General features: G+C 41.1%; 1 protein-coding gene, 1 long non-coding RNA gene and 1 pseudogene across 5 annotated transcripts; 1 reads left to right on the forward strand and 2 right to left on the reverse strand.

The window, feature by feature from the left end:
- Positions 1 to 26,118: 26,118 nt before the first annotated feature.
- arhgap1 (Rho GTPase activating protein 1) lies at positions 26,119 to 110,517 on the reverse strand. Of its 4 annotated transcripts, none has more exons than XM_035998556.1 (13): positions 110,422 to 110,517; positions 85,260 to 85,467; positions 83,232 to 83,330; positions 82,909 to 82,996; positions 73,336 to 73,467; positions 72,779 to 72,865; positions 70,919 to 71,017; positions 70,498 to 70,605; positions 51,546 to 51,622; positions 51,359 to 51,436; positions 45,984 to 46,112; positions 26,493 to 26,596; positions 26,119 to 26,364 (listed from the first exon to the last, which is right to left on the reverse strand). In XM_035998556.1, exons 2-13 carry the CDS (start codon positions 85,381 to 85,383, stop codon positions 26,197 to 26,199), a joined length of 1,293 nt encoding a protein of 430 aa, XP_035854449.1. In that variant the 5' UTR covers positions 85,384 to 85,467; positions 110,422 to 110,517; the 3' UTR covers positions 26,119 to 26,196. The 4 variants fall into 4 exon arrangements, with proteins under 4 accessions (XP_035854449.1, XP_035854452.1, XP_035854451.1 ...); XM_035998559.1 differs by lacking the exon at positions 110,422 to 110,517 and adding an exon at positions 104,488 to 104,608 and having other exon boundaries at positions 83,232 to 83,324; XM_035998558.1 differs by lacking the exon at positions 110,422 to 110,517 and adding an exon at positions 104,488 to 104,608 and having other exon boundaries at positions 26,493 to 26,593.
- Positions 65,918 to 66,479, forward strand: LOC118494457. Its single transcript, XR_004896592.1, has 2 exons — positions 65,918 to 66,007; positions 66,366 to 66,479. It is a non-coding gene; the product is annotated as an uncharacterized LOC118494457 (long non-coding RNA).
- A 5,679-nt stretch (positions 110,518 to 116,196) lies between the features above and the next one.
- On the reverse strand, positions 116,197 to 116,910 carry LOC118494517 (annotated as a pseudogene).
- Between the last annotated feature and the right edge of the window lie 7,535 nt (positions 116,911 to 124,445).

Raw genomic sequence — 124,445 nt, forward strand, 5'->3', positions numbered from 1 at the left:
ACAGCTTTACAGTAGTTTCTTAGCAGAAGATCCTACCAACATGTCTCTCTGCAGGAAAGATGCGTTTTGGCCTCCACACAGTTTCTTATGACATTTTAGGCCTGTTTCTGTCACTTAAACAGCCTTACAGTAGTTTCTTAGCAGATGTTCCTATAGATATATACAGGAAAGATGCATTGTGGCCTCCACTCAGCTTCTTTTGATGTGTTAACGTTGTTTCTCGTCACAAACAGATTTATAGCAGAAATAGCAGTTTCTTAGCAGAAGTTCCTATACACATATCTCTATGCAGGAAAGATGCATTTGGGCTTTTTATGATGTGTGAATCCTGTTTATGTCACTTTAACAGCTTTACAGTAGTTTCTCTATAGAAGCTCCTATAGGAGCAACAGGGTTAACACATCGTAAGAAGCTGGTTGGAGGCCAAAACATGCAGGAAAGATGCATTTTGGCCTCCCCAGAGCTTCTACGACGTGTTAACACTGTTTCTGTCACTTAAACAGCCTTACAGTAGTTTCTTAGCAGATGTTCCTATACATATATGCAGAAAAGATTCATTTTGGCCTCCACTCAGCTTCTTATGATGTGTTAACGTTATTTATGTCACTTTAACAGCTTTACAGTAGTTTCTCTACAGAAGTTCCTACAAACATCTCTCTATGCAGGAAAGACGCATTTTGGCCTCCAACCAGCTTGTTACGATGTGTTTTCCCTGTTTCTGTCACTTAAATAGCTTTATAGTAGTTTCTTAGCAGAAGTTCCTATACACATATATGCATTTTGGCCTCCACACAGTTTCTTATGCCATGTTGGGCCTGTTTCTGTCACTTAAACAGTGACACAGTTTCTTATAACATTTTAGGCTTGTTTCTGTCACTTAAACAGCCTTACAGTAGTTTCTTAGCAGAAGTTCCTATACACATAACTCTATCCAGGAAAGATTCATTTTGGCCTCCACACAGTTTCTTATGACATTTTAGGCCTGTTTCTGTCACTTAAACAGCCTTACAGTAGTTTCTTAGCAGATGTTCCTATAGATATATGCAGGAAAGATGCATTTTGGCCTCCACTCAGCTTCTTATGATGTGTTAACGTTGTTTATGTCACTTAAACAGCTTTACAGTAGTTTCTCTACAGAAGCTCCTACAAACATCTCTCTATGCAGGAAAGACGCAGTTTGGCCTCCAACCAGCTTCTTACGATGTGTTTTCCCTGTTTCTGTCACTTAAATAGCTTTATAGTAGTTTCTTAGCAGAAGTTCCTATACACATATATGCATTTTTGGCCTCCACACAGTTTCTTATGACATATTGGGCCTGTTTCTGTCACTTAAACAGCCTTACAGTAGTTTCTTAGCAGAAGTTCCTATACACATATCGCTATGCAGGAAAGGTGCATTTTGGCCTCCACTCAGCTTCTTATGATGTGTTAACGTTGTTTATGTCACTTAAACAGCTTTACAGTAGTTTCTTAGCAGAAGTTCCTATACACATAACTCTATCCAGGAAAGGTGCATTTTTGCCTCCACAGAGCTACTTACGATGTGTTAACCCTGTTTCTCGTCACTTAAACAGCTTTACAGTAGTTTCTTATCAGAAGATCCTACCAACATGTCTCTCTGCAGGAAAAATGCGTTTTGGCCTCCACACAGTTTCTTATGACATTTTAGGCCTGTTTCTGTCACTTAAACAGCCTTACAGTAGTTTCTTAGCAGAAGTTCCTATACACATAACTCTATCCAGGAAAGGTGTATTTTTGCCTCCACAGAGCTACTTACGATGTGTTAACCCTGTTTCTCGTCACTTAAACAGCTTTACAATAGTTTCTTAGCAGAAGTTCCTATACACATATCGCTATGCAGGAAAGGTGCATTTTGGCTTCCAACCAGCTTCTTATGATGTGTTTTCCCTGTTTCTGTCACTTAAATAGCTTTATAGTAGTTTCTTAGCAGAAGTTCCTATACACATATATGCATTTTGGCCTCCACACAGTTTCTTATGCCATGTTGGGCCTGTTTCTGTCACTTAAACAGTGACACAGTTTCTTATAACATGTTGGGCCTGTTTCTGTCACTTAAACAGCCTTACAGTAGTTTCTTAGCAGAAGTTCCTATACACATAACTCTATCCAGGAAAGGTGTATTTTTGCCTCCACAGAGCTACTTACGATGTGTTAACCCTGTTTCTCGTCACTTAAACAGCTTTACAGTAGTTTCTTAGCAGAAGATCCTACCAACATGTCTCTCTGCAGGAAAGATGCGTTTTGGCCTCCACACAGTTTCTTATGACATTTTAGGCCTGTTTCTGTCACTTAAACAGCCTTACAGTAGTTTCTTAGCAGATGTTCCTATAGATATATACAGGAAAGATGCATTGTGGCCTCCACTCAGCTTCTTTTGATGTGTTAACGTTGTTTCTCGTCACAAACAGATTTATAGCAGAAATAGCAGTTTCTTAGCAGAAGTTCCTATACACATATCTCTATGCAGGAAAGATGCATTTGGGCTTTTTATGATGTGTGAATCCTGTTTATGTCACTTTAACAGCTTTACAGTAGTTTCTCTATAGAAGCTCCTATAGGAGCAACAGGGTTAACACATCGTAAGAAGCTGGTTGGAGGCCAAAACATGCAGGAAAGATGCATTTTGGCCTCCCCAGAGCTTCTACGACGTGTTAACACTGTTTCTGTCACTTAAACAGCCTTACAGTAGTTTCTTAGCAGATGTTCCTATACATATATGCAGAAAAGATTCATTTTGGCCTCCACTCAGCTTCTTATGATGTGTTAACGTTATTTATGTCACTTTAACAGCTTTACAGTAGTTTCTCTACAGAAGTTCCTACAAACATCTCTCTATGCAGGAAAGACGCATTTTGGCCTCCAACCAGCTTGTTACGATGTGTTTTCCCTGTTTCTGTCACTTAAATAGCTTTATAGTAGTTTCTTAGCAGAAGTTCCTATACACATATATGCATTTTGGCCTCCACACAGTTTCTTATGCCATGTTGGGCCTGTTTCTGTCACTTAAACAGTGACACAGTTTCTTATAACATTTTAGGCTTGTTTCTGTCACTTAAACAGCCTTACAGTAGTTTCTTAGCAGAAGTTCCTATACACATAACTCTATCCAGGAAAGATTCATTTTGGCCTCCACACAGTTTCTTATGACATTTTAGGCCTGTTTCTGTCACTTAAACAGCCTTACAGTAGTTTCTTAGCAGATGTTCCTATAGATATATGCAGGAAAGATGCATTTTGGCCTCCACTCAGCTTCTTATGATGTGTTAACGTTGTTTATGTCACTTAAACAGCTTTACAGTAGTTTCTCTACAGAAGCTCCTACAAACATCTCTCTATGCAGGAAAGACGCAGTTTGGCCTCCAACCAGCTTCTTATGATGTGTTTTCCCTGTTTCTGTCACTTAAATAGCTTTATAGTAGTTTCTTAGCAGAAGTTCCTATACACATATATGCATTTTGGCCTCCACACAGTTTCTTATGCCATGTTGGGCCTGTTTCTGTCACTTAAACAGTGACACAGTTTCTTATAACATGTTGGGCCTGTTTCTGTCACTTAAACAGCCTTACAGTAGTTTCTTAGCAGAAGTTCCTATACACATAACTCTATCCAGGAAAGGTGTATTTTTGCCTCCACAGAGCTACTTACGATGTGTTAACCCTGTTTCTCGTCACTTAAACAGCTTTACAGTAGTTTCTTAGCAGAAGATCCTACCAACATGTCTCTCTGCAGGAAAGATGCGTTTTGGCCTCCACACAGTTTCTTATGACATTTTAGGCCTGTTTCTGTCACTTAAACAGCCTTACAGTAGTTTCTTAGCAGATGTTCCTATAGATATATACAGGAAAGATGCATTGTGGCCTCCACTCAGCTTCTTTTGATGTGTTAACGTTGTTTCTCGTCACAAACAGATTTATAGCAGAAATAGCAGTTTCTTAGCAGAAGTTCCTATACACATATCTCTATGCAGGAAAGATGCATTTGGGCTTTTTATGATGTGTGAATCCTGTTTATGTCACTTTAACAGCTTTACAGTAGTTTCTCTATAGAAGCTCCTATAGGAGCAACAGGGTTAACACATCGTAAGAAGCTGGTTGGAGGCCAAAACATGCAAGAAAGATGCATTTTGGCCTCCCCAGAGCTTCTACGACGTGTTAACACTGTTTCTGTCACTTAAACAGCCTTACAGTAGTTTCTTAGCAGATGTTCCTATACATATATGCAGAAAAGATTCATTTTGGCCTCCACTCAGCTTCTTATGATGTGTTAACGTTATTTATGTCACTTTAACAGCTTTACAGTAGTTTCTCTACAGAAGTTCCTACAAACATCTCTCTATGCAGGAAAGACGCATTTTGGCCTCCAACCAGCTTGTTACGATGTGTTTTCCCTGTTTCTGTCACTTAAATAGCTTTATAGTAGTTTCTTAGCAGAAGTTCCTATACACATATATGCATTTTGGCCTCCACACAGTTTCTTATGCCATGTTGGGCCTGTTTCTGTCACTTAAACAGTGACACAGTTTCTTATAACATTTTAGGCTTGTTTCTGTCACTTAAACAGCCTTACAGTAGTTTCTTAGCAGAAGTTCCTATACACATAACTCTATCCAGGAAAGATTCATTTTGGCCTCCACACAGTTTCTTATGACATTTTAGGCCTGTTTCTGTCACTTAAACAGCCTTACAGTAGTTTCTTAGCAGATGTTCCTATAGATATATGCAGGAAAGATGCATTTTGGCCTCCACTCAGCTTCTTATGATGTGTTAACGTTGTTTATGTCACTTAAACAGCTTTACAGTAGTTTCTCTACAGAAGCTCCTACAAACATCTCTCTATGCAGGAAAGACGCAGTTTGGCCTCCAACCAGCTTCTTACGATGTGTTTTCCCTGTTTCTGTCACTTAAATAGCTTTATAGTAGTTTCTTAGCAGATGTTCCTATACACATATATGCATTTTTGGCCTCCACACAGTTTCTTATGACATATTGGGCCTGTTTCTGTCACTTAAACAGCCTTACAGTAGTTTCTTAGCAGAAGTTCCTATACACATATCGCTATGCAGGAAAGGTGCATTTTGGCCTCCACTCAGCTTCTTATGATGTGTTAACGTTGTTTATGTCACTTAAACAGCTTTACAGTAGTTTCTTAGCAGAAGTTCCTATACACATAACTCTATCCAGGAAAGGTGCATTTTTGCCTCCACAGATTTACTTACGATGTGTTAACCCTGTTTCTCGTCACTTAAACAGCTTTACAGTAGTTTCTTATCAGAAGATCCTACCAACATGTCTCTCTGCAGGAAAAATGCGTTTTGGCCTCCACACAGTTTCTTATGACATTTTAGGCCTGTTTCTGTCACTTAAACAGCCTTACAGTAGTTTCTTAGCAGAAGTTCCTATACACATAACTCTATCCAGGAAAGGTGTATTTTTGCCTCCACAGAGCTACTTACGATGTGTTAACCCTGTTTCTCGTCACTTAAACAGCTTTACAATAGTTTCTTAGCAGAAGTTCCTATACACATATCGCTATGCAGGAAAGGTGCATTTTGGCTTCCAACCAGCTTCTTATGATGTGTTTTCCCTGTTTCTGTCACTTAAATAGCTTTATAGTAGTTTCTTAGCAGAAGTTCCTATACACATATATGCATTTTGGCCTCCACACAGTTTCTTATGCCATGTTGGGCCTGTTTCTGTCACTTAAACAGTGACACAGTTTCTTATAACATGTTGGGCCTGTTTCTGTCACTTAAACAGCCTTACAGTAGTTTCTTAGCAGAAGTTCCTATACACATAACTCTATCCAGGAAAGGTGTATTTTTGCCTCCACAGAGCTACTTACGATGTGTTAACCCTGTTTCTCGTCACTTAAACAGCTTTACAGTAGTTTCTTAGCAGAAGATCCTACCAACATGTCTCTCTGCAGGAAAGATGCGTTTTGGCCTCCACACAGTTTCTTATGACATTTTAGGCCTGTTTCTGTCACTTAAACAGCCTTACAGTAGTTTCTTAGCAGATGTTCCTATAGATATATACAGGAAAGATGCATTGTGGCCTCCACTCAGCTTCTTTTGATGTGTTAACGTTGTTTCTCGTCACAAACAGATTTATAGCAGAAATAGCAGTTTCTTAGCAGAAGTTCCTATACACATATCTCTATGCAGGAAAGATGCATTTGGGCTTTTTATGATGTGTGAATCCTGTTTATGTCACTTTAACAGCTTTACAGTAGTTTCTCTATAGAAGCTCCTATAGGAGCAACAGGGTTAACACATCGTAAGAAGCTGGTTGGAGGCCAAAACATGCAGGAAAGATGCATTTTGGCCTCCCCAGAGCTTCTACGACGTGTTAACACTGTTTCTGTCACTTAAACAGCCTTACAGTAGTTTCTTAGCAGATGTTCCTATACATATATGCAGAAAAGATTCATTTTGGCCTCCACTCAGCTTCTTATGATGTGTTAACGTTATTTATGTCACTTTAACAGCTTTACAGTAGTTTCTCTACAGAAGTTCCTACAAACATCTCTCTATGCAGGAAAGACGCATTTTGGCCTCCAACCAGCTTGTTACGATGTGTTTTCCCTGTTTCTGTCACTTAAATAGCTTTATAGTAGTTTCTTAGCAGAAGTTCCTATACACATATATGCATTTTGGCCTCCACACAGTTTCTTATGCCATGTTGGGCCTGTTTCTGTCACTTAAACAGTGACACAGTTTCTTATAACATTTTAGGCTTGTTTCTGTCACTTAAACAGCCTTACAGTAGTTTCTTAGCAGAAGTTCCTATACACATAACTCTATCCAGGAAAGATTCATTTTGGCCTCCACACAGTTTCTTATGACATTTTAGGCCTGTTTCTGTCACTTAAACAGCCTTACAGTAGTTTCTTAGCAGATGTTCCTATAGATATATGCAGGAAAGATGCATTTTGGCCTCCACTCAGCTTCTTATGATGTGTTAACGTTGTTTATGTCACTTAAACAGCTTTACAGTAGTTTCTCTACAGAAGCTCCTACAAACATCTCTCTATGCAGGAAAGACGCAGTTTGGCCTCCAACCAGCTTCTTACGATGTGTTTTCCCTGTTTCTGTCACTTAAATAGCTTTATAGTAGTTTCTTAGCAGATGTTCCTATACACATATATGCATTTTTGGCCTCCACACAGTTTCTTATGACATATTGGGCCTGTTTCTGTCACTTAAACAGCCTTACAGTAGTTCTTAGCAGAAGTTCCTATACACATATCGCTATGCAGGAAAGGTGCATTTTGGCCTCCACTCAGCTTCTTATGATGTGTTAACGTTGTTTATGTCACTTAAACAGCTTTACAGTAGTTTCTTAGCAGAAGTTCCTATACACATAACTCTATCCAGGAAAGGTGCATTTTGGCCTCCACAGAGCTACTTACGATGTGTTAACCCTGTTTCTCGTCACTTAAACAGCTTTACAGTAGTTTCTTAGCAGAAGATCCTACCAACATCTCTCTCTGCAGGAAAGATGCGTTTTGGCCTCCACACAGTTTCTTATGACATTTTAGGCCTGTTTCTGTCACTTAAACAGCCTTACAGTAGTTTCTTAGCAGATGTTCCTATAGATATATGCAGGAAAGATGCATTTTGGCCTCCACTCAGCTTCTTATGATGTGTTAACGTTGTTTCTCGTCACAAACAGATTCATAGCAGTTTTCTCAGAAGAAGCTCCTATACATGTATGCAGGAAAGATTCATTTTGGCCTCCACTCAGCTTCTTATGATGTGTTAACGTTGTTTCTCGTCACAAACAGATTCATAGCAGTTTTCTCAGAAGAAGCTCCTATACATATATGCAGGAAAGATTCATTTTGGCCTCCACTCAGCTTCTTATGATGTGTTAACGTTATTTATGTCACTTTAACAGCTTTACAGTAGTTTCTCTACAGAAGTTCCTACAAACATCTCTCTATGCAGGAAAGACGCATTTTGGCCTCCAACCATCTTCTTACGATGTGTTTTCCCTGTTTCTGTCACTTAAATAGCTTTATAGTAGTTTCTTAGCAGAAGTTCCTATACACATATATGCATTTTGGCCTCCACACAGTTTCTTATGCCATGTTGGGCCTGTTTCTGTCACTTAAACAGTGACACAGTTTCTTATAACATGTTGGGCCTGTTTCTGTCACTTAAACAGCCTTACAGTAGTTTCTTAGCAGAAGTTCCTATACACATATCGCTATGCAGGAAAGGTGCATTTTGGCCTCCACTCAGCTTCTTATGATGTGTTAACGTTGTTTATGTCACTTAAACAGCTTTACAGTAGTTTCTTAGCAGAAGTTCCTATACACATAACTCTATCCAGGAAAGGTGCATTTTTGCCTCCACAGAGCTACTTACGATGTGTTAACCCTGTTTCTCGTCACTTAAACAGCTTTACAGTAGTTTCTTATCAGAAGATCCTACCAACATGTCTCTCTGCAGGAAAAATGCGTTTTGGCCTCCACACAGTTTCTTATGACATTTTAGGCCTGTTTCTGTCACTTAAACAGCCTTACAGTAGTTTCTTAGCAGATGTTCCTATACACATAACTCTATCCAGGAAAGGTGCATTTTTGCCTTCACAGAGCTACTTACGATGTGTTAACCCTGTTTCTCGTCACTTAAACAGCTTTACAATAGTTTCTTAGCAGAAGTTCCTATACACATATCGCTATGCAGGAAAGGTGCATTTTGGCCTCCACTCAGCTTCTTATGATGTGTTAACGTTGTTTATGTCACTTAAACAGCTTTACAGTAGTTTCTTAGCAGAAGTTCCTATACACATAACTCTATCCAGGAAAGATGCGTTTTGGCCTCCACACAGTTTCTTATGACATTTTAGGCCTGTTTCTGTCACTTAAACAGCCTTACAGTAGTTTCTTAGCAGATGTTCCTATAGATATATGCAGGAAAGATGCATTTTGGCCTCCACTCAGCTTCTTATGATGTGTTAACGTTGTTTCTCGTCACAAACAGATTCATAGCAGTTTTCTCAGAAGAAGCTCCTATACATATATGCAGGAAAGATTCATTTTGGCCTCCACTCAGCTTCTTATGATGTATTAACGTTATTTATGTCACTTTAACAGCTTTACAGTAGTTTCTCTACAGAAGTTCCTACAAACATCTCTCTATGCAGGAAAGATGCATTTGGGCTTTTTATGATGTGTGAATCCTGTTTATGTCACTTTAACAGCTTTACAGTAGTTTCTCTATAGAAGCTCCTATAGGAGCAACAGGGTTAACACATCGTAAGAAGCTGGTTGGAGGCCAAAACATGCAGGAAAGATGCATTTTGGCCTCCCCAGAGCTTCTACGACGTGTTAACACTGTTTCTGTCACTTAAACAGCCTTACAGTAGTTTCTTAGCAGATGTTCCTATAGATATATGCAGGAAAGATGCATTTTGGCCTCCACTCAGCTTCTTATCATGTGTTAACGTTGTTTATGTCACTTAAACAGCTTTACAGTAGTTTCTCTACAGAAGCTCCTACAAACATCTCTCTATGCAGGAAAGACGCAGTTTGGCCTCCAACCAGCTTCTTACGATGTGTTTTCCCTGTTTCTGTCACTTAAATAGCTTTATAGTAGTTTCTTAGCAGAAGATCCTACCAACATGTCTCTCTGCAGGAAAAATGCGTTTTGGCCTCCACACAGTTTCTTATGACATTTTAGGCCTGTTTCTGTCACTTAAACAGCCTTACAGTAGTTTCTTAGCAGAAGTTCCTATACACATAACTCTATCCAGGAAAGGTGCATTTTTGCCTCCACAGAGCTACTTACGATGTGTTAACCCTGTTTCTCGTCACTTAAACAGCTTTACAGTAGTTTCTTAGCAGAAGATCCTACCAACATGTCTCTCTGCAGGAAAGATGCGTTTTGGCCTCCACACAGTTTCTTATGACATTTTAGGCCTGTTTCTGTCACTTAAACAGCCTTACAGTAGTTTCTTAGCAGATGTTCCTATAGATATATGCAGGAAAGATGCATTTTGGCCTCCACTCAGCTTCTTATGATGTGTTAACGTTATTTATGTCACTTTAACAGCTTTACAGTAGTTTCTCTACAGAAGTTCCTACAAACATCTCTCTATGCAGGAAAGACGCATTTTGGCCTCCAACCAGCTTCTTACGATGTGTTTTCCCTGTTTCTGTCCTTAAATAGCTTTATAGTAGTTTCTTAGCAGAAGTTCCTATACACATAACTCTATCCAGGAAAGGTGTATTTTTGCCTCCACAGAACCCTGTTTCTCGTCACTTAAACAGCTTTACAATAGTTTCTTAGCAGAAGTTCCTATACACATATCGCTATGCAGGAAAGGTGCATTTTGGCTTCCAACCAGCTTCTTACGATGTGTTAACCTTGTTTCTGTCACTTAAATACTTTATAGTAGTTTCTTAACAGAAGTTCCCATACATATATGCAGGAAAGATGCATTTTGGCCTCCACTCAGCTTCTTATGATGTTTTAACGTTATTTATGTCACTTTAACAGCTTTACAGTAGTTTCTCTACAGAAGCCCCTACAAACCTCTCTATGCAGGAAAGACGCAGTTTGGCCTCCAACCAGCTTCTTACGATGTGTTTTCCCTGTTTCTGTCACTTAAATAGCTTTATAGTAGTTTCTTAGCAGAAGATCCTACCAACATGTCTCTCTGCAGGAAAATGCGTTTTGGCCTCCACACAGTTTCTTATGACATTTTAGGCCTGTTTCTGTCACTTAAACAGCCTTACAGTAGTTTCTTAGCAGAAGTTCCTATACACATAACTCTATCCAGGAAAGGTGCATTTTTGCCTCCACAGAGCTACTTACGATGTGTTAACCCTGTTTCTCGTCACTTAAACAGCTTTACAGTAGTTTCTTAGCAGAAGATCCTACCAACATGTCTCTCTACAGGAAAGATGCGTTTTGGCCTCCACACAGTTTCTTATGACATTTTAGGCCTGTTTCTGTCACTTAAACAGCCTTACAGTAGTTTCTTAGCAGATGTTCCTATAGATATATGCAGGAAAGATGCATTTTGGCCTCCACTCAGCTTCTTATGATGTGTTAACGTTATTTATGTCACTTTAACAGCTTTACAGTAGTTTCTCTACAGAAGTTCCTACAAACATCTCTCTATGCAGGAAAGACGCATTTTGGCCTCCAACCAGCTTCTTACGATGTGTTTTCCCTGTTTCTGTCCTTAAATAGCTTTATAGTAGTTTCTTAGCAGAAGTTCCTATACACATAACTCTATCCAGGAAAGGTGTATTTTTGCCTCCACAGAACCCTGTTTCTCGTCACTTAAACAGCTTTACAATAGTTTCTTAGCAGAAGTTCCTATACACATATCGCTATGCAGGAAAGGTGCATTTTGGCTTCCAACCAGCTTCTTACGATGTGTTAACCTTGTTTCTGTCACTTAAATACTTTATAGTAGTTTCTTAACAGAAGTTCCCATACATATATGCAGGAAAGATGCATTTTGGCCTCCACTCAGCTTCTTATCATGTGTTAACGTTGTTTATGTCACTTAAACAGCTTTACAGTAGTTTCTCTACAGAAGCTCCTACAAACATCTCTCTATGCAGGAAAGACGCAGTTTGGCCTCCAACCAGCTTCTTACGATGTGTTTTCCCTGTTTCTGTCACTTAAATAGCTTTATAGTAGTTTCTTAGCAGAAGATCCTACCAACATGTCTCTCTGCAGGAAAAATGCGTTTTGGCCTCCACACAGTTTCTTATGACATTTTAGGCCTGTTTCTGTCACTTAAACAGCCTTACAGTAGTTTCTTAGCAGAAGTTCCTATACACATAACTCTATCCAGGAAAGGTGCATTTTTGCCTCCACAGAGCTACTTACGATGTGTTAACCCTGTTTCTCGTCACTTAAACAGCTTTACAGTAGTTTCTTAGCAGAAGATCCTACCAACATGTCTCTCTACAGGAAAGATGCGTTTTGGCCTCCACACAGTTTCTTATGACATTTTAGGCCTGTTTCTGTCACTTAAACAGCCTTACAGTAGTTTCTTAGCAGATGTTCCTATAGATATATGCAGGAAAGATGCATTTTGGCCTCCACTCAGCTTCTTATGATGTGTTAACGTTATTTATGTCACTTTAACAGCTTTACAGTAGTTTCTCTACAGAAGTTCCTACAAACATCTCTCTATGCAGGAAAGACGCATTTTGGCCTCCAACCAGCTTCTTACGATGTGTTTTCCCTGTTTCTGTCCTTAAATAGCTTTATAGTAGTTTCTTAGCAGAAGTTCCTATACACATAACTCTATCCAGGAAAGGTGTATTTTTGCCTCCACAGAACCCTGTTTCTCGTCACTTAAACAGCTTTACAATAGTTTCTTAGCAGAAGTTCCTATACACATATCGCTATGCAGGAAAGGTGCATTTTGGCTTCCAACCAGCTTCTTACGATGTGTTAACCTTGTTTCTGTCACTTAAATACTTTATAGTAGTTTCTTAACAGAAGTTCCCATACATATATGCAGGAAAGATGCATTTTGGCCTCCACTCAGCTTCTTATCATGTGTTAACGTTGTTTATGTCACTTAAACAGCTTTACAGTAGTTTCTCTACAGAAGCTCCTACAAACATCTCTCTATGCAGGAAAGACGCAGTTTGGCCTCCAACCAGCTTCTTACGATGTGTTTTCCCTGTTTCTGTCACTTAAATAGCTTTATAGTAGTTTCTTAGCAGAAGATCCTACCAACATGTCTCTCTGCAGGAAAAATGCGTTTTGGCCTCCACACAGTTTCTTATGACATTTTAGGCCTGTTTCTGTCACTTAAACAGCCTTACAGTAGTTTCTTAGCAGAAGTTCCTATACACATAACTCTATCCAGGAAAGGTGCATTTTTGCCTCCACAGAGCTACTTACGATGTGTTAACCCTGTTTCTCGTCACTTAAACAGCTTTACAGTAGTTTCTTAGCAGAAGATCCTACCAACATGTCTCTCTACAGGAAAGATGCGTTTTGGCCTCCACACAGTTTCTTATGACATTTTAGGCCTGTTTCTGTCACTTAAACAGCCTTACAGTAGTTTCTTAGCAGATGTTCCTATAGATATATGCAGGAAAGATGCATTTTGGCCTCCACTCAGCTTCTTATGATGTGTTAACGTTATTTATGTCACTTTAACAGCTTTACAGTAGTTTCTCTACAGAAGTTCCTACAAACATCTCTCTATGCAGGAAAGACGCATTTTGGCCTCCAACCAGCTTCTTACGATGTGTTTTCCCTGTTTCTGTCCTTAAATAGCTTTATAGTAGTTTCTTAGCAGAAGTTCCTATACACATAACTCTATCCAGGAAAGGTGTATTTTTGCCTCCACAGAACCCTGTTTCTCGTCACTTAAACAGCTTTACAATAGTTTCTTAGCAGAAGTTCCTATACACATATCGCTATGCAGGAAAGGTGCATTTTGGCTTCCAACCAGCTTCTTACGATGTGTTAACCTTGTTTCTGTCACTTAAATACTTTATAGTAGTTTCTTAACAGAAGTTCCCATACATATATGCAGGAAAGATGCATTTTGGCCTCCACTCAGCTTCTTATCATGTGTTAACGTTATGTCACTTTAACAGCTTTACAGTAGTTTCTCTACAGAAGCTCCTACAAACATCTCTCTATGCAGGAAAGACGCAGTTTGGCCTCCAACCAGCTTCTTACGATGTGTTTTCCCTGTTTCTGTCAGTTAAATGGCTTTATTGTAGTTTCTTAGCAGAAGTTCCCATACACATATATGCATTTTGGCCTCCCACAGTTTCCTATGACATGTTGGGCCTGTTTCTGTCACTTAAACAGCCTTACAATAGTTTCTTAGCACAAGTTCCTATACACAATATCTCTATGCAAGAAAGATGCGTTTTGGCCTCCAACCAGCTTTTTACGATGTGTTTTCCCTGTTTCTGTTACTTAAATAGCTTTAAAGTAGTTTCTTAACAGAAGTTCCTATACAGATATATATGCAGGAAAGATGCATTTTGGCCTCCACTCAGCTTCTTATGATGTGTTAACGTTGTCTATGTCTAACAGCTTTACAGTAGTTTGTCAAAAGAAGCTCCTACTAACATATCTCTATGCAGAAAAGATACATTTTGGCCTCTCCAGAGCTTCTTACAATGTGTAATTTTATTTGTAATTGTTTTTAAGATTGAAAAATAATAAAAACAGCACAATTTTCTCTATCAAGGGGGAGGATCATTTTAAATATTCAACGTTTAGGCTAGCAGGCATTTTTGCCCCCATTTTTCAACTGCTAGCTGCTCATTCGTGCATTCACTGAGAAACTCAATTCAAACTTTAAAATGTTCCATACATACGTTCAGGGTCGGCTCCCAACTCTTCAAAGACATTCATCCATTCTCACTGCGCCACCCTTTTCCACAAAAATCAAACCAGCCATCCAGTCAGCGTTAAACGTATCGTACAGAAATTTCACTATCCAGTTCTACCTAATGTTTGTTCTGCCACCCAGAGGATGGAATCCTCAATATCAATTCAACACAAAAGACTCTATCCACAATTAATCCACAACCACACTGCGCCTGCAACCTCAACACGTCAATAAAAATCACCGCTGATCTGCGCGCTCTCAATTCAATAAACCAATCTTATTTACAATTATCCTATTTCGCACTACTGATCACAAAACACACAAATTCCACCACTATACTACATTTCCTAAGTGTATGTTCACACAATTCGATTACACCTATATTTAATTGATTGTCCTATTTCTCATACTATGGACAGGAGAAAAAACTGAGGAGTCTTCCTGTGACGCTTTACCTCCGCCGTCGCCGCAAGGTCAGCGTTACCAAGTCCTACTCTTCACAGCTGTTTATACTGGCTTAAAAAAAGTCTTATTTTTCCTTCCTGCCTACAAAGACTATTTCTTTGTTGCCGCCTCGCGGTCTTTTACTTAAAATTTTTCTAACGAGTCTAACTCGGCCGACCTAATCCGGACCTTATAATCTATATACTCGACCAACTCAAATGGACCTCTATTTGTACATATGACTCAAACGCTTTCAACCTAAGGTTGGTGTACGTTATATTTAACAATTTTCATGGATCTAACCAGGCCAACTCAAATGGACCTCTAATCAATGTACGCGACTCCAACGCTCTTCGTCGGGTCTCCCCGATCATGCAAACAATCACACACAATTTCTTTTGACGTATCGCCTAATGCAGTTTTCAATTGGGCATTACTTTTCTCAAATATCCTATTTTTACGGATTTAAATACACTCACGAGTTCATGACTGCCGTTTCCTATATAAACTCTGCAGTGTTTTGATAAAAACAGGTTTCAAGCTCTTCTCCAAAGGAGTGCATAAAAAAAAATACCAATGCTAATAAACAATGTAAAAAATAAAATAAAATAAAAGGATAACTACTTTCTAAAGGGTCCTCGATACTTTTGCATCCAAACATCTCTGCATGCTCAGAGCTACAGTTTTGGGCCCTGTGAAAATTCAGCGATTCACCATACCCCTTTTCATGTTTTTGTGTTGTCTCCTTTCTCCAAATGTTACACTGCAGCTGACAGTGGACTGATCTACGTTTCTCCCTGATGGAGTCACATAAAAACAGTCATGTGACTTGACAAAACAATACAAAAACCATTGCAAGCAGTGAACTGCCAAATGCCTCCCCTTCGGGAGACACATTCAAACAGTCCTTAAAGAAGAAGTTTCCAAATTTATCCTAAGGAGCTGAGGGTGGTTCCTTCAAATTAAATCCTTCCGTATTGGTCAGATGTCTTCAAAGGAAAAGGTGTTCCTAATCCATGTGTCTTGTGGCCACAGGATCTTACCAAGTCAATGTCAATTGTTTCCAAACTACCGGAATACTCATTCTTTGTCTGGCCCAACAAGGCATAGCTCTCAAAGTTGATTAAACAATAGGTCTCCTTGAGCTTCTATCTTTATGCTAAATAACAGACGTGACTTATTCAGTTCTTTAGAAGCTAGGGTTGGGGTGAGGCAGTCGTATGCTGATTAGCTTAATCAGCATTGAAACAATCATTTTCAGCTCAGTTTCAGTGTTCACTCTCACAGCAGATTACATTAAATAAGTTACATTTTTGACCTAAAGTATATTGCTCTAAAAAAATCACAAATGTTTTAACTTTTTATTAACTTCAACAATAACCCTGTTTCTCGTCACTTAGACGCTTTACAATTGTTTCTTAGCAGAAGATCCTACAAACATGGCTCTCTGCAGGAAAGATGCGTTTTGGCCTCTTCAGAGCTTCTTCACTTAAACAACTTTACAGTAGTTTCTTAGTAGAAGATTGAGATAGATCTCTATGCAGGAAAGATGCATTTGGGCCCCCATGGGCTTTTTATGATGTGTGAATCCTGTTTATGTCACAGTTTATGTCAGAGCTTCTGTGTGTGTTAACGTTTATGTCACTTAAACAGCTTTACAGTAGTTTCTTAGCAGAAGATCCTACAAACATGTCTCTCAGCAGGAAAGAGTCGTCGGCCTTCAGAGCTTCTTCTGTTAAAGAGCTTTACAGTAGTTTCTTAGCAGAAGCTCCTATGCACATATCTCTATGCAGGACAGATGAAGTTTGGCCTCCCCAGAGCTTCATACGATGTGTTAAACCCTGTTTCTCGTCACTTAAACAGCTTTACAGTAGTTTCTTAGCAGAAGAGCCTTCTCTGAAGGAAAGATGCGTTTTGTCCTTCACACAGCTTCTTATGACATGTTAGGCCTGTTTCTGCCACTTAAACAGCCTTACAGTAGTTTTTTAGCAGGTCCCTATACACACATCTCTATGCAGGAAAGATGCATTTGGGGCTTTTTATGATGTGTGACTCCTGTTTATGTCACTTTAACAGCTTTACAGTAGTTTTTCTACAGAAGCTCTATGAAGGTAAATATGGTGCAAAAAGGGAGAGCTTGAAGAATACAATGTGAGAACTTGCAGAACAAAAAATCTGAACTTGTATGTTAAAATTTGCACTTGTAAAAATTTAATTTGCACTTGTAAAAATAAAATTTGCACTTGTAAAAAATATTCACACACGTGATCTGAATTTGAAGTCATACAAAGAAAAAAAACATGAGAGCTTGTAAAAAAAATCTGTACTTGTAAGTTGAAATTTGCACTTGTAGAAAATGTTCACACACCTGTATTCTGAATGTGAAGTTACAGAAAAAATATTCACAAATGTGTAGATTGATATTTACATGAACACAATGACAGCTGCAAACTTATAATGCAACATTTACTCGTATACTTTTTTTTTAATTCTGGTTCATTTTCCATCACAACTACAACTCAGTGATTACAACCTCTCGAATCTGTCACTGCAACTTCACATATGTGCTCTCTCGCATCACAAAGTGGCGAATCTGCGCACCTTACATTTGGTGCAAAACTAATTTGTACCTGTGGACTTCGGCTGTGGAGCTCTGAGCTAACGGAACGGGAAAAGCCTTCTTATATACAGTCTATGGGAAAATCAGGGTTTCTATCGCCAGATGAGGGACAACTCTGTCTGGCTTATTTATGTATCATGGAAACTTGGTGGAATAGCATGCTAGCTTCTAAATAAATACCTTTTAATTATCTAAACACTTTTTAACAGTCAAACTAAAACACTGGCGGTGAGCTCCAGGGCCTGCAGCCGCAGACGGACCGTCATCAGTGGGGATCGACCAGCGTAGCAACATTGCTTTTGCCAGAAAGCTTCGCTGCCGACCTCGACCTGTAGTCGGAGCTCCAGCGGGACACGGAGAGCCCCACATCCGGTAGCAGCGGCCCATTCCCCGGCCATGACCAGAGCTTGCTTTGCTGATGTTGTGCATCCCTGCTAAGAATTGCACCCGCTTGGGCAGAAACAATAATTTCTGCAGAATTCAGTGTTGCCGGAAATTGCATCTAGGTAGCAAGGAAATGCTATTACAGAGTCTGATAAAACATTGATGTCTCTAAACCTCCTAAAATCCTAATCATTATTGATGAACATGACAAAGAGATTTACTATTGCCTAGTTTTTAAACAGTACTTTGCCTTATAAAATCATTATTTTCCCTAGTGGATGCAATTTTCGGCAGGGATGCGAAACTTGGCACCTGTTACCCACTGATGACAGTCCGTCTGCGGCTGCAGACTTTTCCCGTTCTGTTAGCTCAGAGCTCCACAGCCTGTCCACAGGTACAAATTAGTTTTGCAACAAATGTATCGTCAAAACTGTTGTGAAAGTCGAGGTGCGCAGATTCGCCACTTTGTGATGCGAGAGAGCACATATGTGAAGTTGCAGTGACAGATTCGAGAGGTTGTAATCACTGAGTTGTGATTGTGATGGAAAATGAACCAGAATAAAAAAAAATATTATTATATAATTATTATATATAATAAGTTTGCAGCTGTCATTGTGTTCATGTAAATATCAATCTACACATTTGTGAATATTTTTTCTGTAACTTCACATTCAGAATACGTGTGTGAATATTTTTTACAAGTGCAAATTTTAACATACAAGTTCAGATTTTTTGTTCTGCAAGTTCTCACATTGTATTCTACAAGCTCTCCCTTTTTGCACCATATTTACCTTCATAAAGCTCCTACAAACATATCTCTATGCAGGAAAGATGCGTTTTGGCCTTCACAGAGCTTCTTACGATGTTCTTAACCCTGTTTCTCGTCACTAAATGCTTTACAGTCGTTTCTTACCAGAAGATCCTACATACATGTCTCTGTGCAGGAAAGATACGTTTTGGCCTCCACAGAGCTTCTTACGATGTTCTTAACCCTGTTTCTCGTCACTAAATGCTTTACAAGTTTCTCAAAAGAAGCTCCTCAAACATCTCTTTAAGCAGAAAAGATGCATTTTGGCCTCTCAAAAGCTTCTTACAATGTTAAACCCTGTTCAATGTCACTTAAACAGCTTTACAGTAGTTTCTCAAAAGAAGCTCCTAAAACCATATCTCTATGCAGGAAAGATACGTTTTGGCTCCAACCAGCTTCTTACGATGTGTTTTCCCTGTTGCTGTCACCTAAACATCTTCACAGTAGTTTTTTTTAGCAGGTTTCTATAAACCTATCTCTATGCAAAAAGATGGGTTTTGCAACTGAAAAGCAAACACTGCCATTTCTTTTCTGCCATTATATGTTTATAATTATGTGGACTCACATCCAAAAGCACCCTACAATGTCGAAACCTTGTTTTGACCATTATAGTAACTTTACAGCAATTTTTACAAGTGCAAATTTTAACATACAAGTTCAGATTTTTTGTTCTGCAAGTTCTCACATTGTATTCTACAAGCTCTCCCTTTTTGCACCATATTTACCTTCATAAAGCTCCTACAAACATATCTCTGTGCAGGAAAGATGCGTTTTGGCCTTCACAGAGCTTCTTACGATGTTCTTAACCCTGTTTCTCGTCACTAAATGCTTTACAGTAGTTTCTCAAAAGAAGCTCCTCAAAACCATATCTTTAAGCAGAAACGATGCATTTTGGCCCCTCAAAAGCTTCTTACAATGTTAAACCCTGTTGCTGTCACTAAACATCTTCACAGTAGTTTTTTTTAACAGGTTTCTATACACCTATCTCTATGCAAAAAGATGGGTTTTGCAACTGAAAAGCAAAAACACTGCCATTTCTCTTCTGCCATTATATGTTTATAATTATGTGGACTCACATCCAAAAGCACCCTACAATGTCGAAACCTTGTTTTGACCATTATAGTAACTTTACAGCATACTTTACTTACATACTTAACAGAATTCCTCATAAACATGTTTCAATGTGAGATACAGACGTGCTCAAATTTGTTGGTACCCTTACAGCTCATTGAAATAATGCTTCATTCCTCCTGAAAAGTGATGAAATTGAAAGCTATTTTATCTTGCATGCCTTTGGTATAAAGCAACGAAGCTGTGAAAAGAGATGAATTATTTCTTATTCTACAAAGATATTCTAAAATGGCCTGGACACATTTGTTGGTACCCATTAGAACAGATAAACAACTGGATCATAGTGATATTTCAAACTAATTAGTTTCTTTAATTAGTATCATACATGTCGCCAATCTTGTCATTCAGCCTATTTAAATGGAGAAAAGTAGTCACTGTGCATCATTGTGTGCACCACACTGAAAATGGACCAGAGAAAGCAAAGGAGATAGTTGTCTGAGATCAGAAAGAAAATAATAGACAAGCATGGTAGCTGTTAAGCTACAAGACCATCTCCAAGCAGCTTGATGTTCGTGTGACAACAGTTGCAAATAAGAAGTTTGTCCATGGAACGGTAGCCAACCTCCCTGGGCGCTGCCACAAGAGGAACATCGACCCCAGATTGAACAGAAGGATAGTGCGAATAGTAGAAAAAGAACCAAGGATAGTTGATAGCAAGCTGAACTCCAAGGTGAAGATACGTCAGGTTCTGATCGCACCATCCGTCGCTTTTTGTGCGAAAGTGGGCTCCATGGAAGAAGACCCAGGAGGACTCCACTTTTGAAAGGAAAACATAAAAAAGCCAGACTGGAATTTGCTAAAATACAAGCCACAATCCTTCTGGGAGAATGTCTTGGACAGATAAGTCAAAACTGGAGCTTTTTGTCAAGTCACATCAGCTTTATGTTCAGAGACGAAAAAATGAAGCTTTCAAAGAAAAGTACACCATAAACATGAAACATGAAACATGGAGGCTCGGTTATGATTTGGGGCTGCTTTGCTGCGCCTGGCACAGGGTGCCTTGAATCTGTACAGGGCACACTGAAATCTCAAGACTATCAAGGCATTCTGGAGCGAAACGTACTGCCCAGTGTCAGAAAGCTCGGTCTCAGTCGCAGGTCAGAAAGCTAGGTCTCAGTCGCAGGTCATGGGATAATGACCCAAAACACAGCTACCAGCACCCAAGAGTGGCTAAGAACAAAACATTGGACTATTCTGAAGTGGCCTTCTATGAGTCCTGATCGGAATCCTATCGAACATCTATGGAAAGAGCTGAAACTTGCAGTCTGGAGAAGGCACCTATCAAACCTGAGACAGCTGGAGCAGTTTGCTCAGGAAGAGTAGGCCAAACTACCTGTTAACAGGTGCAGAAGTCTCATTTAGAGCTACAGAAAACGTTAAATTGCAGTGATTGCCTCTAAAGGTTCAACAAAATATTAGGTTAGCGCTCACATCATTTTTGTCCATGCCATTTTCATTTGTTTTCTTATTTACAATATTATGTTGAATAACAAATCAAAAGCAAAGTCTGATTTCTATCAAATATGTAATAAACAATGGTGGATGCCAATTACTTTTGTCAGTTTCAAGTTATTTCAGTTACCAACAAATTTGAGCACGTCTGTACATGTGCATTCCCCTCCAAAGAGCTCCATGTGATGTGAAAATCTTGCTCTGTACTAATGTAACTTTGGAGCCATTTCTTACCATAAACATGTTTATGAAATACATGACTTGTCTTCCAAACAGATTCCTGTAATGTGAAAACCTTGTTTTGAGCACTTAAAGCAACTTCACAGCCATTTCTTAGCAGAGGCTTCCATTTATGTTTCAAAGACAGAATCTTGTGTAGTTGTTTCTTAGAAAGCACCCATAAATATATTTCTATATTTATATTTATGTACATGTGAATTCCCCTCCAACAACTGTTCAACTTTGTCTATGGCGACATGCTGAATAATATCCAGAAAACTCTATAACCAAGTATATGAATTTTCTTCCAAACAGCTAACTGTGATGTCAAATTGACGTCTTTTGGGTGAACAACGTCCAGAAAAAAAGTCACACTAGTTCAACTATTACGTCTTCAAATTGAGTCGTCTTTAATTGACGTCCAGAAAAGAGTTACTGAAAGCTAATTATAGAGGAATCCTTAAATAAAACACGCATATACATCACTACATCATTTAAAAAGCAAGGGGCAGTAGAGGGGGAGGGAAAATAACTTATTTGTGTGGGTGGATGGATGATTTAAGGTATTTGATTCAAATACATCAGAGCCGAACCGCGCATTCTATATAATATTCCTACTTTCACACATGGTCAAAATAATGTAGTTCTGTTAATGGTCTGGCAAAGCCGTGCTAGGCACCTTTCTAAGCAAAACTGACTATTCGACTGCAGCCTGCAGCCTTTGACATGTGGCCACCAATCTTGTAGTTTAGGGCCAACCCGCTATCTCTGATCAGTTATTACTTCTAATACGTTTCTGCAATATTTTATCCCATTTCGTTACTTCTGATATATTTACATTTGTTTATATACCTGTATTGATTTATCCTCAGTTTGTTATATGTTGCACCTACTCGGGAAATACAACTCTCAACTGCATTTCCCTCAAAGATTCAAAGATTTGCTCCACATTTTATGTCATTATAAGATCTGAGAATCCAATTGTTTTTAAGAATTTGCCCTATTGAGGAGTTTTGGTCAAAAGCTGTGTGTGTACTGTTCCCAGTCAGTATACGAATGTGAGAATTTTGTATATTAACAACAGTAGAACCTGGGCTTTTCCTTTACCATTTGTTTATTGTTGCACACATTACTATTACCAATATATTAACATTATAATATACCATTTAAGACTACATCCACAACATATCAAAAGTACTGACTAAAAAAAGTGATCACTAAGTAACAATGAATCAGCCTGGAAACCAAATAAGTTCTCCACAGAGAAATATTTTTCACTGTCACTATGGCAACAATTACAGTAAAAGATCCATAGATTGGACAGTAAACTTACAGCCGTAAGTGATCGACAGAGTTAAGCAGAAAGTGTTATAAAATTAAACAGAAATGGTACTTGCAATGACAGTAAAAATAAAGTTACAGTAATTAAACAGAAATGGTACTTGCAATGACAGTAAAAATAAAGTTACAGTAAAAAATGGCTGACATCTTGACGATTCTAAAGTGGAAAAAGAATTTTATTGTGCAACATTTGTATAACCTGAAACAGCAGAGCCTAGTTGTACAATAATGGTAATAACATGAAAAAGTTTTTCAATTATATTTTTATTTAGTCGACTGGATATTGTAAAAATTCTGGGGGAAAAAAGTTACTCAGGAGATCAGTAAACGGTAGTGCTGAATTTGAAAAACATGAGAATCCTGAAATCAAAGACAAATATGATTTTAAAGATTTTTTTCAGTAGAGAAGTAAAAAAATCAGACTTTAATCTTTATTTAAATCTATAATTTTGTATTTCATTTCAGAATTATTTTTTTGTACATCACTCAAATTTTAATGAAGCTTTAATATCTTTATTAGTTATGTATTTCATATTTATGAGGTTAAATTTGTCACCCTGTTCCATTACAGTTAGAGCTGTGTCAACAAGCCTAGGAGTTTGCACATGATTCTGTTGTTCCATTTGTGTTTTCCGTTCAAGGCATCTTCAGCTTGTTAACATGGCGTTTTGAATTCTGTCTACATACAAACACTAAAGCTTCGGTGAACTCGCGTCGTTTGGCAGAATGAGCACACTGGCACTTTGATGGCTAATCACATAATCACTTGGGGGGAAACAAATAAGGCACAAGCATGCACAACCATACATATTGCTGTTGTCAAATTATAAAACAAGATAAATAAGGTTCTGTTCTGTTCTGTATAGTTTGTCTAAAATGCGCTGGGTCCAGCTGAGTTTAGCATTACACACAAAAACACACACCCATATATCAATAGCATGTCAATGACTATGTTATTGACATATTTGGGTAATAGGTAACAGGTAAACAATACGATTTTTTTCTTTTTTTTTAACTGATTCAATAGCATAGTTTAGCGTGGACTAAACTGCACAACTGACATGATCATAGTTACAACTAAGCCTGTTTTGTTCCTTTGACTTCCAGCCAAAGTATGTACAATATATGTATGTACAGTATAACATACTGTATGTACAGTTAAGCAGCTCAGTGTACTGTATGTACAGTACACTGAGCTGCTTAACTATAATTTAACTTTACATGCGCTTGATTTATCTAATTTAGCTTCCTTCCGTTGAACGAGAAAGGGTTGAACCCGCAATTACTTAATAGTCATCTAAAAGTCATGTCATGCCAAACTGATGGTAATGGCATGTAGAACTGGTTGTGTATCTGCTTATAATTCTTAGTAGCACTATTTTTGTACTACTATAATATATAACATTAAAAGACTGCTCTGATAAACTACAATGAGACATGTCAAAATCACAGTTACTATATGGACAATGGAATTAATTGTCATATTTTTGGGAAGGGAAAAGTATGGAAATCCCAAAAATAATTAATATATTATTAAATGTCAAAGAGGAGAGAGCCACAAACAATCATAAATATCAGTCAAATAACAATCATATTACAGAGTATATTACAACTGAAACCAGACCAGCACTCATTTCATCTACATGCACAGCTGTGTTTGGTTTCTAAACATTTACTGATTATTGATACTGATTTACTGAAAAAAGTAGAAAGCTCCCTTTCTACTGGTTACTATGATTACAGCATTTAAAAGATTGTCAACATTTGGTACCAAGTTTACCATTTGTAAGTTATCCTGAGACTTTGAAGGACATGGCAATCCCACCATCATTCTCTTATGCCCTGTTCTGACCTGGCAGTAAGTTGCGTATCAAAATGAACTGCAGTTTTTGCCGCATGATCTAAGTGAACAACCTCAGAGCTGTTCACTTATAATGCCAGGTCTGAACAGGGCCACTATCTCTCCTCTTTAAGTTTGGATCAGAATCTATACATTTGGTCAGTAACTGCACTGCTTCATTATCTGTACTTATCTGATCACGTGCAGAGCAGGGTGATAGTATCATTTAATTATCATAGAATTAGCATTCACATGTATATGTGAATGCTGGAGGCCAGTTTTATTTAGTTTTTTTGTCAATACATAAAAAAAACAGCAGAGAGACAGTCTGACATTAGCACAGCACATTTATATAAAAAAAAAATGTGCAATTAGGACAGGAATTTTTGAAGGGTTGTTGGTTGTAATGGGGTGATGGAAGAGTCAGAAATGTACTATGTGAAAGAACTGTAGGTTGCCTCTCTTAAGCCAGTGGCATTCATACTGGAACCAACATAATCAATTGTACTTGGGTTTGCACCCATGGTATATTTATGTCCTTAAATATACACTCCCTGATTATGTTATAGCACATTATGATTGCATTATTATAGCACACACTGACGTGTTGCCTTTCACTTCATTATTCAGTCTGACAGTTGTGTCTCTGGGGAGCTGTCAAATTTGAGAAAGTAATGTAGCTTGGACTACAAATTTATAACAGAAAGCCTATGTTACAAGACAGTTAACCAAGCAGCTAGGGTCTAGGGTCTGATGAAATACTAGGGTATTTCATCAGACCTAGCTGCCTGTGCTATTATGGGAAATGTAGGTTCCAGTTTTTGGAGCTTGACCAAAGTGACTAAATTTCAGGTTATCTCCACCTTCTTCGATTCTGTACATTTTTTACATTCTCACTTCTGTGAGTCGCCAGACTTTTTTAAGGGCAATCACTGGAGTTAACTATTTCTGCAAGTTGGAATAACCCGCACAGGTGTTGTCATCCATGCATTATTGTGGCAAGTCAAAAACTGTTTTGCAACATATAGTGAGTGGGATGAAACCACAGAATATCGTGAAATCAAATGTCGTGGAGTGGATCTTCACCTCATATCATCTAGTTTTTTGTTATGTAATAGTAATTGTGAAGATCCACTCCCTGATTTTGAGTTCACAAAACTGTCCCCAAACTCTGCGATTTCCTCTGACTCACTAGTTGCAAAACTGGATACTGGGCAGCTCTGTTGACTTATCAAAATAACAAAAGGCAAAGCAGCAAAAATACACGAATTCCCAGAATAACTGCCACTTTAAAGTTAAATCACTGCCTTTGAGAGAGCCACGGTCAAAACAAAGTGATCCCATGTGAATAAATGTTGAATTTTGTGCTATACATTGCTTATTGAGGGTTATTTGTCTGCAGTCTAGCCAGAAGCTAGTAGCAGTCCACACTGCTGTTGTCAGTCCACACTGCTGTTAATGGGCCAATCAGAATGTGGGAGACAAAATGAAAAGCAATTGGTCCACGGGATCCTTTTAAAGTGTACGGTGTTTTAATGGAAAAGGTGTTTCTGACTGGAAGAGAGACTGCAGGGTGAAGGGGCAGGGTTTAGGTAAAGACCAGATGCTGGTGGTCTAGCAGGACTCTAGTGAAGTTGTTGATTGGCCCAATGGCGCTGAGTGACATGGCGTTGTCCCGTCCCCAGAGCAGGTTAGGACCAAACACCACAGCCAGGTTACTGTTGGTCATCTTATTCACTTCATTGTTGGCTGATACCTAAACACACAGATTACTGTTGGTCATCTTATTCAATGACACACAAACACACACACACACACACACACACACACACACACACACACAGAGTAATTATTGGGAAGTATAGTATAGTCTTTGAGTTATACCTTTGCCAGGAATGTGATGAGGTGTCGCAGTGATGTATAGTTTTCTTCTGGCAGCGACTCTATCAGTGTCTTCATAAGTGCCACCTGCCTGTCACTGGATACTGCTGGAACACACCATACATAAAACACCATTACAATTAGAGCTAATTTAGGATGTAGATGGCAGTACTAAAGAATATGTAGTAGTAACTGATTGCAGTACTGTAGTATCCTTTATGTATGGGTTATTTATTTTGTCTTTTGTACCACTGTACGCCACCCAAGTGGCACCCATACGCCAAGTAGCGTATGGGTGCCGGAATGCATATAGGTGAGCTCACAAGCACAGTTGGGAGTGTTAAGTGATTGGAGACTGAGATTAGCAAACAGTTTTTGATCATGTACCATGCACATTTTGTTGTATTTGTTTCATTATTTTGAATGAACAGTTTTGCAATATACACTTTGCATTGAGTTCATGCATCCAAACTACTTTGCCAAGCAAGCAAACTCAGGATTATTGCTGAACTAATATCCAACAGAAAATGTGGAAAAGACGTGATGAAGCACAAAATATGCAGGACACTTTGTTGGGGTTGTTTATCAATGAATCTACTGATGAGCCTAACAGGGGGGTTGACAAATGGTCCTACTGATGATTGATGTTCAATTGTATTTGTCTGTTCTGTATGTTCAAAAATATAAAACAATAAAATGTTGATCTAAAAAAAAAAAAGGAGCACAAAACGGTGAAAACAACCACTGGATAGGAAAAGGGTATTTTACAATTACTCTGAATGCACCACGAGGCTGGTGAGGCGAGCAACATGACATCATGACTGTTTTTCAGACAACGGCAGCTACAGTCTGGTGTTAGAAGCCTCTCCAGTGAAATACACTTTACAACGTTTAGCTGTCAGCATTTTAACCGTGTTTAATCCAGCTGCTAGCTAACGGTAGGCTAACGTTAGCTGTAGTGTTGACTAGCGTCCCGCGCGGCGATGTTTCAGTTCCCTCTAACGTCCGTTTTCGGAGCATCAGAGAGAAGCGCAGGCATTTAAATAAATTTAAATAAGGCACTGAAATCCGCATTGCTATTTGGTCCGGTAGATAACGGTCATTAAGGCACCGGTGCCGTATTAGTACCGGGTCTCGGACCCCATTCAAAACGGCGATTTTCGCCGAAAAGCGACTAGTTTGAAGGTATGTACTACTCTTTGGCTGGCTCGCGAGCCCAAACAAGTGTGTGCAGTGTGCCTGTTGTTTTGCTTTAGCTTTGTGGTGTTGTAGTTTTTCTAATGTTACTAGTTGTTGCAACAGCATGTGAAAAAAAAACTACAAAGTTTGCTGGGCCAAAAAGAACGTTAATATCGCAATAAAAAAATTGACGCCATTAAAATGGGTTTGCGTTAATGCCGTTAACTGACAGCACTATTATTTTACTTTTTCTCTGTGAGTCAGCTATGCAATGGAATACTTGGATTACTTCAAGAAGCTAGATATTTCAGCAAACATGCATCTGATCCCATCTTTTGAGATTTAGAATACGATAACTAAAACTAAGTAAAAATCAATTAGAGTTGTGGATAACAATATATAATTAAAGCTGCAGCAGTCTTGGACAGGCCCTCGCTCCTCTGTGCGCGTCGAGGTTACTGGCGGATGCCGCTCCTTGCGACTGTGCATTTGCCCGGCACTCAGTCACTGCAAACCAATGAAAAGGGAACTCCCTGCTGAGTTCAATGATACCTCACACAAGACTCTACATCAAATGGGTCATTAGTTATGAAAAGGGGCGTGGCTAACTTTTCATCTTTAAGGTGTTGAGATGGTACAGACCAAATCTGAAGTCCATCGGATAAAATCTCTAGGAGGAGTTCATTAAAGTACGACATGTGGAAATGGCCAAAATCGCACTAATTTCGAACTTTCAATTCAAAATGGCGGACTTCCTGTTGGGTTTAGGGTATGGCTCTAATGAGCTTTTTTGTACGTCTTGACATACCAAGTTTCGTTAAACGTACTGCAGGGGCTTTTTTTAACTTTGCCATTTAGCCATTTTGTGCGCCTGTTCCCGAAACCCTTAAATACGTAAATTTTCACCAGGCTTGATGCAACTGCCAATTTTGGTGAGTTTTTTAATATGTTAAGCCCCTCAAAAAGCCAATTCATTTGCCGGGAAAATAATAATGATACAGTTTCAATTTGCCTTCGCCGCCGTTGGCACTTGGGCCATAATTAAAGCTGTAAGCAGCGATGACGAGCCCTCGCTCATTGCCCCCGGGGCAATGAGCGATATATCACATGTAGACCACACATTCTAAGTTTCATGTAAATTGGAATAACTTTTGCCAAGATACAACCGTTCCTGTTTCGACACCCACCTACAGGAAATTGGTCCTCCATAACTTAGCGTTGTTTAAACTATTAAAATTCTTTTGATAAGTTATTGTCATGAGGGTCCTATATGCAAGTTTTCGTGCCGATCGGACTCACGCCCCAGGAGCAGTTAGACAAAGTAGGTTTCCCATATAACGATATTTTGCCGATTATTGAAAAAATTAAAACGGCGCCATCTAATGGCTGACTGCCGCCAAGTTTGGCACAGATGCTAAACCAGCCATGAGGAACAACTTTTTTAGGTTTCAGGGCAATCGGAATAATTGTTTGTTGTTTTGGTATTGTTGAGCAAAAGTCAATATTGGCCTGTATATGTCCTCAGGCCTGGACTCATGTTGATTGTGGGAAATTTCAAGCAGATATGACAATGTAGTTACAGCCACTTTCTCGTTCATCGCTAAACACTCAAAATGGCCGCCCCGCCACGGCCATGCCCTATGACGAAGTTTTTCTTTTAACAACTTTTCATCTTTAATGTCTTAAGATGGCACAGACCAAATTTGAAGTTGATCGGATGAAATCTCTAGGAGGAGTTCGTTAAAGTGCGACATGTGGAAATGGCCAAAATCGCACTAATTTCTAACTTTGAATTCAAAATGGCGGACTTCCTGTTGGGTTTAGGTATGGCTCCACTGACGTTTCTTGTGCGTCTTGACATGCTACATATGTGTACCAAGTTTCGTGAGTATACGTTAAATTCACTGCAGGGGCTCAATTTTTTGAAGTTTGTAGGGGGCGCTAGCGAGCCATTTTTGTGCACCTATTCCCGAAACACTTAAAATAAGTAAATTTTCACCAGACTTGATGGGCCCGCCAATTTTGGTGAGTTTTTGAATATGTTAAGCCCTCAAAAAGGCAATTAATAGGCCGTAATAATAATAATAATAATTAAAGCTGCAACCAGCGATGGACGTCATAACTGCAAGCAGTTATGACGGGGTCCAAGCCACCGATGCCAGTCACCACTGACGACCCGGGGAGCGCGCGAAAGCGGGACCCAAAGGGTAACAGTGGGGAGGCAAACGTTGGGAAATATTGAGAGGTGTGGGCCGCAAGGTCTGTGGTACATTCCCACATGCACATCAACCCTGTTGTCCATAGTCAGTGTGGGCCGCAAGGTCTGCGGTACATTCCCACATGCACATCAACCCTGTTGTCCATAGCCAATCTATGAACATCATTTCTTTTCAGGAAAAACTGGGCTATCAGAATATTTGTAGGCGCGTCGGGGTCACCGGCAGTCGCCGCTCCTTGCGACCGTGCATTTGCGCGGCACTCAAACACCGCAAATCGTCACCAATGAAAAGGGAACTCCCTTTGCGTTCAATGATACCTCACACAAGACTCTACCTTAGATGGGTCAGCATTTATGAAAGGGGGCGTGGCTTGAACATAGGGGGCGGGCCAAACCATCACCAATGAAGAAGCAACTCTCTGCTGAGTTCAATGACACCTCACACAAGACTCTTCCTTAAATGGGTCACCAGTTATAAAAAGGGGCGTGGCTAAATAATAGGGGCCGGGTCAACCCATCACCAATTAAAAAGGAAGTCTCTGCTGAGTTCAATGATATCTCACACAAGGGTCTACCTTAATCGGTTCAAATGTTATGAAAGGGGGCGTGGCTTAAGCATAGGGGGCGGGCCAAACATCACCAATGAAGAAGCAACTCTGCTGAGTTCAATGACACCTCACACAAGACCCTACCTTAAACGGTTCAAATGTTATGAAAGGGGGCGTGGCCTGAGTAAGCGGGCGTGGTTATATTATAGGGGCCGGCTCAGTATCACATGTAGACCACACATTCTAAGTTTCATGTAAATCGGATGATGTTTGTCATATAAGGCGCATTTCCTGTTGCCAGCGGGGGGCGCTATGACCAAAAGTCAAATATGGCCTGTAGGTGTCCTCAGGCCTGGACCCTTGTCAATCGTGAGAATTTTCGGGCAGATACGACAACGTACACTCAAGTTACAACAACTTCTTTGTTCATCGCTAAACACTCAAAATGGCTGCCACGCCCACACCGTCTGACGAAAAGTTTTTCTTTTAATTACTTTTCATCTTTAAGGTGTTGGGATGATAGAGACCAAGTTTGAAGTACATCGGATGAAATCTCTAGGAGGAGTTCGTTAAAGTATAGCACCTTGACTTTTAGGCCTACTTCCTGTTGCCACTAGGGGGCGCTATGACTTTAAGTAAATATTGGCCTTTATTTGTCCTCAGGGTTGGACTCATGGACGTATGAATCCTGAAAAGTTTCGAGCCAATCGGACAATGTACACTCGAGTTACACCCACTTCCTGTTTCGGCGGCGAAACGCACAAAATGGCCGCCCCGCCACGGCCATGCCCTATGACGAAAAGTTTTTCTTTTAACAACTTTTCATCTTTAATGTCTTAAGATGGCACAGACCGAATTTGAAGTTGATAGGATGAAATCTCTAGGAGGAGTTTGTTAAAGTATGACATGTGGAAATGGCCAAAATCGCACTAATTTCGAACTTTGAAATCAAAATGGCGGACGTTTTTTGTACATCTTGACATGATACATATGTGTACCAAGTTTCGTGAGTCTACGTTAAACGCACTGCAGGGGCTCAATTTTTTTAACATTGTAGGGGGCGCTAGCGAGCCATTTTGCGCGCCTATTCCCGAAACCCTTAAAATACGTAAATTTTCACCAGACTCGTTGCGACAGCCAAATTTGGTGAGTTTTTGAATATGTTAAGCCCCTCAAAAAGCCAATTCATTTGCCGGGAAAATAATAATAATAATAATAATAATAATAATTTCTTCCGTTTCAATAGGGCCTTCGCCGCTGTCGGCGCTCGGGCCCTAATAATTAAAGCTGCAAGCAGCGATGGACGGGCCCTCGCTCCTCGGCGCATGTCGGGGTTACCGGCAGACACCGCTCCTTGCAACCGTGCATTTGCGCGGCACTCAGACGTCGCAAGTTGTCACCAATGAAAAGGGAACTCCCTGCCGAGTTCAACGATACCTCACACAAGACTCTACCTTAGATGGATCAGCATTTATGAAAGGGGGCGTGGCCTAAACATAGGGGGCGGGCCAACCCATCACCAATGAAGAAGGAACTCTCTGCTGAGTTCAATGACACCTCACACAAGACCCTACCTTAAACGGTTCAAATGTTATGAAAGGGGGCGTGGCTTAAGCATACGGGGCGAGCCAAACCATCAAAAATGAAGAAGGAACTCTCTGCTGAGTTCAATGACACCTCACACAAGAGTCTACCTTAGATGGATCAGCATTCATGAAAGGGGGCGTGGCTTAAGCATAGGGGGCGGGCCAAACCATCACCAATGAAGAAGCAACTCTGCTGAGTTCAATGACACCTCACACAAGACTCTACCTTAAACAGTACAAATGTTATGAAAGGGGGCGTGGCCTGAGTAAGTGGGCGTGGTTATATTATAGGGGCCGGCTCATTATCACATGTAGACCACACATTCTAAGTTTCATGTAAATCGGATGATGTTTGTCATATTTGTGTGCCTATTCCCGAAACCCTTAAAATACGTAAATTTTCACCAGACTTGATGCGACCGCCAATTTTAGTGAGTTTTTGAATAGGTTAAGCCCCTCAAAAAGGCAATTAATTTGCCAGGAAAATAATAATTCAGTTCCAATAGGGCTTTCGCCGCTGTCGGTGCTCGGGCCCTAATAATTCTTTCAGTTCCAATAGGGTCTTCGCCGCTGTCGGCGCTCGGGCCCTAATAATAATTCCTTCAGCTCCAATAGGGCCTTCGCCGCTGTCGGCGCTCGGGCCCTAATAATAATTCCTTTAGCTCCAATAGGGCCTTTGCCGCTGTCGGCCCTTGGGCCCTAATAATGACCGCCTTCCGGTTGGGCGAAGCTAATGAAAGTAAATGGAAAATACGTCCGCAATGATTAGAGCAATATGTATATTAAATTTGGTGAAGATCGGTGGAACTATGTCCAAGTTAAGGCCTTCCACGCATTAGGGGGCGCTATGGAGCGCCCCCTAATGCGTAATACATGTAATACAGTACAGGTATGGGCCAAATCGCTGTACAGTCTCACAAAACCCCACGTGTTTATGTGGGCGCCAATTTTTGTGAGTTTTTGTATATATTGAGGCCGTCAAAAATGGGCTAAAACCCAAGCCTAAATGTGTATTCAGATGAAAGAGTTTAATATTCTGCACATGGCTGCAAAGGTTTGAGAGTTTTCGTGCATCCTAAAGTCCTCAAACAAGTGTTGATAAAATGAAGATTTTCACACCAAAACCAACATTTCGGAAATTTTAGAATTATCTAATTTTTTCTAAAAATAGCACCATGGATTTCAAGATGAGACCTATGTTCCCTCCAAATTTGGTATATTAACTAATTACTTTTGGCCAATTTAAGGAGCACATTAGGTGGCGCTATGGAGCCCACTCGCAACGCACGAGCCTAATCGCTACATAACTTTGTAGTTTCAAATAGGTATGACGTGTGCAAATCTTTGTGAGTTTTCCAGCATGCTAAGCCCCTCAAAAACGTGCGTGATGTGTCGGAACATCTCCTCGCACTCGGGCCCTAACTGCAAGCAGTTATGACGGGGTCCAAGCCACCGATGCCAGTCACCACTGACGACCCGGGGAGCGCGCGAAAGCGGGACCCAAAGGGTAACAGTGGGGAGGCAAACGTTGGGAAATATTGAGAGGTGTGGGCCGCAAGGTCTGTGGTACATTCCCACATGCACATCAACCCTGTTGTCCATAGTCAGTGTGGGCCGCAAGGTCTGCGGTACATTCCCACATGCACATCAACCCTGTTGTCCATAGCCAATCTATGAACATCATTTCTTTTCAGGAAAAACTGGGCTATCAGAATATTTGTGCTGCAGTGAGGTCACTTGAATGTTAAAAAGGTTGTAGGACCATAAAGACAAATAAATAAATAAAACGGAACATGAATCTCACAGATATACAGTGAGGAAAATAAGTATTTGAACACCCTGCTATTTTGCAAGTTCTCCCACTTAGAAATCATGGAGGGGTCTGAAATTGTCATCGTAGGTCCACTGTCCACTGTGAGAGACATAATCTAAAAAAAACAAAACAGAAATCACAATATATGATTTTTTAACTATTTATTTGTATGATACAGCTGCAAATAAGTATTTTAACACCTGTCTATCAGCTAGAATTCTAACCCTCAAAGACCTGTTAGTCTGCCTTTAAAATGTCCACCTCCACTCCATTTATTATCCTAAATTAGATGCACCTGTTTGAGGTCGTTAGCTGCATAAAGACACCTGTCCACCCCATACAATCAGTAAGAATCCAACTACTAACATGGCCAAGACCAAAGAGCTGTCCAAAGACACTAGAGACAAAATTGTACCCCTCCACAAGGCTGGAAAGGGCTACGGGGAAATTGCCAAGCAGCTTGGTGAAATAAGGTCCACTGTTGGAGCAATCATTAGAAAATGGAAGAAGCTAAACATGACTGTCAGTCTCCCTCGGACTGGGGCTCCATGCAAGATCTCACCTCGTGGGGTCTCAATGATCCTAAGAAAGGTGAGAAATCAGCCCAGAACTACACGGGAGGAGCTGGTCAATGACCTGAAAAGAGCTGGGACCACCGTTTCCAAGGTTACTGTTGGTAATACACTAAGACGTCATGGTTTGAAATCATGCATGGCACGGAAGGTTCCCCTGCTTAAACCAGCACATGTCAAGGCCCGTCTTAAGTTTGCCAATGACCATTTGGATGATCCAGAGGAGTCATGGGAGAAAGTCATGTGGTCAGATGAGACCAAAATAGAACGTTTTGGTCATAATTCCTGAAGAAGAATGATGAGTACCATCCCAAGAACACCATCCCTACTGTGAAGCATGGGGGTGGTAGCATCATGCTTTGGGGGTGTTTTTCTGCACATGGGACAGGGCGACTGCACTGTATTAAGGAGAGAATGACCGGGGCCATGTATTGCGAGATTTTGGGGAACAACCTCCTTCCCTCAGTTAGAGCATTGAAGATGGGTCGAGGCTGGGTCTTCCAACATGACAGCACACAGCCCGAAGCACACAGCCAGGATAACCAAGGAGTGGCTCTGTAAGAAGCATATCAAGGTTCTGGCGTGGCCTAGCCAGTCTCCAGACCTAAACCCAATAGAGAATCTTTGGAGGGAGCTCAAACTCCGTGTTTCTCAGCGACAGCCCAGAAACCTGACTGATCTAGAGAAGATCTGTGTGGAGGAGTGGGCCAAAATCCCTCCTGCAGTGTGTGCAAACCTGGTGAAAAACTACAGGAAACGTTTGACCTCTGTAATTGCAAACAAAGGCTACTGTGCCAAATATTAACACTGATTTTCTCAGGTGTTCAAATACTTATTTGCAGCTGTATCATACAAATAAATAGTTAAAAAATCATACATTGTGATTTCTGGATTTTTTTTTTAGATTATGTCTCTCACAGTGGACATGCACCTACGATGACAATTTCAGACCCCTCCATGATTTCTAAGTGGGAGAACTTGCAAAATAGCAGGGTGTTCAAATACTTATTTTCCTCACTGTAAATTGATATCACACACACACACAGCAATGCCACACAAGCATTTGTGTTGTTTAAAACAGTTCTATATATTTGGAGTCATCCAGTGCAAAAATAAACATATTTAACATTATAACTCATATAAAGGATGAACTATTTACTACTTCTTATGGATTGGCACAAAGACCCCAAAAAACTCTGGACGTCTAGGCTGGATACGAAATCTTATGTAAGGGCTAGGAAGATATCAAAGACATCAGCAGAACGGGGCGGCTTTAAGCTCCAAAAGACCGTAAGTTTCTACTAGTTGTAATTATAAAGTTATGAATCAGAAGTGCCGTTTGGCGTCGTATACGATGCGCTCGACCTCAGAAGGGGGAGAAAGGGCCCAAACTGGTCTACGTTGACTTTAGCGCCTCCTAATGGCCGATCTTTACCAAATTTGGTACAGAGCCTCAGAGCGGCATGCTGAACAAGCATCACAAGTTTCGTGTTGATAGCATTTACTGTGGCAGATATATTGCAAATGCAAATTTCCCATTTAAATGCATTAAGTTATTGGCCAAAACAAATAAACATTGATTATGTACCAAATTTGGTACAGAGCATCATAGTGGGATGTTGAACAATGATCTCAAGTTTTTTGCTGACAACATTTAATTTGGTTAAGATATGATATGTGTGTGGTAGCTAGCTAGGAAAAGTTGTTTGGTCGTCAAATGCACATAATTTAACGTAACAAAATTCTTTTAATAACTTTTAGTCAGGTCAATCTGGAGATGCTATGTATCAGGTTTTGTGCAGATCAGTGGTATGGCCTAAGATGACTTCAAAAAAGTTGGTTTTGCACATTGCGCAATATTATGAAAAAACTTATAGCGGAAATGGGCTTGGCCTATATCATGTGATTCAGCTTGATTCAATGCAATCTGCATGGATGTAAGGTTTTCTAATGTGCGATGTGTAATGTGGGAGTTATAGGCAAAAAAGTTTTAGGTGGAGAATAATAATAATAGAGGAAAATAACAATGCTTAGAAAAACAATAGGGTTCCACAGCCCTGCTGTGCGAACGGCGTAGCTTTGCTACCGCCGGTTCTTCCAGACTCAGGCTTGGACCCCTAATAATTCCTTCAGTTTCAATAGGGGCTTTGCTGCTGGGGCCCTAATAATAATTCCTTCAGTTTCAATAGGGCTTCGTCGCTGTCGGCGCTCGGGCCCTAAACAGCTTTGCCACATAGAAGACACAGCAGTTACCTAAAAGACAAAGTGTTCAGTCAAAGACTACAAAGTCAAGTTTGTGTTGCTTATAATCATGGGTTGGAGCAAACGATGACACGTGGAATCAGCAAAAGCGGGACTCAAAGCGCAATGGTGGAGAGGCAAACGTCAGGAAAAATCACAACGCGTGAACTGCAAGGTGTGTAGTAAATTGCAATTGCAAATTTCCCATTTATATTGATTGGGTTATAGGCTAAAACACATCTACCTTGATAATTCTCCCCCTAAGAGCCGATCTTCAACCAAATTTGGTACAGAGCCTCAGAGTGGGATGGAAATGTGCAGTGTGTAATGTGGGAGTTATAGGACAAAATGCGTCTAACGTCATTATAGCGCCACCTAGTGGTCCACATGTATATTTTTTGGTGTGAGGTGTATGGAGTCATTGTACATCTACCCTGTAAATTTCAAGTTTCTCAAAGTGGTGTAAAAGGTGAATCCAAATGTGGCCACGCCCACTTTGACATATCTGTACACCATTGTAGGCGTGGCCTCAGGAGTGGCCCTGCATATTTCGTACAAATCGGATGAGCCCTTCATGAGATACAAACTATTCGTACTTGTAGTGCCCCCTATTGGCCAATCTTCGACAAATTTGGTCAAGAGTCTTAGATGGTCATGGCAAACAAGAATCTCAAGTTTTGCGATGATAGCATTTAATTTGGCAGATATGCGAAAGTTTTTTTTTTCATAGCTAAACATTTGTTCGTACGTAATTTTCGCATTTTTGAACAGAGCAAAATTCTTTTGATAAATTTTGTCAGCTTTGTCTGGAGATGCTACGTGCCTAGTTTCATGCAGATTGGAAGCACGGTGTAGGAGTTTGATAAAGTAAGTTTCACATTTATCGCGATTTTTCACGTATAAAAGGCGGAAATGGGCGTGGCCTTCTGTATATCAGAGGATTCAGCTACATTTAGGGAACGCGTGGATACGTTTTTTAAATGTGCGATGTACAGTATGGAGTTATAGGGCAACATTTTTTTTTCTGCTATAGCCCCACCTAGTGGCAAAAGTGTGTAATGTTTTGTGTTTGAGGTCTCTGCGGGGTTCTGGACCAGTCCTGAAAATTGCACCATGCACGGTTTAGGCTGAAGCTACATTTTTAGTGGCGGAAGAATAAAAAGTACAAGGAACCTATTGTTTTTTTAAAAGGATTATTATTATTAGGGCCTGAGCACAAAAGTGCCAGGGGCTCAACAGTCCCTAAAAGTGTGAGGACATTTTTATTAATAGTAAAAATAACAAACAATAGGTCTGTTTGTGTAAAAAAAAAAAACATTCCTGCTGCGCAAACACATTTTTGATCCTTGAAAACTCACAAACATAAGTACACAAGTTCTGCAGTGGTTGGACTTGGGCATGGCCAGCTGGGTCCATAGTGCCCCCAAACCCACACCAAGATTGAGATAAAGTTTTTTTGATGTTTACGAAGTTTAGTGGGAGCATTGTGAACACGTTTGAGGACTTTAGGATTTACAAAAGCTCTCAAAATTATGCAGCCATGTTCAAACTATTAACTTTTAATTGGGCTTGGCATGATGGCTGTATAGCGCCTCCCCAATTAGTTTAAGCTAGCCAGCCTTGAAAGCTCCACCTTGAACATGTGACGTTAAGTCCACTGTTTAAGTACATTGTGCTGATAATGTCTTTCACTCTTCACTTTAAGTAAAGAATGCAGGACTTGCAGCTAATAGTTTTACTATCAATAAAAATTTTGAGTACTTATTTTACCACTGCCAATACCAACATTCACAGTTAGAGAAAGGGGGGAAACAAATACAGTAAAATACACTCAGTGGAGGTATTCATTTCCAAACAGCGCAATACGCACTTGCTTTGACATAACTATCTAAAGTATGTGTTAAAGCATGAATTTTAATTAGTGGAGGTATTTTGCCGGCGGGAACGTTTTTATTGTTATACAGATGTTCCTTTTGACGCCCTTGCTGCCACCTAAAGGTGTTACCGCGGCAGTGGTAGGTGGTGGATTAAATGTTGGCTGGCTGCACTTGGTAACTGTAGACGGTAGGTGGCAGCAGAATGCTTAAATCCTGCTGACAGCATGATTATTTTAGGATTAAAGAGTATTACGCCCTCTTACCACAAAGGGGATTGTAATTGCAGAGTCCGTCTGTATTTGTCATTGAGTCCACAGGAAGTGAAGCAACTGCAGAAGCAACTAACTTCCAAAATATGAGATATTCGTGTCTTGTTACGTCTGTAGCAGCTAGGCGGGCATTTTAACATGTTACAAAGTGACGCACGTTCGCACGGAAGTAAAGGCTGGACTACAATAGAGCTATTTGGAGCAGTTTGTGAACAGTTTTCTGTTGGAGATGGACTTTGAAGCCCAAAGGGGGCTGGGAACCGCGTTTGCAATGCAACGCGGTTGACAGATCCAGCGGAGCTGTGGAACCCTATTGTTTTCCTAAGGATTATTATTAGGGGTCCAAGTCCGAGGCTGTAGGATAGTTCACATAGCAGGGCGATAAAAGTAGTGATGTCTTTTGTATTTTTGTTGCAATTAAGTTGCAAGAGACAGTGAAAATTGCAAAACAAAGTTGAGATTTTTTGGTATACTTCTTTAAAAATAAAAGGAAATTTGTTTCGGGGAGAATAAAACTACTCTGGACTGAGTTTTCCTAGTAATCTTACCAAAAAGGCTCAGGATGCTGCAAATGTTGCAATGTGAAAATGGCTGGTGGATTTAGGACAAAAAACAATAATGTATTGACTAAATCAAATTTGAACATATGTGTCATTGTTGATTTACATTGTTAGTTATTTTCCTATCCTGGCCCCCAGGACACATTCATACAGTTTGATAAAGTACTTATTTTTAACTAATCTTGCACTTACAATAACGAGCGTAGCTCTCCTCAATTTAGGTCATTGTGTACGTCTCATCTCCGGTTTTTCCTGCATCCACCATGTGTGTTTGTGTGTGCGCGTCATTCGCAGGGGGAACTGAGCTGCAGTCCCACCCGCTGCAGAGAGCTGACAGGAAACAGCAGCAGCTTTTAGCGACTTTAGAGTGAAAAATCGTTACAGTGTACATTGATGTTAAAATGTATACAGGTTGGCAGGACGGTCTGAAATGTTTTGCACGGTCTTTTGCAGTACGGTTTGTTGGTAAATGTGAGATGTTGGAGTCACACGTCTCGTCTTCATATCAGAAACAAGGAAATGAATTTGGCGACGTACGCGTGTCAACCCGTTCTCATTCCCGGTTGGTCAGTGGCTCTCAGAGTAACATACGTCAGTGGCCTTATGGTGGCATGTGGGACTGCTGTGACTGGTTGAAGTCGCGGGGAACTCCAGTTATTGGTCAAATTTGCGCAATTTGTGGTGATTGGTCAAAATTGCGAGATTGGCAAACAACCACTAGATGACAAAAGGGTATACTTTACAATAACTAACTTACCAACTGTAATTGAACATACAGTACCATTAAGTTATATGTTGTTTCTCCGACAACTCTGAGTCTTTAATTGCAGGCTGTTGTAAGCAGCTACTGGCTAACGTTAGGCTAACGTTACCTGCTGCAAGTGTAATGTTAACTAGCGTTACATGCAGCGATGCTTCTGTTGCCTCTGATGTCCGTTTTAGAGCAACAGAGAGCAGCACAGGTACCCAACCCAGAGCGCCGCCACTGCGTTGGCTCTGATCCAAAAGCAACACAGAGGTCGCTTACGGTAGGTGCGGAGCTTCTGTGTGGATCTCGCCTAGGCAGTGTGAAGGTACTGCCAGGACTGGAGGACCAGGCTGATGGCTGTCGATTGGCTTATGCCTACACCACCAGTACAGACTGTATGATTATACATATATTTGTATCTCTATGCTGGCCATTGGTATGTTAAACAGTAGAACGTGATCACACATTCCATCATACAAAACTCCACATTGCAGAACATTAACCAGGCATACATAACGTTATTAATTATTTATTAATTACCCACTGTCTGTGGGAATAAGCGAGGCTAACAATAGCCATGTTAGCTCATGTTAGCTCTAATACTTTGGGAACATCTGCAAGGATATATTAAATTAGTTAACAGTTTGTCACTAACCGTTGCCTAATGTTACAATGTTCACATGCCGTTAAACAGTGTGCCGGTGAAACACAACCGGCACAGATCTGTGTAGTGAGCTGCCAGAGCATCACTGTGTACCACAGTGGCTGACCATCAGCCACTTTTCAATCTTGGCGCTACTGCGAAAAAACCCCCACCATGGAATAAAAAAAACAACATTCTTAAGCGCTGCATGAGCATTTCAATGAGCATTAGAGCTAGTGTTACATGGATGTAGGAAAACTAAGACTCGTTTAAAATTCATTTAAGACCTAGACATTATTTTAGCAAATTCAAGACTTTTTAAGGCCTTAAATTTTGATTAGACTTTTTAAGACATGGCAGAAACCCTGTAATGGAAGCCCGGCACGGGTAGTGCATAGTGCAGAGCAATTACAGGCAGTTGAAGCACTATTGTCAAGGTGAGCGTAAAATAAAACCTCTGTTATCTCTCTGTGTTTATATGACTACTCAGTTTGTTAAACCTGTTTTCTGAAACAGGCCCTGGAAACAAACTGGGACTCATTTCAAATGTTAATTATTAAAACTAAAATAACAAATGTTAGACTTTTCCATTTAATACTGTTGGTCGCCTGATCTGTACCGGAATCAGAAGTCATGCAGACATTTTGGACCACCAAACTCACCAGAAAGGCCTGCAACAATTACATTGACCACTTAGACAAAGTTGTCATTGGTCATTGCGTGATTGTTTTGGTAAATTTTGGTGATGGTTAATTCACTCTTTTAGATTGTTTTATGAGACACTTTATTTACTGAAGTTGGGTAACCTAGATGCAGGTGGCTTAAAATTAAGACTTTAGTTTGCTTCCCCATGAAAAGCTGTGGCTATATTTATGACTGTTTACTACTTAACATTGACCTTTAATGTACATTTTACATATGAGCAATATGAGTTAAGCATGCAGTGTATATTTAGGGCCTGAGTGCCGACAGCGGCAAAGGCCCTATTGAAACTGAAGGAATTATTAGGGCCCGAGCACTGAAAGTGCAAGGACCTATTGTTTTTGTAAGGATTATTATTTTTCCGAGTCCTTTGTCGCATTTTTGAGGGGGATTGAATGCACGAAAACTCACAAAAATTTGCACACAGAACTGGTGAAAATTGCAAAGTTCTGTAGTGATTGGACTCTGGCGTTGTCAGGGGGCTCCATAGCGCCCCCCTAACGTGCTCCTTAATTCGGAAAAAAGTAATAGGTTATGAACCAAATTTACCAAATTTTGAGGGAACATAGGTCTCATCTTCAAGTCCATGGAGCTATTTTTAGAAAAAATTACAAAATTCTAACATTTCCGAAATCTTTGTTTTCGTGCAAAAATCTTCATTTTACGAACACTTGTTTGAGGACTTTAGGATACACGAAAACTCTCAAAATTGTGCAGCCATGTGCAGAATAGTAAACTCTTTCATCTGAATTCACATTTTTGACAACTCTTTCATCTGAATTCAGCAACGTATGGTTGCTCTATAGCGCCCCCTAATTGGTTTTAGCCCTTGGGCACAATTTTGACGGCCTCAATATATACAAAAACTCAAAAAAATTGGTGCCCACATAAACACCTGGGAGATTTGCGAGACTGTACAGCGATTTGGCCCATACCTGTAAGCGGGCTCCATAGCGCCCCCTAATGCGTAGAAGGCCTTAACTTGGACATAGTTGCTCGATCTTCACCAGATTTTATACACATATTGCTCTAATCATTGCGGACATATTTCCCATTTACCTTCATTAGCGCTGCCCAACCGGAAGGCGGCCAATTTTAATTTATGCATTTTTCATGTGTATTACATTCTTTCGAACTTGTCCTAGGCCGTGATTTCAATCTTCTTAAATCTTTGCAGGTAGTATCTGTTGACCCTCATGACGAAAAGTTATCCAAAGAATTTTGATAGTTGAAAAAATGTGCAAGTTATAGCAACTTCCTGTCTAAACAGCAACATTTGCTAGCATGTCGGCGGCTAATGGAGTGGTGGCTAATGTGAACACGTTCTCTAATATGGAGGAATCAATCGACCGGGTCTTGGAGAAGCACCTAAGTGTGCTTAAATCAGTGATCTACAGCGCAGTGAAGGGAGTGCTGGCCGAAATGAATGCCTCGCAGCAAAACATCGGGGCAGAACCTGAGATGCAGGAAATCATGGTATGTGAGCCGGGCCAATCTGACTGCGTCACATTCACCATCCTGCGGCTTCAGATGCCTGAAGGGATACAACACGAGCTGCACGCTGAACACAACTCGTTCATCTGCTGCGCTGCCCTGGGAGCGACCTGCGGGGGCACAGAGTTCGCCTTCGCTGCAGCCGCAGCAGAGCCGGGTGTTTTCTGGCTGGAATTAGAAGAGGAGGAGGACACGCTACATGCACGGACCGTCCTGCGCCGCAAGGAACCGGAGGGCGAGGGTGGGACTTTGCGTTCGATGCCGGGGCCGTGACTGGATGACTCAGCACCTGTGGACTAACGGTATTTGGGCCACTGTACCGAGTTTGACTGGAGGACGCTGTGTGTAAGTTTTGGAACCAACCGTTGAAGGGACATCTAACCAGACTGTAAGAAATGATGAATGCTGGCTACTGAGTCTACAATCTATATTTTTGAGGACACTTAATCGGGCTGAAAAAAAGGAACATGATGAATCCTGAGGATGCGCTATGTAAGTTTCGTAACTAAACTTTAAAAAGGGACACCAGACCAGACTGAAAATACATGACGAATGATGGCTGGTAATCCTAAGGATACTGTATGTAAGTTTTGGACCGAGCTTTAAAGGGACACTTAACCAGACTGAAAATACATGATGCTAGCTGACCAGCTTTCAGTCTGGTTTACTTTAATTTACAGTCTATGTTTGTTAACATTTAAGCTAGACTGAAAGAACATGAGGGATACGGTCTGTTCAGCTCATAGTCTGCTTATTGCTCCAACTAGATTGGTCTGTTTTTCATACAGCTTAGTCGAGAAATAGTTTGAAGATGTTTATAATATTATTCATGTTTAACATAAGAATTCACTAGACCTGTTTCAATTAACCTGTGACTTAAGACAGGAGGTGTAGTTTTGAGCTGGAGTTTTGCGCAAACTGCGTTTGATATGGTCATGCATCTTACAAATAGGGGAGGGGGTCTGTGGTCTCAGAGAGTTAGGGGATTTATTTTATTTAAATCAGGATAGATCAGGGGTCAATCACACGAAAGCCCAAAAACGCATATTGGACATGTTTAAAGCAGTTGTGTAATCCCAACATGTTACAGATATATGGAGGATGCACAATCCTACTACTAGCAAGGATTACACCTTTTTTTCAACACGTCACCTCACCCACTCATTGATTATATTTTGTGCTCCAGTGAGCTTAAGGCAATGTTCCACACGATAGCAATAGAACCAGCAATTCTGTCTGATCACAGTGCGCTGATAACCACATTCCGTTGTGATATGTTAGGAGAAAGATCTAGGAGATGGCAATTTAACAATTACCTTCTCCTAAACACAGCCTTTTTTTAAAGATAATTTTTTTGGGGCTTTTCCTTTTATTGTGACTGTGAATAGACATGAAAGGGGGAGAGAGATGGGGGATGACATGCAGCAAAGGGCAGCAGGTCGGATTCGAACCTGTGCCGCTGCAGGACTCGGCCAACATGGGGCGAACTCTCTTACTGGGTGAGCTAGAGCCAAAACACAGCTTTTGATACAGAGTTTAAAGCCAAGCTGGCGGAGTTTATATCAATCAATACTAACTCAGTTTCGGACCTAGAAACTTGCATTTGGCAAGCCACTAAAGGATTTATTAGAGATTTCACATCTTCCTTTGCAGTCAATTTTAAGAAAAAGAGAGAGGCAAGGATTGCGCAGTTGGAAGAACGTTGTAAATCGTTAGAGCAGTCTCTAGACGTGTTTTTCTAAATCTACACTTTTGTCTCAACAAATCCTAAAGATATCACCACCACTTTCCAGTTTCCATTTTATTCAAAGTTGTATGAATCCTCCTGCAATCCGGAACCGACGCAGTGCCAAAAGTTCCTGAAAGAGCTAAACCTGCCTTTCTTGACCCAGAGGAGGCAGAAGAACTGGGTCAACCTATAGTTAGAGGAACTTAAATCAGTGTTAAAAACAGCTAAGAAAGAGAAAACACGGAATTCCATCAGAACTTCTGCTACAATACTTTGACATACTAGGACCTACCATTTTACAAACCTCGGCCATAGAGAGGGGCACCTTTCATCAACAAACCAACACTGCACTAATTTCGGTCTTTACAAAAAAGGGCAAAGATCCTACGGAGTGCTCAAACTACAGGCCCATCAGCCTCATTTGGACAGATATTAAGCTCTATTCCAAAGTCTTAGCACTACGCCTAGAACGCTTTGAGAAGCTAATCGAGTCCTGTCCTCCAGAACCTCCACTGGCTCCCGGTCCCACAACAAATACAATTCAAAGTCCTTCTCTTTACTCACAAAGCCCTCCATGACCAGGCCCCCTCCTATCTCACCGATCTGCTCCCCACCACGCTCCTTCCCGCAGCCTCCGCTCCTCTGATGCCAACCTCCTGTCGCCACCAATCATGACCAAGTGCCAGACCTGGGGCAACAGAGCCTTCTCTAAAGCTGCTCCCTCCATCTGGAACTCTCTCCCCAAACACATCCGCAACTGCACCAATCTGTCCATGTTCAAAGCTGAGCTGCTTTTAATGTTTGATTAATGTGTTTTAATTTAGTGTGTGAATTTTCATAGTATGTGTATTTCCTTTTAAAAACTGTCTTAGTGTTGCAAAAAGCGCTATATAAATAAAATGCATTATTATTATTCATTATAATCAATTTGTTAAACTAAATGGTAAATAGTGACCAAGGACAGTGCAAATTATAACATAACATTTTGAAACAAAAGAATGACAATATGATTTCTATCAAATGTGTTGATTAAAAAAAGTTGAAAAGTTTTACAAATATGTTTTAAATGACCAGATAGATTTCTACCTAAATGACCAGGTAGAATTGAAAATATAAATTGCAATTTTTATAACTAAAAGTAAGAAATCAGAGAGGAATTACATTGATCCTTACATTGCGTCCTCACAAGCAAAAGCATGTTTTATTTGAAAAGTGTATTTTTGTTGCCTGAGTGGTTGTAGTTTCAATCTTATTGTAGAGAATGACATTTCTAGGAATTCTGAGAACAATAAAAATAGTACTCTTTTGAACATACAAGTGAAGTTGACAATGTCGTTGTAGAGCTGGTAGGTCAGCAGAGGCTCAGGTAGTTCCCTCAGGAATGTCTTCAGAATCACAGCAGCCAAGTGGACGTCTTCCATCTCTCTGAAATTCACTGTCACACCTACAAAACACACAAACACGTGCAATAAGAAGAGAAACTTGATCCATTTTATCCTACAGATGTGACATAATAGTATGTCAAATAAAAAAAAAACTTAACCATCCTTTTTAACTTCATATTTTTAATTTATTTATTCAGCATTCATTACACTGATTTATTTTTCTCCCATAGTCAAAGTGTGGCTCATTCTCTCATCTTCTCCCCTTCTTTTCCCACTCCCTGCAGAAGAACAGCTCTGAGTGTCATCCACTGTGGTAGCAACAAGCATGGTCAGCAGCGTCAAGCTGATAACTGTGATGGAGGAGGAACTGCACCAGCTTCAACTTCCTGCAATAGCACCCTTTATCCCCTTTCCCTCTACAGCCTCATAGACTCCCTTGGCCTCACTCTGGCAATAGCAATGTGCTTTCCTACGATGTGACAAAAGGGAGTGAATGAAAGGTTAAGTTGCTACATTTTATTAATTCAGAGGCCGGCCAGGTGGCTAGTTGGCATGGTTTGTCTAGCACCAACCACGGTTCAGAGAGAGATCCAACCTTACGGTCTAGTGTATTAACGTTGGTTTATTCGGTATATGTCGATTTTTTAAAAGACATGTTTAGGTTGAAATAAATACACCTACACAATTAATTATGTATCTCGTTGTACATACAGTACTGTGCAAAAGTTTTAGGCAGGTATGAAAAAATGCTATAAACTAAGAATGCTTTCAAAAATGGAAGTGTTAAAGGAGAACTCCGCAAAAAAAACGAGCCGAATCGGTGGTAGCAACACTGAGCTTCTGCAGCTAATGCTGAGAGCTCCCACTTAGCTAAAACGGCAGTTTTAGGGGCATAAGATAAAGAGTGCCTTTGTGCCTCTTAACAGACACAAAATGCAATTAAAATGTCAAAAACAGGGTCCTTACATGACAAGATGCATTTTCAACTCAGACACCGTTTAAATTCTCATTTAAAAACTCAAAAATAGGTAATTGAGCACTGTAGTGGTTATGATCATATCAGTGACTATGATTTTTGGCTGCAACTCTTCCATGAAGACCACTTCTGGCCAGACTTCTCTGGACAGTAGATGGGTGTACCTGGGTCCCACTGGTTTCTGCCAGTTCTGAGTTGATGGCACTGCTGGACATCTTCCGATTTCGAAGGGAAATAAGCTTGATGTGTTTTTCATCTGCTGCACTAAGTTTCCTTGGCCGACCACTGCGTCTACGATCCTCAACGTTGCCCGTTTCTTTGTGCTTTTTCAAAAGAGCTTGAACAGCACATCTTGAAACACTAGTCTGCTTTGAAATATTTGTCTGGGAGAGACCTTGCTGATGCAGTATAACTACCTTTATACTATAATTGGTTGATCATACACCTGACTACAATCCTACAAAATCCCTGACTTTTTGAAAGTACCTATAAGAATTGATGCTGGTTCGAAGGCAAAGGGTAGTAACACCAAATATTGATGTGATTTAGATTTTTCTTTTGTTCGCTCACTTTGCATTTTGTAAATTGATAAAAATCAACAATCATTATTTATATTTTTGAAAGCATTCTTAGTTTACAGCATTTTTTCACACCTGCCTAAGACTTTTGCACAGTACTGTACATTTGCCGTCTTATGGACATATTGTGCAAAAAATAGATATTCCACTCATTCAAACCTATGTGTTTTTTAAAAGGAACATTCAAATGTTATTTTTGGCCAGTTTTCACAGCTCTTATGTGTATTGGATTGCTCAGATGACAAATGAGAAAAGCCTACTGCGTGCGCTCTCACAGTCGTTTGTTTGCTTTCCTCACTACCGTTTTCAGGCTGGCTGTTCGGCTGATGGCTGACGCCAAAAAAGGCAGACGAAGGCCGACGCCTGGCGACGGTGCGGGACAAACCACAAAAACTAGGGTGATGGTCGCTCACCATCGGTCCGACGGTTGCCTTGCTGTGTCAGGGCCTTTACACTCAGCACCAGAGCCTGTGGAGCTAGAATAGCTATTAACTAATATATTTTGTTAACGTTTAGATTACTATATTTACAATTAACATAGTCAACTGAAAAATTGCTTTTAAGAATGTGCTTTTACTCTAAAGTAAATTTAGTCTGATTGATTTCATTTAACAAATGATTACCACTACACAAGCATCAGTTTTAACAAATTAAAGTGAAATCATGCTTTCATGAAAACATCAATTTTAAAGGTTACAAATTCAAATGTCATGTGAAACGTGATGACTTTCAAAGTGTTCACTGCACAGACAAGAAGTCCAGAGGCCTGTACTACGAAGCAAGATTTGGCGTCAACCCAGGGTTTTGTGTATCACGACGGTGGATCACTTGTTACCGGGTTAAATCGCTGTGGTAACTTATGCTGAACACCTCCAGTAACCTGCTCCCGAGCAGGTTATGTTGGAGATTAAAGATAAACCGGTGTAAAAGCACGGTCTACTGACCAATCAATACTCGATTGATAACGGCGTCACTGTTGGAGCTCCGTGCACGGAGAGAGAGAGTTGAGCTCTTAAGTAAGTAAGTAAAAAAAAATGTAGAGACCGATAACACTGTTAACATTCACTGATGGTTTTTTTATGAAAGATATAGATTTTCAGCGTAGGGAATTACGTATAGGCTATTTGTCGGCTTCTTTAGCCGTGTGTTGCCAATGTGCACATCGGTTTGAATTATGTTTTTATTTGCTTTCATGATCGCTTATCACTGCCATGGTTGCAACTGAAATAATAGGCTAAAGCAACGACAGTTTATGGAAAGCACAAATGTAATTATGGTCAGATCTTGTGCCTGACTGATGGAAGCGTTGCGATTTAACCATAACAGCGTCGGCTTTTTTTTGCCAGCTTTCCTTTCTGTTTAGGAAGCAGTGACTGTAATGCATTTTGCCTGTAAAATCGGGTCTGTGTTCTTCATATTTATGTAGAATTATAGTTTGATCTTCTTATGTAAAATATGTGGCTCTGGTAGATGTTTGCGATTGGTCGTGCTGTGCAAACACCGCCTCTTTTAATGAACACGCACGTTGCTGGATTGGGAAACCCTGGGTTGATTGAACTAGTTGTTAACCACCGTCATGACACAGCTTATGCGGGACCGCGGTTTTTAGGTTAGGTGAAGCTGGGTAACTGAAATAAATCCAGGGCATGTTGATCTTGATTCGTAGTACAGGCCTCAGTTCTGTCTTCTCAGGTTGAGCATCCACTGGTCCAGCCTAGAGGGAAACATCACAGATCACACGTGTTGGTTGAACACAAACAATTCTTTACATGCTAAAATAAATAAATATCAGTACTATTTCTAACTTCTGATTGGGTGTGAAGCCTAAGGCCCGCCTTCTCATCGTTACAGTGCTCTGAAGCAGATCTTTCCGTCACTTTGTGTCCACTCTCTTTGTAAAAATAGAGATGAGCAGCGCAGTCAGTGTAGCAGCTCCAGTTGATTATAATGGACGTGCTTCTGTGTGTGTCTGCTGCAAACATGTGGCGCTGCGTCTGTGCTTCTGCAGTAGTTTCTGTTTTCCACCTCCGATGTAGAGCAGCGTTCAGCCGCTTCCCTAATCTTGGTCTCATCAGATCTGTGTATCTGTGACGGTGTGGTTGAGATACTGCTGCATCAGCAGAGCAATAATGTAATGCACAGACTATAGGACAGGTGGATTTTATCCTTGAAATATTATGACTTTATTCTCATAATATTATGTCTTATCTCAAAACAAGACAGGATGAGTTACATTTTGAATATGCACAACGTTTTGAACATAAGCAGAAATCTTGCTGAAACACATGAGCTATTACAGTCCAGGGATTTATTAATTAAAATGAATTCATGTAGCCTATCATTTACATGAATAAGTGCCACATGATTTATTTAAAGAGGTTAGTTCCCCAAACAAGACGCAAAAGAGGAGGGAGGAGTAAATCATGCCTAGGCCTACATGTGTGTTGACTCAGCAGAGATAACATTAAATGAGAAAAGTTGATCTACAGGAGAATAAATATTTGAAAAATATAGAATGCCTCAGAGCCTAACTTCATTATATTCCATTATGTTTCTATATTGTCAGAAATTGACTGATGCAGAAAAAGTTAGAAATAGGTGCATGAGGTTTATACTAGATTGCAGGAAATGAAGTGTTTAATGCTCAAGGTATTCATACACGACTGTTGTTGGTGATTTACAGAGGTGGAAGACTTAATCAGATCATGTATTGCAGTAAAAGTAGAAAGAACAGTGTTGTAGAGTTACAAATTACTTGTCAGTTATAAGTCCTGCATTCAACATCTTCCTTAAGTAGTAGTACACAAGTATTATCAAAATATAAAGTACCAAAAGCAGATAACCTTTAACGTTACCTGTTAACAGTCCGCTCACAGTGAAGTCCTGCATGGATCAACAGAGGTTAGAGTCTGGCGGCTGCTCGCTCTGGTTGTTATAAGACGCACACCGAGCAGATTAATGCGCTCAAAGATCCAATCTTTGCAGATGTTACCGCTCGGTGTTTGGCTAGCTAATAAGCCGTTAGCCTGTTAGCTTGAGCTTTGTCTGAAGGCGCCGAGTGGCCAGCCAGGCTCCGACACACAGCGACACATTCCGCACATCCTCCGCTCAGTTTAACCGTTAACCCACCGGTACCGGTCAGAGAGCCGTGTTTACTTTGTGTCTCGGTCCTCCGGTGCATCCAGCGATTGGATCCGGTCAGTTTTTAATTAGCCTACATTAGTAACATTGTTACGGTGTGAACTTAATCCTAGGAAAGGCAAAAATATATAAGACCTTTGTAACGAAATCCAAGACTTTGTATACCAAAGTCTTTTTAAGGCCTTAATTTGAGATTATCAAATTTAAGACTTTTTAAATGCTTTTAAGACCCCGCGGGTACCCTGTTCTGTGAGAGAAAGGACAATATATCCTGGAATGCAAGACATATGATGCTTTTAAGAAACGATTGCAAACTTCTGTACTTACTTTGGTACCGATACTGTTGACAACTTTTTTTTTTTTGCTGTTTCAGTGTGAACAGTCACAACTCCTGTTATATCATATTATATAAACACATAATAAAACACAAATAAGAAAACATTCTGACCAGTCACCATGACTGTTATGACTACCCCTTTCATAAGTGACTTTGAGTTCGTGAAAAGCGCTATATAAATTAAATTTTTTATTATTATTATTACCTCAGAGTTGTGCAGAATAACTGACCTGATTTGTCAGACTGCTGTAGAGGAAAGCCTGTTGAGCCTACCTGAGTTGTATCTGAGCTGGACCTCCTTCACCAGAGTCACATTGGCAGACCGTCTGAAGATCCCTTCAATCTCCAAACCTGAAGCGCGCACAAACGCACACGCACACACACACACACAATTACTGAGATAATCTGTGTTGAAAATAATTTCATCAGTGCATTATGTTTCTCCCACCACAAGAGTTACCTTGCTCGGTAAGGAAGCTAATGGTGTCTCTCATCACCACGGGAACTGGATCACCATCCGGATTCCTCTGCCTGAGCCTGACACACACACACACACACACACACACACACACACACACACACACATAAATCTCTCAGCACCACTCTATCCACCCACTGCTTCCAAAGAAATAGTTTCTTCTCTATTTTTAACTTAGGGTTCAGCCAGATGCTTGCTGATAAATTCAGGTGGGGGTTAGATTTTAGCTTAATTGAAATTCTTTTCTAGATCCATTGCATGTTCGCAAGTATAGGGTGGGTCTGCACTTTCTCAGATAACACTGCTGTGACAAAATGGAGGGGAGAGAGTGCATCATAGAGGGTGCTTTCAATGGAGAACCAGGGCGGGGCACGCTCGGGGGGCAGAGACCAGTGAGCGAGATGTCTGAGACCAAATGCATAATAATATAAATTTAGCACAAAAAGTAAGGAAATTTGTGTTTGGTAGATTATTTCTCTGTGGTAACAATGCTTTTTGGCAATAAAGTTATAGCGTTGGGAAGCCTGTTTAATTCCCTTTCAAATGGTGCCCCATTTGTAAGGAACATGCATTTGTGGGATGAGCAGCAGCGCTGAGTATGTGGGTTGCGCCCATGAAAAATTTGCAAAATCTTCTCTGCTAAAGCCAACGTGGTTGTGTTGGCCACTCTGGCACAAACAGCACGCCCAAGCTGATTCCACAAGTGTTCAATGGGGTTGAGGTCAGGACTGCTGGCAGGCCATTCCATCCTCTCCACTCCCACATTCTGATATTTTATATATATATATATATATTTATTATCACATCTCTGATAAACCCCGTCCTGTGGGGGGGAGCGTTGTCATCTCGGAAGATAGATTTCGGTCCCAGACTGTGGAGATATGGGACTGCCACTGGTTGCAGAATCTCATCTCTATATCTCTCTGCATTGAGATTGCCTCCAATGATGACAAGCATTGTATTTCCAGTGAGGGAGATGCCGCCCCACACCATCACACTGCCTCCACCAAAACGTGTTACTCTATCGGTGCGGCAATCAGCATAGCGTTCTCCGCGTCTTCTCCACACTTTGACCCTATGATCCATGCCGTAGGCAGAATCTGGACTGGACTCGCTGAACATAACGTTCCTCCACATGTTCAGGTTCCAGTGCACGTGTTGCCGACACCAGCGCAAATGGGCCTGACGGTGAAGGGCAGTCATGGCAGGACTCCTGGCAGCCCTACGAGACCGGAGATTGGCTGCGTGCAGTCTGTTCTGGATTGTCTGGGCAGAGAGCCGTCGGCCATATCGTCCTGCAAACCTTGACTGCAAATCTGTAGAAGACAGCCTACGGCACCTAAGTGCTGATAGGGTGAGGAAATGGTCTTCTTGGGGTGTCGTCTTCTTGGGATGCCCACTTCACGGCCTGTCTTTGACATCCCCAGTTATATGGAACTTGGCCTTCAGTTTGGCGATGGTACTAGGGCTCACTCCAAATAATGCTGCAACTTGGTTTTGCAGAACACCAGCTTGAAGTTGTCTATCGCAAGAGCCCTATCCAGATCAGTCAAACGCGGCATGCCGATTTTTGGAGCAGACACTTACTGACTGTAGCTGTACTTACAGTAGTAGGGCCCATGTTCACTGAGGTGCTGCCAGAAGTTAAAAACAAGTGTCAATAGCAACAGCAAAATAACCTGTTTGACAATGGTAGAGAAGATTTGGCAAATTTTTCATGGGCGCAACCCACATACTGCTGCTCATCCCACAAATGCATGTTCCTTACAAATGGGGCACAATTTGAAAGGGAACTAAACAGGCTTTCCAACGGTATGAGATTTATTGCCAAAAAGCATTGTTACCACAGAGAAACCAAACACAAATTTCCTTACTTTTTGTGCTAAGTTTAGTAATAAGAGTTAGAATACCAAACTCACCCTGGTCGACCGGCCTTTGTAGTTTATGTAAATTAAACCTGGGGCGCTTCCAGAGACATTTGTTACAAAGCTTGTACATTTTTTAAACTATTTTAGAAGAATTTTAACTGGGAGGACCTGGAAAACATAATTAGGGGTCCAAGCCTGAGTCTGTAAGAACGGGCAATAGCAAAGCTATGCCGTTCATACAGCAGGGCTGTAGAACCCTATTGTTTTTCTACTGATTAATCACACATTATTTTTAGGGGTCCAAGCCCGAGGGGGCATGGGAACCGCGTATGCAAGGCAACGTAGTTCACATCTCCAGCGGAGCTGTGGAACCGTATTGTTTTTCTACTGGTTTTCCATTATTATTCTTCTCCGCCTAAAACTCCGACTACAGCCTAAACCGTACATGTTGGGGGGTTGCCGTTTTCAGGACTGGTCCGAATCGCTGCAAGGACCTCAGGCGCAAAAATTGACCCACTTCCACCAATAGGTGGCGCTATAGCAGAAAAAACGCGTTTGGCCCTATAACTCCCACACCGTACATCTGACATTTAAAATCCATACATCCAAGCGTTCCCTGGATCCAACTGAATCACGTGATATAGGCCACACCCATTTCCGCCTAGACTTTTATGCGTGAAAAATCGCGATTTATCAAAAACCTACTTTTCGATCTCCTCCTACACCGTGCGACCAATCTGCACGAAACTTGGACCGTAGCATCTCCAGAGCGACCTGACAAAAAGTTAATAAAAATAATTTTTATAGGATAAAAATTACGCATATCACGCACAAACAAATTTGTGTAGCTAACTATGAAAACACCAACTTTGGGGGTACCCAGATGGGTACCATCTAGGGACACTCCTGAGGCCATGTCTAGAGTGGGGTACTGAGGGGTCAAAGTGGGCGTGGCTTATGGGACCCAAGTCTAGATTCACCACTTACACTAATGTGAACAACTTTAAATTTACAGGGTAGATAGACAATGGGTCATGGACCACACCTACCAAAAATTACACATGTGGACCACTAGGTGGCGCTATAATGTTTTTTTTGCCTTTAACTCCCACATTACACATCGCACATTAAAAATCCTTACATCCACGTGTTCCTTGAATCAAGCTGAATCACATGATATAGGCCACGCCCATTTTTGCTTAAAATCTTTTTCGCAAAATCGCGCAATGCGCAAAACCAACTTTTTAGAACTCGTCCTAGGCCGTGTGACGGATCAGCTCGAAACCTGGTAGGTAGCATCTCCAGATGGACCTGACGAAAAGTTACTCAAGGAATTTTGCTACGTTAAAGTATGCGCATTTGACGACCAAACAAATTTTCATAGCTAGCTACCACACACGTATCATATCATATCTCGGCCAAATTAAATGTTATCAGCAAGGAACTTGGGATAATTGTTCAACATGCCACTATGATGCTCTCTACCAAATTTCAGCCTTTAGGGGGCGCTATAAGCAACGTTTATTTGTTTTGGCCAATAACTCAATGCATTTAAATGGGAAATTTGCATATGCAATATCTCTGCCACAGTAAAAGCAATCAACACGAAACTTGTGGGGCTCGTTCAGCAAGCCGCTCTGAGGCTCTCTACCAAATTTGATGAAGATCGGCCATTAGGGGGCGCTATAATCAACGTAGACGAGTTTTGGCACTTTTACTCAATGTTAATGGGATATTTGCAGGCCCGCATCCGCTAGTACTTACGTACAGGGCCACGAACGGATCAGCACCCGCTTACATCCAGAACATGGTCAAACCATATACCCCAACCCGCCCACTTTGTTCTGCATCAGCCAAACTGCTGGCTGCTCCCTCACAGCGAGGGAGAACTAATCACTCAACGAAATCCCGACTGTTCACTGTCCTGGCTCCCAAATGGTGGAACGAGCTCCCCATCGATATCAGGATGGCCGAAAGCCTACACATCTTCCGCCGAAGGCTAAAAACGCATCTCTTCCGACTACACCTCGGATAAAAAAAAAAAAATACACTTTCACTTGCACTTTCGAACCTGCACTTTCATTTGTCTCTTTGGAGCTTTGCCTATTTAAAGCTACTGTATTTGCACTTACTACTTGTTGTCTGGAGTTTTAACCTTCACAGTTGAAAGCACTTAATTGTAAGTCGCTTTGGATAAAAGCGTCAGCTAAATGACATGTAATGTAAAAAATGTACCACAGACCTTGCAGCTCACACTTCTCAATATTTACCGATGTTTGCCTCCTACGTTACGTTTTGGTTTTCGCTTTTGCGTGCTCCTCTGGTTTTTTAAAATAAACAAACTTCTTAAGCCACCTGACAAAGTTTCCACAACCTTCACAGTGGACAAATGCAACTCTTTTCTCTCACTTTTTCAATCCAAAATCAACACCATTCATATGCGCCGATACCATGCAATCAAACATTGCAGTTGATGCTTAGTAGAGCGTCTGTTATAGTGTGAATGGTTATGTTGGTGTCATTGATTCTTAATTTCCCACGAAGCACCCACGGAGGAAAACATAAATCGGCGCCTATGACGCAATTTGCAACAACTTGACCACCTCCACTGCTCCTTCAGCCACCACACCTACCTCCCCCCCTCCACCCTCTCGGCCACTTTTTCAATCCAAAATCAACACCATTCATAGGCGCCGATGAAAATACTGAGCACCCACGTGTGCCAGACTGCCAGTAGGCTACATTCATTTACAATTAAACATTGGAGTTGGTGCTAAGTGGAGAGTCTGTCATAGTGTGATTGGTTATGTCGGTGACATTGATTCTTAATTTCCCACGAAGCTGATCGCGGTAACGTGTCAGTTGAACTTTTCATTTCCAATCCTATCCGTATATCATTGTTAAAGGTAGTCTGTATGTGCATGGAGGTGAAGTGTTGACCTCTACGTTTGCAACATCGACGTACCACAGACGTCGCTGCTCGTGCCTCTCGATACTTAGCGACGTTTGCCTCCCCGCCGCCCGGCTTCTGGTTCCGCTTTCGCACTCCCTGGGGCGTCGGGGGCGACTGGCATCGGAGGCTTGGGCCCCGTGATAACTGCTTGCAGTTCTAGTTAAACTTAGGTATGCAGGTCATTTTTAAAAAACTGGCTTTCCCAAAAAGCGATAAAAAAGCGGGGCCCAGCTATCAATATCCACCTTTAGTTGGTTCAACTGAGGTTCAATATTAACCTATGCTAAGTCAGCTAACATAGGCAGAATAGTAAAACCCAGGAAATAATTGCCATTGCTAGGCCATGAGAAGTTACCTCTCTGGAACATGGTCTTGGGACAGTGCAAAGTCAAGGGAAGAACCTCTGATTTCGACAAATTAACTTTGCAGCCTGACAGATAGGAGAATGTGCCCGTAATATGAAATAGTGCGGGAAGTGACTGCTCGGGCTCCGAGACCAGAACGAGGACATCGTCCACGTACAACATAAGTTTGTGTACTGACTGGTTGTTACCCTGGAATTGCCGGTTCCAAGGGAATGGCTGTGGCCAGGGGTTTGAGCGCCAGTGCAAAGAGGCCCGGGGAGATACCGTCTCCTTGCCTGGTCCCTCTGCCCAGACCCTCTGCCCAGCTCAAACAAGAGGGAATCAGGCCGTTGGTTAATACTGCCGCAAATGTATTGCTGAAACCAAATGATTCCAGGGTGAAACGCTTTTTCAGTGTCAACAGAAATGGCGGCTGCAGGGGAATCATTATTACGAGTGGCCCACATGTTAATCAGGCGTCTGATATCATCGGCGTAACTACGTTTGTAACGTACAGGCCAAGTGGGACATCCGCTCTCATTTTTTAAATATTAGCAACAGCTGAGAGAACGCTGTATATTTTAGTGATCTCATCGGCTACGCTACTTTCTTCCAGTGCTAATATTAGTTTTTGGCATTTTGACTGAGATAAGTTTGCTTTTGGTTCAAGGTGCACTTGTGTTGTCATGCTCTAATGTGGATTTCTTCCAAGTTAATCTGCCATAATTGATAGTCAATTTTCAGGCAGCCATCTTCCAGTGCACGGTCACATGACTCCAATTGGCTGGTCTTTTTAAACGGATTTAAATGTGGAAACTGGGGTATCATCAGAATTTAGTATGACTTGACTTGTGACTTGCTTGAGTCTCACCACAGTGACTTGAGACTTGCTTAAAACTTGAAGGTTAAGACTGGACACTCGCTTGTGACTTGCAAGTGTAACTTACTCCCACCTCTGTTAATTGATAAGCTGTATGATTCACTGTGTAAAAGTAACAAGGATCATTCTTGTATGTGTAAGGCAACATCAGGCTTGACTTAAACATTGCTTTCATAACTTTGTAAAACCTAAACGTAACAAATAAATAGATATACATTTACTGAATTGTTATTTATTAAAATAATAAATCGGGCACCAGCAACTTTCAAGTGTAAATTAAAATTTATTTTTTAAATGCTTGAATCGATTGAGAACAACTTCTCATTTGCAAAGACGACCTGTCACATTCACACACACATACACATTCATACCTGGAAGCTGCCCAGTACAACCACAGTCTGATCTTCTGGCTACTGGGAAGCTCCACTGGAGTGGTTGGGGTTAAGGGCCTTGCTCAAGGGTGGTAATGAGAGAGGGACAAGCGCTGCTCTTTCACTTTCCCCACCCAGATTTTTTCCCCTATCGGTCTGGGGATTGAACCGGCGAGCTCCGGGTCACAACCTTAACCACTAGGCCACCACTGTCCAACATATTTGGGTCAGTATCGGCCCAATACTAGTTGCATTTTCCAGCTGATCCAAAATGTTTTAAAATAGTTCATTCAGCTAAGAAGTAGGAGAATTTTCTCAACCCATGAAGACTTCAACAGTTACTAAGGGTCTGCTCCCAATATGGCTCAGACTTTGACATTAAGTACAATTCTAAGAAGAGTAATATGATTGCTACAAGCAGGGAGGACAATAAACTGTCATTTCCTGCTTTCTCTCTGTCTGGTACTATCCTTAAAGTGTGTGATGAGGTCGAATACTTAAGGCACTATATAACTGATGACCTGTCTGATGATAGGGACATTCACAGATAGTACTGTATGATGTATGCACAAGCTAATATGCTGAATCGCAAATTTAGCATGTGTTCATTGTCTGTGAAGACCACACTTTTTAAAGCTTTTTGCACCCTAATGTATACTGCCCACTTGTGGCAGCGCTATAAAAAAAAGCAGTATGCAGAAACTCAATGTGACATATAATGATGGCATGAGGCTGCTGCTTAAAATGCCACGATGAAGCAGTGCAAGCTAAATGTTTTTAAGTGTTGATGTATCCACCTGTCCTGCTGTACTCAGGAATCTCATGTACAGATGTATGTGTAGACTGAGTCAACAGCATAATTGCAACACTAGTGAACCCTGCAATGAGCGTGGTTAGGTTCACTTCAAGATTGTGGAACCATTGGTGTTTTAGTCTATATGCTAATACCTGAACACTCTTTTTGTGTATTGTGGAACTCTGACTGTTGTAGTCATTTCTTATTGTATGTGTTTTGTCTTGTATTTGTCTGTCTTTTGCTATGTTTTGTATTGTGCTATGGACCGTTTTTTTGTGTGTCCTGAATAAATAAATAATAAAAAATAACTTCATCCTTTAGTTTATTAGGGGTCCAAGGCCGAGGGGGCAACACGGCTCCCAGTACCAGTGGTGCTACATTACACGTACTACGTACAAATTATGTACATCTGATATTGAAATTATAAACACAGTTTTGTTTTGCTGTTGTTGTTGTTTACTGCCATGATTGATTTTCTTCTGTTTTAGGATTGCAAGTATCCAGGGACAGGAGAGGGTGTGAGCGGGAAACCCACTGCTGCAACCTGGACGTGGTTTGTCCTCATGCATAAGGTGTTGGGACAGAGGCCTTCAATTAACCCCCCTGTCCTAATTGCCTCCATCCCTGAGGACACAACAGGGCCAGGGTGACCAGGAGGAGGAGGAGGAGGAGGAGGAAGAGCTAGAAAGCCAGCCAGGGCAGAAAAAGAGGAAGAGAGAGAATAAGGACGAGTTAATCAGTTTGATTAAAGAGGACATGAGATTGCACCTTGCTCAATGCCCTGCTACTATTATTAGTCATAGTTCTATTATCATTACTGTTACTATAATTTCCACTATTCATCATACCAACTGCTATAATTATTAAAAATCATATTTTCCCAATCGGCAGCGGCAGATGGCCGCCCACCAAGAGTCAGGGTCTGCCTGAGGTTTCTGCCTGTTAAAAGGAAGTTTTTCCTCACCACTGTCGCACCAATGCTTGCTCTTGGAGGGAAACCAAATATCATACGTCTAGCTGAAACGCACTGCAGAGGGTACTTCTTTGGAATTTTGTAGGGGGCGCTATTGAGCCAATTTACCATAATCAAGCCCGAGACCCATGTGGATCACTTTAGGCCTGGACTAACATAATGTACAACAGATTTGGGGCAGATCAGACAATGTATGTTTGAGTTGCAACACCTGTTTGTTTATGTAACATCAAAGTTTGCCTGGCCACCACGGCGATGCCCTTCAACTAAAAATCATAGGTCTTAAGGCTTTCGTGAACACTTTTGAGGTGGATTTGGTAAACCCGCTAGCTAGAGAACATGAAAGTGTAACGAGTAACTTCCTGTTGCCAGTAGGGGGTGCTATGATTATAACTCAATATTGATATGTACATGATTTCAGGCCAGGACCCTTTTAAGCCTGAGCAGTTTGGGGCAGATTGGACAATGAACAGTCTAGTTACAAACTAGTTCCTGTTTGGCGAGGGAACATCAAAATTCGCTGCTCTGCTACTTCACTGTATGATAAAAAAAAAGGAAAAGCTTCGTAATTAGGCTTCACCAAGGTCTTTAGATTATACTGACCAATTCTGAAGTCAATCGGGTTAAATCTGTAGGAGGAGTTCATTAAAGTAGCCTGCAATTAGTCAAAAAGTTTAAGCACTAAAAATTGCTGCCAGCTTGTCTCTTGTGCTCTGTCTGTCTGTGTTTTTTATACTCTGCATGTGTGTCTGTTTCACTATTGTATAGTTAAGGAAATAGTATGTTGCTTGTTATCGTCCCAGCAATGTTGTTTTTGTGCATGTCCACCAAAATGTATGTCTATGCTATTGTGCCTGGTTGGTTGTCTGGTCTGACAGTTCCACTGTGTGTGTTAGTGTTGATCTCACCCAACTGTTCTTGTTTTTATGTTGTTGTCTTTTAGCATTAGTATAATCAACTAATCCAGGCTAATTCTGGCACATTTTACTTTTATGTATTATTAGTGTGCATTGTCCCTGATAAATAAACCTGAAATAAAAATAAATAAATAAAATCACCCATAATTTGCACATTAACTTTAATACAGCTTGACGTCCTGTTGGGTTTAGGGTATGGCTCCAAGAGGCTTTTTATAAGTTTGGACATGATACATATGCATACCAAATCTCATATTTCTACATGAAACAAACTGCTGGGGCTACTTCTTTGAAATTTTGTAGGGGGCTTTTGAGCCATTTACCATAATCAAGCCTGAGACCCATGTGATTCACTTCAGGCCTGGACTAACATAATGTATGAAAGATATGGAGCAGATCAGACAATCCGAGTTAGAACAACTTTCTGTTTCATGATGTAACACTGGAGTTTGCGGTGCTGCCACGGCGACGCCCTTCGACAAAAAAGCACAATCTTCAAGTTGAAGCATCATCAAGGTCTTAGGGTTTTCCTAAACACTTTTGAGGTGGATCAACCAGCTAGGCAGAGGACATCAAAGTGTAACAACAATAACTTCCTGTTGCCAGTAGGGGGCGCTATGATTATAACTTAATATTAATATGTACATGTCTTCAGGCCAGGAGCGTTATAAAGCCTGAGCAATTTGGGGCAGATTGGACAATGTACAGGCTATTTAAAAACACTTCCTTCATGGCGAGGGAACATCGATATTCGCCGCCATGTCACGCCTACACCGTAAGATAAAAAAAAAAAAAAAGCTTTGGAATTTAGCTTTGCAAAGGTCTTTTGCAAAGGGCTCTAAGTTTGAAAACTGTTAGGGGACGTTATCAAGCCAATTTGCCATGCCCAAGGCCGAGACGCTTGTCAGATCGCAATTTTCACCAAGTCTGACATGCATACCAATTTTACGTTTTTGAGTAGCCCAAGCACCTGATATCTGTGTTCAAACATATAATAAGAATAAGACAAAAGAAGAAGAAACATATAGGGCCTCCTCGACAAACGCTGTCGGTGCTCGGGCCCTAATAATAGAAAGTGCCACAGCCCGGTCTGTGACCTCTGGATTCCTGTTTGTTTCCCTGTCTGTCTTTCCCTGTGTCCCCTCCTCTGTGTGTGTGTGTGTGTGTGTGTGTGTGTGCGTGCGTGTGCGCTCATCAGCAGGGGTGTGGCTCTACAGTTGTACCAGGCTACCTGACTTCCATTTACCATGAAGCTCAGTATAAGAAACCAGGCTCTCCACTCACTCGTCGCCAGATTGTTTTCCGCTCTCCATGTGCTAACTCATCAGGCTTAAAGGGATGATAGAATGCAAAACCGATTTTACCATATCACGACAGTTTGGTGTGTAAATAGGACATACATAGAACCTCAAAATCCCATTGACATCCCTTTCCTCTGCAAATCTCACAATTTTAAACTGCCTCTGAAAACGGGAAAATCTCAACGCTCCTCCTTATTTGGCTCTAGTCTCTACCTTTGTCACGCACCAACATTTACATAGGCTACACCACTGATCTGAGATCAGGTAGCTAGTCTTCTGAATAGTTCGCGCAGATCTCAGAAATTGTATACATTGTTCGTCTGCTATTTCATCAATAAATTCACTTCTGAGACTTTTTTTATGTGAGAAATCAACTATGTAGAGGTCAAATATGGGCAGTTTTACAAAAATTGATGGCCAATTGCAAATTTTGTCCGACTGTGTGTCGGAGTTCTGAGGCCAGTGCTGCCTAGGTTGCTGCCTCGCCGCCCGGCTTGTCCTCCTTCATAGACCCTGGCCTGCTGTGAGCCTGCTGTTGCCCGCTCAATACCTGCGCAAAGTCACCGTTTCTGGGTTACTGGACTACCAAATGCCGCTGCCCTGACAGAGCTCCAGGGCCTGCAGCTCGCTGTTCTCCCTCCCCTCTTCCTGCTAAATGGCCGATGTGTGTGAGTGAGAGCGCGGTCAGCGAGCTTGTTACGCCCACAATCTCTTACCACAGGTTCCAGTTAATCTTATAATGGATATGTGTTGAATTATTTAAACAAACGATCGGGGAAATAAACGCCTCTTGTCCTAAGGTGACCAGATTTCTGAGACAAAATCCGGGGACATTTTCAGCTCAGAAGCGTAAATACCTCCAAATAAGGTAATGTTTTTATCTTTGTAAAACTTAAAACGGGGACACTGCCCCGGGGGCGTCACTAGACCTAGAGAGAAGTTGTTGAAGTTGAAAGAAAATGTTGTCTATTTTAACGTTTAAATGCATCAATCTGGTGCACTTTGAAAGGAAATTCAGATGTTAGACTTGATTATTCTTATCTATGGATGGAAATATTTGTGCTGTAGCCTGAACTATTTTGCACTTCAGAATTATAACCATGCACACACAAGTGGAATAGTTTATTCTTCATATTTTTGCATCAATGTCACTAGGAAGCATACCAGTAGAAATATATATTCATATTTGTAAGTGGGATATATATAAATAAGTGGGATTGTCTGAAATCCGGCAATATAATAACCATTATGGTGGGATACACTGGCTAAGCAATTAACAAAAATGTCTGTGCTGACATGTGATATATATGCCGTGACGAAATTCAAACTGTAATTAAAGCTGCAAGCAGCGATGGACAGGCCCTCGCGCCTGTGCACATGTCGGGGTTACTGGCGGACGCCGCTCCTTGCGACCGTGCATTTGCGTGGCACTCAGACACTGCAAATCGTCACCAATGAAAAGGGAACTACCTGCCGAGTTCAATGACACCTCACACAAGACTCTATGCCACGCCCTGGCAGACGCCGCTCCTTGCGACCGTGCACTGACACCGCAAATTGTCACCAATGAAAAGGGAACTCCCTACTGAGTTCAATGATACCTCACACAAGACTCTACGTCATACAGTTCATTAGCTGTGAAAAGGGGCGTGGCTAAAGCATAGGGGGCGGGCCAAACCATCTCCAATTAAAAAGGAACTCTCTGCTGAGTTCAATGATACCTCACAAGACTGTACCATGGGTCAGCATTTATGAAAGGGGGTTTAAGTTTCATGTAAATCGGATGATGTTTGTCATATATGGCTGATTTCCTGTTGCCAGCGGGGGGCGCTATGACCAAAACGCAATATTGGCTTGTATATGTCCTCAGACCTGGACCCTTGTCAATCGTGAGAAATTTCGGGCAGATATGACAACGTACACTCAAATTACAACAATTTCTTTGTTCATCGCTAAACACTCAAAATGGCCGCCACCCCACGCCCACACCGTTTGACGAAAAGTTTTTGTTTTAATAACTTTTCATCATTAAGGTGTTGAGATGGTACAGACCAAATTTGAAGTCCGCTGGATGAAATCTCTAGAAGGAGTTCGTTAAATTATAGCACCTTGACTTTTAGGCCTACTTCCTGTTGCCACTAGGGGGCGCTATGACTTTAAGTAAATATCGGCTATTTGTCCTCAGGGTTGGACTCTTATGAATCCTGAAAAGTTTCGAGCCAATTGGACAATGTACACTCAAGTTACACCCACGTCCTGTTTTGATGGTGAAACGCACAAAATGGCCGCCCCGCCATGGCCACGCCCTATGACGGAAAGTTTTTCTTTTAACAACTTTTCATCTTTAATGTCTTAAGATGGCACAGACCGAATTTGAAGTTGATCGGATGAAATCTCTAGGAGGAGTTCGTAAAGTACGACATGTGGAAATAGCCAAAATCACACTAATTTAGAACTTTGAAATCAAAATGGCGGACTTCCTGTTGGGTTTAGGGTATGGCTCCAATGACGGTTTTTGTACATCTTGACATGTTACATATGTGTACCAACTTTCGTGAGTCTACGTTAAACGCACTGCAGGGGCTCAATTGATTTAACTTTGTAGGGGGCGCTAGCGAGCCATTTTTGTGTGCCTATTCCCAAAACCCTTAAAATACGTACATTTTCACCAGACTTGATGCGACCGCCAATTTTGGTGAGTTTTTGAATATGTTAAGCCCCTCAAAAAGGCAATTCATTTACCGTAATAATAATAATTCCTTCAGTTTCAATAGGGCCTTCGCCGCTGTCGGTGCTCGGGCCCTAATAATTCCTTCAGTTTCAATTGGGCCTTCGCTGCTGTCGGCGCTCGGGCCCTAAATATACTATAGTTATGCCGGCAGCCGGCCAGCTCCGCGGAGCCCCGGTAGTCCAGTAACCCAGAAACGGTGACTTTGCCCTGGGTATGGAGCCCAGCAGGCTGCCGCTTTCGTCAGACTGTGTGGAGCTCCTGAAGTCTGACATGTCTTACCAAATTTGCAATTAGCCATCAATTTTCGTAAAACGTATTTGAGCTTTATATAGTTGATTTCTCGCATAAAAAAGTCTCAGAAGTGAATTTAATAACGAAATAGCAGACAAAAATATATAACATTGCAGTGTCTGAAATATGAGACCTGCTGTCTTGTCTCCAATGTATGTGTATGTGGTTCGCTCAACAAATTATCTTATCTAAATATTCATGAGCATACCATCTTTGGAAGAAAAGCTCTTGTTACAAATAGGGCCATATTCACAGGGTAGTTAAGGGCCCATAGAATAGCACTTGGGCAATTTTCAGCCCAACAATGTTACATACCCTATTAGGAGACCTTAAGGAACAGTGTGAAATACCCTATATAATCATTCTATCACCCCTTTAAACCTCCAGTGAAGAATCTGACTTTGAACCATTGTTGTGACTCTGCTGAAAACAACCTCACCTGTGTCTCTTCCGTCTCCAGCACCTGCCTAAACTGAGCCTGCCTTCCTGCTGATCCTCTGCCATTGCCTGCCACAAATTCCACACCACCAGATACCATCTGCTTTCACCAGGATTGCCACCTCACCACCTTGTTTTACTCTCTTCACTTGCAAGTACCGAGATAAAATAAAACTACAAACTCCAATCCATTGTGTCTGAGTCTGCTTCTGGGGTCCAAACTAGGAGCAAACCATAACAGAAAGAAGAAGAAGAAACATTTGAATTTCAACAAGTTCAACGGTCCTTCGCCGACCGACGATGTCGGTGCTCGGGCCCTAACAAGACAGCTTTTGCCTTATACATCGGGGTCACATCACATTATTTTCCCACAGTGGGAACTTCTGTCGCATGCTTTGTGACTGTTATGAAGATAAAGGAGAGGCCTTTCGCTGACATAAAGTAAAGTGGGACACTACATTGTGTTAGTATTACCAAGTAATGTCACATCAGGTCAATATGCCCATCTGTTGTTGCTTGACTGGCTTCAGTTTGCCATATTATGCTTTCAGCATATTTTTTGAGCATACAGTACCTTTGAGGTTATTCTGGAGTAACCAGAATAACCTAATAAGTGGAACCTAAAATAGTGCTAAGAGAGGTGATTCACATGGTCAACAGTCTGAATCACTACAGCCTAATACTAAAGCACTCTAACATTACAGACAGTTAGACAGACACAAGGCGCGTTGCAGACACACACACTATCCCCAGCCCACACACACGCTCTTATGAACACATCCTGTATACCTACTGAAAAACTCTCTCTTATCCTCTCTGTCTCACACACACCATTTCCCTTCCTCACCGTGGTGAGATGTCACAGCCCTGTTGCATGAAGGCTCCCAGCGAGAACCAGAGGGAGTTGAAGATGCCAAACTCATTGGGAGGTTGGTCTAGAATATTTTCTAGACAGTATTTGTCATTGTTTTGGATTGTTGCAATGATAATACACATTTGCATAATGCAGGCATATTTGTCTACACCCATGTTGATAAGAGCATTAAAAAAACACATTTAGAACATACAAAAATGTGCAATTTATTTGCGATTAATTGTGAGTTAACTATGGACATCATGCGATTAATTGCGATTAAATATTTTCATCAATTGACAGCCCTGCTACTACTACTACTGATACTAATCTACTAGTACAACATTACTATGTATTACCACTGTGTTCAGTGGTATTTTTGAAGTATCATTGTTCCTAACCTCTCTCTCTTCAAATAACAGACCACTCCATGCATGCAGGGTGTGTAGAGTGGTTACAGCACATGCCAGTTGTACACCTTTATGAGACTGGTGTTAGGAGGTTCAAATCCTGTCTAATGAGTCTGTCAAAAAATAATATTTGTCTTAGGGCTGTCAAAAGACGCGTTAATTTCAATTAATTAATCTGAGAAAAAATAACGCGTTAAAAAAAATAACGCAGATTAATCCATTCCATATTGACGTTTGACCCGGAGCCGTTCTAGCCACCATTCGACTGTAAAATGAAGGAGGGAGACGAGAATGTGCTGCCTGGATCATTAATTGGAACATTTACTTGTAAAAATCTTCTTCCTGCCAACCCTGGCTACCGAAATCTGGTGCCACTGATAAGTCTGCGCTTCTCTCTGATGCTCTGAAGACGATACAGGCAACACAAACACCGCTGCACGTGACGCTAGTTAACACTATACTCTACTCTTACACTATACTACTAGCTAGCCTACCGCTAGCTAGTAGCTGGATTAAACACGGTTAAAATGCTGACAGCTAACGCTAAACGGTGTAAAGTTTGACTGTGTTTTACTGTAGAGGATTCAACACCAGGATGTAACAATCTGAAGCTGCCGTCGGAGAAACAACACAGACGGTGCGTTCAATAAAACTGGTAAACTACAGCCTCGTGGTGCATTTGAAGTTATTGTAAATGTCCTTTTCCCATCTGGTGGTTGTTTTTGTCGTTCAACAGCAATTTACTAGTGAAATAAGTTATTGTTATACATTATTATTAAATCATTTAATTTTGACCATATGGCCTTAGCAATAAACAAGCCGTTCTTTAATGTCACCGACTGTTGTTTAGTACCCTTTTTTTTCTTTTCTTTTTTACTTTCTTAAAAAGTATCGGTTCAGGCACCGTTAATTATGTATGCGATTAATTTCGATTAATTAATCACAGTATGTATTTAATTAGATTCAATTTTTTAATCGATTGACAGCCCTAATTTGTCTCAAACCACAAGGTGGATTGGACTCACATACAGGGGCTTAGACATGTTAAAGTGTTCCACATCTTCCAAACATTACACACACATCTTATTTATACATTTTAAACTTGCTTGAGGTTAATATACAGTAACATTAGGAGGAATCCTTACTGTCTAAGCCAAGGGTCTACAGAGATTTCTTACTTATTATTTTGTTTGTATGCCCCCTGGCGTTTCAGAGATTACTGCAACAAGTGATGCATTGCCTTTGCTTGTAGCTTGCGCGCCACCCAGGAGTCCCGCGCCACAGTGTCTTGCGCGAGTATAAGTACCTTAAATGTGTACTTATTTACAGTACTTGAGTAAATGTACTTATCAATTTATATATATATATATATATATATATATATATATATATATATATATATATATATATATATATATATATATATTTATTAGGGGTGGAACGGTTACATGTATTCGTATTGAACCGAAACAGTACGGGCGTCTCGGTTCGGTACATGAATTTACACGGAGAATACACGGTATAAAAATAAATAAAACTCGCGTGCAAATGAATTAATGTAATGTGGAACTACGGTTACATACTAGAGGTCGACCGATAGTGGATTTTACCGATACCGATAGCTAGGTTGGGCCGTATTTGCTGATAACCGATTAATCGGCCGATAGTATTTATAACTTATACAGTTGACAAAATACATACATTGTTTCAAAAAAAGTCCAGACGCTTTTGCCAATAATCAAAATAATAATGTCATATTTATTACACCCACAGCAATGCTACACAAGCATGTGTGTTGTCTAAAACAGTTCTACATTTTTGGAGTCATCCAGTGCAAAAATAAACATAATGAGCATTATAATTCATATAAAGGACAAACAATCTCAAAACAGTGATGGCATTCTTCTCTGTAGAACGGTTTAGAACGGTAACAGACGATCTCTGACTTGGAGGGATCTATCTTTCCCACTTTATACTATATATATATATATATTTGTTCTCGCTTGGATGCCCATATAAGGTGTAATGTGTGACAGACCTGCCTTCCCATTGGTTGAAAACATAAACAAAGGCATCATGGGAGATCCCCTTGTCGGTAGCACCTACTGTCTATGGGTAGCACGGAGTTAGCGGCAGAAATGACCGAAAACGTGATGAATTATGGACATCAAGTGGATAAATCTTGGATGTAACAGTTTGGATTTAATGCTCAACAACCCCGAAAAAAGGCACAAGTTCCAGGCTAGATAGAAAATCACCTGTAAAGGCTAGAAAGACACCAAAGACACTCCCGTGACGGCTAACTCCTTCAGCAATCAGTAAGTGTCTACGTTTAACTGTTATTAAATTATCTAAATATGAATCAGAGGTGCCGTTTGGGATCGTGGACGATCCTTTAGGGTTCTGATTCTGACATTTGGGTCGGACTTGCGTTTATTTTTTTCAGTGTATTAACCGTTTGAGGTAAGTTAGCCTACTACTAATGTTTAGCGTCATCTCAGCCTCGAAAGCAAACAAATACTGTTGTGCTGTTCTTTCTCTACTAATGCAGCATCTATTCAACAAATTAATATGCACTGTATACATACCTTTTTGCTGTCGATGCTTTAAACGAGCATCTGATGTCAGCCTTCTCCGCACAGCATGTGCTCTCCGTGCAGCGCGCAGTAACACGTGTCGAAAATAAACAACACGAGGCATCAGTGATAGTTTTTATTTCGCCTCTAGAGGCCGCTATTGTAATGCATGATGCCAGCAGACCCTTCTCAGCTCTCGCGTACTGTGTAATGAATGACAGTGCGCTTCTCAGCCGCTCCAGCAACGGACACAACCATCGGTATGGATTTTTGCCAATAACGATAGTTCCACCAATCAACTATCGGTGCCGATTCATCGGCAAAACCGATGAATCGGTCGACCTCTATTACATACGCGTTTCTTAGGGACACCTTATCTGTAGCCCCGCCTTAGCTCTGAAGCTCCCAAGCTCCGCCTACATCATGTCGAGTCGGTCCCTTCTTATATAGCCTAGGCTAGGCTATTGTCTATGGTCGGTTCAGTGAGTCCACCGAAGCAAACTAGTCCCTTCCATATACAACCAAACACGGATGTAGCTACTGTAGCTGTATCCCTTCTTGCCTCGACCACAAATGGCTTCCAGGCCCATTTGCCTCGCTGTTAGCTCCGCTGTTAGCTCCGCTTTTAGCTCCGTCGTTAGCTGTTAGCTCCGCCGTTAGCTTTTAACTCCATCGTTAGCTGTTAGCTCCGCCGTTAGCTTCGCTGTTTGCTGCTAGCTCCGCTGTTAGCGTGTGATTAACGCCACAATTCGGCAACTGCTCTGTGTACCCGAAGCTGCTCTTTTAACTCCCCTGCTCTGTGCATTCACATATGAGAGCAGCGCTTGTCTCCCATATCACACTAGCCTACTAGCTGATTGTCTTATTTTGTTTAGCTTACAAGTTCCAGATGGAGTCTGGAGATGATGTGGGGTAGCCTACTTATTGTTTACCGTTTACATCTTACTTTATACGCTTCAGGCTGTTGCAGCTAGCTCAGAGGAGACTGGATGACACTAGGTGGTACAGCCTGAGACATGCACAATAAAAAAAATTGCCTTCTGCATTTTTGTTATGCTTTTCCCTCCATTGTACCGAACCGTGATGTCTGAACCGAGGTATGAACCGAACCGTGACTTCAGTGTACCGTTCCACCCCTAACATACATACATAAATAAATAAATAAATAAATATATATATATATATATATATATAAATCTAACAGACACACAAGCAGAGATGTGGTAACTTACAATGCAAGAGGCACCCCAAACACCTGGCTGTGGGGGGGGGGGCTGTGAGGAGGAGACACGGAAGGCTGGACGGTTGGTTTAAGAGAGGCTCTTAACTTGTTGTCGTACCTGACACAGACACAAAGATTATCAACTGTTGTGGATTTTAAGAAAGATAAAGTGGATTAGAAATGTTAACAAAGTTGTACACTAATTGTGCCTGAAGGATAGTAAATACAGTATGTGCAGGTTTAAATTATTTCTGGGTGTATATGTATTATAACAGGATACAGAAAATAGCAACAGTGACTGCAAGAACATAATTAAAATGCATGCAGGGTGTGTAAATTGGATGCAGCAGGTAATTAAATGCAAATATTAATTGTGTATAACTCAAAGTAAATTTGTGAAACAGAATCTGGAGTCCAACATCAGCTCTTACTCTTTGACACGGGCAGGAATTAGCAACTGCTCACACTTCACCACATCTTCCAGCTCACTCAGATAGCTCACATAGTTAATCTTCCTGCCAAACTTAAAACTACAAAGAAAGAAAAAGACCAAATCAGCAAATGATTGCACTTCAGTTATCTTATCATTTACTACATTTACATTCTGTGAGAATGGTGATATCGCCAAATGCTGGATTAAAACTGGGATGAATTTTTCCATTTTTCTCTGCTCAAATGACACACACACACACACACACACACACACACACACACATTACACTACTAGCTTGCAATTGTAACTGTCTCAATGTATGTGACTCTCTGAACCTCTCATTCTGTATATGAAAACATTATATAAGATACTATAAGGATCATTTGCTGTTGTTTCAATGGATCTAAAATGCCTTTCCCTCCACACAAGGAAATAAGAGTAATAAAATAAAACGATAAAATAAAGTGATAAAATAAAAAAATGAAATGTTAAATTGTGAAAAGTACCCCCACTACACCATCAGTGTGACAGCGAGTCAGCATGCACAATACCAGGATTTGACTATTTACACCTGTGCTTTTCCAACTATGGTCAAATAATTAATTATCCTCAGGGTCCCACAAACTGCTACTGCTGCTACTTTTGCACCACTTTTTACACTTTATCCTTTAGCTTATGCTATATTTTACTATTTAAATTTTTTTATAGTCTTCCTGTTATAAACAAGTTAATGTTTTATATCTTGTTTTGTTTGTGTAGTCTGAATGTTGCTTATCCTGGTGCTCCTGATTAGCCAATCCGGGCCTGCCTTCATCCTACACTGGTTATAGAAAATTAGCCGAACAAAATTGTCACTCATCTGGCGATAGCAATGTGCTTTCCTACGATGTGAAAGTAGAGTGTGAATAAAACATTAAGTTCTTACATTTCATTAACTTAAAGGCTGGACGGCTGACTAGTATGCTAGCTTGCTTGCTAGGGGTCTAATTGTTTAGACGTGAAGACGGTGCAGAGAGAGAGAGGTCTATTATGGTCTTACATATTTTTTTTTTTTTTAATAAATAAAAAATACATTTCAAGGTATAGGATATTAGTTTATTAACGTACAATATATAATATACCATCTCAAGTAGTTATGTATATCTCGTTGTATGTTTGCCATTTTATGGACATGATTTGGAAAAATAGTTATTCCAATCATTCCAAACTATGTTTTTAGAAGGAACATTTACATGGCATTTTTGGCCAGTTTTGACAGCTATGTGTGTGTGTGTTGGATTGATCAGATTAGATGAAAAATGTGTGCATGGGGATGTTCACCGTTACCCTGTGGTGTCGCTTGAAATCAGAACCGGGGGGAACAAATATAGAGTACAGGCTGCGGTTAGCTCCCACCTGACACACCCCTTAATTTTGGGCACGGATTGGCAGGGTTTTGATAAATTGGTGAGGCAATGTGCAGGGTGCGTGCCTCCTCTGGAGACCCCGCTGGTCTTTAAGAGTAACAAAAGTATTCACACCACTGTACTCTATCTATGGAAACACATGCCAGTGATTGTTTAACCGCAGGATTTTCCCACAGTGGAATTAATACTCTGTGCTACTATACTATAATAAACTATACACTGTTATACTACTGTATACTATAATATGTTGAAAGAATTTAGGTCAAATGATGGGGCCAGAGAGAACTGTCTGAAACTGCAAAATTTCATCCTGCAATTGTTCTATATAGGACTAGTCGTAATGTTCTGAGAACATGCTAAATATTAAACAATAATGTCGAGCTAATGTTTAAAATGTAGGAATGTCAATTGACATCCATAAAAACTGTTCAGTAATTTTACATAAAAAGGACCTGATGATTGGTTTGAAGAGGATCAGCAGAGTCTTGATGAACATGGTTGGATGGACGATATACAGAGCCTTGATGTTCTTCTTATACCTGAAAACATATACAGATGATATTCTGACAAAATGTACCATATACTGGGGATAAGGATAAAGTCTTTAGAGCAGAGTTTGTGGTTGTATGCTGTTATCCCAACTTTTACTTTACGGGAAAATCCACAATACAATGGAAAAGGCAGTCAAGGCAAGAAAAAAAAAGTAGATGGATTGAATTTTTGTCTTATATTAACTCATTCATATAAAGGACGCATGACTTAGGATGTCCTTTATTTCAAGTCTCCACACAGAGGGAAGTTAGTTCTATTCCGTCCCATAGATGATCAATTAGTCTGCTAAAATTGGCATCTCCAAACGCACTTGCTATTTTGGTTCATGTAATGGTGTATTTGGTTTCCCTACTTACATCTGTGAGTAAGTAGGGAAACCAATGCTTGAGTCCGTTCTGAAACGATGGTCAGTGAGGCCCCTGTCTGTACACATGTACAGTAATGTTATTGAGCTTACTTTCTGTCAAACTCCCTGTATGCATCTCGTAGCCAGCTGAGAGAGGGTTTGTTTTCACTGGTCAGCCCATGATGGAAATAGATCAGAGTGTAGTCACTTTCAACATACTGATCCAGTGTTCCTTTAAGATACCTGCAAAAAATAAAACAAATTAATTGTCATTTAAATAGATAAGTGTGTATATCAACTGGACTCCATATTATAGTCCAGGTTTACCAAGGAACTACATCTTCACAACCTTCCTTAGTGTTTCAGCACAGTACAGAAGCCGTCATATAGTGAAATATATATACGTAGTGAAAAAACAAGGCATTTGTTTCCCATTAAAAAGTTATTGAAACACTTCCCAAAACAGTTCCCTAATGGCTAGAAGACTTCTGTAAAACATGTACTATTGATTCATATTGGGTCATATGGATGTGTCCTGGTAAGCCAGCAGTCAAAGACGTAGACTATGTAACCAAATATACCTGGTTTGATTCCAACTAACGACCTTTACTGTATATGACCTCCCTCCCTCCCTCTACTCAAATTTCCTGTCCCTCTCAATAGTCAAAAAGCTAATAAATGCAGAAATTAGGTTATTAGCGTTATCTGAAATCAGGTCGGTGTATCCTTTATTTCTTCACAACAGAAACTGGAGCAACATCTGATCAAATAAGTAAGGGATAATGTAGAGCAAGCCAGTTGTGATTGTGAATTAAACCCCTCTCTTCGTGTTCATGTCTCTCTGGCTGATTGCCGGGTTTTGGCCACCACTAAAGGAAAAGTATGATCACAAATTAAAAGGCACGTTAAACAACTTTTTTTTTTTTTTTAACCATAACTGTTTTTATGATTAAATCTAATGTTCATGAGCTTTACTATACTGACATTTTTGAAGACTCAAAACTAAAAACCATACAAGGACTTGCAATGTCAATTACTTATCCTAACTGTTAAAGCCAGAGTACACAATATATATTTTGTATGCGTATTACATACTTCTAAAGTGGTAACACCAGGACACAACTATTACAGGACGCACATTTTGCCTGAGGGTGCACTTCTGGTGGGCCATTCCAGCTACTGAAGACCCTTTTTATGTGAATTTGGAAAAATACTTTCACCTGTGAAGGTGGTGACTGCTAGAGTAGATCTGGAGGTTATGTAGAAAACAATGTTCCCCGAGGGAGGGAAACGAGCTACAAGACATTAGTATTCGAATTGCGGAAGAAACGTTATCAACACGCCTGTCAAGGCCAATGAGACTGTAGCAGACAGGGGAGCCCCGCCTTACCTTCTGCATATAAAATGCCCTTGCACAGTCTCATAACCTCAATCTAAACTACACTTCACCGAGCAAAAAGGTGGTAAGGGGCCACTATGTGTTGTACCTCGTTGCCCTCCCTCAGAGAACATTGGTTATCTACATAACCTCCAGTTCCCTTTCGGTCGGTACTCTTGGTACAACACATAAGTATGGAGACCTATCATCACGCCCCGAGGCACCCCTGCAGTAGACTGAGGAGATATAGCCCTGACCTGGCCCTAGCAAAGCAGAGTACATGATGCAGCTGCATCACTTGTCTGCTAAAAAGCACCGTCTGAGTGACGTTTTGTGCCGTCACATCCACATGGTAGAATTCCATTAATGTATGAGGGGAAGCCCAGCTCGCGCGGAACAGACGTCCTCCACACTGACGGTCCTTTAAAGAGGGCCCAAGATGCAGCCATGCCCCTGGCGGAGTGGGCAACTCCGGCAACAACTGGGTGTGTGTTCTCCCAAGAATAAGCACCTGAAATCGTCTCCACCACCCAATGAGAAAGGCGCTGCTTGGACAGCACTTTTCCTTAACAGAGCTAGCGAAGCAGACAAACAGTTGATCGGTCTGCCACATCTCCCATGTGTGGTCCATATACTGTACATACGAAGCACGTGCACAGGACAGATTGTGCCAGAGCTGCTGTTCCGCAGACGCGAAAGGGGGTGGAGAGAAAGATGACAGCTCACAAGTCAATGCTTTATATGATGAAGCAGGTACTTTGGGGATGTACGCACCTTTGAGTCATCTAATGCAAATTGCATGCACAATGGATGAACGGAGAGCGCGTGAATGTCTCCAATGCGCTTGGCTGAGCACAGGGTTAACAAGAACGCTGTCTTGTATGTCGATACCCACAGTTCGAAAAGGAGTCCCAGGGAGCCCAACCACTTCAGACTGGTAGCCTTAACTTCTCACCTGATGAAGACCTTGGAGAGGATTGTGTTACAACACCTGAGTTCAGTTCAGTTCAGTTTTATTCTTTGTCCCAGAAGGGCAATTTGTATAAAGCAGGAAGACATCACATGAAAAATTAAAATATACACCACAAACCACACGACAATTAACTTACTAAAAAACAACAACAATAAATACAGCAATAAAACAGCAATAGTAGCAAAGTTGTGTTGGGGACATATTAAAAGTAGTAATCAATAATGATATGAAATAAATAAAAAGAAATACAGGGGATAATTAAGATAAGCAAGAGTTGTCACCTCCTCTTAGCTAAATTGAGTGCCTGAATGGAACAAGGAATAAACCCTGGTGAGCTCTGAACTGGACCCCCTACAGTTCGCTTACCAACCAGGCATAGGGGTCTCCACCGATGCCATTATCTATCAATCACACAGATCACTGTCACACCTGGAGAACACTGGGAGGGTCATGTTTTTTTTATTTCTCCAGTGTTTTCAATACAACACAATACAATTTCAACAATCATTGCTCTGGGGGAAGCTATTGGGAGCTGGAGTTGACCCGCACCTGCCTGCATGGACCATCAGTTACCTCACTGACAGAGCACAGTATGTGAGGCTCCAGGACTGTGTCTGATGTGGTGATGAGCAGCACAGGAGCACCACAGGGTACAGTGATCGCTCCTTTTTTCTTCACCCTGTATACAGCAGACATCAGGCACAACACAAGCAGCTGTCACATGCAGAGGTTCTCTGATGATACTGCCATTGTTGGGAGGGTATCAGAGGAGAATGATCAGGAATACCGGAAGGTCATCGGGGACTTTGTCAACTGGTGTGAGTCAAACCACCTTCACATCAACGTCAGCAAGAAAAAGGAGATGGTAGTTGACTTTTGCAGGAGGCCGCCTGGTACTACACCGGTGAACATCCAGGGTGCCAAAATCGAGATGGTGGAGACATGCATATATCTGGGTTCACCTCAACAATAAACTGGACTGGTCCAAAAACACAGACGTCCTGTACAAAAAGGGCCAAAGCCTTATCCACCTGCTGAGGAGGCTGAAGTCCTTTGGTGTGTGCAGGACTCTGTTAAAAACTTTGTATGACTCTGTGGTTGTGTCTGCAATCTTTCATGCAGTAGCCTGCGGGGGAGCTGGGAGCACAGAGAGGGACAAGAAAAGGCTAAACAGACTGGTGAAGAGGACTAGCTCTGTTCTGGTCTGCCCTCTGGACACCATAGTGGAGGTGGGGGAGAGGAGGATGTTAGCTAGGCTGGCATCAATCATGGGCAACACCTCTCACCCCCTACATGAGACGGAGTTCCCTGAGCAGCTCCTTCAGCAGCAGACTGTTGCACCCTCAGTGCAAGAAGGAGCGCTACCGCAGATCCTTCATTCCAGCAGCAGTCAGACTCTTTAATGCAACATCATAATGTAGCACTGCTAGCTGTTTCTGCAACATGAGCCATCACTGGACAATATTCTGCACTATGCATATTTATTTATTTATTACTCTTTGCTACCTCCAACTGTCCATTGGGAAAAACAGTAGGCGGAGCACACCCGACTTGTTTGAGGAAATAGAAGTGGCAGTGCATGGGTCCAAAAACCACTTTGCTCGCTCCATGAGAACAGCTGATGTGAAATATGAGGAGATTGTCAGCCCGACAGCCCAGATGCAAGAGAAAAATATGGCCGAGGCTGGAGTTACAGCTGCTACTAATCGTGAGTTCCTGGAATGGTGGAAATGGGACAGCACTGGAGCAGCCTGTGAACCAAGGTGTGGAGGATGTCGGTGTGGACACTGTCAACCAGGAGGAAAAGAGATGACCCTGGCGGAGGAGAGGGAACTGGAGATCATTAAAGGAGGCCTCACCTATGTCAAGGAAGACGCTCATGTGACATCTCCACACTGGGACGCTAGATACCCATGGACTGAGGACCCTGCATCACTCCCCTACAACAAAAGTGCTGTGGAGGCCACATTCCTGAGGACAGAAAGACAATTGAAGAAGACACCAGAGTGGCAAGTCCCATATGCAACCCAAGTCCATGAGATGGTTTTAAGAGGTGCAGCCATAAAACTCACAGATGAAATGGTGAGCAGCTGGAAAGGGCCTGTGTGGTATGTAAGCCACTTGGTGGCACCAAACCCTCATTCAGTGACAACCCCAGTAAGTTCACCAGATGTTCTCAACACAATCAGAGCTGTCCAAACCCACTCATTAGGAGGGAGCTGTTAAGCCAAGTAGCTGGACTTTATGTCCCAATTGGCTTAGTTACACCTGCTAAGCAGAAGGGGCAATTGTTGTCAGAAAAGCTTTCCAAGAGTCAGGAGGCAGAAAATTGCACAAAAAACATGAAACATGGGATAAACCACTCTCGGAGAGCCTCAGAGAGGAAGCCATCAGATTGTTTGAAGAGTATGTACAGCTTGGACAGATCAGATTCCACAGAGTCTCACACCAGCTGACTGGAAAGGAGAACCATGGGGAATAACCTTCTCAGATGGAAGTGACAAGACCTATGGAGTTGTGATTTACCTGAGATGGAAAACTTGTGTAAATTGTCTTCTGCTGCATGGCTTCAAGGGCAATACATACTGATGTAGTTAGTGACCAGTCATCTGAGGGTTTCCTGCTAGCCTACCAAATGTTCAAGTCAATAAGAGGGCATCCCAGTAAACTGTGGTCTTATCCTGGCACTAACTTTGTAGGGGTCAAACCTGCTCTTGAGGAGCTTCACACATTTTTGGAACGACTGAAAAGAGAGTTGTTGTGGAAGATCCATCCTGCAGATTCCCCCCCATAGGAATGAAATGTGGCTGTAGGAGATGTAGTCTGGCTGGCTTACCAAAATGCCCTGAGAGTTCAGTACAAGTTGGCCAGAGTGGTCAGTGTTGATACTGACAGAAAAGGCATCGTCCAGTCATGAGGTCAGTCAAAGAAGGAGCAGCCAAAACTTCAAGTGGCAAAGGTACAAAGAGTAGAGCCCGACCGATAAAGGATTTTTAAGGCCGATATCAATACAAATATTTGGTGATTTAAAAATCCGATATTCCGATAAATCGGCTGATATGTATTTTAAAAAATAATCCAGAAACGCGTAACAAAACATAAACAGATTTCCCTAACGTTAGTTATTTATGAGTCCTCACTAAAATAATATGATAATGCAGTTTAAAAATAAAGATTGTTTTATTGTCACAACAGAACAGAGGAACATCAAAATATATTTAAGTTCTGATAAATAAAATGTATAAAAATACCAACTTAAGATATGAAACTTAAGGGGTTAAACATGAGTGTTGCCAACAGGGACGTTGTAGAGTGCTCTCTGGTGGACAAACTATGCAACGCCAACACTCATAACATCTCCAGAGGGATGTCAGACGTCTGGTTATCTTACTTCCTGTTGAAGGAACGAAACATAACGAACGTTACATATCACGCAAAAGGGCAGTCCTGTGCCAAAGTAGGTCAAGGAGAAGGAGCGCAGTTGACGGGTAGCTTCCATTTCATCCAGGTGATAAAAGACGCTGGCTTAATTAGCGCGGTTAGGGCCGACAAGCGTGCAGTCAATGTGAGGAGTAGACAAAGAAACTAAGAGGAAATTTGGACAGGGTGCATCAGTGTGCAGGAGACTTCATATATATATATATATATATATAGTTGAGGTATTTAATTACTTTGTACATTATTAAATGACTAAGTTTACTCCTAATTGTTTATTTGGATGCTTACGATATTGTTACTTTCAGAAATGAGCTAATTTGTATGTTTTTTCTTTTTCTATTCAAAGGTTTTCAACCTACTTACTACTACGAATTCCTGGTATATTTTGTGAAATTTAAATAAATGCCTGGAGAAGGAGTGAGTTGTCAACGTGTCCTCTGTCGTCATCCTAAGTCTTTTTCAAATTTGAGGCAGTCACTTATTAAAACATCCAGATAACTTGACATGCACCAATCTACTGGACGCACCGATTGCATTACCTGTCGTAATGTCAACATCCTGAATTTGAATTTCCTTAGGTGTTTGTTGAGAGCTCTCAGATCCCAGATGGGACGGAGCCCTCCATCCTTCTTGGATACTGGACTACCCTTATTGCTTATTTTAGCAGAAGAGCGTATCTCCTCTTTCAACACTGGGGTGAAAGACGGCTGCATCTTTGACATTATTACGCCTCTGAAGAGCAGAGGACCTATCCTGAATTGCAGCCTGTAGCAGTACAGCAATACAGTTCCCATAACCCACTGCGACAGTGCGCATGCGCGCCAAGGTTATTATAGTTTTACATTTTTCATTAGTTTTTATTTTTATTTCGTTTTGACTTTTTGTTTTCAAATTCAGTTTAGTTTTAATTAGTTTTGAAAGTGGGTTTGCTAGTTTAGTTTAGATTTTTTGAAAATGCTTAGATTTAGTTTTTGTTAGTTTTAGTCTTTTTTGTAATATGGGTTATTTGTCAGGGAAAAAGATTAAAAAAAGTCAGAAAAAGTATTGTATAATAACTAGGGCTGTCAAAATAACTAAATAAATAACGCAGATTAATCCATTCCATATTGACGTTTGACCCGGAGCCGTTCTAGCCACCATTTGACTGTAAAATGAAGGAGGGAGACGAGAATGTGCTGCCTGGATCATTAACTGGAACATTTACTTGTAAAAATCTTCTTCCTGCCAACCCCGGCTTCCGAAATCTGGTGCCACTGATATGTCTGCACTTCTCTCTGATGCTCTGAAGACGATACAGACAACACAAACACCGCTGCATATGACGCTAGTTAACACTATACTCGACAGCAGCTAACGTTAGCCTACTGCTAGCTAGTTAACACTATACTCGACAGCAGCTAACGTTAGCCTACCGCTAGCTAGTAGCTGGATTAAACACGGTTACAATGCTGACAACTAACGCTAAACGGTGTAAAGTTTGACTGTGTTTTACTGTAGAGGACTGTGACTCAACAGCGGGATGTAACAATCTGCAGCTGCCGAGCTGCCGTCGGAAAAACAACACAGACGGTGCGTTCAATGAAACTGGTAAACTACAGCTTCGTGGTGCATTTGAAGTTATTGTAAATGTCCTTGGTGGTTGTTTTTGTCGTTCAACAGCAATTTACTAGTGAAATAAGTTATTGTTATACAATATTATTAATGTATAACTATTAATGTTAACATTTAATTTTGACCATATGGCCTTAGCAATAAACAAGCCGTTCTTTAATGTCAACTGTTGTTTAGTACCCTTTGTTTTCTTTTCTTACTTTCTTAAAAAGTATCGGTTCAGGCACCGTTAATTATGTATGCGATTCATTTCGATTAATCACAGAGTCTGTAATTAATTAGATTAATTTTATTAATCGATTGACAGCCCTAATAATAACTCAACAAAAACTTCATACAATTTTAGAAATATGTATTCACAATGTATTCAACAATAACACGGTACATAAAATGTACATATGGTCATAAATATGTAAACCGTCTACACAAGACGCTGCCGCAAGTGCAAAATGTATAAGTGACGTGTGCCAGGAAAAAAACTAAATAGACATAGACTAAAGAAGACATACATGAACAGGTGTTTTGAACTTTGGTTCGAGTAAAGTGGCAAACTTTTTGAAGTCAATCGACTCACACAGTTGTGGAGGCATTCCAGTATCAATAAAAATAGACGAGACAACAAATTCTTAATCTTAACAGAACTACTATTGTTTTTATTACAAAAACTGAGTCTGTGACTGTTTATCTAAATTTTTCTGCCCTCGGGTGACTCCTCTTCACTATATACAATCTTTGTTTCATCTGCAATGAAGGACCAGCCTTCCATTGGTTGACAATACGTAAACAAGCTTTTGATTGGTCAGAAGGTCTCCTAGAGCAGGGGTCTTCAATGTGTTTTAAGCCAAGGACCCCTCAACTGAAAGAAAGATGGAGCAGGGTCCCCCTGTATATATTGTATAAAATTAAGTTGCATAATAAACTGGGCCTACAATAACGTGTAGGGTGGCCTAAAGCCTTTACACATACCTTTTTAGTGCATGCTATCCTAAGCTATTCAAATAGCTTAATAATTGTTGGCATGTTTTTTTAAATCATGTTTGAATACATAAATGAGTTTGACTTTATTGCACAAAGACCCCGAAAAACGATGCCAAAGCTTGGGCTCGGTCCACAGAGCAGTGCTCTTGGTAGCCAGTCTAACTATATTTTGAATGATTTGCTGTGGGTAGGCTAGTCTTTACGCAAACACTGTGCTCAAAAATATTTTTTTCGGTTCAGACACACATATCTATTTTTAGACATAACATTATATGATCCACTAGTCTCGATAGCAGTATCGATAAGCTCAGACCTTAATGATTTTCGGGTTATGAGAAATTTGGAACCGGGTCCTTAATAGAACCAGGTCTCGAGACCCATCCCTAGTCACTAACATGGGGACCTGTCAATCCATGGCGTTTCTGTTCCCCAGTCTACTGACAGTGGCTGTGGAATCCCCAGCTCCTCCAGCCACATGTCCTTGAGCAAGACACTGAACCCCAAGTTGCTCCCTGGACGCTGTATGTGGCCGACCACTGCTCCTAATGTTTAGCATGGGAGAAATGCAGACGTTGTACTGTACAATTCTATGTGACGAATAACAAAGTTTCTTCTTTTCTTCAGAAAAACTGCATCTGGAATGCTCACATGTGCCATTAGTTGATGGTGGTTGTTGTTGGTGCGCACTGCAGCTACTGCTACTACTACTAGATTAATTATTCTACCCCCCTTTTTTGACTGCCCGCTCCCACACAGTAAAGTTAAAGCCAGGTGAAGACATGCTCGAGTCAGTGTGTGAGGTGTGAGGTAGATCAGATGAACGATTTTCGAGACATGCAAAGGACACAAACACACACAAGAAATGCAAAGGATATGCACGCACGCACTGTGAAGATATGTAGATCTTTTAAAAGACATGTTATTGTTAAAATAAATATACCAACACAAGTAGTTTTGTATATCTCATACGTTTGCCATATTATGGACATAATGTGCAAAAATAGTTATTCATTCGTTTAAACCTATTTGTTCTTTAGAAGGAACATTCACGTAATTTTTGGCCAGTTTGGACAGCTCTTTTGTGTATTGATCAGATGAGATGAAAAATGAGAAGAGCCATCTGTGTGCACTCTTATAGTCATTTGATTGCTTTTCTCACTACGGTTTCCGACGTTAAATCAACCAAAAAAAGGCAGACGAAGGCCGACGCGGGCGACAGTCGCTAACTTGATGTGTCAGGGCATATAGGTCTGTTAGCAGCAGTAAAAAAAACAAACACAGCATTTAAATTTACACTAGGTCTTACATCAGCAGCTTGTGATGGTCCAGTTGGTGCTGTGGAGGCATTCTGCATGCATTAAACACTATCACCTTCCTTCCAAAGTTATCATCACCTACAGACACACAGAAAGACAGACAGGGATTCAACATTACCTTTCAACTTTCACTGTATCAAACTGTTCCTACTGTTAAAAAAACAGAAGTCCAAATTCTGCAAATTAACCTGCACATTTCAGTCTGAAGAAGTATTGGTAAAAGATAAAAGCAAAAGACAAACAACTATTAATGTCACGGTGGGGATTGGTGTGAAGAGAGGAAACAAAAAAGGTTTAAGATTGGAGTACTGACCCGCCACTTCAATGATCTGATGCCTGGCGATGTCATAGAACGGATGGTCCCAGGGCAGGTGTGGAGAGCCAGCGTCAAAGCGCTGGGAGATATCTGTCTCTGAAACACACACAGCTCATATTTCAAGTGATTTTTTTGTGTAATAAAATGATATATTATGTTTTATTATTTTATATTATATATACAGTGAGGAAAATAAGTATTTGAACAACCTGCTATTTTGCAAGTTCTCCCACTTAGAAATCATGGAGGGGTCTGAAATTGTCATCGTAGGTGCATGTCCACTGTGAGAGACATAATCTAAAAAAAAAAAATCCAGAAATTACAATGTATGATTTTTTAACTATTTATTTGTATGATACAGCTGCAAATAAGTATTTGAACACCTGAGAAAATCAATGTTAATATTTGGTACAGTAGTTCGGTTCCTGTAGTTTTTCACCAGGTTTGCACACACTGCAGGAGGGATTTTGGCCCACTCCTCCACACAGATCTTCTCTAGATCAGTCAGGTTTCTGGGCTGTCGCTGAGAAACACGGAGTTTGAGCTCCCTCCAAAGATTCTCTATTGGGTTTAGGTCTGGAGACTGGCTAGGCCACGCCAGAACCTTGATATGCTTCTTACAGAGCCACTCCTTGGTTATCCTGGCTGTGTGCTTCGGGCTGTGTGCTGTCATGTTGGAAGACCCAGCCTCGACCCATCTTCAATGCTCTAACTGAGGGAAGGAGGTTGTTCCCCAAAATCTCGCAATACATGGCCCCGGTCATTCTCTCCTTAATACAGTGCAGTCGCCCTGTCCCATGTGCAGAAAAACACCCCCAAAGCATGATGCTACCACCCCCATGCTTCACAGTAGGGATGGTGTTCTTGGGATGGTACTCATCATTCTTCTTCCTCCAAACATGGTTAATTATGACCAAAACGTTCTATTTTGGTCTCATCTGACCACATGACTTTCTCCCATGACTCCTCTGGATCATCCAAATGGTCATTGGCAAACTTAAGACGGGCCTTGACATGTGCTGGTTTAAGCAGGGGAACCTTCCATGCCATGCATGATTTCAAACCATGACGTCTTAGTGTATTACCAACAGTAACCTTGGAAACGGTGGTCCCAGCTCTTTTCAGGTCATTGACCAGCTCCTCCCATGTAGTTCTGGGCTGATTTCTCACCTTTCTTAGGATCATTGAGACCCCACGAGGTGAGATCTTGCAAGGAGCCCCAGTCCGAGGGAGATTGACAGTCATGTTTAGCTTCTTCCATTTTCTAATGATTGCTCCAACAGTGGACCTTTTTTCACCAAGCTGCTTGCCAATTTCCCCGTAGCCCTTTCCAGCCTTGTGGAGGTGTACAATTTTGTCTCTAGTGTCTTTGGACAGCTCTTTGGTCTTGGCCATGTTAGTAGTTGGATTCTTACTGATTGTATGGGGTGGACAGGTGTCTTTATGCAGCTAACGACCTCAAACAGGTGCATCTAATTTAGGATAATAAATGGAGTGGAGGTGGACATTTTAAAGGCAGACTAACAGGTCTTTGAGGGTCAGAATTCTAGCTGATAGACAGGTGTTCAAATACTTATTTGCAGCTGTATCATACAAATAAATAGTTAAAAAATCATATATTGTGATTTCTGGAATTTTTTTTTTTAGATTATGTCTCTCACAGTGGACATGCACCTACGATGACAATTTCAGACCCCTCCATGATTTCTAAGTGGGAGAACTTGCAAAATAGCAGGGTGTTCAAATACTTATTTTCCTCACTGTATGTTTCACTAGGCTTCCCGCCTGAATTTACTGAATTTCCTATTGTCATTATACAAACTGGATTGCACAATAAAATGTAGTGGTAGCCACATCTACACTACACACAGACAATGTATAAACAGATATATTTAAATGAATAGAATAGAATATAAACAATAATATAGAACAAAAATAGAACAAACTAGAAAGGAAGAAATATACATATACTATATATATATATATATATATATATATATATATATATATATATATTCCTCTCACCTGACTTGCTGAGAGTAGACTCATCAGCGGGCCACTGCTGGTCCTCTACCGTGGTCAGCTTCAGCTGTCCTAACTGTGCAGTCGCAGGGTCTTCACCCAAATCTACCAGCAGCTCTGAAGACATCACTCACTCTGCAAAACGGTGCTACACACACTCACTGACACACACCCTTAAAGCTGGGACTTTCACAGAGTAGCAGCCAGAGTCCTGCAAGAGACAGAGACACCTCAGGTCAGCTGGGTTAAAAAACATTTTTACAACTACTGCTGAAACTACTGTTGCGAGAGGTCTTTCAGAAAGTTTATGTGGTTAGTTTTGATACCGTCAGAAGTGATATGACACATGAGGAGGCATGTCTGTTGACACAGATTTAACCCAGTACTGCAGATGTGCGGGAAAGATTAATTGAAGGATTCATTCAGGAAGAAAAAAGGGAGAAGCTCGAGGCTTCAAGCGGCAAGACGAGAGATGCAAACCACACGCTGAAAGAAAGACACTATTTGAAAGGCTATTATCCCACAACACAACTTTTTGTAAATCAAATATTTATTTTGAAATTGAAAAATAGAATAGAAATTCTACAAACATTAAAAACAAAATGCACAAGTGGGAATACAAAGACAGAAAACTGAATGAGGAAACATCACAATACAATTAAAACAATAATAAAAACAATACATTAAACAATACAAAAAAGTTCCACCCCACCCCCAGGACCTACAGGGTCACAATTGAAAGACCTAATTAATTTATAGAACAATGATTACACCACAGCCTTTCATTTCTCAGCAGCCAGTTGCCTTTGATTCAGGTTGTCCTCCTTAACCCCATTCATACGGGGAGTTGATTGTTCCATTGAGAAATGCGAGAACCCAATGAGTAATAGATAGTTTGTCAGGTTGTTTCCAAGGCATTGCAATGCGTTTCTTGGCCGCTTTAAGCCTGCCAAAACAATTTGCTTCTGATATTCTCGAATTGTTAACTTAGAGAGGGCATTCAAAATTAAGACCGGTGCAGATAAAACACGATTATGAAAAAGAGAGATAAATGGATGGCTACTTCCCTCCAAAAGTGAGCTACAGACGGGCACTCCCAGAACATGTGAATGAAGGTTCCATGGACCCCAGAGAAATTAAGGAACAAAGGGGACTAGGTACAATTTTCATGAAGTGCATTCTCCTAGGAGTTATTTAATTTCTGTGCACATAGTTCAGGTGAATTTGTTGATGGTTGGGATTGCGGGAACCCAGCAAAATGTTAGCCCAAACAGAGTTCCAATCAAAATCTGGTTCCAAGTTTGGGATATCACTTATCTATAGCCTGTCTACAGAGAGTTTCTTGTAAGAAGCTTCAAGCTATTTTGAGAAAAGTGTGAAGGCTAAACCTTTAGAGGCCCCTCTGGAACTGATGGTTATATGGAATGGGTGTTGTTCTAGAGGCTGATTCCATGGAACACCATGAGCCTTGATGGATGCCCTAAGCTGCAAATAAAAAAAAGAAAAGAATAAAATGCCCGGTAGGTTACAACTGTCTTTAAGGTTCTGAAATGATATGAGACCATCATTGTAGATGTCACCCAGTACATGGATACATCTTCTTTCCCATTGTGAAAAACTAATTGGCCTACGCCCTATGAGCAGCTGATGGAGAGTTGTGATGCCATAAACACTAAATCAAACAAGAAATATAACTTAAAGTTTGGTACTGCCAAACCAGCATCCAATTTCTTACGCTGAGCCATGGTCGCTTTCTATTCCAAATGAATTTGGAGACTGCCGAGTGAAGTTTCTGGCCAGCAGGGGGGGAGAAAAGAAGTGTAGAGCTGGTGAAATCGACCCTGGGTAAATTTATCTTGACCATGGAAGCATGGGCTTGTAAAGAGTTGGGCAAGCTTGACCACCTGTCAAGGTCTTTGATAACTTTGTTCAATGATTCACTGTCATTACACTTGATAGTCCTATTAAGAGAATAAAATATCTCAACACCTAGGTACTTAAAATGGTTGACTATGGGAATCCCTGCAGGAGGAGAAGCCGATTTTGCTGTCTCGTTTAAAGGTATTAAAGCCGATTTGGACCAATTTATTTTAAAACCTGACAAGGCTCAATACTCCTTGAGCACTGCCAAGAGATCGGGGAAAGATTTAGCAGGGTCCTCCATGAAGACCAAAACATAATCCGCATAAAGGGCTAAATGATGTTGGGTATTACTAATGGAGAAGGGACTGATATTAGATGACTGACATATGAACTGGGCTAATGGCTCAAGAGAAAATGCAAAAAGTCCAGGACTCAGTGGGCAGCCTTGTCTAGTGCAGCTGGAAACAGAAAATAAGGGAGAGCAGATTTTGCCTGTAAGGACCATAGCTGATGGGGTAGAGTACAGCATGCTTTCTCAACCTTTTTTGTGCCCGAGGCCCAGTAATGTTTGGCCCTCATCCTCTGGGGCCCACTTACGTAATTTCGTGGGGAAAGAAAGAAAGAAACATTTAATTAATTATTTACAGTTACATTTATAGATGCACAGAGGTTAGAGAAGCACTACAGTGGCCCAAATGTTGCCAGTATCCACCCCCATGGTGAGATGGCACAGACATCTGGACTAATCGTAGCTGGCCTGGCAACTCAAAAGCACATTGTTTCCACATGGTTTCTACAAGTTTCACCAAGTCAAATTTATGATTTTTTAAGAGCTTTTTGAGACCATTATGAATGAAATTTAAGACCTATATCACGAAACAAAGAAAGATGTCAGAGTCCGGAAACACTGTCTAAAACAATTCCCCTCGTTGGCATTATAGGACTGGTGTCTAGATTGGCTGCAATATAAGTTGCATGTTGTTCTCATTTGTAGTCATAATACAGCAAATTATATCTGGACTAGCGACAGAAAGAACTACAACACCTCAGAATAAAAAAAAACATTCTAAAGCGCTGCAGGAACATTTCTTGCCGAATACCATGACCTTAAGGACCAACGACAAATAAGGCCACTCAAGTCTATCAAATGCCTTCATGGCATCCAAGGATAAAACAGCAGCTGGTAATTTAATGTCTAAACCGGCATTGATTACGTATAATAAGCGTCTAACGTTATTAGTGGCAAGACCTTTTTATAAAGCCAGTTTGATCACAGTTAATCAGGTATGTCATGTGGTTCTGTAGATGCCGGGGAAAGAACTTTAGCCAGGGTTTCCCGCAGCACTTTGCAGTTAAGGTGGCAGCCTGCCGCCTTAACTACGTCGTCAAAAAAGAAAAGAAAGGGAAAAAAAAAGTGAATGATCTAAATCTAAGAAGCAGAAACGCTTAATGTCAGATAACATCCATAATAATTGGACTTTGGATTAGATTTTTTACAGTTTTCAGTGGTTATGAGGAGCAATTAACATAAATAACATTTTAGGTACATTAAACCACGTTAAGGTTTTTTACGTTAGGACTTATAAAGCCCATGAGAACCGTGGACCACAGCCGCTCTGCTGCCCTGCTGAAAATGTGAAGCAGAAACGCTTAATGTCAGATAGCGTCCATAATAATTGGACTTTGGGTTAACTTTTTTGACAGTTCTCAGTGGTTATGAGGAGCAATATGTTGTTTATTCACATTTAAAGGGATAAATCGCCATTTCACCGTCGCATGCGTCATATATGGCATATGGCAGGCAGAGAGCATTTATATATGTATCTCTCTCCTGTTCGTCACATCAGTGAGGTTTTCTACTCTTGTTTCAACGAAGTGAATACATGACGAAGTAACTGGAACTATCCATCACCTCTCGCGCGTGGATTCTCAACGTCCCGGCTGTTGCCCGGTCTTTGAGACACAGCCGTTGTTTTTTTTCATCATTACACGCCATTACGGTTAGTTAGCGTAGTTAAACACTACACACAGTGAAATTAAGTGTCCTGTTTTTATTTCACGCATACTATCTGCTTGGAGTAAGTGAAGCTAAGGGCTAAGCTCTGTTATCTCAGAGCGGTTTGTTGTGGAGAAGAGTTGTCAGGCGAAGTGGAAGACAGCGTGTCACGGAGGATAATGGGAGCCATGCGAGTAACACTGTTATAGCATGTTTTTTTAAATAGTTTTTTTAATTGTTTCTATGGGATCGGTTGTTACATCGCTGTTCTCTGTCCTAATAGCCGGTATATCAGCAAACTGCTCACGAGCCCTGATCCTCATAGCAAGAAAATGGCTAGGCCTGGAGCTATTAAAGTAGTAGTGCTGCTTGGCTCTGTGAATGAGAAATTCTGAACGCTGTTTAAAAATGACATTAAAAGAGAACTCCGGGCAATTTTTACGTTAATCTTGATCGCTATAAATATAGGAGTACTGTCGATAGCAAAAAAAACGAACAGAATCGGTCCTAGCAAACTGGAGTTGCTGCAGCTAATGCCCAAAGCTCCCAGTTAGCTAAAACGTCAGTTTTGGGGGCATATTCTAAAGAGTGCCTTTGTGCCTCTTAACAGACACAAAATGCAATTGTAATGTCTGTGCAACATGAACAGGGCTCTTACGTGACAACAAGATGCGTTTTCAACTCAGACATCCTGCCGCTAGCTCGTCCTGCTAGCTGCCGTCTGGGATGAGTGTATTCAGCCATGCCATCGATCTGGCGTTGGTGAGTAGGAGTCTTGGCAGTGGCGATTTGTGTGGTAGTTTCCTTAGCCGGGCTAGCAGGCCCGACCGGCATCCTTGCTTCTCCTTCCTCCCCGCCTTCCTTGCCTTCTGCGGCCAACAACAATACGAGCGCCCGCTGGTCTGGTGGATGTCCTCCAGAGGACAGGTCATGCCTTCGCAGCAATTTTTTTTTAATTTCCCCCTCAAAAATAGGTAATTGAGCACTGTAGTGGTTATGCCCATATCAGTGACTATGTAACTACATGGAAACAGGATAAATGATGTCTGTGGCTTGCACAGTAATAGTGTTACTGAAGGTTAGCTGTAGCTCACGCTGAAGTCAGGAAAAGGTAAACAGCAGTGTGCAGATCGGAGCGTAGTGTGTGAAGAGTGAAGAGCGGAGGTGTTCGCAAGGGAAGAAGCTTGGAGTAACGTAACTATAGAGAATCTAGAAGATACTGAACACATGGAAGAGGCTTTTGAGTTTGATGGTCGTCCTTATTTATTCAAACCCGAGTATACAGACGAAGAACTAGCCTCATAAGAGTTGGAAAGAAGGAGACAGACAGAGGGGCAACTGGTAGATGAAGCAGCTGCTCCAAGACGCTTGTTTTTTTTAAATTCCAACATACCACTAGTTAATGTGTTGTAAAAATCGGCATCAAATGTATTAGGTGCATAGGTACATCAAAGCAATTTTCCTACCAAAACATTCTAGCCTGGCCATGACTAACCATCCCGCTACATCAGACCATACACCACAACCTTAAAATTTAGACTCCGTCTGGCAACTATAGCTACCCCCTTAGTCTTGGTATCGGCTGAGGAGGATGCTATGACATGGTAAAATTTATCAGCAAGCCGCCTAATATCAGTGTTTGAAAGATGAGTCACACTTAACAATGCCCAAGAACAACTGCATCGTTTGTGTGGAGCATCTATTCCAAACAAATATAGTTACATCTGCCATAATTGCCTGTGCTGGCATATATCTGCAACTGATTCAAAGTGCAATTTTTTTTTTTGAAAGGTCCCTCCCCACATTTAATAATAGTAAAAAAACATAAACATTAAGCAGTGTATACAATAAAGGAAAACATACATGAGAAAATGAACACCCCTTGCAAAAACTATTCCCCCCATCCCCATGGTCAAAACCTTCCCAACAAGCAAACACCTATTTGCTGAAAAGCCCACCCCTACCAACAAAGCCAATTGTCCGTGATCATAGATGGAAATGGGCAGCTAAAGCTAAACGGTTCCCCCATAACCCCACCATATTGATTGAAAATAATACTAACTGACGATCTATGACCCAGATATCTACTGAAATGAACACTCAGTGACATTAGCAACCTTGTAACAAGTAAAACATAAAAGTGCAGACATTAAAGCATAACAATGAAAAAGGCCCAGAATTACAATTGAACAGTGTTGAATTCAGTCTGTGCCTATCGATCTAACGATAAAGTACCAGTAACCTAGCTGCCGTAAATCGATGTGTGCATCTAACTAATTAGCCAACTTTGAACTAGTAACAGTCATATTGGTAACTGTGCCGTCTTCGGTATTGCTCTATACACTGACAGCCAGCTAAACTCTCTCCTAACATCAAGACTGAAGACAGTCGTTCCCACGTCCACAGGTTTAATGACGTTACAAGGAAAGTGTAAAACTGTAACATTCAAAGACAGACTAATCAATTCTATGCTAGCTTTTAACAGAATGTATTTTCAGCAATTCAAATATTTCCTTTCTACCGTTACACAATATAATTCATGACTAATAAACTGATAGTGATTGTGACAGTGATTATGCTGTACAAAGACATGTTTACATGTAAACAATATTACGTTCATTCATACGAGTGTAGCCTGTCCTATGACTTATAGTTACCTAACAACTATGTAACGTTAGTCATAGCACTAACGTTAGCGATTATGGACATTTCTAATATAAACTTAACACAAAATAACACTGATATCAAACTAATGATCTATGAACCTATGTAATCATTTAAAACAGTGAATGAATACATAACGATGCTACTCTAGGCATAAATGTAGGCAAATGTAGCTGTTGTTGGCTACACTACAACCATAAATCACTGAACCGTTAGCTTGTAGCGTTCGTTGACTTCCTAACTACAGCTCACGAGACATAGCGGTTACCAGCTAAGAGTCTTAAAGTGACAGCAACGTAAATAGAGAACCCATTAAGACTTGAGGCAAATTAACTTCTTACTTTTAACAGCTTATTTATAACAAAACAGTAACAACACAGTATGCCCAGGGCAAGTTAGCCAACTTACCCGATTGAATGTCACATTAGAAAGCACAGGGGAGACACTTACTTTCTCTCACTATGCCTCTAGAGTTGGTACTCGCTCCGAAGCTAATCACCGTCACTCTCTCACTCGCTTTATCACACACTCCCCAAGCACACACAAATGCCGGCTGTGTTATTCTCTTAAAGAGATTGATGCACACACCAATGCAGAAGTTTAAACTTCAGGCAACTTATGTAGGCTACGCCGAAAGCTCTGTGTGGAGCCTCCACAGAACCATAAATCAGACTTTAGCTTGCGGCCGTTGACAACCGGAGGGTTCCTCCTCGCTGCCAGAAGGATGGCTTGGCGTGTAGTAAAGAGAAGACAGCAGAAGATTAGGGTGCGGGGCCTCTCCCTGTCCCTCGGGGTGGCACTGTAGATCCTATGCGCATGCATGATACCTAACTGCATATCTTTTAAGATCAACTTTTTATTATTTTTATATTTTTTTGAACATATAGAACAGACAAATACAACTGAACAAGAACAACAACCCTCTCCCACCCCCCACCCTCTGCGGTCTCGAGGAAAACAAAAACAAACAAACAAAAACAGAAATCACACCTTGCCTAGTCACTCTCCTCAACTTCTTGTGATGCTGTCACGGTCATTAGGACTGATACTTGTGCTGCTGCGTTTTTCCATAGGTCTATAGTCGATGATTTGGCTTTGTTAATCCTTGCTGTAGTGAGCTCCAGCATAACTATGTCCAGAAAATACGCCAACCACTGTTGTCCGGCTAGCCAAATTTTCTTCTGTCTCCCAAGTAGGTGTAATTTAGAGTCGTCATTAAGTAACAAGACAATCGGGTCAGTAGGAAGTCAACATCCTATCACATCAAATATTATTGATGTTGTTTTATTCCAAAACTCATGCACCTTTTGACACTCACAGACCATGTGCAGGAAAGTTCCAGTTTGTTCAGGTTGGCGGAACGTGCAATAGGCAGTAGGAATGACTTAAGAGACGCATCTCTTCTGAGGCGTCTGGCATATGGAATAGGGTGATGCCACGCCCCCCACCCTATCAGACACACACTAATATCCTAGTCGCGGGCACTGGACGGGAAATTGACAAGTGCGTCGGTATTAAACTAGCAAAGACACTTGCGTCAGGCTTTATAGGGCCCTTTAAGTGGAAGTTATTTTTGTCCCCCTTACGTGCAACCTATTTGTGAAAAAGACCATCGCTTTGAGCAGACTGGATTGGCTGTAGTGATACATTCTCTCTCTCTCCCTGTCAGTTGTAGCTCGCTCTACCTGCTAGTAACGTTGGACACAGCGGTCTTGAGTGAGAGAGAAAAGGCGTTAACGTGGAAGGCTATCACACTTTCCTTTCTCCCCTCATTGGACTAAGTTTGTGGACACTAGTGTTTGCGTGCATCAATAAGTAAGTCTGATGTCCTGTAGGTACGGGATGATGTTATGCAGGATTTATGAATGTACATTAGCAACAGTAGGCTAATTCACGAGGGTGCTATTTTATGTGTGAGCTAATAATGCGCATCTGTTCATGTGCGCTGCAAGAGTTATGTTTCTGTTTATTGAATGCGTTATTCAGTGCAAACATAACCAAGAATGTAGTTTAATCTCCGTAATGATGTTATATTAGGTTATTACTGTTGCTCTGTTGAAGGCAAACGTCACTGTACTGTTGTTACGCAGATCACGGACATCTGATTGACTTTACTGCACCGTAGTAAAGTGAAAGTAGGTCAAGTTGTAAAAAACTGCCCCTACCAGCAGGGCAGCATAGCCATGTAATACTGTCTATTTACAGAGGGCATTTAAATGTATGTCTGATCGCTTCTATGTTAAGTGTTAGCCCATAGTAGTAGAATTTTTTTTTATGTAAAGACATACGAGATATAGTAAAATAAAAAGTGCTTACCCCCAACCCCCCCCCACCGACGATAAACATCGTCAACTGCCAATTTAGGGGACATCCCCCAACCCTACTTCACAGGTGTGTGTCCAAAATATTGGCATCAGGATCATTTCATGCCATCAACAGTCATAGCATCAGCAGTGGGAATATCGCAGTCTGCACTCAGCCGCATCATAGCACAAGTACTTAACGCTTTGCTACAGCACACTAGTCAATACATACATCATATCGGCCATTCAATTGCGCTTTTAAATGCGCGCAATTTACGGTATAGTGGGCGGAGAAAGGCGCTGATTACACGATGAACTGCAGGTTTGGTAAATACGACGTAAACTGATGTATCACAGCGTGCGCTTTCTGCGGGTTGGCAATGGCGCTGATAACGCTACTTTCACAAATGTAGGCTACGTACATCTGGCCCTCGCTGTGTTCCCAGCTGTTGAGAACACCAGCTCTGAGGGTGTGGAAGAAGCCTGAACACAAAGATATTGGTTTGCAAGCTCGCGCTGCCGTGCAGTCCACCTGAACAGTTGGTTTGCTGTAAATAATATGTCATCTTGTTATTACTTTCAAGGTCGGCACAATAAATTCAGCCATTTTGCTCGTTGAAACAAATCGGCTGACTGAGGAGTGTGCCCCCGCCACAGTCTCACTGACTCCCGGGGCTCAGTCTGGTCTGCTCTGCGGGGCTAACAGGGAGCTACACTGGCCGCCTGCCATCCAGGGGCAGCAGCTAGCTAACTGGAGCTAACTGACCTGCCCAGCGTTAGCAGCGGTGATTTCACAAACAAACCCACTTAATATCACACGGGATGTTGTCGTGTCTCGTCCTCAGGTGGCCAGTGTTTCACTTTCCCTCAAGGGCACGCAGACGCAGGGCATGCCGTGTGAAGATTATCTAGTGTGTGACTTTGAGTTCATGAAAATCGCTATATAAATTCAATTTATTATTATTACTGGTTATCAGGTGGCCAGTGTTTCACTTTCCCTCCAATGTTATTATAAACATAATAAAGACACCTGGACTTGGTCGAGACCAAAAGCCATATTTGGCAAGACCAGTGGCAGAGACCGAGACAAGTCCAAGTCCAAATACCAGCGAGTCCGAGACCATAGAAAAACCGTCTCAAGTCCGGACTACAGCCCTGGTTACAAGAGTCGCCGGCCGTTCAAACCAGGCAGGAGACACCCCAATATCGTATATGTCTCTTCTACAACACCATGGACGACGAAAGATTAATCTTGGAGGTGGAAAAACACACCATATTAACGTTATGTGACATCACAGATCCTTTTTTATAAGGACGCCTGAAAAGAGAAGGTATGGAGTTTAATTGCAGGAGTGCTTAGAGTGGAAGGTAGATACTAGCAAAGAAATATGTCATTGTTCTTTTAAAAGGAACACTCCAACTTATTGGGACTTTAGATTATTCACCGTATCGCCCAGAGTTCGATAAGTCCGTATTAGGGCTGAACGATTAATTGCATTTGCGATAATATCGCGATATGTTAAAACGCGATTTCCTAATTGCAAAGGCTGCGATTTGGTCACATGACTCGCGAGAGCAAATCAGTCTGCACTCCGCAGAGAAAGCATCAACTAGCACGCTAACGTTACGCTGTACCTTGAGCTGATTTCTGTCATTCAAACAACTCTGAGTTGTAGTTTAAAACTTTTACAGCCATTTTAATAAAATGAAGGGTTTTATTCGGGCTTGAGTCTATAAATGCAGTTAATGGATACAGGCACACAGAACTCAAGGCTCGGTTGGCAACGATTAGCTCTGATTAGCGGTTAGCTCCGTTATAAGATATGGAGTGGAGGAGCTGCCACTGAGAGGGGTAACAATCAGCTTTCACAGCAGCGTGGCCGTGGTGTTTCAACAGTTTTATTAGTACAGTTAATCCCATGGCAAGAACACCAGCAACTAGCTAACGTAACGATAGCCTCTCTGAGCAAGTGCAGCACGCAACTTCACGAGGGGGAGGGGCTGGAGGCAGCTCCTCTCTGTGCACTGTAAAAAAAATACACTGTTGTGTGTGTGTGTGTGTGTGTGTGTGTGTGTGTGTGTGTGTGTGTGTGTGTGTGTGTGTATATCTATATATATATAGATATATACTATATTTTTACTTATTTAACTGTCTAGTGTGTTCATACTATAAATTATTATATTATTATTCTTTGTTGAATAATACAGAAGACAAAGAGCTTAAAAAAATAAAAGAATATCGAATCGCAATATTTGGGAAAAAAAATCGCAATTAGATTATTTTCAAAAATCGTTCAGTCCTAGTCCGTATACCGTTCTCATCTCCGTGCGTGTCGTAACTCTGTCTGACGCACCCACCGCTAGCCTAGCTTAGCACAGATCCTGGAGGTAACCGGCTCCATCTAGCCTACTGCTCCCAATAAGTGACATGGGACATTTTCCTATTTATATGTTGTGACTTGTATAGTCACAGTGTGTACAAATAACAAGGTCACATGAGACACAGCCATCTTCTAACCGTATACATACTGGGAACTATTCTCAGAAGACGAAGCACTGCTACTTGGGCAGAGTGATTAGCGCAACACCTGAAAAGCACCATTGTTACTCTCTGCTCCTCACCACGGGGCTTCTCAGGTGCTGCGAGCTCAAATAACAATCTCAGGCTAACTCAGCCTGAAACAGTACCATAATGTTACTGTTTCAAATGAATTATGCATCTCTCTTCCTCTTCTCACATATTTACTCTCTCCCCGTTTTCTATACTCACACTTCCTCTTTTATCTCCCAACCCCCACTATTTACACACACAAACACACCCTCTGTTCTCTCTCTACTATATGATGTTATGCTGGCTGACAGCATGTTGCTTTAAATAAATATCGCTACTCACCAACAGACAGTCAGCCTATTGCGTCTAACCAACCACAAAAAAACAACTGTTAGCACACAGTTGGCCTGTTTTCAGTGACCAAAAAGCTTTCAGGGAGGACATTGGGATTTTTAGATGATGTAAACAATAACAGGTTCCTCTTTTCTTGATTTTTCCTGAACACAACCCTGCTCCCACAGCAGGTCAGTATAGGTCAGAGCAAAAGGCCAAGGACATACCACGTAACTGTGAGATCATCTGTAGACATGACTTATCTCTACAGTTAATATTAAAAACTGAATCAAGTAGGAAACAGCACCACATCTCAAACACATTACATTTTTTAGAATCTATGCTGGACAAGATTGGATGACTAGTGTGTGCTTGTGTGAAGGACAACAACTAAGCTTGCTACGGTAGTCGGTGTTACTGCTGGATAACACTTAACCAATAATAATAATAATAATAACCATGACTACTAAATGTAAATTAATAGTACTGTAAATTAATCTTCAGTTTATAGTTATTTTACTGGTAAAAAAAAGACAATGAAATTATGTTTACTATTAGTAATGCTAGTTTTTGTTTTAATAGTTATTTTAATAGTTAACATTTTATATTTTTTATCAAGTATTTGTTAATGATTACCAAATAATTTGTATACCTTTAAGAAATAATTTGTAAATTGTCAAACATTATTTGTAATCAGTAGTTTTTGTTTGTTGGAAGAAAAGACAAAACAACAAATAGCCGTTAACAAAAGGCTATGACAAAACCGAGACAAGATACACAGACTGGAGTCAATAAACATTATTTGGATGGCAATTATAAAGTTACAACTGATGATTATGATAACTTGGTAATGGTTAATAAATATTTTGTTATATGTATGCAAATTATATTTACTGATTGCCAACTGTACACAATGTTATTGACTTTGAATCTTGCTAGCATAGCGTTAGCTTTCTGGCTCGTAGATGTCTGAGCTGAAAGGTTCCATGAGCTGAGCGGACTATAAATGCTTTGCTAAGCGAGGCAAGTCATATCTAAGGCCCGCCCTATTTACTGGATTTAACAACGTTTGCAGTCCCATTTGCAAGGAAAAACATGTAAAAAATCCTTCATCCCCACTGCCATCACCACACTGAACAGCCATACATAGACAACATCAACAGCTCAATTCACAGCTTATTCAGTTTTTGTCAATGTTGTTACACTGTTTCCCTATGTATATTTATGTTCGTATATGTATTCATGTCATTTGAGCCTGTCCAGTCAAAGAAAAAAATTCTGTCAACCGTGACAGTTTTTCTTATCTCATACTAAACATTTTACTAAATAGGTCAGAAAAACTAAACAAAAAAAACTAATTGAAAATTCAAAACAATTGGCCATCCTACCTTCTTATAGAGCAGGGGTGACAAACTCATTTTAGTCCCTCCCCTTACGATGGACCACCTTATTTTGGAAAAAAATATGTACAGTAGTGAATAGGGGGAGAAAAATAATACGGTGTTGCCGTAGCGAGGCTGGCAATTTACATGTTTCGCCATGACACAGGAAGCTGTTGTAACTTGACTTTACATAGTCCAATCTGCCCCAAATTTCACAAGCTGGATAAAAGTCCAGGCCTGAAAACATCTACACGCTAATGTCATAGTCAACAGTGAGTGAGCTTTATTTGACTAAGATGATCCTATTTACATTATATTTGCATGGTGTGGTCCACACATGATATACAGCAACATGATGTATAATTAGTGTGTTCTCTAGCGCCAACAAAGACTGAGGAAGTGTTATAAAATTTGCAATACGTCATTTCCAGGAAGGGAGATGACCCGGTCAGCTTTATTATTGTCTTTAAATTATGGTACTGACTTGAGCAAGATGAATTTCACTGAATATGGAAATACTTCACATTTGAGGCAGATGACAAGTGATGACATTGTGTCAGTGAATTTGAACTAATGCTTGCATTGAGAGTATAAGGTGTGTGTGTGTGTGTGTGTGTGTGTGCACGTACGCGTGTTTATGATTGCACCTTAGCACCTGTAGCCTCCACTGTTTTATCAGTCATTGTCAGACGTATGTTTGATAATTAAAGTCTCTCTCTCTCTTCTGTTTTGCCAGAGGAGGATGTCCATAAAGTAATGATAAAGCTGTGCCTTAAAAAAAGTTGATCTTTTTTGTAGGGATGTCCCAATCAGCTTTTTTGACCCCCGATCCGATCAGATTTTTTAAATTTTGAATATCTGCCGATATCGAGTCCCGATCCGATACTTGTATTTGCTCAGATGATAGAGCTGCACACAGTTTTTTTTGTTTACAAAAATAACTAAGTAAACAAAGTAACTAAAATATGTCTTATGCTTAATACATTTAACTTCAGCAAATGAGTCTTTTCTCTCAACACAAAACTGTTCTCTTTAGGATCCCACCCCCAACCAAAGAATAGGCCTAAACAGTTTCAAGTTCCCTGCTGGACAACAAAAACTAAACTAAGTGCCTCTTGCGCTTAATAGTCAATCTTTGATTTTCTTCTCTTGTTTACAGATGTCGGCTCCAGGGAATAACGGCCTGAAAGCGTGGTTTTCTGGGGGAATTATGGAAGAAGTGTGGAGAATTGGTATAATCCGCTTATGTAAAAAAAAGGGTGACTAAGAAAGACAGACTTTTTTACTTGTTGTCAAGGGCTGGCAAGCTACAAGATACTCTAAACAGACTGGTGAGTGGCCGCGACCATCTTGGTTTGAAAGTGTCGGCATCCAGGCGCGTGTGGTGCAGGGCATGTGTGATTAAAAGAGGTGACCAGTACAAGTTGATGTAAATGATCAGAGTAAGGTAATCAGTAGGGATGGGGATTGTTAATTTTTATTGATACCATTTTCGAGACTGCTTAATGATCCGAGTCTTTAACGATACCATTATCGATACTTTTCTATTATTTGGTGGAAAATTGAGACGACACATTCTTAATCTTAACAGAACTAGGGGTGCATGGATCACGGTGCACGGATCACACAGTCACATCTGTTAAATTTTCGTTTCAGTACAAAAAAAAGGGGGGGGGGGGGAATTTAAAAATGATTTATTAAAAATGTATCAATACATTTTAACAATAACTTCTTTCACCAGTAAATTGCTGTAACAACAAAAACAGCAGAGAAAAGGGTATTTTACAATAATTTTGAATGCACCACGAGGATTACCAGTTTCAAGTAAATGCAACTTTTAGTCACATCTGTGTCATTTTTCCCGACAACAGCAGTGACCAGTGCTAGTCTGTGTCTTTTAGCTCATAGCTTTAGCGGCAGACTGTTGTACGTCCCGGTGTTGGAATCCTCTACAGTGAAATACAGACACACTTTAACACCGTTTAGTTGTCAGCATTTAGCATATAATCCAGCTGTTAGCTAATATCAACGTTACCTGCTGCCAAGTGTAACGTTAGTGTAGTGTTCTCTAACGACTATTTCGTAGCATCAGAGAGCAGCGCAGGCATTTAAGTGGCACCGAAATGAGGTACCAAAATCCGTGTTGTTATTCCTGTACCGGTCGTTTAGGCACCGGTGAGAGAGAGATTTATCAGCCTATGTTAAGTGACAGCGACAGTAAAAAGGCATTTCACACTATTATAATGGGAAGAGAAATACTTATTTTCATAACAATCAAGTATCAAAAACTGAGAAGGACATGCTATTGGATGCTATCCTTCTCTCCTACTGCATGCCTAACAAATCCATCTCTTTCTCTCCCTGACCCTGTCTTTCACTGGTTGAAGCCTGAAAATATTGTCAACAAATTAATAACATAACTAATTACACTGGTCGGACTGTTCAGCTCTGTTTCAGACTGATACCTCCGGTTCAGGCTGGTCCTTATTCTCAACACATGCCTTTTCAGTCGCGGAAAATACTTTTCAATACTTATTATTGATAATACGTTTATTTGATTCACAGCTGCTACATATAGTGTTTTGACCTCGACAACCCAACTGCATTTTACTGCAAACTTGCGACTAGTTAACTTTCTAAAGCAGGCACAACCGCTTGTTTGTTAAGAGTCTGGTCGGGACTCCAACATTAACACACTGAGTGTGTGTGTGTGTATATGTGAACGAAACGCAAGTGACAGAGAGACAGACAGCGGTTGATAGTGCGGCACACCGCCACACATTAGTCTATGTGTGGGAAACAGTGGATTCTCAGACACGCATAAGCTTGATTTTTGGTTCTGCGTTGAATCTATGCCGTAGCCTGCTATACTCTTAAAGAGATATGCTAGAACGACGCAGACACACCAGGGCACAAGTATAAATCCTCACAACAGCGTAGGCCACTTACATAGGCTACAGCGTAGGCTCTGCGTAGACTAGAGCCTACTTACTACTATAAATCAGCCTTTAGCATTCTAGAATACTGTCAGCAGCCCACGGCCTCTCCTACAATGTAGTCTTGTAGTCTTACAAACACTGAGTCTCACTAGGTCACTTTTTGCACCTTATACTAAATTTACAACCGTTTATGTCACAACACAAGTTACACTCGAGGTTCAACTGTTCTGTGTAATCAATTTCTTCCTCCATACTTGATAAAAAAAGATTTATCATGTTTTACGCTCTTTGTACCCGTTGCCATAACTACACATTCAAGATGATGTTGTAGTAAACTATACCTTTTCCTTCCTGTCATGCTGTAATCACCCTTGATTACATGACATTATACTCCAACACTAAATCTGCCATGTTTTACAGGTCATCCGAGTGACTTGGTGCTTGGTCCTGAAGCCCCTGTTTGATGATGTGTTCCTGGACCTACCAGACTCTCTTCACAGTATGAGATAATTTTTAGTATCACAGAAAGTCAGGCATCAGGGTGAGCACTGAACTAAAAGCTCACCAGCTGACACAACTTCAGTATACATGTGACAGAGAGACATAATTAGCAGTATCTACCAAAGCCAAACGTCAGGGAAACTTGTAATCCTGGTTTCCGATGTTGGTAATTATCCCCGATTTCTAATCAGATTCCTGCTAAAACATGTTGAATTGAGTAGTTTTTTGGTAGAGAAGCTTTTTTTTCTTGATAGAAAGTGCCACTACAATGCTGTTACAACCCGTTCTCATTCCAACTCGTCAAATACTGACACTTGCTCAGTGGCTCTCAGCATCAAATAGCAACGCAAAAATCACCCTTTAGCGTCTGTATGGGACGCACTGGGCATAGCAGTAGCTCAACTGCAGAGCTGTAGGATGACGTAGTATGAAGAGCGACAACGGTAGCGAATAGTATAAAAGACCGAAAATCCGCGCAACGAGGCAAGTTGGGGTGGTGGATGGGTCAAACAACACAGGACTTTCACCCAGGAAGACCGGGGTTTGTGTCCCGTTCTTGTCCCGCATGTCACTGAAACGTCCATTTTGTAATCCCACCCACGATCATTCCTTAACCCAAGGGTCACTGAAATGTAAATTTTGTAACCCCACCCACGATCTTTTGTAAAACCGAACTGTCCCGCTCTTGTGCCACATGTCAGTTAAACGTACATTTTTTAAATTACGCCAAATCTGTCCCGACCCAAAGAGTCAAAACGTGTTGCCAAGAGTCCCGACCAAGTGTGCATTAGTTGAAAGCCCCACTGCGTCTGACTGAGATGCTTAAGGAGACTGTTTGTGTCAGCCAAAGGCACCTGACGAAGCATTGCTTTTTGACGTGCTGGGAACAGTAAATCTCAGAGGGCTATTTGCCACATGGCGAGTAAATGTTTGTACCAAAATAGTTCTGTTTTTCAGTCTTCATTTTGGTGAAGGTGCAGCTACTTTCTTCTGCTCCTCTGCTGTCACAAACACTGGCGCACACACCAGATGCCAGCAACCACGTCACTTCTGTTTACTGATAGCTAGCATTAACCTCAGGCTAATTAATTAGCTAATAAGTGGCGATTTTTGGCAGCCAGCCTTCCAAAAGAAAGCACAATGAAATTAAATGTTAACCGATCATTAACCGTTGACCAACAAGCAGGAAACAGAGTCTCAGTTCACCCGTTCGGGAGGCTCTGACACACTTTCCGCACTCTGTGTCCGCAGACAGCTATAGGCTTGTGCATTGTCGGACACATACAGCCACTTTGCCGAAACCGCTTGCGGGACTGACACAAGTCCACAGCGGCCTGTGGCATGTATTACCGAGTCTGTCTCCACCACCTCCATCTGCAGGTTGTCAGCTGTGTATCTGCCTGGTATACTCTCGGATGGCCGATTTAACTCGCCGGTCCTCATCAACATAGTTTCATGTGTCACGTAGCTCTCCACAAGCAGAAAAAAGAGGAGCTTAAAACACAACTTGCTGGTTCAAAGTTAGGACTAATTAGCAGTTAAGAAACACCTTTTACATTTTGTTTTTTTTTAAACTTTATATTTTTTTATTAATATTGGTTTAACTGATATTAGGCTAATCCTATTGTCGGGTAACAGTTAAACAGTTAATCATTAACATCCCTACCAGCAGTACTTGCAACCCCAACCATAAAGTTTTGTTATGTAGAACTAAGTTACAAAAAACCCCTGCAATTTAATATTTTGGCGTGTAAAAAATATGCTTGACCGGTGGATTTTTTCATCTACCCGCCAACTTGTCCGGTGAGTCAAAAAGTTAATTTGGACACTGGCTGGGAATGAGAATGTGTTGGCTGAAGATGCAGAAGACTCAAAAACACTGACCAATTAGGGCAGACTGGGCTTTTCAGATGGGAGGGTGTACAAAGAAAAGTGTGTGCAGAGCGTTTTAGAAAGGTAGGCTATATTCAGGCAGACAGTATGGAAAAAAAATAGGAAAACACTGTTTTTTTTAACATAAAAGCATGTAAACGTGTTCTATCAGAAACCCAAAATACAAGTATGAACCAGCAATTGAACATGGTAGGTCAGCTTTAAACTGTAGTGTAGATATGTGGAGTTTGACAAGAAGCAGTATGGGTAACGTTACCAACGTTAACCTATTGATATGACTGCTGATAAATGCAACAAGTCAACAGTCAGGTAACCGAGTTGCTTTACTTTACCTACAAAGCCAGCTGACGAAAACATTTAAGTAGGCCTAATATTCGCTGTTGCTTTAGATACGCTAAACTAAACGGGCTAACTAGCTAATCAATCTTAGCTGGCAAATATTACAAAGCTAAAACACATAACGTTACACATACAAACTGCCTTAGCAAGTATGGTTCATTTCGCAGTATCCCTGCATACGATTACACGGATTTTTAATACGCTGTGTGGAAATTCATTTGTAAAGACAAATACTGGAATTACGCTTAGCTAAACCATATCTCCGCAGTAACGTTAACCTTAAGACAAATCAATGTTACCAGTTAAAATGAACGTTAACGTTAGCCCAATGATAGCCTAACGTTACTGTACGACTATGAGCACACGACCACGAAAGCCTCACGCGATCAATGTGCTTCTGCCTTGATTGTCGAAGTTTATATAAGAACCAAAGTTACAGCACATAAAAAATAGTTATTTAACGTTACCGTAATTGCAAAGTTGCTTTGTAGTCACCCAGTGGGCTTTGTGGCGTCTGAAATCGCCGTAGATTTGATTAGCAACAGCAACAATCTGCGTCGACACCTTTTCCGGTTCATTATTTTCAAAATAAACGTATGCTATTCTGTTTATGTTGTAGTCTACTGCATCTGTCAAAATAAAAGCACTGATTACACCCAACACGCAATCACCATTATTGTCACCTACAAGCCTCCAAATGTTAGCGAAAGTGTCTATCTATCTCCGCTTTCTGACATAATTAAATCTGTTACAATAAAGGAGCTTGTAATTCTGGGCGATATCAACCTTGACTGGAATGATGGCTCATCAAAATCTTTGAAAGCCACTGCAATGAAACTCGGACTTTATCAATTAATTAAGGATCCAACAAGAATTGGCAAAACCATCCATCCATCTTCTTCCGCTTATCTGGTAACGGGTCGCGGGGGTAGCTGCTCCAGCAGGGGACCCCAAACTTCCCTTTCCCGAGCCACATTAACCAGCTCCGACTGGGGGATCCCGAGGCGTTCCCAGGCCAGGTTGGAGATATAATCCCTCCACCTAGTCCTGGGTCTTCCCCGAGGCCTCCTCCCAGCTGGACGTGCCTGGAACACCTCCCTAGGGAGGCGCCCAGGGGGCATCCTTACCAGATGCCCGAACCACCTCAACTGGCTCCTTTCGACGCGAAGGAGCAGCGGCTCTACTCCGAGCTCCTCACGGATGACTGAGCTTCTCACCCTATCTCTAAGGGAGACGCCAGCCACCCTCCTGAGGAAACCCATTTTGGCCGCTTGTACCCTGGATCTCGTTCTTTCGGTCATGACTATTGGCAAAACACGCAGCTCAATTCTGGATCTTATCTTCACTAATCAGCCCTCAAAATATGTAATGTCTGGTGTCATAGATGTGGCTATTTCAGATCACTCACTCATCTATGCAGTTAGGACAATCCTAAAATCTTCTAAAACTCATGCCCCCCACTCTGTACCAAAAATAGCAATTTCAAAACTGAATGCTGAATTCAGTGTTACTGATTGGAGCGATGAGCTGTCACTGGAAATCCAGTGCAATTTCACACTAAATTTCAGTAAATACAGAATAAATATACCACTGCCAGTAAGGTTCGACCCTAGGCAGAGTAAATTACCATGGATAAATTCTGAAATATTTCAACTCCTTAAACAGAAGGCCTCTCTCCTTAAAATGTATAGGTTAAGTCGAACACCAGAGAGCAAAAATAATTTCATACAAATTAGAAATAAATGTACTGTTGAGTTGCGTAAGGCTAAGGTGGTCTATTTCCAACAGCAGATTACCCAATCTGCTACCAACCCAAAGACATTATGGCAGACCCTTAAGGTCATCACTGGTGAAAATGAGAAGAAAAAGAATGTCAATATTCAAATTTCCCTACAGGGTACTCTTATTTCAGATTCAGAAAAGATTCCAAGTGCTTTCAATGACTATTTTGTATCATCTGTTAAAGAACTGGCAACACATTTTGCCACTCCCTCCAGTTCTCATTTTCTGAAATCTAACAGAACGAGGTGATAAAAATACTGCACTCACTAAAAAACTCTCATGCCCGTGATACTTATGGTCTACACATTCTCTTTTTAAAGTGCCCATATTATGAAAAAATCACTTTTTCTGGGATTTGGGGTGTTATGTTGTGTCTCTGGTGCTTCCACACACATACAAACTTTGAAAAAAATCCATCCATGCTGTTTAGAGTGAGATACAGTTTCTGAATGTGTCCTGCCTTCAGTCTCTGGGTGAGCTGTTCAAAATCGGCACGGCTTGTGACGTCACAAGCCGAAACGAGCAGGCTAACCGCAACCATTAGCTCGTAGCGCTAGCGTTAGCATGCTAACGCTAGCATGCTAACGCTAGCATGCTACCTCGTTCTCAATAGCAAAGCACTGCTACAACACACACAAGTTCACCATAATCTACAAAAGAACTACTTACATGTGCACCCTCATTTAGAAGTCTCCCAGCTAATCCTGCCTTGTAACTGACTGAAGTTGTAGAAACAGCCTTTCTTTTACTGTCTATGGAGCTAGCTAGCTGACATGATCTACATCTGAGCTACTGCACATGTGCAAGTGCAATCAAAGATAGTACAGAAGAAGAAGAAGAAAAGAGGTCTCACTCTGTAGCTAAAACAGAGACCAGCTGAAAAGAGGATCTGCAGCAGTGAGAGAGAGCGGTGCAGTACAACAAAAATATGGTGCTTTTTGAAAATTAAACCATGTAAACCTATTCTGGTACAACCTTAAAATACAATTATGAACCTGAAAATGAGCATAATATGGCTGCTTTAAAGACTCATGCTGATAGCCTCGTACCTCTCTTTTAGCACTTAATCTTTCTATCAGGCATTCTATCTTTCCTGCTGACTGGAAAACAGCACAAATGACTCAAATTTTTAAATCTGATGATCATACTCTTGTCTCAAACTACAGACCTATAGCAATACTTCCAGCAATGTCTAAGTTGCTTGAAAAAGCCTTGCATAACCAGTTAAGTTCTTACCTTGAAACTAACAATTGGCTCAGTGATTGTCAACACGGTTTTCGCGCTAAGAGATCAACCATGTCGACATTACTACTCTTCACTGAACAATTACGTGACTCTCTTAACAAAGGTCACATCACTGGAGCTATTTTTATTGACTTTCGTAAAGCCTTCGACACAGTAAACCATCAGATCCTGCTTAACAAACTTCACTCATTTAAATTGTCTTCATCTGTGATAGAAATGCTCGTGAGACCGTCCTGATCTTGCGAGCTATCTGGTGGAGTCAGGTTAGTGATAGACAGATGGTTTATCCAACCAGCTAACCAGTATTTTCGCCCCTTCCCAAAAGTTCTCCAACAGAAAGTTCCCAGATGGATATGCCGAGCAAATGCGAAGCAATCCATCTGGCGGAGTCAGGTTAAGTTCTTACATGACTGGTTGAAAAAGAACCACTTGACCATCAATGTAAAGAAAACTGAATGTATGTATTTTCACTCACCCAGAAAAAGTCTTTTTACTGATTCTATTACCTTTGCAAACCAAGATCTTGTCATCACAAAGACTTACAAATATCTTGGTGTGCTACTTGATTTACACCTTACATACCGGGAACACATTTCTAACTTAACAAAAAAGCTAAATCAGAAACTTTATGTGTATAACAAGATTAGATCATATCTTTCCTACCTACATGCAATTGTGTTTTCAACAATGTCCTACTGTCTTCCATTCTGGTCTCTTACCACAAAGGAAATTCCTGAACTATACAATCGTGCTCCCAAGATCCACAGTAATCTCCCAAAGTGGTCTCACCATTGCATTGCACTCACACGCTCAAACGCTCTGACTTACCAGAACTACATAAACAGCCACGCTATTGCATTTTATTTTCAGATTCTGTCCTCATGTGCCTATAAACTTAAAATATGTTCAATGTTTTATGTTTCTGCAGAACAGGAACCTGCTGCAAACCAGTTTTTAAACTGAGTCAGGCCTGTTTATATTGTAACTTATTGTTACTTTTAAATTTTTCCTGTATAATAAACGAAAAATTTAAAAAATTAGATGCGCCCTGTCATGGTCTTATCCCTTGTGTTGTCTTCCATTGGACCATGCACTTGTCGTCCTCCCGGACAAAAATCCAGACTTTTTCAGACATTTTTGTCCCTTTTTTTGACACTTTTTTCATGTTTTTGGCGCTTTTTTGTAGTTGCCGTTTTACACTTCTTTTCACTACCATGTATGAACACCAACTTATTACTAGTTTTACACTTATTTTTGGAATCCATGGTTAATAAACCTAATTTATAGGAAATTACACCTAATCCTTGAGTTAAAAAAGCAGAAATTATGTATTATTTAGTCTAATATTAAAGGAACGATAATCACAGACTGGTATATGTCAACGTTCAATTTGGATGTGGGTGGTGATGGTGCAGTGGATATGACACGACTTTGGTGTGGGAGACCTGGGTTCGAATCCCGCTGCGATACTAATGTGTCCCTGAGTGAGACACTTAACCCCTAGTTTCTCCAGAGGTGTGCGAAGTCGCTTTGGATAAAAGCATCAGCTAAATGACATGTAATGTAATGAATACTGTTTCAATTTTCAAATGCTAAAAAATTTAACAAAACACCCCAAATTCAATGAAATTAGAGATCCGATCTTTTGTTGTACTTGCAAAGCACGTTGCATGGAATCATCCATGTTATTTTTGGTTAATTAAAATTAGGAAGTTAAAAAGAAACCCATATTTCTGATATAGACATTTAGAAAATGGGTCAAATTTGACCCAAAGACAACACAAGGGTTAAAGGGAAATTACAATTGCAGAACACACGCAGTTGGGTGAGGTGACATCACAACTGCTACAGTGTAGTACATTCCAAATCTGTCTCCTGCACCAACTTCTCATTTTGTTGTTTGGTGGTAGCCTACATTGTCTACTATAATCTCACATTGCTAGACCTATCTCCACAGCACTGTGTTCTCTAGATAATTAGTTAACACACATTGTTACACGTCAATCTGTTACACCTATCTCTTGCACTAAAACTAAGTTAAATATCACACAAATCTGCTATAACATAGGCCTAATGTTTTAGGCCTAATGTCCTTTATAGTAGGCCTAGCCAATGAGTAAAGTGTTATTTTCTAGAGCTACTTTTGCAGTAATGTAGACTCTAAAACCAGAGAAATACCAACACATTCTCACTCCCAGTGCGTCAAAAAGCTACGCTTGGTCACCATATTAAAAAATTGTTATAGAATATATATGGAAATAGGCCTACATAGATTGAAATATGGTAATAACTGTTTCTCAGCTGGAAAACCCCTTGCTTGCATTGTGAAAATGCAGTTGCTTAGAAGAGTTAGACATTTGCAAAATTATTAAGGTTCAATTTCAGTTTTAATCACCTGCTGCAGAGCCTTCTAGTCCTGGCTCTGCACATCCCATGCCAGTTGCCAGTGTTTTTATTCAGGGTGCTTTCTATTGTTTCTCTGTAAAAGTTAACAAGATCTTGGCAGGGGAATTATGTCTACTCAAGTTTCCTTAAAAAATACAGCAGATTAGTCGATATTTCACGTAAGTCTGAGCAAGGTAGCTGTAAAAACAGAGAGGATTTTAAATAAACAAACAACTTAGTGGTAAAAGATTACTTTAATTACAAAATTACCACTTGGGAGATATTTAATAAATAATTATTAACTGTTTATATAGCACAATTGATGCAATACACGCAAAGTCCTTTACACAAAAAACATAGAGATTACATCTGCACAATAAAAAATCACTTGTCTCTCAAAAAGCAAATTACTGGTAAAATGTTTGTTTAGGATAACTTTTTAGTATATAGATGTGCAGACATTCATATGTTATTTACCAACTATTACTGTAAATCTCAACCCCTAAATGTTTGAAAAAGCCCGATCAGATTTTTTAGGCTGACACTTTGATATTTAGGAGTTTTAAATACACTGATAAATGATGTTTTGTTCAGCTAATTATTTAATATACACATAACATAAAGAAACAGTCTTAATACGGTTTTTTTTTTAAAGTATAAATATAAATATATTTTTAAGTATAAATATCAACTTGTAAGTGCTCTCTTGTGGACAAACAATGGGCAATAAAACTACACTGACGGAACAGCCTGAGGGACAATTTTATGTGCGGAAGTACGATTGGAAAAAGGCAAAAGAAAGAAGGCTACGACAGTTCCTGATGCAACTACAACACGGTCAGTTTATAGGCCTACTATGCAGTTTTTACCACATGTGGTCTGACTTATAAATAACTCGTAAATACACAAGTTGTTCCATATTACGTAGGCTAAAGGAACGTTTATAGGCTGCTTTCAAGTGCATCACTATGCAGAGAAGTGCGACATACCTTTTAAAAGAAAGTTTCGGTCGCTCACATTCGTCAGAGGAAATGGAACATAGGCCTACAGAATCTCATTTTGTGAGACCCCGGGTGGCTATGATGTCAGGTGAGGTACCCGGTGGGAGTACGGGACAGCCGTTCAACCGGAACGGCCCCAAACCGTGGTCAGTCGTGGTGCTGTCAGTACTGGGGTCCGTCGTAGCTGTGGTCGCTGTTGGCTGTGTCTGCGCCCTCATCTACCCGATACTCAAAGGTAAGCGCGCGCGTGTGTACACGTAGGGCTGTGTATCTCGCGCACACGATGCTGTGGAAACTGCTACTTTTTACTTTGAAGTAACTTGTGTGTTAGCTTAAAAAATAGCCCATAGCTTACATGTCTACACTTTCTGGTAAGTTTGGGGAGTTTTCAAATCAATGCAGCTGGAAAAATATAATGAAAGGTGTTTTAGCACTCAAGATGGTAAAATCAATCAATATAAAATGTTTATCATTTTGTGTTGTTATAGTTTGGTACGATAACCATTGCTGAATATGTACACATCAGTTGACAAAATAAAGTAATTCTACACTTTTAAAACTCGGGCACTGGTTGGCTGACTGACTTTTACCTTAAGATAGAGGGTTTTCACGACGCGTCATCAGACCCGAAGTCGCCATGTTGGAGGTACTCTGCATCACAACAAAGCACAGGCACTGAAGTAGATCCCGAACCGTCAAGGAAAATAGTTAATTATTGCCGTGTTTTTGTTGTACCAATAGGTCAGACCGAGAAAAAAACTTGCAATACTATCGACTTCCAAAAGTTATTAAAAACCAGGGAGAGGAATGCCAGAAGTTATCAAAGGAAAGGAGGGGCTTGTGGTTGGCAAAGCTCAACCAGGATCTACGAGGGAAAAATCTGTCTTGTTCGGTCTTTGAAATGAAAAAAAACAACTATTGAGAGTCACTTGACTACACCTTGAGTATCGCAATGATATCATACAGTTAAGGTTAGGTTGATTAAAGACGTTATTGCATTACTTACTTTGGCCTTCACAACACATTGGTCGTTAATGACTTGGTACTGAGTCTCCCTCACCCATCCACACACCATCTGGTTATAAGCCTCCAAACTTTTGTAGGATTTAAGGTCTTCCGCTGTGTATGGGCTCGGCGAGAAAACCAGGTAGTTGACTATATCGGGATATGCAACTGAAGGAAGAATCACCGGGTTGCCATGGATCCAAGAAGAGGGAGCCAACTTGTAGGGATCTGCACCGCCAATAAACTGCAATTTCTCAAAATATCACGCCTTTTTTGTGGTCCAAGTCCTTCCATGTCTTTGCATCTTGGACGCGTTTTGATGAGCTTTTCTGTTGTTTAGACATAAAGTATACAAAGCGCACAATACTCCATTACTCCATTACTCCATTCAGTTGTTTACACCGAGTGCCTCCAATATGGCCGCGCATCCAGGTTACCGCCCAGAACGTGACGTCGGTGAAAACCCTCTATACAATTATACTATGTAGGCCTATCATTTGAAATGGTCACTTTAGCTATTCCATATAACAAATAAAGTGGTCTTTGAACCAAAATTGAGTCAAGTCACTTTGACCACATTTTTGTGGCTAGGCTACTACAGCACTGTAATAATAAACAAAACAGAAAGAAAGTCCTTAGATTACAAGGATTGATGAATTTGATGAATTGGATCTAAACTAACACAAGAGTGAATGTTAATTTTGACCTTGAAAAGGTCTCATGATCCACTTACTACCAGTTCAAAATCCACCTTTACTGATGGTTGACAAACGCTGATATTTGCTTTTGCCAAAGATGTAACATTGCTATTCTTTGTCAGTAGTGATACTTATTCATAGTGACTGTTTCAGAGCTGCGGGCAGAGAGAGTGAGAGGAGAGGATGGGACTGAAGAGAGGATGATGGGTGAGTATCAATATCTGTTCATTTTGTCGAAGTTTCACTTCTCCATCAGGATTTTTTTGTCAGCTTAATTTACAGTTTGAACTTTAGAGTTAGCTACATGGATGGAGAAACCATATTATCTCCCACAGTTAATAAAGAGTTGATGTCCTATCCTTCTACTGACAGTTTTGTGAAATAACCAAAATATTAAGTTTGCATTCAATGACTACAGCTCTTATGAGGTTTGATGGTGCTCATGGCAACTTTAGTTATTACTATATCCTCACAAAATAATAATTATATTATTAGTATCAACATCAATCAATATCAGCATCAATATAATATCAAGTACAGTAGTAGATACAATTTTAATAGCATTTTTTAACTTTTGAATTCAACTTTATTTATAGTGTCAAATCATATCTTGTTACGTTATATCAGGACACTTTAGAGAGAGAGAGAGAGAGAGAGAGAGAGAGAGAGAGAGAGAGAGAAAGAAAGAGAGAGAAAAATACCTAATTACAATAAACAGAAATATGACTCATAATTATAGCAGTGGGTATAATGGAATGACATGATGAACAGTGGCAATTATAGTAAAGTAATGCTTCTGGAATAATTTAACAATGTTTATTAATTTTTCATTGCAATTGCAGTTTTCTTCCAGATGAGAGTTATAGTTCTTTCTACCTGTAGTATAGCAAAACCAATAGATTTATATTCTTGGGGTTTCAGATTTAGATTTGTTGGATACAGGTGCAGCAAAATCATCTTAGGGTTTAGTGGAATGTTCACAGACAAGATAACATAGTTTTATTGATCACCTCCCTCCAGAATGTTTTAATTTTGTCACACTCCCAGACACAGTGCATAAGTGTTCTTTTAGCCTCATTGCATTTAAAACAAAGGTCAGGTATATTACTGTTGTATTTATTCAATTTAACAGGAGTTGTATATGTCTGCATCAGCCGATTTTATTGGAGTAGTTTTAAATTAGAGTTTGCTGTTTGTCTAACTATTGATGTTTCTGCAAGCCACTTATAGATTGATGAAATCAAACCCCTCTCATTGCAATCAGGGTTTCCCGCAGAAAATTTGTTAGTTAAGGTGGTAGGTTTGCCATCTGACCGGGGGGTGGGGTCTGTAGTACAGACTCTGTACTACACACTACACTAAATATCAAATTTAAATATATAATTAATACATCTCTGTAGTGCAGACTCTGTACTACACACTACACTAAATATTACATTTAAATAATAATAAATAACCAGCTTTTCAAAATAACAGTTGCAATGTGCAATTTTAAGCTTATTAAACTATTTTGAAAAAAAGTGCTATAACAATTTTACTGGCATTGCTCCCATTATCCTCCGTGACACGCACTCTTCCACTTTGCCTGACAACTCTTCTCCAAAACAAACTGCGCTGAGATAACAGAGCTCAGCCCATAGCTTCACACACTCCAGCAGATAGTATGCGTGAAATAAAAACAGGACACGTAATTTCACTGTGTGTAGTGTTAACTACGCTAACTAACCGTGTATTGTGAACCGCGTGTAGTGAATTAAAAAAAACAGACAACAGCTGTGTCTTAAAGACCGGGCAACAGCCGGGACATTGAGAATCCATGCGCGAGAGGTGATGGATATTTCCAGTCACTTCGTCATGTATTCACTTCGTTGAAACAAGAGAAGAAAGCCTCACTGATGTGAAGAATAGGACAGAGAAACATATATAAATGTTCTCTGCCTGCTGTATGCCAACGCTCCGGTAAGTCCACTCACCCCGTCTCTGCCCGGGCATGCCCCAGCTGCCCACATTTGTTGACAAACTCCGACGCACACGCGACGGTGAAATGGCGATTTATCCTTTTAAATGTGAATAAATTACAGTTACACTCACCGCCAGCAAATGCTCTTTCTGTTGTGATTGGTGGTATATTTACAACTCACCGTTACCTTGTTTCCTACAGACTGTGTTGATGCGACTTGCGGTTATACTGTGTATATATATATTTTTTTGAAGACTCAGTTAAGGCGGCATGCGCGTGTTGTTAAGGCGGGCCGCCTAAACTGCAAAGTGCTGCGGGAAACCCTGGCAATTGTTTATGTTAAGGATGAGAGTTCAGGAATCCCGACTGATTGGTTTTGCATGGAATAAATAAAGTTCCTCACTTAGAGATATTAAAAAAAAAAAAATCCTTGGAATGTCATACATTAGAGAGATTTCTTCAAAGGTCATTAGAATCCCTTCTTTAAGAGGTCACCTACTTTACTTATTCCTTTCTTTGCCCATATCTGGAATCCTGCATCCAGCTTGCCTGGTTTAAATGAAACATTTCACCATACTGGGCTCAATTGTGACAGAGTCCAATATGTTCATATATTATTTTACCTCATACCATACATTAACCATATTACAGTTTTTTCCGATTGCCATGACAATTTTTTCAATACTTTTAACAACTTTCCTAAACTCTTAACACAGCACAACATCCGTCTGTGTAGGCTATACATTTAATACATTTCTTGTTGCTTTGACACAAAATGCATACAGTTAACACAAATTTAAAATGCTTGAACTTCTTTTACACACAAGCTCAACCAAGACCAAAACAATGGATTATTACTGACTAATTTGCAAATGGTTTCACTCTGTATGTCAGAACAGATAACATCATGTTCTAAACCTAACCTAAACAAGCTTACTAACACCCCTCACAGTGTAGTCAGCTGCACCCCGTTCCTCTCAGCCCAAGGGTCAACCTCACAGCACTTCCTGTGTGAATGTAGGGCTGGACGATTTTGGCTAAAATCATAATCACGATTAATCAAACAAGTTACCTCGATTACGATTATTGAACGATTATTTAAAAAAAAAAATTCTTTTCTTATACTGTAAATATGTTCACGGTTATTTTTCTAATGAAAGAGTGCATAATCCTATCTTTGTGATTCTAAAATAAGGAAACCACACAGATAGCAATTAATGCTTATTTATTAAATATTTCAAACAACTGAATTGAAATCTACAACAGTAGATTTACAATAAAATAAAAAAGTCTTATAAAAAAGTAATTTAAGTTTTAATGTAAAAAAAAAAAAAATAAATCCTAAAAATGTAGAAAATAAATAATAAATGTCCATCATAAGATTAACGGGAACCTGTGGTTAACTGTCTTTTCGGAGTTAAACTCCACAAGCGTGTCCTGCGGCCGGCCGTCACACACACACACACACACACACACACACACACACACACACACACACACACACACACACACACACACACACACACACACACAGCGCTGCAGGCAGAGGTGGGGTCTGTTCTGAGTATAATAAAGCCCCGTCTGTGTTGAGCAAAACATTACGTGAATTTCTACGAGAATGGACGTGCATTTAATATAGGAAAAGTGCACAAGTATTAGCATCATTTGTTGTTGTTGTATGTGATGCTAAGGTCTAGTGACGATGCTATAAAGACCGTTGCCGTGCTTGCGTCGCTCCCTTACCCCTCCTACCAGTCCCTATAGTCACTTGGCCAGTGGGAATGCAAACGGAAAAAAAGATTTTGGGGGAGAGTAGTTCTTAGAACTGCTTAGAAGTGTACCTTTCCTCTAAAAAGTACAAGTACTATCCGATCGGAAAGCACCTATGGTCGCAGACTGGACGGGGTGGAGTCACGTGACTACATACGCAGCGGCCGTAATATGTTTTAAGGGGAAAGTACATTAACACACAGTGGGCGGCCGCGGAAATGTTAATAGGATTAAAAGACCGAAATAACCGACTTGGTAAAATTACGTCGGTTATAGGCTCTGAATTTCGGTTACGATTATTTTTCGATTAATCATCCAGCCCCATGTGAATGATACTGTGTGTGCGCGCGTGCATGTGAGGGAGAGACAACAGGGGGCAGCTAACAGCACTGCGAGGGTAACAAGCTTACTAACACCCCTCACAGTGTTGTCAGCTGCACCCCGTTCCTCTCAGCCCAAGGGTCAACCTCACGACACTTTGCCTCATACACCAGGTGGTGCATCTCAAACTTCAGATCCTGCCTTGTTCTTAAAGACAGGGTTCTGAAGTCTTCCTGCAGGCTTTTAAAAAAATAGCTATCACTATCAGGAGGAGGCGGAGGGGGAGAAGGAGGAGAAGGGCTGGGGACAGGTCCCGGTCTGTTGCTCACAGCCTCCAATGCTGTGAGCAGTCTCTCCTCAAAGTCAGAGGTGTGGGGCCTCTTCCTTCTTGGGGCGGGCTGGCTTGCTCTCTGCACTAGTCTGATGCCTGATGCCTGGTGCCTGACTGTGCCCGGCCATGGCATTATCACTGTCCTCTGGCCATTGTCCACTGCCATCTAGGGCTTCCCCTCCCCCCATATTACTGGACGTTGGTCGGTCCTCCATGAAAGGATTGAGGAAGCCCATGGCTGCACTGTACCGCCATGGCCGGGCACTGCTTGCACTCGCGCCACTTCTTCGCCTATCTTTTTCCTTCTTTCTTTCCTTCCTGAACATGTCTCTCAAGCTTTTCCATTTCTTTTTGCAATCCTGAGCTAGTGAACAGACAACAGAAAAAAAACATAAGTAGGGCTGTCAGCATTAACGCGTTAATCGCGATGCGATTAAGGGCCGAGCATAACCCGTTAATTTTTTTTAATCGCATTAATCGCATGCCGCCATTTATTAATTTATTTTACACTTCACTTGGCTTCGCGTCGTGCCTAACAGGCTAATATTTTGACCCTTTGCTGCACCTTTACTTATCATCAAGCTGCCATACTTCCTCGTAACACATCCTGCTGCTGCAGGCTGCAGGCATGATGGAGAAAGACAGCAGAAAACACAATTCTGAATGGCGCTTTTTATTTTCCGAAACTCCTGGACAGCTCATTAGACAAGTCACAAGCCATATGCACATTGTGTAAAGCCGAATTAAAATATCACCGAAGCACGTCAAGCTTGAGCTACCACCTACGAGCTAATTAACGTGACTCAGGTTGATGCTAGTGGGCTCAGGCAAAGCACTATTTTGGAGAGTGCTACTCGCCGACCTGTTGATGAAACCAAATCCAAAAACATTACTCTCTTGCGAAATGGGGGGCAACTAACTGCAGACCTGTCAGCATCGTAGAACCCGAGTGGGTCTTAAAGACGTACTACGGTTGGCATGTTCTGACCCGTCTTATAGTACATTGCCGTCGAGAAGGACAGTAGTTTCACGCATACACAGCCTGTACAACACGGAGAAAGGAGCCCAACTGGAACTGCTGCAAAGTGCAAACGCTGTCTCATTAACCGGTAACTGGTCCCTATATGCAAACAACATCATATCATAAATGATAGGGAACCCAGCACAGGAACTAATGTTTTGGTAGGAACGAAAGTTTACATCGTATGTTTCTCCAGAATCAGCCAGCGCGAAGGACGTCTGTATCCCGATTGGTTGCTGGTCGTTTGCCGCTGAACCGCGTCATAGCTCATTACCATAAAGTTGACCTACTTTCAACTTTGTGATTGACGTTCTGGTCGCTCAAAATGCCCAAAACGTGACGCCGACGGCTTTTACGCTCCTTGCAGCTGAGAGAAGCCAGCTTACATTGAAAATGAATGGCTTCCGGTAACTTTAGAAGCTCAAGTCGGCGGCGGTGTGTACGTACTGTCAAGATTTGGACATTTCAGCCCCCCAGTACCAAATGGAAGATATGCGGATTCAAGGACATTTCTTATTCCCTATAAATTTCCTGAATAGTGCTGTGAGTTTCTTAAACATTTCTGCAGGTGGCATGAGAGGGATATTTTGAAAATAATACATGAATTTAGGCAAAATGTTCATTTTTAAATATAGCTTGAAAGTAAATAAGTATTTGTTTATATATTGTCTTTCATTTCAGTTAAGCAGCATTAGTGATGATTTTGAAACATTTACTTTATATCCGAACATACTACCAAGCAAGCCGATTAGATCTAACAGTGTTGGTACGGATGTGTTTAATTGCCAGATGTCAGCAAAAAGAGCTATTCTATGATCTCGGTTGCCAATTGTAATCCCCTGTATTTGCCTACTAGATCTAATTGCTATTGCTAGTGGTTCAATAGCTAGTATGAACAGAAGTGGTGATAGAGGTGAACCTTGGGGGCAACCTCATGTAAAATTGAAGGGCTCAGACACTATAGCTATAGGGTTGAGGTGTAATAGTTTAATCCAGTTAAGGAAAGTATTTCCAAAACCAAATCGAGCTTTAACATCAAAGATATAAGTCCACTCAACCCTATCAAAGGCCTTCGCCGCGTCAAGCGAGAGAAGAGCCGTGTCTTTTTCTTCTTTTTGGCAGTACAGTACAATGAGCCTTACATTATGAAATCCTTGCCTTCCCTTTACAAATCCATTTTGGTCATCCCCCACAATAATTGGAGGCACACCCTCTAGCCTTTTTGCTAACATTTTACAGAGGATGTTTGTATCAGTGTTAATTAAACTTACAGGTCACATATTTGCACATTTAGTGTTAGGTTTTCCTGGTTTTGGAAGCAGGATGATTAAGGCCTCTCTCAGTGAGGCCGAGAAGTAGCTATTCTTGTAGGATTCTAGATACATCTCATAAAGCAGAGTTGCCAAGTATTTATATGTCAATTGGGAGGCCATCTGGCCCTGCTGCCTTCTCTATGGCTGAAGTTAAAGCTTGTAAAATGGTAGGTCATAATATCTCAAAATACTGTAGAAGAAGTTCTGTTGGAATTCCATCCAACCCTGGCGTTTTCCCCTTTTTAAGTTTTTAATGCTGATTTAAGTTCCCCCAACGTTATAGGTTGACCCAGTTCTTTTTGTCACACCTTGCTCAGAGCTAACAGTTCACCCTTTATTACAGATTTGTCAGCGAAATCCGGTACGGTACTCGAGACATGTATGCGTGTACATTTTGAAGATAGCTGAGCTTTCAATCCTTTCAGTCAACATTAGGGGGCTAAACGGGCCGATCAAACAAGCTAAATTCCTGGACTACTTAAGAAGGAAAAACATAGACTTGGCGCTTATACAAAAGTCACATTTACGTAAAAGAGATGTAAATAGTCTACAAAACAAATACTTCAAGGTTGCTGCCTCATCTAGTGACGACACCAAAACCAAGGTCTTCATTGTGTTGTGGAAATGCCATAGACAAAAGCAGTAAAGGCTTATCAGGCAGGATATCTTATATATGTACCACGATAAGGAGTAGGAAAATAGCCTTTGTTTCGGTATATGCACCGTCTACATATGATGAAAGTTTTTCCCACGACTAACCAATGAATTGCTCTCTATCAATGAATATTCACTAATTATAGGGGGAGACATGAATGCAGTACTAGATTTAAATCAGGATAGATCAGGGGTCAATCACACGAAAGCCCAGAAACATATATCGGACGTGTTTAAAGCAGTTGTGGAATCCCACCATCTTACAGATATATGGAGGATGCACAATCCTACTAGCAAGGATTACTGTTACACCAGCAGCGAATAGTGGACCCAAATGCAGAGAGGAGGCAGGAAGGCAGGAGAACGTTTGAGCGCTGGGGTTTATTTAATCAAAAACAAGGAAAATGCGAACAGAGATAGTCCCCAAAAAATACAAAACACAAGGAAATGAAAACCAAAAACCACAACCCTTTGGGGTGGCAGTATCTCAGTCCGTAGGGAGTTGGGTTGGGAACCGGAGGGTCGCCGGTTCAAGTCCCAGTACGGACCAAAGTATAGAGTGTGGACTGGTAGCTGGAGCTGTTCACCTCCTGGGCACTGCCAGGTGCTCTTGAGCAAGGCAGCATACCCCCACAACCGCTCAGTGCGCTGGTCCAGCACTGGCAGCCCACTCACTCTGACATCTCTCCATTTGTTTTTTCAGGCCTGTGTGTAGTGATTTCTAACAGAGTGTAAATTGCAATTTCCCCACTGGGGATCAATAAACAGTATAAATAAATAAATAAACAAGAGTCTTCAAAAAACCAGGAACAGATAAAAAAGGAAATCCAGTGAGTAACAAACTAGAATTGACTGACACAGGGAGATAAAGCACACACAAACTGACCAGACGAAGACGCAAAACGATCTGACAAGAGACAAAGCAAATACAGGGGCTAAATAAACTAGGTAACGAGAAGACACAAGACAGGTGACACCAGGGGAACAGGTGGAGCACATCAGACAATCACACAGGCGGGAAAACAAAGGAAGTATAACTAGACGTGACAAGACAGAAAACAGACTATCAAAATAAAACAGGAAACAGAACATAAACAGGGAAATGCACAACAGGGAACAGAAAAATGCACAATAAAATATACACAGACCGAAGAATACAATAAACACAACAGAAAACATACAGAAATAATAATACAGGCAACAGAAATGTCCAAAACCACGACAGTACCCCCTCCTCAAGGGCGGATTCCAGTCGACTAAAAAAAAAACTCAAAACAAAAAACAACCCAGGGAGGGCAGGGAGGGAAGAACAGAGGAGGAACAAAAGTCAAAAAAGATAAAAAAACAAAAAGTGTCCAAAGAACCAAAAACAACCCAAGGAGGGCGAGAGAGTCCGGGGGAGCAGAGAGTCACTGGGGAACTGGGGACAGAGGGCGCTCAGGAACTGGGGACCATGGGCACTCAGGCACTGTTGCCAGGCGACGGGTCAGCTGTGCTGGAGTCAGGTGGCCAGGCAACGGGAACAGAGGTTGACTGGGGTGCCGACAGGACACGAGGGATAGGAGTGGGTCTGACCACCGGCAGGACACGAGGGGCAGGAGTGGGTCTGACCGCCGACAGGGTACGAGGGGCAGGAGTCGGTCTGACCGCCGACAGGACACGAGGGGCAGGAGTCGGTCTGACCGCCGACATAGGGAAAGTCTCTAGGGGGCAGGACAAAGGCAAAGTCTCTAGGGGGCAGGACAAGGGCAGTGTCTCTGGGGCGGACTCAGGGACGCCGGAGACCGGCAAGGGATCTGAGAGACTGCTAGCCAGCTGGGGTTCTGTGAGGCTGCTAGCCAGCCTGGAATCAGGATGCTGCTAACCAGCCGGGAATCAGGGATGCTGCTAACCAGCCAGGGATCAGGGATGCTGCTAACCAGCCAGGGATCAGGGAAGCTGCTAGCCAGCTGGGGTTCGCTCCGTCCTCCTAAGATTCAGAGGTGGAGTCCATGCTGCTCTGGGAGACATAAAGAAGATGTATAACAGTCTGGCTGGGGGACTGCGAAGTACACAGATTCCTCTGACGAGACTCCAAGGATGAGGAGCTGGGAGAGTATGCTATTACGAGAGTGAACATCGGTGACATGTCTGCTGGTTGTATTGCACAGGTAGCAATGCGTGAGACTGCTAATCTTCCTCCCTTCACCCACCTCAAGGAAGAGCAGCGGATACTCCAGGAGGACAGCTATGTTGATTGACATTCTCACATCTCACAACAGCCTCGACCAGCTGGAAATCATCACCGCAAATGTGAAACTGATCCTGAAAGCTGGTGGTTTTGAGCTCAAGCCTTGGGTCCTGTCAGGCCAAAGTGGGAGGAAGGAGAACAGTGGTGAAGTAGAGGAGAGTAGGATAAAGACGATGATCCTACCAAACCAAATGCGTGATGAGGCACTTGGTGAGGCACTTGGTCTGGGCTACATTGTTGAAGAAGACAAGCTCCACGTCATGGTGGGAATCAATTTCTCCAAAAGGAAGAAAAAGATGCGGCTTGGTCAAGACCTTCTACAAGATCAAATCAGAACCCAGACGCCAAATCCCCTAACAAGAAGAGAGCTTCTCAGCCAAGTATCAGGGCTGTATGATCCCATTGGCCTGGTGGCTCCTGTAAAGCAAAAGGGAGTGATTCTGGTACACAGAGCTTTCCAAGAAGAAAAAGAAGGAAGCTGTTCGGCCAGAGACACATGGGACACAGCACTCTCAGATGGACTCAGGGAGGATGGAATTAAGCTCTTTGAAGAGTATGAACAACTGGTCAAAGTCAAATTTAAAAGGGCACTGACTCCCTCTTGCTCCACAACTAAACCCTTGGCAGTCACCTTTTCTGAAGGAAGTGAGCACACCTATGGGGCAGTGATGTACCTAAGGTGGGAGTCAGACAGCGGCCCAATTGTCAGACTTGTGGAGTCTAAGGCCAAGTTAACTCCATTGGACCACAGAGGAGACGCTGTTAAAGCAGAGATGTGTGGAGCAGAGTTTGCCTCACGCTTGAGGAAGTATTTCGAGCTACACAGTCAAATCCAAGTGGAGAAGTGGTATCACCACATGTATCAGCCAAACAATCCTTGGTGCAATACAGTGAGAAAGTTATGGCTATCAGACATTCTTCGCAAATAGGATTGGAGAGATTCAAAGCAGCACAAGCATTCAGGACTGGTGGTGGATTCCTGGTCCGCAAAACATCGCTGATGTCAACACCAGAGGTGCCAGCCCTCAAAACCTTGATGAGGACCCGAGTCCTCCTACCACCAGTGGCAGAATGGACCAAAGTTCCTGGTGTTTCCTGTGAGTGAGTAGCCAATAAAATCAGCTAAAGAACTGGCTGCCACTGCCAGAGAGAACATTAACAAGTTGCAAAAGAAAGCTTTTGTTGCAGCACTGTCAAGACACAAAATGGAGGAACAAGAAGCTGAACCAACAAATGCAAGGAGACCACCAGCAGGGTCAGTTATTCGGAATCTTGTTGATGTCAAGCGGTTCAGCATTCTAACTCGACTGGTGAAGACAGTAGCATGGATTTGGAGAACAGCAAAGTCCCCAAACAGTTCAAAGTGGGAGGCGATCTCATTAACAGGAGTCATCACGGTAAGAGAATAAGAAGACGCCCTAAAAGACATTTTTTGTGCTTCGCAAATGGGCACAACCTTCCCAGGAACCACAACAGACCGACTGGTAGCCTATAGAGATCAAGACTCTGGGCTGATGGTTTGTGGTGGCAGAGTGCAAAGCTTTGAAGTGGTTAAAGTTGCTGTTCCAATCCTGCCTGATGCGTGGTCAGGTCCTCAAAAACTGTTCAAAAAGCTGCTGTGATCGCCAGCTAAAGCATGCGAAACTGATGACCTGAAACACCCGAATGGCAGCCGGTAAGAAACTGAGCTCTAAATGAACTGAGACTGCTGAACACTGCTTCTGGTGTTGTAGTCGTTAGCTTAGCTGTAGCCACGTGGTCGGCAGCGATACAGAGACTCTAACGTCACTTAAGTGACTCGGTTATAGTCGATTCGGGTGTTGTAGGTCATCAGTTCCGCATGCTTTAGCTGGCGATCACAGCAGCGTCTTTTCTTTTCAACTCTTGCCGTTTGCCGCTCGTCAACTTGTGTTCCTCTTTACTTCCGATGTCTCCTTTTTAAAGCCCCGGGCGGAAACTTGGCAGGGCACATTGGTTCCACCCACTTTAACAACCGTCCGCTTCAAACTTTTAAACAGTTTTTCTCCAGTTGGACTTGACACACACGCACACACACACACACACACACACACACACACACACACACACACACACACACACACACACCAACTCACCAATTGCCAGATGTAGCCTATGGCCAAAACATTGGAGCCTGGTCCAGTTGTTGATGGAGATTGTTGATGGAGATTGCCTTCACTATGTTTGATCCATTGTCTGTTGTTATCCATGCCATTTTCTCCTCTTCCAAACTCCAAGATGCTAGGGCATCCTCTGCCAAGATCTCACCTTTGTGGTCATTGTGGTGCAGTCTGTAGGCACTTGTTCTTCATGGTGAAATCAGTCGCATGAATGAAGTGATGAAGTACGAAGTGGACAGTTCGGCTCACGTACGGTTCCATGGTTCGGCTGGAACATAAATCAGTCGTTACTGCAAAATAATCCGCTTGCTGCACTTCTGCCTGGACTACAGTCCGCACTTTCTTGTACATAGCTGGCAGTGCAACGTATGAAAAATAGTTGCGAGAGACTGACCCTCATTGTCTTGATTGAATCCAAAAATACTTCCACACCACCAAATGCGAGACTTTTTTCGGAACGAGTTCGGTTTGAGACTGAGTGGTGGCTGATTCTCGTCACTAGTACCTGGGTTTTCATCAATATTTAAAATAATCTTTAAAAAAAAAAAGTTTGTCGCGACAGGGTTGAATC

Source organism: Sander lucioperca, chromosome 24 (assembly GCF_008315115.2).
Source record: "Sander lucioperca isolate FBNREF2018 chromosome 24, SLUC_FBN_1.2, whole genome shotgun sequence".
Taxonomy (NCBI): domain Eukaryota; kingdom Metazoa; phylum Chordata; class Actinopteri; order Perciformes; family Percidae; genus Sander; species Sander lucioperca.

What these genes read in the sequence shown, in the direction of transcription:
- arhgap1 (XM_035998556.1), bottom strand. Translation starts at nt 85,383, where the DNA reads ATGTCTTCAGAGCTGCTGGTAGATTTGGGTGAAGACCCTGCGACTGCA. An exon ending in ATTCCTGCCCGTGTCAAAGA is followed by an intron (nt 70,606 to 70,918) that starts GTAAGAGCTGAT and finishes TGTCTGTGTCAG; the next exon opens with GTACGACAACAAGTTAAGAG. An exon ending in TAGCTTCCTTACCGAGCAAG is followed by an intron (nt 51,437 to 51,545) that starts GTAACTCTTGTG and finishes TGCGCGCTTCAG; the next exon opens with GTTTGGAGATTGAAGGGATC.